The following is a 121,896-nucleotide window of genomic DNA, read 5'->3' on the forward strand; positions in this document are numbered from 1 at the left end:
GAACTTGCGAGCACGAGTCAGGCTTCAAATGTGTTCTATGTGCAGGACAGACATAAAAGTGCACCCAAGACTCCAGACAGGGCGGCGAGTGATAGAGGGGGAGGCAGGAGGCCGCTCGCTTGTTTTAGATGTGGGTCGAGGGACCACTTGGCGGATAGCAGAACCTGCCCGGCCCTGTCCAAAAGCTGCTCTAAGTGCAAGAAGGTGGGCCACTTCGCGGCAGTGTGTAAAGCCAGGAAACCTGGTGGGGGCATGAAAGTGAGCTCGGTGAGCGATAGTGGTGAGGATGCGGATGCGGACATCGTGCTGTCCATTGATGCTGAGGATGGTAGAGTGAAGGGGCCTATTGGCTCCGTCCTGATTGGTGCAGTTGAATTGCCATTTACGGCCGATTCTGGTTCCCCTATTACCCTGATATCTGATACGACATTTGATTTGAAATGGCAGGGTGTGCAATTGCATGAGACGGATGTGAATCCGAAGGCCTTTGGGGAACAAGACATAGTGATGATGGGGTACTTCTGGGACTCCCTCACCTTTAGGGGGAGAACGGTGAGAACGAAGATATACGTGGCTGAAAAAGGAAGGAGCCTGGTGGGGTGGAAGGACCTGGCGAAGCTGGGTGTGATGCTAGTCCCGGGGGCGGAAGACCCCATAGTTCTGAGGGATGATTGGGTCAACTACGTGCAGCCTGACGAATTGCATGAGGGCTTAGCTGAGGTCATCGGCAAATTTGAATCAGTTTTTGAAAACAAAGTAGGATGTGTGAGAGGATTCGTGCACGCCATACGGTTGAAAGAGGGGGCTGTGCCAATAAAGCACAAGGTCAGGACGGTTCCCCTATCTGTCAGAGGGGAGCTGAAGGCTGTTCTAGATAGGCTGAAAAAGGAGGGAGTGATAGAGGAAGCAGGCGCATCAGAGTGGGTGTCCGCAATCGTGGTGTCCAAGAAGAAGAGGACAGGGGACATTCGGCTGTGTGTGGACCTGCGATCCTTGAACAGAAATATCCTGGTGAACTGCCATCCACTGCCCAACATTCAAGAGATCTTGTCTTCCACGTCAGGATCGAGGTTCTTCACTCTGATTGATCTGAAGTCCGCGTACCACCAGGTGTGCCTCACGGAGGATTCCAAGAAACTGACCACCTTTATTACCCCATTCGGAGCGTACAGGTACGTCCGCCTTCCGTTCGGCCTTGCATCGGCCTCCGGTGTCTTCCAAAAACTGATGGATCTGCTCTTCTGTGACATGAAGGGTGTTGAAGCCTTCCAGGACGACATTCTAGTCCACACGGAAGATGAGGAGGGGCACCTGGAGCTGCTGGGCAAAGTGCTGGAGGTGCTGCAAGAAAAAGGGATGACGGTCTCCAAGGACAAATGCAAGTTCATGGAGGGGAAGATCGAATACTTAGGGCATTGCGCCTAAAGATGACTTGGTGAGGGCCATACGAGATGCTCCATGTCCAGGAGACAAAGACGCCTTGCGATCGTTCCTGGGGCTCAGTGAGTACTATTCCAAATTCATGCAGGGATACGCGACCACGGGGGAGCCTCTAAGGAAACTGCTGCGGAAGAATGAAAAATTCACGTGGGCGCAGGAACAACGTGCTGCTTTCGAATCCGTCAAGCAGGCCATCGTGGTGGCTCCAGTGCTACAACCGTACAACAAGGACCTCCGGAACGTGATCACAGTCGACGCTAGCGCCAAGGGTATCGGCGCAGTGTTTTGCCAGTTTCAAGGGAAGAAGGAGAACACGGTCGCTTTCATATCCCGGTCACTGAGTGAAGCTGAGAAGCACTACAGCACCATCGAGCGGGAGACGCTCGCGTGCGTCTGGTCCGTGGAGAAACTGAAGAACTATCTGTGGGGTATGGAGTTCGAACTGGTCACTGACCACAAACCCTTGATCTATATGATGGACGGCGAAGGTCGCGGCAATGGGAAAGCCAGCTCAAGACTTCTACGTCTGCTGTCCAAGCTGCAGGAGTATCACTTCATCATCAGACACATCAAGGGTGGCCTCAATTGCAGGGCGGATTGCCTATCGCGCATGCCGGTCACTGGTGAGGAGGACGGTTCCCTGGACGACATGGAATGCGTGGTGGCAATGGTAGACGCTACGGCCATTTGCGAGGGATCCATTTCTGAGGAAGAATGGTTGACGGCGCAGGAGAAGGACATGACTATTCGTAGGGTGATGGACCACATGACGGCTCGTTGGCCCCCGGTCCGGAACTTGCACGGCGCACTCAGGAGTTTCCAACAGGTTAACCCTGAACTTACCATCGAGGGCGGCTTTGTGAAGAGACATGAGCTGTTTGTGCCGCCGGAAGGTCTGAGAGAAAAGCTAATCAGGATAGCTCACAGGGGCCACCTGGGCGGTACTGCCACAAAAAATCTCCTCAAGCAATACTACTGGTGGCCAGGGATGTGCAGCGACGTCGGCAGCTTCATTGACCGGTGCGGACCGTGTTTAAGGGCCGACAAGCACTGGAAGACGGCAAAAGGGGAGCTACAAATGGTGGACATTCCTGCCGGCCCGTGGATCAAGGTTGTCATTGACTTCGCAGGCCCATTTACCCTGCTGCCAGACGACTGCAGACATCTCATTGTTCTCACAGATTACTTCTCCAAGTGGATCCACTACAAGTTCGTCAGGGAGGTTACCACTGAATGAGTGATCAAGGCGCTGAAGAAAATTTTCGCAAGTGAGGGACAGCCGAAGATTTTGGTGTCCGACAACGGCACCCAGCTGGTTTCCAGACAGATGAAGGACTTCCTGGCCAGATTGGGAATCAAACAGGAGAAGACCCCGCTGTACAACCCTAAGAGCAATGGGCAGGTCGAGCGGATGAACAGGTTCCTCAAAGAGGGTGTACAACAGGCGGTCGCCTCCAACTTGAATGTGAAAGCATTTCTGGCGGACAAGGTGCACACTTTCCATAACACGCCTAATGAAGTTACGGGGCACACTCCATTCTACTTGATGAGAGGGAGAAGGTGTATGAGTGAGCTTACCCCCAAATTTAATAAGTGGTATGACGTGAGGGAGGAAACTGAGGAGGTGCCTGATGAGAGGTTGAGAGTCAAAGAAAGAATTGTGGCTAAACAGGAAAGCAACAAACGGTATGCGGATATGGTAAACAGAGCCAAAGCTAAAGATATAGTGCAGGGGGATTGGGTATTGGTGAAGAAACCGAACAAGGTGATGAAAGGAGAATCTGTATTTCAAACCCCTGTACGTGTGCAAGGAGTGACAAGAGGAGCAGTCTGTTTGGAAGGAGGGGGATGGCGTAGCAAGGACGACATTGTCAGGCTCATGGCTGGCCAAGAGGAAATCATCATGAGAGGCAACCATGTGCGTGAGGCCGAGAGCAGTGACAGTATGTATGAGTGGCAGGATCATGAGGCCAATGATGGAATCACTGGTGATGATGTGAGTGGGGATACGCCCCCCATACGAGGGCGGACCGGACATGGAAGTGCAGACCGGTGTGAGAGTACGTGGCGCGGCATCGGGGGTGCCGAAGGCCGGAGTGGTAGCAGCCCCAAAACGGTGAAGAGTGACAATCACAGTGTAACGAGTTCAGGCCAAGATGGTACGGGCGCTGGCGGGGTGGGATCACCCCAGTATGTTACTCCCAGCAGGCCAACAAGGCATATCAGAGCTCCCAAGAGGTTCGAAGATTTTGTTATGAGATGAAGTTCTGTATGTTTCTTTTTTTTTTTTTTTTAAACCGTTTATTACAATCTCAAATATATACAGGTATGGGCCTACAACCTTCCGGCCGGCCGCTAAAGTGAAAGAAATAAATGACATATATACAATAAGGCACTTAGCGTTACAGCGACGCTAAAACAGGAGGTATCAACAACGTGGGCCACACGACTCTGAGCCCACAATACGGTTTCGTTTTATACAACACAACAACATAAAACCACACCCGCAAGGCAACCCGAGAGCGAAAGTGACAACATATGCTCCTCAAATGGGGGGACCCCAACCATACACTAAAATCGAAGGAGGGGAAGGGGAATAGGTCCGGGACTGGGAAAACACTGTGCCCGGGATTGAGGGAGGGGGTCATCTAGGGGGACGGAGCTGGTGAAGCGGGAGGCAACAACGGCGGCTCGCAAATACCCCCGCGGTAGGCGTTCCAGGGGCCCCACACCTTCAGCCACGCCCCAGGCTTACCCCGCGCCACATACACCACCTTCTCTCGGAACATGCACCAATCCATGTGTTCTTTCCAGGCCGACACTGCCGGGGGCCTCTGGGATCCCCACAGTTGAGCGATGTCACGTTTAGCAATCATATAACCCAGCGTCACCCATCGCGTCTGCGGAACCGAGTAGTCGGTCGGTTCCCATACATTCAGCAGGCATCTCCTCGCTTCAGGCACCAGCACGACATGCGTAACCGCTCGCAGGACCTCATGCACACCACGCCAGAATCGCTCCACCCTCGGACATTCCCACAGAATATGTAAAAAAGTCGCCAATGCACCGCACCCACGCTTACACAGTCCATCCGCGGCATAGCCCATACGCAGAAGCCCTGGCCCCGTCATGTACACCCGGTGAAGTATCTTAAGCTGGACGAAGCGAAGGCGAGCCGGGATGGCCACCTCCTTCGGGGAGGCCACCGCGGAAATCCAGTCCTCGTCGTCCAGCTCCAACCCATCGGCAACCCAAGCCTCGCGGAGCCCAATCAGTAAGCCCGAGCGGTCATTAATCAACTTCTTGTAGATGAGGGAGATCGTGCTGTCCGGAACGTGGCCATCTAGCACTCTATCCTCCAGTGGGGAGGACTCCGGGATGGCGGCCACGTCTGGGAAGACAGAACCCAGTGCGTGACGGACCTGCAGGTATCGAAAGTATTCACTGCTCTGCAGCTGAAACTCCGCCTGCAGTGTCTCGAATGTTTTGAATCCTCCCCTCGTCCAGAGATCCCCCACTGTACTAATGCCTATCGTGTCCCACCTATCGAAGCCCTTCGAGGTCCATAGGGAGCCCAACCTCTCAGACGCATACAACGGTGACGCCCGGGTCAAACGGTCCTTCCATCCCATAGCTGCATTGGCCGCGTGCCATACTCGCACCATGACACGCGTGGGTCCCGTCAGGCGGGAATCGGGCACGCTCGTGTAGAGCGCTCGATTGTAATCGCCACCGGGCAGGAGCGTCTTGTCCATTTCAAATGCCGGGTTTAAGGCGGGCCCGTAAAGGCCGTGATTAATTGCAGCTAATTGGGAGGCCCAGTAATACCGCTTAATATCCGAGAGGGCAATCCCTCCGTCATACCACGGGAGCGTCAACCTTGCCAGGGCTATACGCGGCCTCCCGTCCCAGAACAGGCGGCGCTGCAAACTCTCAACCTCACGGAAGTAGCGCGCCGGGACCAGGTCCATCGAGTTCTGGAGAGCGTATAGAAAGCGCGGTAATGACATCATCTTGAATAATGCCGCCCGGCCGAGCGGCGAAAGCGGCAAGCGCCGCCAGCGCGCGACGTCCTCCTTCAAGCGCTGGAGGGGGGGAAGCAAATTCCGCTCGTAGCGGGCCACCGGGTCCAGCGTAATATAGACGCCCAGGTAACGAAACCCCTGCGAGGCAATCTGGATCGAGCAGCCCCGCGGGAGAACAGGAGCCTCCCCGGAAAGCACATAGACACAGGATTTAGCCCAGTTGATGACAAGACCTGAGTTACGGCCGAAGGAGCGCAGAACATCGACCAGGACAATCAGTGATTTACGCGGGGAGGCTAAGTACAACAGGATGTCGTCGGCATAGAGGGACACGCGGTCCTCATACTCAGGGGTCCAACGGAGACCACGGATAGAAGGGTGCCACCGCAGCCACTCCGCCAGGGGTTCCAAGGCCAGTGCAAACAGGAGCGGCGACAGGGGGCAACCCTGTCGCGTGCCCCGTCCCAGCGCGAATGGGGTCGAGACTCGATCATTCACCACCACCTGCGCCAATGGGTCAGAGTACAACAATTTGACCCAGCTGATGAATCCCGGGCCAAATCCAAATTTCGCCAACATCGCCCAGATGTACGGCCACTCGAGCGTGTCAAACGCCATGGTGGCGTCCAAGGACGCCAAGATGGCCGGCTCCCGCACGAATGGAACACGCGCGAGCACCCCGTGCAAGCGCTGCAGGTTAAGGGCCGTGTTGCGATGGGGAATAAAGCCGGACTTGGTGGACCAGATCGCCCACCACGCCGACCAGCCGGTTGGCAAGCACCTTGGCGAGGATTTTAGGCTCCGCATTTAAGAGCGAGATCGGCCGATAGGATGTAACCCGGTCTCGCGGTCTCCCCTCCTTGTGGATAACCACGATGGTAGCTAGACGCTGGTCCGGCGGGAGGGAGCCCCGTGAGTGGGCCGCAAGGAACATCGCGCGGAGGTGAGGTGCCAGTACATCCGGTCGCAGCTTATACAATTCGATAGGAAGGCCATTCGGGCCCATGGCCTTGCCCGAGGCGACCGAGCGTATGGCGAGGGCGATTTCATCCGAGGCGGGAGCGGCATCCAACGAATCCCTGTCCTCCACTGAAAGCGAGGGCAGCGCGATGTCCCGCAGCAGGGCATGGGAATCCTCCTCCGAGCAAGGAGAGACAGGAGAATATACCTCGCGGAAATAATCCGCGAAGCAAGAAACAATGCCTTCCGGCTCAGTAATTCGTACACCATCCATCCTCTCAATCAGCGGGACCACACGACTAGCTCTCTCCTTCTTATCCAACCACGCAATCAGTTTGCCAGCCTTATCACCCACATCGTACAGTCGCCCCTGTTGTTCTCTGCTAAGGCCCCTGGCCGCCTCCGTGACGAGGGCCCTATAAGCCGCCTGCTTAAGGTGTAGAACATGCAGCGCCGCGTCAGTCACTCCACTCCCCAGACCACCCTCCAATTCAGTAATTTCGGCCTCCACCCGGGTCACCTCCTCCTGTGCGCGTCTGCGGGCATGGGAGATAAAGGAGAGGGCTTCCCCTCTGAGAACTGTTTTGAAGGCTTCCCACAGGGAGATAGCCGACGGGACGGACCCCACATTCTCCTCAAAGTACCGTTGCAATGATTTAATCAGGTCAGCACGAATAGTGGGGTCACGCAGGTACCAAGCATTGATTGGAGCTACCCTGCCCTCTCCCCTCGGGAAGACACCCAAGTGCAACAGGAGCGGGGAATGATCTGAAATACCCCGCGCCAGATGGCGCACCTCTCCCACCCTCCCAGCATAGACCGCAGGGACAAGGACATAATCAAGCCGCGAGAGGCTACCATGGGCACCCGAATGGAAGGTGTACTGCAGCTGGGTGGGATGCTTTAAACGCCAGCAGTCCACCAATCCCAGTGTGTCCAAAAGGCCCGCTAGCCACGCCTGTGCCCGGGGGAGGTCCCTAGGGGGATGACGATCCATAGTCCCAGAAGCCACCGCATTGAAATCCCCCCCAACCACCAGAAGCCCCCCCGGGAGGTCAAGAAGGAGGCGTCCCAGATCTGCAAAGGTGGTGGACTGTAGCCCCGGTGGGACGTACACAGAGACAAAGACAACTACCCTGCCCTCCATCCTCCCCACCAAGACAGTGTAGCGTCCCCTCTCATCATGGCGCACCTCGTCTATTTCTAGCGGGAGCGAGGTCTTGACCATAATGCCCACCCCCCGCGAGCCTGATGTGAAGCCAGAGTGGGCCACCAAGCGAAAGCCACGGCGATTCATGGCACAAAAGGAGTTACCAATAAGGTGTGTCTCCTGCAGAAAGACCACATCAGGCGAAATCCGCTTCAGATACTGCAGGACCACACCCCGCTTGATCCTATCACCCAGTCCGTTAACGTTCCAGGACAACAAAGTCAAATCCCTACCCCCCATCACATAACGAAGCCATCAATTGTCCCCCCCAGAGCATCTCAAAAACAACAATACAATAACGGGTTTGCCTTGCGGTAGAAACGAACCACACCCCACCCCAACCCACCCAACCCAACAGAACTCCCCCCACCCTGCACCCCTGCATGAGCCCAAACAGCCCCCCCAAAGTGCAGTGTGCCTGTCGCCCCATAGATAGAAACTAACTAGTCCCCCAGAGGAGCAGGGAGATCCCCCAAGAGACCCCACACGACCTCCACAGGAGGGGAACTTACCCTAACAGTCAGTAGTGACAACAACGCAGTCCAGAGCAAGGCCTACCATTAGTCCCTCAGTCCTGATCCGGCGGGCCCTCCCCACCAACCGCACCCCCCCCACCCCCCCGGCCCCGGTCTCCGGGCAAAGTGTCTAGCCAGTCCCCGGCCACCTCGGGACGATCAAAGAAGTGCGTGTGGCCATCCACCTCCACTCTCAGCTTAGCTGGAAAGAGCATCGCATATTTGAGATTCAGGTCCCTTAGGCGACGTTTAACTCCAAGAAAGCTCAGTCTCTGCTTTTGGACTGCCGGAGTGAAGTCAGGATAGAAATTGATGTCCATATTGTCAAGTTTGACCGGCCCTTGTAGCCTGGAAGTCTGTAGGATAGCGTCTCTGTCCCGAAAATTGAAGATCCGGGCGATGAGAGGCCTCGGAGGGGCTCCAACCTTAGGCCTACCCCCGGGGATCCTGTGGGCACGCTCCACCGCAAAGAATTTACTCAGCCCCCGAGGCTGGAGATGGGAGAGAACCAGGTCCTCAACAAATAGATCCGCCGCCTCCGCCTCGCGTCCCTCCGGCACCCCGATAATGCGGACGTTGTTCCTCCGGGCCCGACCCTCGGAATCCTCCAGCCGACGATTCATCAGGGCGCTCGCCTGGCCAAGCCTGCGCACCTCCTGTTGGAGGGCCGCCACGTCCGTTGTGAGGCCCGCGGTAGAGTGGGCCAAAGAGTCGACCCGGTCGTTGGTTTTAGACAAATCAGCCCTCACGAGGCCCACGTCCACGAGGACCGAGTCAATCTTCTGCGCCAGAGTGTCGAAGCGCTGGTCCACCGAGGCCTTCATCTCGGCGATGGCGCCCATGACGTCTCGGAGGGTCAGGTCCGTGGGCAGAGCGGAAGCATCAGTCGGGCCCGTAGGGGACCTACGCGGCGCCTCTGGGGATCCCTTCTGGAGGGTGTAGCGGTCCATACTGTTGGATTGATGGGCCGCGCCACGGCGGGTCGATTTTATCTTAGCCCGATCGCCATCTTGTTTTGTGGACATGGTTTCAATCCCCAAGACGAGTCAGTCTCCTCAAGAAAAGGGGGGGGCCGACAATCCAGTTCAAGGGGTCCAGGGGGGAGCGACCACCGCTCCGCAGGACGGACCGCAGCTGGCGGACCGGCAGGGCACCCCAACGAGACCACACCACCGCACACCGCCCCGCAACCCAACCTCGCCTGGCAGCAAGGAGGGCGCAAAAGCGAAAGTGAAAGTGCGGGGTACGCGAGTCACCCAGCCTCGCCCGCCGCTGTTGTTCACTTTGTGTCCGGATCGCCCCACAACTCCAGTACGGGGGGCCGGTGTGGAGAAGGCCACAAACCTCTATCGATGCTCCTGCCGGTGTCCGAGGTCCGATTTAAAAACGGAAAACGGGTGTCACCTCTGCTCGGGCTCACAAATACAGTCCCCTCATCTGGGACAGGATTCTGTCAGGATTTATGCAGGAGGTCGCGGAGGTCCTCGGGAGCCTCGCACCTACGCGGCCATCTTGGTTGCGCGCTAGGCTCCTCCTCCCTGTATGTTTCTTAATTTGTTAAAGAAGGGAGATGTCGTACGTGAGTTAACGTACTAGATATGGGAAGCAGAACGTAGTCCTCTTTCTTTGTTGTGTCGCCTCCTGACGTCGTGGCCAATCCGATGTCGAGGATGGCTGTGACGTCAGGGGGCGGCGAGAGGAGGACAGAAAGAGCGCGAGGACGCTGGCTGGCGGTTGGGCTCTCCGCTGCTCCTCGTGGGCCTTATCATTTTGTACTCTAATAAAAGCAACAATTCTTGCCAGCAATCCTGTCTCGCCTCCCTCATTCCTGCCACTACACCGGCCCGCCGCAGCGGTTACCCAAGAACTGCACAGTCTATCGCCGGAAGTGAAGAACTGCACAGTAATGGAAGTCACTCTTTGCCCGTTTCCTGGAAAAAAATGGCCCGTTAGCTACTTACGATATAACACGGCTCCAAGTACCGCAGATTCGTCAATCTGTTCAAGCCAACTGAAATAAATTAAAGAGCAATGACCTTCTGCCGTTTGTCTTCCAACAAACGGCTGCAAAAGGAATGTACTTCAGTGGGCCTCACACTATTCTTTGTCAGCCTTTGTTAAATATTATTTTGAAACGGAGCCTCAGTACGGGAGCCTGACAGAGCGGACAGAAGTGGACGGGAGGGCAGGTGGGAGGGGCCGAGGAGGACGGACGGGGTAAGGGAGCCTCAGTACGGAGAGCCTGACAAAGCAGAGTTCGGTGGAGAAAGGGCAGAATGGGAGCTCGGGTGGGGGGGCCGAGGAGGACGGACGGAGGGAGGGGAGGTAGGGGAACCAAATAGTGCCTGAGTAAAGGGGCCGGTAGCCGTGGCAGGATACAAATGACGACATGGTCGTCATGAGGCGGGACTAACTATCCTAAAACCTATCAGAACGCTGTATTTAGGAAATAAGCCAATAGAAAACATGGGCGGAGAGTGGGCGGAGCTTCCTCGAAGCTTCCCCACTATAGTGTATACTGCATGCCTCGCAAAGCGAGCAGCGCATGCGCTGCTACGCTAGCCGAGGCCTAAAAAGGTGGTAAATATAGAGGCAAGCTTTTATTGAAAGGTTAATTGAAGTTTAGAAAAAGGAAGTAACTAAGTTGTCCTGCAACACTTCGCTTTAGGAACGCCTTCATTTTCAAAGCCATCTTACCGCAAAACTGTAAAAACATGATATGGTCTCTTCAAAATTCAACAAGCATTTGCAATGCAATAGGTCTCGCATTTTCGAAACTTTAATCTATTGGTATTGTAAACGACAATGCCTTTTATTACTGCAGGTTTTTTAAACATAAATAAAATGCATTGTCATTTACAATTCCAATAGCTCAATATCTCGCAATTGCGAGACCTATTGCATTGCAAATGCTTGTTTTTTGTAGTGGGTAGAAGTGTGTTGATGCTTTGGAGAACTGCTTCCAGTGTGGTGTGTTGTTGACCTGCTTGTAAGTTGTTAACAAGATCATACTGGAAAGCGAGGAGAGGACGATCTACGGTTTTCAGATCACTGATGGAGGGTGAGGACCTCTAGTGGCCCATGAAGATTCCCCTTTCTGGATTTACCGTTTAATCCAGGGGGTTCCAGTAGTTCTGCTGTTGAGGGAATAACGAGTCATTACAGGAATTTTGAGTTTTGGGGAATAACGTGTAGTTTTCTGAGTTACTTTGTTGACTTCGTCATGTTTTTCTCCTGTTTTCCATGTAGAGAATTTGTCTGTTTGAAGCAGGGGAAACCTGTCGTTGGAATATCAATTGGCGTGGCTTCCACAGAATACATAATTTCAGTTTGAACGATGAGAGGGCTGAGGCTTTTTATCTTTGTAAAGGGGGTCAAAGTTATGTCTGAGCAAGACAAAATGTAACTTTAGTTTTTGTTCTCCTTTACAATCTTAATCATTGTATACTGTTTTGTTAGAAAGGTTTCCAGTCGTCACAGCACTTGTCTTTGCAAACCCCTTCAATGTTCCCCGGGTAACATTTAGCCAGTCGGGGTAAATTATGTCAAATGCCTGTGAGTTTGAGAAGACCTAAGAAGCAGGCAACTGCTTAATCCTGGATGCATTTTCCATCCTGTCTAGTTTTTGAAGTGGCTCTTTCAGTGCTGCTGTCGTATTAATCTGCTAGAAAGCATTCCTGGTATATATTGACAATGAGTTGTTAGAATATGTATTTTTTTAAGCTGTGGCCCATTTGAAAATCGCCCATAGTTGCTTCACATGTTGTTACTGTTTGCATGGTTTGAGTGCTCTGTCCTTAGTCCCAAAAGTCAGTTACGGCGCCCTGTGAAATCTTATCAATCTACATTGATGAAAAAGACTAGTCATGCTTGCTTTCTGTCATGTTTGTCTGCTACGATCTTTATAGAAGCTGTCCAGTTAAAAGTAGAATTTAGGAATTTATCTCCAAGCAGGTCACAAGTATATGAGCATACAAGCAAAACCAGACCGGCGTTAGCCTCACAAGAGATGCAACTTGAAGTCTTTGGGAAAATGAGAACGGGGTTCGCATCTGGCTGTACACGCCACACTTAAGGTGTTAAATTTATAAAATATAAAAAGTCACTATTAGAATGCATCATTTACCTATGCCACCTGTCAGTTAGGTCCCAAAAGCGAGACCTATCTGCTATGTCAAGCGGCCGCGAAAGTAAACGTTATCACGTCAATCGCGGCGCGCGCGCCCGCGCACATGCACTGTAGCTCTAGGCTGGCCTGGTAGCACTTTTTGGAGCCCTCTCAATAAGTCTCGCCAGACCAGCGCATGCGCTGGGTAGAAGCGAGACCTAAAAAGCGCATTTCATTAACATGCAGAACCATTTCACTTTAGTATATATCAAATCATATTGGTGCATTAAGAATTTGTAGCTCTCGCTGAGACAGCGAAAGCTGTTTCTTTGAGACATTTTGTAAGTGGGCTTTCAAAAGTGCTACCCACATGGTTTTGGTGGCCTAGGGCTTGAGTGCATGATGGCGTGCACGTGCACAGCTGCTCCTTGCATTCCCCCCTCCCTTCTCACCCAGCCCTTTGATGCTCTGCTCGATTACTTTCACTTTCGCCGCTTTGACCCTTGCATTCCCCCCTCCCTTCTCACCCAGCCCTTTGATGCTCTGCTCGATTACTTTCACTTTCGCCGCTTTGACCCTTGCATTCCCCCCTCCCTTCTCACCCAGCCCTTTGATGCTCTGCTCGATTCCTCTTCACTGTCCTTAAATCCCTTTGTAAGTCCATCTTGTTTGGGTCACCTTTGCTTCATTAGACCCATCTTTCCCGACTAGGAACCGGTTATTTTTGTCCACTCCCTTTAATTTACTTTAATAATTAACTCTCGCCTTAAGTGAAGCAATTGACTTTTAAATGTCGTCGTAATCTTACAGCCTTGCTCTCAAACAAGAAAACTCCTCTCCTTCCACACGTTTCCCATTCGGCCATCTTTTCTTCTGCAGTAGTTGATAACATTGTGGCCATGTTTTAACCAAGCGGTACAAAAGGGGGTGGTGATGGACGGAGCATCAGAACCAATCAAACACTCACACCCAGTCAACAGATCTGGGTTTGATCCATCACCGTTCTTTAGCCCACTCTGCCACCCCAGTTCAGACAAGGCCATATGCAAATCAGTCTGACCCTGTGCCTCCTGGGAACAGTCCAGCCCGAACTGTCAAGCCATGCCTTCCCTGGACCGGAAACAAGCTTCCTAGGACCGGTTTCTAGTGTTTCAGCCGTCTTCAGCCAGGCTTGCTTGAATCCAGTGGCAAAGTGAGCAAGGGACTCACGTCTGAGCATACCCTGCCAACTTATGGCGAACAAAGCGGTACAAAAGGGGGTGGTGATGGACGGAGCATCAGAACCAATCAAACACTCACACCCAGTCAACAGATCTGGGTTTGATCCATCACCCTTCTTTAGCCCACTCTGCCACCCCAGTTCAGACATGGCCATATGCAAATCAGTCTGACCCTGTGCCTCATGGGAACAGTCCAGCCCGAACTGCCAAGCCATGCCTTCCCTGGACCGGAAACAAGCTTCCTAGGACCGGTTTCTGGCATTTCAGCCGTCTTCAGCCAGGCTTGCTTGAATCCAGTGGCAAAGTGAGCAAGGGACTCACGTCTGAGCATACCCTGCCAACTTATGGCGAACAAAGCGGTACAAAAGGGGGTGGTGATGGACGGAGCATCAGAACCAATCAAACACTCACACCCAGTCAACAGATCTGGGTTTGATCCATCACCGTTCTTTAGCCCACTCTGCCACCCCAGTTCAGACATGGCCATTTGCAAATCAGTCTAACCCTATGCCTCATGAGAACAGTCCAGCCCGAACTGCCAAGCCATGCCTTCCCTGGACCGGAAACAAGCTTCCTAGGACCGGTTTCTGGCATTTCAGCCGTCTTCAGCCAGGCTTGCTTGAATCCAGTGGCAAAGTGAGCAAGGGACTCACGTCTGAGCATACCCTGCCAACTTATGGCGAACAAAGCGGTACAAAAGGGGGTGGTGATGGACGGAGCATCAGAACCAATCAAACACTCACACCCAGTCAACAGATCTGGGTTTGATCCATCACCGTTCTTTAGACCACTCTGCCACCCTAGTTGAGACATGGCCATATGCAAATCAGTCTGACCCTGTGCCTCAGGGGAACAGTCCAGCTCGAACTGCCAAGCCATGCCTTCCCTGGACCGGAAACAAGCTTCCTAGGACCGGTTTCTGGCATTTCAGCCGTCTTCAGCCAGGCTTGCTTGAATCCAGTGGCAAAGTGAGCAAGGGACTCACGTCTGAGCATACCCTGCCAACTTATGGCGAACAAAGCGGTACAAAAGGGGGTGGTGATTGACGGAGCATCAGAACCAATTAAACACTCACACCCAGTCAACAGATCTGGATTTGATCCATCAACGTTCTTTAGCCCACTCTACCACCCCAGTTCAGACATGGCCATATGCAAATCAGTCTGACCCCGTGCCTCATGGGAACAGTCCTGCCCGAACTGCCAAGCCATGCCTTCCCTGGACCGGAAACAAGCTTCCTAGGACCGGTTTCTGGCATTTCAGCCGTCTTCAGCCAGGCTTGCTTGAATCCAATGGCAAAGTGAGCAAGGGACTCACATCTGAGCATACCCTGCCAACTTATGGCGAACAAAGCGGTACAAAAGGGGGTGGTGATGGACGAAGCATCATAACCAATCAAACACTCACACCCAGTCAACAGATCTGGGTTTGATCCATCACCGTTCTTTAGCCCACTCTGCCACCCCAGTTCAGACATGGCCATATGCAAATCAGTCTGACCCTGTGCCTCATGGGAACAGTCCAGCCCGAACTGCCAAGCCATGCCTTCCCTGGACCGGAAACAAGCTTCCTAGGACCGGTTTCTGGCATTTCAGCCGTCTTCAGCCAGGCTTGCTTGAATCCAGTGGCAAAGTGAGCAAGGGACTCACGTCTGAGCATACCCCGCCAACTTATGGCGAACAAAGCGGTACAAAAGGGGGTGGTGATGGACGGAGCATCAGAACCAATCAAACACTCACACCCAGTCAACAGATCTGGGTTTGATCCATCACCGTTCTTTAGCCCACTCTGCCACCCCAGTTCAGACATGGCCATATGCAAATCAGTCTGACCCTGTGCCTCATGGGAACAGTCCAGCCCGAACTGCCAAGCCATGCCTTCCCTGGACCAGAAACAAGCGTCCTAGGAACGGTTTCCGGCATTTCAGCCGTCTTTAGCCAGGCTTGCTTGAATCCAGTGGCAAAGTGAGCAAGGGACTCACGTCTGAGCATACCCTGCAAACTTATGGCGAACAAAGCGGTACAAAAGGGGGTGGTGATGGACGGAGCATCAGAACCAATCAAACACTCACACCCAGTCAACAGGTCTGGGTTTGATCCATCACCGTTATTTAGCCCACTCTGCCACCCAAGTTCAGACATGGCCATATGCAAATCAGTCTGACCCTGTGCCTCATGGGAACAGTCCAGCCCGAACTGCCAAGCCATGCCTTCCCTGGACCGGAAACAAGCTTCCTAGGACCGGTTTCTGGCATTTCAGCCGTCTTCAGCCAGGCTTGCTTGCATCCAGTGGCAAAGTGAGCAAGGGACTCACGTTTGAGCATACCCTGCCAACTTATTTCGAACAAAGCGGTACAAAAGAGGGTGGTGATGGACAGAGCATCAGAACCAATCAAACACTCACACCCAGTCATCAGATCTGGGTTTGATCCATCACCGTTCTTTAGCCCACTCTGCCACCCCAGTTCAGACATGGCCATATGCAAATCAGTCTGACCCTGTGCCTCATGGGAACAGTCCAGCCCGAACTGCCAAGCCATGCCTTCCCTGGACTGGAAAAAAGCTTCCTAGGACCGGTTTCTGGCATTTCAGCCATCTTCAGCCACGCTTGCTTGAATCCAGGGGCAAAGTGAGCAAGGGACTCACGTCTGAGCATACCCTGCCAACGTATGGCGAGCAAAGCGGTACAAAAGGGGGTGGTAATGGACGGAGCATCAGAACCAATCAAACACTCACACCCAGTCAACAGATCTGGGTTTGATCCATCACCGTTCTTTAGCCCACTCTGCCACCCCAGTTCAGACATGGCCATATGCAAATCAGTCTGACCCTGTGCCTCATGGGAACAGTCCAGCCCGAACTGCCAAGCCATGCCTTCCCTGGACCGGAAACAAGCTTCCTAGGACCGGTTTCTGGCATTTCAGCCGTCTTCAGCCAGGCTTGCTTGAATCCAGTGGCAAAGTGAGCAAGGGACTCACATTGAGCATACCCTGCCAACTTATGGCGAGCAAAGCGGTACAAAAGGAGGTGGTGATGGACGGAGCATCAGAACCAATCAAACACTCACACCCAGTCAACAGATCTGGGTTTGATCCATCACCGTTCTTTAGCCCACTCTGCCACCCCAGTTCAGACATGGCCATATGCAAATCAGTCTGACCCTGTGCCTCATGGGAACAGTCCAGCCCGAACTGCCAAGCCATGCCTTCCCTGGACCGGAAACAAGCTTCCTAGGACCGGTTTCTGGCATTTCAGCCGTCTTCAGCCAGGCTTGCTTGAATCCAGTGGCAAAGTGAGCAAGGGACTCACGTCTGAGCATACCCTGCCAACTTATGGCGAACAAAGCGGTACAAAAGGGGGTGGTGATGGACGGAGCATCAGAACCAATCAAACACTCACACCCAGTCAACAGATCTGGGTTTGATCCATCACCGTTCTTTAGCCCACTCTGCCACCCCAGTTCAGACATGGCCATATGCAAATCAGTCTGACCCTGTGCCTCATGGGAACAGTCCAGCCCGAACTGCCAAGCCATGCCTTCCCTGGACCGGAAACAAGCTTCCTAGGACCGATTTCTGGCATTTCAGCCGTCTTCAGCCAGGCTTGTTTCAATCCAGTGGCAAAGTGAGCAAGGGACTCATGTCTGAGCATACCCTGCCAACTTATGGCGAACAAAGCGGTACAAAAGGGGGTGGTGATGGACGGAGCATCAGAACCAATCAAACACTCACACCCAGTCAACAGATCTGGGTTTGATCCATCACCGTTCTTTAGCCCACTCTGCCACCCCAGTTCAGACATGGCCATATGCAAATCAGTCTGACCCTGTGCCTCATGGGAACAGTCCAGCCCGAACTGCCAAGCCATGCCTTCCCTGGACCGGAAACAAGCTGGACTGTTCCCATGGGGCACAGGGTCAAGACTGATTTGCATATGGCTGGGTTCAAACTGGAATGGCATGGTGAGCAAAAAAACGATGGATTTAGGCCCAGATCTCTGTACTGGGGTGAATGTATGACATTGTTCTGCATTCTGTCCATCAATTGTTGTTTTTGCAATTGTCACCCCGAGTGGGAAGGGTATGCTCAGACGTGAGTCCCGTGCTCTCCATGCCACTGGAATCAAGCTACCCTGGCTGACGAGGGCTGAAAGCCCGAAACCGGTCCTAGGATGCATGTTTCCAGTCCAGGGAGGACCTGGCTTGGCAGTTCGAGTTGGACTGTTCCCATGGGGCACAGGGTCAAGACTGATTTGCATATGGCTGGGTTCAAACTGGAATGGCATGGTGAGTAAAAAAACGATGGATTTAGGTCCAGATCTCTGTACTGGGGTGAATGTATGACATTGTTCTGCATTCTGTCCATCAATTGTTGTTTTTGCATTTGTCACCCCGAGTGGGAAGGGTATGCTCAGACGTGAGTCCCGTGCTCTCCATGCCACTGGAATCAAGCTATCCTGGCTGACGAGGGCTGAAAGCCCAAAACCGGTCCTAGGATGCTTGTTTCCAGTCCAGGGAGGACCTGGCTTGGCAGTTCGGGCTGGACTGTTCCCATGGGGCACAGGGTCAAGACTGATTTGCATATGGCTGGGTTCAAACTGGAATGGCATGGTGAGCAAAAAAACTATGGATTTAGGCCCAGATCTCTGTACTGGGGTGAATGTATGACATTGTTCTGCATTATGTCCATCAATTGTTGTTTTTGCATGTTTTAACCAAAGCATCAGGTTTCTGCAATTTTGTAACGACGTGGTGATGCACATACTTTCTGTATGTTGTACATTCCGCTGCCCCTAATGTGTCCGAGGTTTGTGAACTGTGATGCATGCTAGCGCGATCCCACGCCATGCGCCTCTTCAGCCCTCCTAAAATATACCATCCTCACTCTCCAGGTTAGAATTCGACACTTCAAAAACAAACGTGTAGCAACGATCTTCTATTAATAATGCTATAATGGCAGTGCTTCTATGCATTCCATCGTAAATGTTCTGTGGAAAGTATTTTTATTTTATCATTTTGCAGTGGTTCCGGTAGGTCAGCAGTCATTGATTCCTTGTTTGTGTACCTTTGCCCAGGGGCGTTTCTTCAATTGGTACAGCAGGTGCAGTGGCACCAGGGCCCACGAACGCTGATAATTTGTGTATTTAATATAACTGTAGCATATTGAGGAGGTTGGGGGGTCATTTACTTACTTGCCCTGGGGTCCATGACACTGAATAGGCTGGTGTTTCGCCACGTAATTTCATTGGTCAGTGTTTAGCATTCGAGGTTGTACTCCTGAGTGACGTGACATAGAATGTAAGATTGATTGTGCCAGGGCATGAAAAGGAAATGCTGCTCAGGGCGCCAATTGTGTAAGGCGTCTAGACCTCACATATGCTCTTCCCTCTATGTTTTTCTCTCTGGTCTCACATTGTGAGAAAGTGGCTCTGTATATACTGTTCCCTAATAGGTACAGGGTGTACAGAGTCCACAGTCCCCCAGAGGCTGATAGGGGTCAAAGTTAGGTATGACCTTACTCTCAAAAGTGGTAGCTTGGTCGAGCAGTAAGGCAGTACCAGAGGACAGTGTAAAGCATTTATTGTACACACTCAGTCAGCAAATGGTTTCACACACTCAATAACTGAACTCTAGGCCAATGGTTTATATATATAAAATATATGCTTGTTTTATTTTTAGAGCCACAAAGGGGATAAAAATATACTTTCTCAGAATGAGAGGTTGAATATAAATACTTTTGTCTTAAGCAATACATTTTTGTAAACAGTTACAGTTGGTTGCAATAAACAATCCTATTTTCTAAACATAACAATGCATTGAGCTCAATGGTAAATTCAGGTTATTTGTAATAAATTGTATTTCAGATTACTTTTGGAATTCCAGGTCTGGCTCCTAGATCCAGCTCTGGGTCAGTATTCAGAATCAAGTGATGAAAGTCGACTTAATAACTGTAATGATTTTTAAATAATATTTAGCTATTTCAAAAGTTAGCACTTAGAAAATATTTCAAAGAAAACATTCAATGGATCTCTATGGCAAGAAATTCAAATTGCAGGTAGAGTACTTTATCGTTACTTTAGTAATCCAGGACTGGGTACCTAGACCCAGGACTGGGGTCCTTATCAAAAACAGGTAAGTAATTTCGTTTGCAGAAATGGTACGATTTTAAAAGAATATTTCAAATTTGCAAAAATAGACACAAGGTGCCAATTACGATCCTGTAAAAACCGGGTACGAACCGTCGGACGGAGCATATTCTCCGTCCGACGCATACCCGGTCGTCAAAATCTACCAACCTGGAATTACGATTCGCACGGAAACACCATTTCCGTACGAATCGTAAAAAACTCCGACCGAACAAAATAAACCTACAAATGCGATCCGGGAAAGCACCGACCTGACGTTGGGACGCTCGCAGCCTGCCATTCACGAACCAGGAATTACGATTCGCACCGACGTCATCCCGCACGGTGAATATTTTCCGGCTGCCAAAAACTGCCGGGAAATCAGGACGACACGAACAAGGACCACCAGTACGCGACGGACAGACAGGACGACGCCAACAAGGAGGACCAGTGCGCGACGGACACACAGGACGACGCGAACAAGGAGGACCAGTACGCGACGGACACACAGGACGACGCGAACAAGGAGGACCAGTACGCGACGGACACACAGGACGACGCGAACAAGGAGGACCCGTACGCGACGGACAGACATGGACCCGAACCTACGTGTCATCCCGGCCCTCATAGCAGTCGACCTCCTCTACAGGTTCCGACGCAGACGCCGCAGAAGGTCAGAACAACTAAGGGAGGGGGGAAAAGAGGGTGGGGGGGGTGGCAGGACCAGGGCAGGCCACAAAGCCCCCACCAAAGTCACACAGCACACATGCCCTGGACATACCTGACTCCCAGGCACTGGTCACTACGAGGGGGTGGGGGCGTGTCCAGCTAAGCCAGCGACCGCCACTACGGAAGTCCGTCCCGACGCGAACCGGCAACACAACCAGACATGTACGTCCCGTACCCACGCCTGAAGAGCGTGGGTACGAGTCGTACCACGCCCACACCCACGTCACCCCAACAATGGCGGGACGGCTCGTACCCACGTGGCAAAGGCCTGGGTACGGGCCGCACAAGCATCACATAGCGTGGGGACGGACATGTACGGACCGTACCCCCACCCCGTATGCATGGAGCGTACCCCCACCCCAACAGTGTAAGTACGACCCGTACTCTCACCTCGAAAGCATGGAGCGTACCCCCACCCTAACAGTGTAAGTACGACACGTACCCTCACCCGCGTACGTATGGAGCGTACCCCCACCCCAACAGTGTAAGTACGACCCGTACCCTCACCTTGAATGCATGGAGCGTACCCCCACCCCAACAGTGTAAGTACGACACGTACCCTCAGCCGTGTACGTATGGAGCGTACCCCCACCCCAACAGTGTAAGTACGACACGTACCCTCAGCCGCGTACGTATGGAGCGTACCCCCACCCCAACAGTGTAAGTACGACACGTACCCTCACCTCGAAAGCATGGAGCGTACCCCCACCCCAACAGTGTAAGTACGACCCGTACCCTCACCTCGAATGCATGGAGCGTACCCCCACCCCAACAGTGTAAGTACGACACGTACCCTCACCTCGAATGCATGGAGCGTACCCCCACCCCAACAGTGTAAGTACGACACGTACCCTCACCTCGAAAGCATGGAGCGTACCCACAACCGTGCATGTTATGAGCGTATATATTGTGAAACAGGAGAGGTGGGTGCAGAGTCCTCCCAGCAGTGCCCTGAGACAGGAGGGGTGGGTGCAGAGTCCTCCCAGCAGTGCCCTGAGACAGGAGGGGTGGGTGCAGAGTCCTCTCAGCAGTGCCCTGAGACAGGAGGGGTGGGGGCCTATCACTCCCAGCATTGCCCTGAGACAGGAGGGGTGGGTGCAGAGTCCTCCCAGCAGTGCCCAGAGACAGCAGGGGTGTGTGCAGAGTCCCCCCAGCAGTGCCCAGAGACAGCAGGGGTGTGTGCAGAGTCCCCCCAGCAGTGCCCTGAGACAGGAGGGGTGGGTGCAGAGTCCTCCCAGCAGTGCCCTGAGACAGGAGGGGTGGGTGCAGAGTCCTCCCAGCAGTGCCCTGAGACAGGAGGGGTGGGGGCCTATCACTCCCAGCATTGCCCAGAGACAGGAGGGGTGGGTGCAGAGTCCTCCCAGCAGTGCCCTGAGACAGGAGGGGTGGGTGCAGAGTCCTCCCAGCAGTGCCCAGAGACAGGAGGGGTGTGTGCACAGTCCTCCCAGCAGTGCCCAGACACAGGAGGGGTGGGGGCCTATCACTCCCAGCATTGCCCAGAGACAGGAGGGGTGGGTGCAGAGTCCTCCCAGCAGTGCCCTGAGACAGGAGTGGTGGGTGCAGAGTCCTCCCAGCAGTGCCCAGAGACAGGAGGGGTGGGTGCAGAGTCCTCCCAGCAGTGCCCAGAGACAGCAGGGGTGTGTGCAGAGTCCCCCCAGCAGTGCCCAGAGACAGCAGGGGTGTGTGCAGAGTCCCCCCAGCAGTGCCCAGAGACAGGAGGGGTGGGTGCAGAGTCCTCCCAGCAGTGCCCTGAGACAGGAGGGGTGGGTGCAGAGTCCTCCCAGCAGTGCCCAGAGACAGCAGGGGTGTGTGCAGAGTCCCCCCAGCAGTGCCCAGAGACAGCAGGGGTGTGTGCAGAGTCCCCCCAGCAGTGCCCAGAGACAGGAGGGGTGGGTGCAGAGTCCTCCCAGCAGTGCCCTGAGACAGGAGGGGTGGGTGCAGAGTCCTCCCAGCAGTGCCCAGAGACAGGAGGGGTGGGTGCAGAGTCCTCCCAGCAGTGCCCAGAGACAGGAGGGGTGGGTGCAGAGTCCTCCCAGCAGTGCCCAGACACAGGAGGGGTGGGGGCCTATCACTCCCAGCATTGCCCTGAGGCAGGAGGGGTGGTGCAGAGTCCTCCCAGCAGTGCCCAGAGACAGCAGGGGTGTGTGCAGAGTCCCCCCAGCAGTGCCCAGAGACAGCAGGGGTGTGTGCAGAGTCCCCCCAGCAGTGCCCTGAGACAGGAGGGGTGGGTGCAGAGTCCTCCCAGCAGTGCCCTGAGACAGGAGGGGTGGGTGCAGAGTCCTCCCAGCAGTGCCCTGAGACAGGAGGGGTGAGTGCGGAGTCCTCCCAGCAGTGCCCAGAGACAGCAGGGGTGTGTGCAGAGTCCCCCCAGCAGTGCCCAGAGACAGCAGGGGTGTGTGCAGAGTCCCCCCAGCAGTGCCCAGAGACAGCAGGGGTGTGTGCAGAGTCCCCCCAGCAGTGCCCAGAGACAGCAGGGGTGTGTGCAGAGTCCTCCCAGCAGTGCCCAGACACAGGAGTGGTGGGGGCCGATCACTCCCAGCATTGCCCTGAGACAGGAGGGGTGGGTGCAGAGTCCTCCCAGCAGTGCCCAGAGACAGCAGGGGTGTGTGCAGAGTCCCCCCAGCAGTGCCCAGAGACAGCAGGGGTGTGTGCAGAGTCCCCCCAGCAGTGCCCTGAGACAGGAGGGGTGGGTGCAGAGTCCTCCCAGCAGTGCCCTGAGACAGGAGGGGTGGGGGCCTATCACTCCCAGCATTGCCCAGAGACAGGAGGGGTGGGTGCAGAGTCCTCCCAGCAGTGCCCAGACACAGGAGGGGTGGGTGCAGAGTCCTCCCAGCAGTGCCCTGAGACAGGAGGGGTGGGGGCCTATCACTCCCAACAGTGCCCATGGAACGCAAGGGGTGGAGTAGTCACATATACCATGCCCACAAATGTCAGTCAGGTGCACAAAGACCCTGCAGTACATGTACCACATGTGTGCGAGGATGGAAGTATACGCATGCATAGGGCCAAAAAAAAAACATTTACACATGAAGTCATGTCAATAGTCCACATACACAAGTACAATGACTACCAAGGATGCCACGAATGATGCAGGTGGAGAATGGCTCAGCATGCATGTGCAAAGTTGAAGGAGTCCCTCACACACCCAGCTAATGTACTCACAGCTCTGCACTAAATATTGGGAACACCCTGCAGGGAAGAAGTCAGGGTACACAGAGGAAGGAAAACACCTTGGGACAATTGCAACATGCAGCAACTGCCTACATGAATGGAGAAAGGTAGCTAACACCGTGTGAGGCACACTGATCCCAGGGTCCCCCCTATGAGCAGCACACCACTACATTTCCCACACACCCAACACATGACCAACACCCACAACCATGTAGCAGCCCCACCAACAGCAATGCCAGCAATGCAGGAGTGTTCCAAGGGCAAAAAATATATAGCTTTATTCAGCATGAGCAAATAACTAGTATGACGTAAGTCCAATAATAACTAAGGCCATAGGGCAGTCCAGGAGTCCCAGCTGGATGGGGGACACAGTGGGATGCGTGTCCCCTAGCTTGCCTGCACAGTTACAAGTCCTCGTCTTCGACAGGGGTGAGGGCATCATGTGGGGGGGAAGGAACAGGCACCGCAGGGACAGGAGGGCAAAGGGTAGGCGAATTGGGTGCAGGGATGGAGGACTCCACCACAGGGGGTGGGGCAGGGCCAAAGGTGGATTCTAGGATCTCACTGCAGACCTTGGCAAGGTCCTCCAGGGACTCCCCTGCACCCGAAGGAATCCCCGGCCCCAAGGAGGGGGGGGGGGGGGTCAGAGGGATGGGTCGCAGCGCCACTGGGGGAGGATGTGGACAGGGGGGGGGGACTCAAGCACCCTGACCGAGGACTTCCTTGACCGCTTGCGTGGTGGCGTCACTGTGGGGCTCAGGGACAGAGCAGCCATGAACGAGTCTTTGGGGGAGATGTGGCCAGGAGAGCTGAGGGGAGGGGATTTGGAGGGAGTGGATTGGGTGGAATGCGGACTCCCACTCTGGCTGCATGTCACACGTTTGCCCCCCGACCCAGTGGGTGTGCCTACTGCACCCTGTGTGTGCGTGTCAGGAGGTGTGCGGCGGACCTTCCCTGCTGGTGTGGTGCCTGTGTCTGTTGTGGTGGGTGCATGCTTACGTCTGGGTGTATGTGGGACAGGCATGGGAGTGGGAATTGTGGAAGGAGCAGGGGTATGGGGTGGGACGTAGCGCTGCAGGAGACCCACTGCTGCAGTCAGTGTGGAGTCTATGGACCTCAGCAAGTTGCGTTGGTCAGCCTGCGATGAATGAATGCCCTCCAAGTATGCCTCCATGTTGTTGAGGACCTGGCTGTGGCCATGGAGGACATTAAGGATCGCAGTCTGACCAATTTGCAACTGCCGCTGGATGTCCACAGACTCAGCATTGGCGGCAGCAGTGGAGACAGGGGCAGGGGGTGCGGTGCCTGGCAGGAAGGAGACATGTGGGGACCGGGCACGCTGGGAAGGGACACGAGCACGTGGGAGGCGGCTGATGCCAATGGAGGGGGCGGTGCCAGATGTAGGGCTGCTGTCAGATGGTGGTGCAGCCACCGCCCACTCGGAGTGATCCTCCTCGGACCCGTCGGCTTCATACTCTGTAGTGCCAGTCGACAGGTCCCCGGGTTCACTCTCCACCGCCTCAGTCCCACTCGAAGTGCCAGCCCCGATGTCACCGCTGGCACTGGTGCTCCGTCCCTCCGCGCCGTCTGTGTCCATGTCTCCCTCCGTGTCCCCCGACGATGCTGTGGGCAGGGTGAAGAGACAGAAAGTAATCATACACCTGTATACATATGTCACATGAGTCAAATCTACGTAGGTTACAGTGCATAGCCTGAAACAAAGGAAGAGTTACATCTACAAAACAAGGTACATATGTAGGGCATGCAAGACACAGTTTTTCGACCCACCATGCCATGGAATAACTATGGAGAGCATGACACACTAGCAAATGAGATGATATGGAATTTTGACTGAGGAGCAAGGCCCCGGGGACAATCCAGCACTGCATCAGCACCACACAGCGTGGCAGCAAATAGGGATGAGCAGGGACCATAGGCAGGAACAAGAGGCACATGCAGCATAGGTAGTACTGATCACATGCCCACCCTGACTGGCGCACTGCACCTTGAGTGTATGTCCAGGCAAACATCACACACAGGCCACTCCTAGCAAGGAGATATCAGGTCTTGACATGTCGGACATGCCCGCACCACCCACCCCCTACATGAGACAAATCTATGGAGACACAGGAAGCACGTACATCTCTTAGTCTGGGTGAAATACACATGGGATGCAACAAATCAAGGTTGCACACCAAATACCCAAGGGGCGCCTGTCCAAAGATTCATGTACAAATGGGCATCATCAGATGATTGCTACAAGACACACAGGCAATGGCCACCGTGAGTATGTACTTTGAAAATCAGATCAGGCTGGACAGTGGACACTTGTAATACATCGCACGTCAATATACATGGTGCCAGGGGACAATGGCACAGAGCACAACCTATGCTGTAGACACAGAGATTGTCGACATTCTCGGCTTACACACATGATACCTAGGAAAAGATGCCCCTGGGGACAGTAGTGACCACACAACTCCATGCACCTGAATGGAAATGACTGCAACACACGCTAACATCCCTGCACTATGCGTAACGCACAATCATGCACATCATGTCACAGGCCAACACATGGGACATGCCTGCTGGAAGGCCTTGCACTCGAGAGATTAACTCCCATGTCTGGAATCAGCATTAGTGCCAACTGACATGGAACCCACAAGTCCAGAACTGGACAGGGCACAGGCAAGGTCACAAAACCTGTTACACACCACCCCCACACATGATGCTGCAGGCATTGTACACGTGGAGAAGGTGTCAGGCTACATGACCTTGTGATGGAGCGACTACACACAGACCAGGGAACACGTTGCAAGGAGGGGAAGGGAGGCAGGAGAGCACAGCAATTCTGTGGGGAATAGGATCAGCACAGCACCATAAACCCTGGAAGTGTATCCATGGAACATTGCACTTACAAATGCTGGTGAAACACAACAAACACACACATGTACCTACCCCCTTCCGGCTGCTGCATCTTCTGTAGACGCCTGTCCAAGTCAGGAAAGACCACCGCCAGCACACGTTTCTGGATGTGGGAGAGACGGCGGCGCCCGCAGTTCTTGTGGCTCTCAGGTGAGTCCCCCAGCAGGACCCGTGCGATCCTCCGCGTCCAGCACCGGATATCCTGCCAGCGTTTCCTCACCTGGGTCAGGCGCCGCTTCCGACCTTCCGCCCTCCTCACGGCGCTGACGGCGTCCAGCCATATCTGCTCCTTGGCAGAGGCGTCTACCTGTGAGGATGGACAAGTGACACTACATCAATACACCTGGCACATGTCACAGGGACACAGATTAGAACACATTCGCTGTTCACAACAAGGCCTAGTATGCATCCAACGCATTGCACCTTTGTCATAGGGACATGATCCTCTGGGGAAGGCCAAAAGCAGTACGTGCCATTGAAAGGACACAGGTGGAATGAGGGCAACGACACAATCAAAGATCCAGCCTCACACTGTGCATCACACCCACCCCTCCTGTCTCAGGGCACTGCTGGGAGGACTCTGCACCCACCCCTCCTGTCTCAGGGCACTGCTAGGAGTGATAGGCCCCCACCCCTCCTGTCTCAGGGCACTGCTGGGAGGACTCTGCACCCACCCCTCCTGTCTCAGGGCACTGCTGGGAGGACTCTGCACCCACCCCTCCTGTCTCAGGGCACTGCTGGGAGTGATAGGCCCCCACCCCTCCTGTCTCAGGGCACTGCTGGGAGGACTCTGCACACACCCCTCCTGTCTCAGGGCACTGCTGGGAGTGATAGGCCCCCACCCCTCCTGTCTCAGGGCACTGCTGGGAGGACTCTGCACACACCCCTCCTGTCTCAGGGCACTGCTGGGAGGACTCTGCACCCACCCCTCCTGTCTCAGGGCACTGCTGGGAGTGATAGGCCCCCACCCCTCCTGTCTCAGGGCACTGCTGGGAGGACTCTGCACCCACCCCTCCTGTCTCAGGGCACTGCTGGGAGTGATAGGCCCCCACCCCTCCTGTCTCAGGGCACTGCTGGGAGGACTCTGCACACACCCCTCCTGTCTCAGGGCACTGCTGGGAGTGATAGGCCCCCACCCCTCCTGTCTCAGGGCACTGCTGGGAGGACTCTGCACCCACCCCTCCTGTCTCAGGGCACTGCTGGGAGGACTCTGCACCCACCCCTCCTGTCTCAGGGCACTGCTGGGAGTGATAGGCCCCCACCCCTCCTGTCTCAGGGCACTGCTGGGAGGACTCTGCACCCACCCCTCCTGTGTCAGGGCACTGCTGGGAGGACTCTACACCCACCCCTCCTGTCTCAGGGCACTGCTGGGAGGACTCTGCACCCACCCCTCCTGTCTCAGGGCACAGCTGGGAGTGATAGGCCCCCACCCCTCCTGTCTCAGGGCACTGCTGGGAGTGATAGGCCCCCACCCCTCCTGTCTCAGGGCACTGCTGGGAGGACTCTGCACCCACCCCTCCTGTCTCAGGGCACTGCTGGGAGACATCACCCATTCCCCCCCCTTGGGACCCCCCCTACAGTACATAGCATGTGTGTCACACCTGGACACATTTGCAGAAGTCACAGTCACAAAAAAGGGACACAGTCTGTGGCAGTGGACACTGCACTCACCTGATAACCTGGTCGCCCATACAGCATGGGGTACCGTGGGAGGATCACATCCACCAAAGCCATGTTCTCCTCCAGGGTGAATGGCTGTGACCTCTCCACAGCCCTTGACATGGTTCCAGGGAATCAGTAGCAGCAGCTGGGTCGTGGAATACAGAGATGTGCAGGCAAGTGCTCCCTCATGGGACCTGGCTGCCTTATATCTGCCTTGCTGGCCCATATCATGCACAGGAGTACAGAGTGATTGGTCACTCACATTTGCATCCTATGTTTCCTCCAATCCCTTCAAACCTAGCAGTCTGTGGGTTCTCTATCGGTTTCATTCTCCTGCATGATGTCAGCCCCACAAACACATTGCTACAAAGTAGAAGATTTCCTACTGACTTCTGCTGTGCACCTTCCAGAACAATTTCGAAAATTGAACTTGGTCTCCATGACAACCAGCATGCATGTAGGCCTTAATACTTGTCCCCTATGTAATTTTGAGCTTCACACACAGGTACGGTGCGTTTCGGGGCCCTAGGGCACCCCAAATGCATTCCAACGGCCCGTTCACGCGTGCCTACGTTCACTATCACTATGGGTGTCCTCGCGTATGCGTACTCGTAGTGTTACGGGCCGTACACACGCATGTACGCTCACTATCACAACGAGTACGCATACGCGAGGAGACCCATAGTGATAGTGAGCGTACATGCGTGTGTACGGCCCGTACCACTACGAGTACGCATACGCGAGGAGACCCATAGTGATAGTGAGCGTACATGCGTGTGTACGGCCCGTACCACTACGAGTACGCATACGCGAGGAGACCCATAGTGATAGTGAACGTACATGCGTGTGTACGGCCCGTACCACTACGAGTACGCATACGTGAGGAGACCCATAGTGATAGTGAGCGTACATGCGTGCGTACGGCCCTATCACTATGGGTCTGCTCGCGTATGCGTACTCGTAGTGTTACGGGCCGTACACACGCATGTACGCTCACTATCACTATGGGTCTCCTCGGGTATGCGTACTCGTAGTGGTACGGGCCGTACACACGCATGTACGCTCACTATCACTATGGGTCTCCTCGCGTATGCGTACTCGTACTGGTACGGGCCGTACACACGCATGTACGCTCACTATCACTACGAGTACGCATACGCGAGGACACCCATAGTGATAGTGAACGTACATACGTGCGTACGGCCCTATCACTATGGGTCTGCTCGCGTATGCGTACTCGTAGTGGTACGGACCGTACTAATGCCTGTACGCTCGCCATCACGATGGGTACACATACGGCAGCACTCCCATAGTGATTTGGGAACGTACACAGGCCCTCTTAGCAGCAGTACGGCGGTTTTTACACATCACAGTGGTGATAGGCGGCACACAGGTAGGAATAGGGCGGACATACTTGTCCATGGATGGACATACTTGTCCATGGATGGACATCAAGCCATCATCTGTGCATTACTACATGTGTGGGGCACAGGTGTGACAGGCTGTGATGTGGAACATTACTCCTGAGTGGAGAAGGCACCAGATGTATGATGAGATGTGTACAGGTGTACTGTGTGACGGTGCCATGTGTGCCAGGCATGCCCTTGACTCCTTTGACATGTGTGCATGTCGTACTGCACACTTGTGATGACCGACACTGGCATGGCACGGACACCAACACACGGAAGTGTCCCCTGATGCCCGGTACAGGGGTTACCACACCTGCCTTGTCACTACCCACGTTGCACAATGTGACTATGTCATGTATGTGTGGGGGCTTCCCATCAGGTAGATGTTGGAGCACCCTCAAAAGCTGCAGCTGTTGCAGCAACCAACATGTGTCTGTGTGTAGATTGACATTGCACACTGTTCCGCACACCATGCCACATGTGTTATCGGATGTGATGTGCACATGTATGCATGGGACACGGAGTAGCGTGACAAGGACATGTCTGCATCCTCACAATGATTGTGTGGTGAGTCATGACATGTGCACCTTCATGGCAAGGTGTGTGGGCTGTCCTAGTGTAATGTCATGTGACCTGTGGCTCTAGTGTTCCACTACCAGTCTCTGCAATCGGCATCCTACTTCTGCTGATGTGTGGGCGTATGTCACTCCTGTCTTGCGTCTGGCTGTTCACTTGCACTGGGACACAGCTATTCCCATGGCATGGAATGGGGAGGTTCTCTATCTCCGTGTGTAGCTGGGTCTTGGTAGGAGTGTCACCTGGCAGCCATACGTGTCCTGGGCATGTAGCACATACCTGACTCCCTATGTAGCATATGTGTATTGACAGATTAACATGTGCTCAGTACAAATGATTTGTTGTTGTGGTGCACTCACTCTTCCTTGTCACTTCCAAATTACTGCAGAGCGCCGCCTCTTCCCCCGAGCAATGCCGGACTTGGCTGACATGCAGGAGAATGATCGGATCCGGTGCTACCGCTTCCCACGACGGTTGATTCTGGAGTTGACGGCGAGACTGGCACCACACCTGGAACCGCAGCACAGGTATCCTACGGCACTGACACCCCAGCTGAAGGTAATGGCAGCCCTACATTTTCTTGCCACGGGAACCTTCCAATATACCATAGCTCATGTTGGTGGCATGTCCCAGAGCATGTTCTGCCGTGTGCTGCATGATTTCTTAGAGGCCATGTTGATTCACCTGGATGACTTTATCAAGTTCCCAACCCCTGAACAGTTGACAGCGGTCAAGCGTGGATTCTATGCCCTGGGAGGGATGCCCCATGTCATTGGGTCCATAGATGGGACACATGTAGCTTTGGTACCACCACACGCACGGGAGGTAGCGTACCGCAATCGGAAGCACTACCACTCCATCAATGCCCTTGTGGTGTGTCAGTCCAACATGTTGATTTCACATGTCTGTGCTCGTTTTCCAGGATCAGCATACAATGCCTACATCATGAGGTGTAGCAGGATGCCTGAAATGATGATGCAGCTGCGCAACGAAAGAGCATGTGTTGTTGGTGGGTACAGTCTGTCAGTCCTGTATTTTGCACAGCCTACCAGCACGACCGCTTCACCAGTTCTAACGATGTCCATGTGCTTCCCATGTAGGGGACGCTGGCTATCCCAACATGCCATGGCTGCTCACACCTCTCCGCAACCCCATCACGCCGGCCCAGCTCCGCTACAACACCGCCCATGGCCGGACAAGGCGAGTGATTGAGAGGACGTTTGGCATGCTGAAGAGCCGCTTTCGGTGCCTCCACAAGACCGGCGGCGCCCTCCCATATGCCCCTGCGAAGGTCTGCAAAATCTTCATGGTCTGCTGTATGCTGCACAACATGGCAGTTGAGAAAGCTGTGCCACTCATCCTAGATCAACATGACGAGGACCATCCACCCGTGGAAGACGAAGGCCTTGGCAATGGGGCTAGTGATGTGGAGGATGTGGAGCCGCAGGAGGACATCCGGACTCGGCTCATACGCGACTTCTTTGCTTAGTGGTGAGTACCTGTGTCTGTGTGTGCACGCATTTGTCCCCGTGTGGCATGTGTTGTGATGTGTGTGTCCACCTGCATGTATGGCACGTGAGTCAGAGGTGTGTGTGGGTGTGTCACTGGAGTGATGGTGCCAGTGATGGTTGTATTTCCCCAGTCATAATTGTGACCTAGCATTTTGTCATCCTAACATGTGTCGAGTACATGCACATGCATGTGGCTGTGCTTTTTGTGGCTGACTTCTTGTGTGTCTCTCTTCCCCAGGTACTTGTGCATGCCGTCTGCTGGTTGCATTGTTGTGGCACTGCTATTCCTCATGGACACGTCATCGTGGGCTGACTCAGCGTTACAGGCACGGACACGTTTGGAAGTCTCCATAGGGTAAGGGATGCATCAGGGGTGTATTGGGTGTGGCAGTTGTTCACGATGTATGCACACTGCCCCTGTCGAAGTTTGGTTCCTCTGCAGCCATGTAGCATCAGCATGGGACACGACATGCAGCTGGGTACACCTGAATAGATGGTCTGACTGATTGACAGTCATCAGTGATGGGATAGTGGATTGTGATGATGGCATCAATGTGTGTGACACTGCCCTCGGACACATACGGTTAGCATTGGGTTGGCATGGTGTGGGACTTCCACATCAGCGGATCTATGGTGTATGGCAGTCTCTCCGTGAGCAGCTGTGGGTGTTTAGCTGTTAGCCGACGCTTGTGTGCCAGTTCCATGGCTAACACGCATTTGTGCTGCAGAAGGGGGGTGCCAGTGTTGGACCCACATGTTACTCCACATGAACTGTTCATGTGTACTTCAAGTTGCCTCTGCACTCCCGAAAACATGACTAATAAAGGTGTCCCTATGCCTCCAAGGTGCCTCTTCTCAGTCAATGGTGGTGGGTTGCCACGGTGCATCCAGCATGTCTGGCATGGTATTCCCTGATTGTGGCTATGTGTCAATGTGTCGAGTAGCAAGATGCAAGCTGTGTGTGTGGGCTGAGACTGTGTATTGGGCATGATGTCCATGACTGTGTGGGTATTGTGACATGTGCCATCCCCATGCATCCAACGTTGGACAGGCCCCCATTCTCTGCATCCACCGGACTCAAGCTTGCAGGACATGGTTCTGCCACCTGTCTACACATACCTGGGTGCCCCCCAGGACACTCGACATGATCCCTGACCTCTGCGCATGACTGTTGCTGTACTCAATGTGTCTGTCAGCACGGTTGTGCGGCCACCCCCTCAGCTGGTTGGGCCCATCACGGGTGTGTATGGTGCTCCATGTCTGTCTTGCCTAATACACTGTGACCCATGTGTCCTGTGCCAGACTCAGGCACCAGGGTGTGGATGGTTGAAGTCAAAAGATAACTCAGGCATGTTTAGACTTTACAAGACACATGTAAAGTAATAATGCAACCAGCAGGCATATTCTCTTCATGGTGTGAATTTTTATTTTTGTGAGGGGGTGGGGGGGGTATGACGTGAGGGGCTTTCCGGGAGTTTGGAATCCAAAGTTCAGTAGGGGAGTTGGTGTCCTTGCCATTGGAAATCCTCATAGTCCATGCCACAGTCTTTGTCAACATTGGTCAGACAGTGACCAGCAGGGCCATGTGGCAGAGAATGTCTCTTGATGCTGTGATGCTGTTGCTCCAGTGGGCCAGGTGCCAGGCCAGGTGTCCTGGGAGATGGTGATGTTGCGCCAACCCTCACGGTCTTCTCCGTGGACGACCCGCCCTCCCGCGGGGACCCTCAGAAGCAGGCCGTGACGACGTCTGGGATGCTCCATCGGATGTTGCCTCCTCCTCCTCCTGATCCCTCCCTGTGGGTGGTGATATTCTCCGCCTTCTGGCACAGGGAGGGTCGGCCATGTTGTCGGCCATCCGACGGAGTGTATCGTGAATCCCCTGGAACACCGTCACTTGCTCAGCCTGTCTGTCCTCCATCCTCCGTTGGTGTAGCAGTAGACAGGCATGTTGCTGGGCCTGCTGGGTCTTGATCCCCTCGAGGATGGACACAACCTGGGCCATGCCCGTGGTGTCCTGCCGGTATGTGTCCATGATGTTACGGACATGGGCAAATACCGGTTCCCCAGCCAACTGGTCAGGCTCGCGCCTCCGCCGTCCTCCACTCCCACCACCCCTGCCCACTTGCACCTGGCCTGCCCTTGTGGGCACATCGGGTCTCCGGGACCCCTGAGGGATGGCATTGGCGTTGTCGGCTGCCTCCTCCTGGGTGCCCGGGACACCGTGTCCCTCCTGGCCAGCCTGGCTGCATTGTGGTGTTGGGGCAGGGATCCTGGGTGTCTCCTGGGATGTGGCAGGAGTGGGGGTGGTGGTTGGCACAGTTGTACCTGACGCAGGTGCTGCAGGTGGTTGGACACCAGAGGGGCCAGGTCGGTCGGGGTCGTCCGCAGAGTGGTGAGAGTGGTCGCTGCCGGTGTGATCGGGCTCCTGCAAATCCGGGTCCTGTGAGTCTTCCCCCCCAGTGTTGGGGGGTGAACCACGACGTTGACCTGTGTGTGAGAGGGACAATGTTAATTTTGGTGCATGCAACATCCATGTTTCATCAGTTTCAAAGTTGGCACATTTCCTCTAGGAATTAGGATCTGTCTTGCATTCCACTCACAGTGCACTTGTGCATGGGTGTGTCCCTTGGGCACCACTTTGGCCCCTTTAACTATGTGTGGCACGGTCTTACTTGCTGCGTCAAGTGTGACTGCAGTCAGCAGTGGAGTGGGCAGGTGTGGCGAGCCATGCATTGGCACCTTCCGTGTAGCACTGTACATGTGCACATGGAGTGGAGCCACACACTTATATGATGCAGGTAGGTGTCGTTGTGCTCGTGAACAGGTTGTGACATGGCCCTGTGTTTTGCCATGGGGAAGAGGGGGGGTTCTGGCACTGGCCACCCTTGTCTACATGCACGCAGTCTACCTGCTGACGAGCAGACATTCCCACACGCCACACGGCTGATTTGCTCTCCCTGTGTCTCGCTCCCTCTCTGTCCCCCTCTCCCTCCCTCTCTGTCCCCCTCTCCCTCCCTCCGTGTGTCAGCCTCCTCCCTCTGTCCGTGTCCCTGTGACTCGCTCGCTCTCTGTCCCCCTCTCCCTCCCTCTCTGTCCCCCTCTGCCTCCCTCCGTGTGTCAGCCTCCTCCCTCTGTCCCCCTCTCCCTCCCTCTCTGTCCCCCTCTCCCTCCCTCTGTGTCCCCCTCTCCCTCCCTCTGTGTGTCACCCTCTGTCACCTCAGGCCAGCTTCCTGGGCACACACTGTTAGCAGATCATTGAATGGCCCTTGGCTTGTTGAAGTGAGTTTGTTTCTGATCTCCAGGCACCCATTGGGTGTAGTGTCTGTATGTGCGCTGCTGCTGTGGTGGTGTGTGCTGCCACTCTTTCACAGTGTTGGCTGTTCATTAGCTGCTGTCATGTGCGAAACAGTGCCTTCACCCCCATGTGTTGATGCAAGGCGTCCGCCATTTGCTGGCGAGTCTTTCCTGTGTGGGGACACAGTGTTTGTCTGGCAGTGACCTAGGCCATATGGGCAGAGGGCATTGTTGTCTGCTGCTGAGTTGCACTATGTGATTTTTGGGGCCCACCCTCCCGCCATCCGGGTTACCGTGTCATGTGTTGGTGTCTTCTGTGGCCTGTGACTTGACATTGTCCAGCTGGGTGCATGGGGCATGGTGGCAGCAGTGGCATGTGCGTGTTCATGGAGTGTGGTTGAGTCATGCGATAGGTTGGGGTGGTTGCGTGCCTGTTAGTGATTTTGGTTGTGGATGACGTTCCCCCCATGTGAGGTGCATTGTTTGTGTACTCACCCGGGTCTCGGAGTCCTTCTAATCCGTCCACTGCCTCCACCGGCAGTATGGCCATCACCCTCTCCTCCCAGGGCTGGTAGTGTACGGGTCTGTGGGAGGGCCCTCCTCCAGTGGCGTTGGCCTGGTTGGGTTCCTCCTGCATCTTGGCTCGGACCCTCCTCCGCAGATCGTACCACCTGGATTGGCATTCCTGCCTGGTCCTTCTGGTGTCCCCAACAGCATTCACAGCATCGATGATGGTCTGCCACATGGCTGTTTTTGCTGCCATGCTGGTGTTTCTGACCAATGTTCCAAAGAGCTTTGGCTCGACTCTGAGGATTTCATCGACAAGAACCTCCAACTCTCGGTTACTGAACTTTGGATTCTTGGTAGTGGGCATGGTGAGGGGTGTGGGTGTGGATGGTGGGGGGGGTGTGTGGATGGTCGGGGGGGTGTGTGGATGGTTGTGGGTGGGGGGGGTGTGGTTGTGCAGGTGTGTGTGTTTGTGATTGTGATGAGGGGGTGTTTGTGAAGGTGGTTGTGTGAAGGTGTGCAAGTGTAAGGTGTGGTGAAGCTTGTAGTAAGGTGCTGTAAGTTGTCTGTGGTGTCTGGCAGCAGTGAGTCTGTTGCAAAGGCTCATGGTTTGTGTGTGTGGGCCCTTTTTATTGGTCCATTGGTGGGTGTGGCTGTGTTTGAAGTTTGGGTGGGTGTGTTATAAGGAGTGGTGGTGTATTGGGCCTCTGTTTGTTTTTGGCAGTTGCAGGTCAGTGAATGTGTTATTTTAGTGGTTGTTGGACATGTTTTGTGGCTTTGTGCCATTCGAATGGTGTATTCTTGTGTTGTTTTGGTTTGTCCTGGTTGTGTACGTGCGTTTTGAGCGTGTGTACGGTGTGTAGATGGGCCATTTGGTTGTACGGTGCTGTCCTTGTGTGTGGCTTGGTACGACTCGTACATGCGGTTGTTATGTTGGGGCGTGGGGTGCGCTCCGTACTTAGGAGGTTGTGGTGTGGGTAGGACTCGAACGTACTGGGGTGTAGGTACACGGTGGTACGACACGTACAGGGGTGGGGGTACGACTCGAACGTACGGGGGTGTTGGTACACGGGGGTATGACACGTACTGGGGTGTAGGTACACGGTGGTACGACACGTACAGGGGTGGGGGTACGACTCAAATGTACTGGGGTGTAGGTACACGGTGGTACGACACGTTCAGGGGTGGGGGTAGGACTCGAACGTACTGGGGTGTAGGTACACGGTGGTACGACACGTACAGGGGTGGGGGTACGACTCGAACGTACTGGGGTGTAGGTACACGGTGGTACGACACGTACAGGGGTGGGGGTACGACTCGAACGTACGGGGGTGTTGGTACACGGGGGTATGACACGTACTGGGGTGTAGGTACACGGTGGTACGACACGTACAGGGGTGGGGGTACGACTCAAACGTACTGGGGTGTAGGTACACGGTGGTACAACACGTTCAGGGGTGGGGGTACGACTCGAACGTACTGGGGTGTAGGTACACGGTGGTATGACACGTACTGGGGTGTAGGTACACAGTGGTACGACACGTACAGGGGTGGGGGTACGACTCGAACGTACGGGGGTGTTGGTACATGGGGGTATGACACGTACTGGGGTGTAGGTACACGGTGGTACGACACGTACAGGGGTGGGGGTGCGACTCGAACGTACTGGGGTGTAGGTACACGGTGGTACGACACGTTCAGGGGTGGGGGTACGACTCGAACGTACTGGGGTGTAGGTACACGGTGGTACGACACGTACTGGGGTGTAGGTACACGGTGGTACGACACGTACAGGGTTGGGGGTACGACTCGAACGTACTGGGGTGTAGGTACACGGTGGTACGACACGTTCAGGGGTGGGGGTACGACTCGAACGTACTGGGGTGTAGGTACACGGTGGTACGACACGTACAGGGGTGGGGGTACGACTCGAACATACTGGGGTGTAGGTACACGGTGGTACGACACGTACAGGGGTGGGGGTACGACTCGAACGTACGGGGGTGTTGGTACACGGGGGTATGACACGTACTGGGGTGTAGGTACACGGTGGTACGACACGTACAGGGGTGGGGGTACGACTCGAACGTACTGGGGTGTAGGTACACGGTGGTACGACACGTTCAGGGGTGGGGGTACGACTCGAACGTACTGGGGTGTAGGTACACGGTGGTACGACACGTACAGGGGTGGGGGTACAACTCGAACGTACTGGGGTGTTGGTACACGGGGGTATGACACGTACTGGGGTGTAGGTACACGGTGGTACGGCACGTTCAGGGGTGGGGGTACGACTCGAATGTACTGGGGTGTAGGTACACGGTGGTACGACATGTACAGGGGTGGGGGTACGACTCGAACGTACGGGGGTGTTGGTACACGGGGGTATGACACGTACTGGGGTGTAGGTACACGGTGGTACGACACGTACAGGGGTGGGGGTACGACTCGAACGTACTGGGGTGTAGGTACACGGTGGTACGACACGTACAGGGGTGGGGGTAGGACTCGAACGTACTGGGGTGTAGGTACACGGTGGTACGACACGTACAGGGGTGGGGGTACGACTCGAATGTACTGGGGTGTAGGTACACGGTGGTACGACACGTACAGGGGTGGGGGTAGGACTCGAATGTACTGAGGTGTACATACACGGGTGGGTGTTCGACACGTACAAGGGTGTACATACAGGGGGGGGTGTACATTCACGGGGAGTACGATTCAAACGTATGGGTGCTGGGGGGAGTGTTGGGCGCGTATGCGGGCACATGTCTCCATGGTTGCAATGGGAGTTCGGTGCGGACGGTGTTTTTACCATACGGTTGTGAGTTCGGACGCACGGGTGGGATCGTGATTCCTCGGTCGGACTTCACTTTTCATGTTTGTACGGTAAATCGTCCGAGGACGTGTCGGACACATTTTACGACCCGAGGACGTGTGGGGAATGATTCCCAATGCGGTTCGTATGGACTTTTTACCATGCGAATCGTGATTGCCAGTTCGTACGGCACTTGTACGATTCGTACGGTAAAAAGACCGGATACGAGTCACACGGGGAATTTTTTTACCGGATCGTAATCGGCACCTTAGAAGAAATTTCACAGAAAAGCAGACAATGGTTTCCTATGGGAAAAAAATGAGTTAGAGGTAAGTATAGTTGTGGACACTTTTCAGAGTCAGGGCTGGGCACCAAGATCCAGCACTGGGAGCTCACCTAGGAGCAGGTGAGTAAATTCGTTTTTGTCACTTGGCTGATTTTTGGTGAATATTTGCAGTTTTGAAAAGTTCACACTTAGAAGATTTTTGAAGAAAAAGCCAGTCAATGTTACCCTATGAGGAAAATGAAGTTAGCGGTTTAAGGGTAAGTACTCGACTGGCAGAGTTGAAATTCCGGGCATAGACTCAGGGGTCCCCCAGTGTCAGGTAGGTACAGTTGGTTCACCCTCAGCGGTTTCAGGACGGCCAGGTGCAGAGAGAGTTAGGCCCGATGTTATCCTATGAGGGATAGGGGGGCCTTGGTTGGTGGCTGCTGTCTGGCAAGCCACGCGGCTGTGGGAGCTGGGCTCCTGGTCACTTACTCAGGGCAAGTGGGAAAGTAAGTTAGTGTAGAGAGTGCACTGCCAGGGCCACTCGGGCGGCTGGGTGCAGGGTGCTTTTGAGCCTTCGGGCGCTCAATGGAAATCATTGGGAATGTTCCGGTTTGGAAAAAGGCTGCAAGCTCGGGGACGAGGATGCTTCAGGTGCCACCACCACTTCGAGAGGTAAGTTGGGTAGTTGTAGGTTAGGTGGGTACCCCGGGATTGGGCACAGGGGACCGCAGGGCGCCGGGTGCAGGGGTGCCTTTTGATGTCGGAAATCTTACCCTCTTGTTGATCGCGGTTGGGGTGGCACTCTGTTCTGAGGCTGCAGGCTTCTTCCGGAATGTCGAGGGGGGTCCTTGGGTGCCGGACTCGGGGTCACAGTCGCCGTGGGGTCGTCCTCAGGGTCTTTGTCCACTCCGGCACTGGCCAGGCTTGGCTGGTGCAGAGTGGGTTGGGTCCGCGGTTCCGGGCTGCTGCCAGGGGTTAAAAATAGGTTTCTTGAGTAGAGCCTCTACTCATGGGAGTCCCAGGGGCTTAGAGCCAAAAGGTAGCCAGGTCCTCCGGGGTTGGTGAGGTTGCTGGCCACGAGAGATGCCGCGCTGGTGCAGGTTCGAGAGTCGACAGGCCGGTAGGGCTGGGGCCAAAGCAGTTGGTGTCTTCTTCTCTTTTTAGCAGCTGCAGGGCAGGTCCTTGTTCTTCTTGCTCTTCTTGTAGTTTTCTATCTGGAATCTCAGGAAGGAAGGTTCAGGGTGCCCCTAAATACTAGATTTAGGGGCGTTACAGGTAGGTGAAGGCCAGGGACCAATGGGTCCTTGTCCTGGGGTGGGTACACCCCCTATCCTGCCTCTCTCCTGTGGGAGGGGGGCAGTAGCCTAATCCTGATAGGGTAGGGCCTCCCATCTTCAAGATGGCGAGAGCCCGGAGATGTGCTTCACCTCGTCTCCCCCACCTGAGGGGTGGGGTGGGCAGGCTGGCACATCCCCTGTCCTTGTATGGGGTTTCCGGCCAAGCTTCCCGCCAGAGTGGGGGGTTGCAGTGGCCTGGGGAAACTCCAAATGGCGGCATGCCTTTGAAGCTTCCCTTTGCTCGTCCTGGGGGAGGAGATTTCTCACCTCACCCAGGATGTGCATTGTTGCAGGCCCGGGAGAGCAGGGGCTCTCCCACCCAGGGGTCCAGCAACGTGTCTGCTGTGTGGCAGCCTGGGCAGCCTCAGAGCAGACGTGGATTGTAAGTTAGCTGTAAGGGGGCATCTCTAAGATGCCCTCTGGGGTGCTTAGTACATTAAATCCCACACTGGCATCAGTGTGGGTTCAATGTGCTGAGAAGTTTGATACCAAACTTCCCAGTCTTCAGTGTTGCCATTATGGTGCTGTGGAGCTCGTGTTTGACGAGCTCTCAGCACCATGTACTCTTAAATGACAGCACTGCACTTACAGTGTCCAGGAATGGACCCGGGTACTATAGGGGCACAGGGCTCCTGCTCCTGTGCCCACACCATAGGCGTAATGCACCCAGCTAGAGGGGTGGCTGACATATGCCTTGGCAGTGTAGGTGATGGGCATGGTACACAGTGATGTGTGCCATGTCGACTCTTTGTTTCGTCCTGCACCCAGACACTCAGCCTGCAAGGGCAGTGTGTGTGTGTACGGGTACAGGGCCTCTGCGGGTGGCACAATGAGTGCTGCAGCCCTTAGAGGCTTTCTCTGGCCACAAGGCCCTGGGTACCTAGGGTACCATTTACTAGGGGCTGACATGTGGCGAGGGTTTTGCCAATTTGGAGTTTGTGTGGTTTAAGGAAGGAACATAGGCCCTGGGCACCTGATTGGCAGGAACTCAGGGTACACTCAATCAAAGTACATTCAGCAATTTAGCAAAAAGTGGGGGCATACCATGCAAGAAAGATGGCACTTTCTCACACACATGTGCTATTCCCTCTGTATTTTCACTCTGCCCTCACATGTGCTTTTCCCGCTCTATTTTTCTCTCTTTCCTCACACATGCTATTCCCTCTGTATTTGTCTCTCTTCCCTCACATGTACTCTTCCCTCTGCATTTTTTCTCTATGCTCTCACATGTGCTCTTCGCTCTGTATTTTTTTCTCTGCCCTCGCATGTGTTCTTCTCTCTATATTTGTCTCTCTGCTCTCACATGCTCTCTTCCCTCTATGTTTTTATCTCCGGTCTAACATGCGCCCTACCCTCTGTATTTTTTTTGCTTTGCTCTCACATGAGCTCTTCCCTCTCTATTTTTCTCTCCTCCCTCACATGGACTCTTCCCTCTGTATTTTTCTCTCTGCCCTCATGTGCTTTTCCCTCTGTATTTTTCTCTCTGCCCTCACATACTCTTCCCTGTATGTTTTCCTCTTTGCCCTCAAGTGCACTCTTCCCTCTGATCACATGCATACACAACTATGCACACATACAAACACACACATGCATTTACACACACATATGAACATATACAAACACACACAGACATGCATAAACATATGCATATACATGCACACCAACACACCAACCCCACATACACATATTAACAAGCACGCACACCAACATACTCAAACACATATACATACACACAAACATGCATACACAGACATAGGTATACACACAAACATATGTGTACACATCCATGAAGACAAATGAACACAATGACACACCCATACTTGCACACCAACACACACATGCATACACAAACATATACACATACAAACACACACACATGCATACACACACAGATATATACATATAGACACACACACTATGCACACACACGCATCTCCCGTACTGTCTCAGGGGAAGAGTCGGTGTCAGCTGTCTCCTAGAGGGAGATCTCGCATGAGACAGTAAGACTCAGAGACATGTGGCGGTGGGGAGAGACAGACATGCCTCCCTTTAATTGTGTTGTTGCAAGATGGGGACTATCTTCTGCCACTGGTGCATTCAGATAAGCGGCAGGAAGTTCGTCGGACACATGCACTGGTTTCAATTCCGAGAAAGTGGGGTGAACGTTTCACAGATCGGGAGTGTGTGTAAACACGTGTTTCTCCTTCACGGCAAGGCCCATCAGTACGTTTTGTTTAACCGTGTGGTCATGAATCCTTTAATTGCATAAGTGAGCGGGTATGGATGTAAACAAAAATGTAACACTAATACCACATTTTCTGTCACTCTTGTGAACAGGTTTGCTGTGAATGTATGAATGAGAATGGCGTTTTAGAATACGTTGCATGGAAAAGGGTCAACATGGTGTCTACGTGTTTTTGGGTGTTTTTTTTTAATTTATTTTTTATTGCATGGTTAACGTCATGATATACCGGATTCGGATGCTTCATTGCAGATCAGTTGTTTGGCCCGTGGTTATTTACGAGTTTGGAAAATACTTTTGTATTGTTTCGATTCTTTTTGTCTCTGCTCTATCTATTGGCTGCGTCCTTACTCTCTCCCATCTTCTCTCTCCACCTCTTTGCTACATGTTCTCTCGTAATGTTTTCATTTTCCCCAACTCTCCTCTTTACTCTCTCTAATTCTTTTTTTGCTCCTTTTCTGTCTCTGTCCCTTCTCTCCTCTTTCTCTCCCCACCTGTCCCTTCTCTAACCCCACTCCTCTTCCTCTGCCCGCCCCCCCATCCCTCTCTCTCGCAGTACTGCAGCATAGGCAGCACCAGGTCTCTGATGCCTTCTCAGTGTTGGCCCTGGGGGTGGAGGAGGTAAGTCAGCCCCCCAAGTGAATCCCATTATCAACAGATAGTGAACCTCTATTTACCAACAAGTACGGGTGACGGCTGATGCGAACAGTGATCTGCTCTCAGCCCCGGCAGGGCCTGTGGGGTGGGGGCGTTACCTTACACTAGGAGAGGAAGTAAAAGTGATATCCTCCCCTCCCCCCCACTCCACCACTGTCTCTCCTCACCCTCCACCTCTCTCTCTCCTCCACTTCTGATTCCCTTCCAACTCGGTCTCTCCTTACCCTCCACCTCGGTCTCTCCTTACCCTCCACCTCGGTCTCTCCTTACCCTCCACCTCGGTCTCTCCTCACCCTCCACCTCGGTCTCTCCTCACTCTCCACCTTGGTCTCTCCTCACCCTCCACCTCGGTCTCTCCTCACCCTCCACCTTCGTCTCTCCTCACCCTCCACCTCGGTCTCTCCTCACCCTCCACCTTCGTCTCTCCTCACCCTCCACCTCCGTCTCTCCTCACCCTCCAACTCTGTTTCTCCTCACCCTCCACCTCACCCTCCACGTGTCTCTCCTCACCCTCCACCTCACCCTCCTCACCCTCCACGTGTCTCTCCTCACCCTCCACGTCTCTCCTCACCCTCCACGTGTCTCCCCTCACCCTCCACACGTGTCTCTGCTCACCCTCCACGTGTCTCTCCTCACCCTCCACACGTCTCTCCTCACCCTCCACACGTCTCTCTCCTCACCCTCCACCTCACCCTCCACACGTGTCTCTCCTCACCCTCCGGGTCTCTCCTCACCCTCCACGTCTCTCCTCACCCTTCACGTCTCTCCTCACCCTCCACGTGTCTCTCCTCACCCTCCACGTGTCTCTCCTCACACTCCACATGTTTCTCCTCACCCTCCACGTCTCTCCTCACCCTCCATGTCTCTCCTCACCCTCCACGTGTCTCTCCTCACCCTCCACATGTCTCTCCTCACCCTCCACACGTCTCTCCTCACCCTCCACACGTGTCTCTCCTCACCCTCCACACGTGTCTCTCCTCACCCTCCACACGTGTCTCTCCTCACCCTACACATCTCTCCTCACCCTCCACGTGTCTCTCCCCACCCTCCACATGTCTGTCCTCACCCTCCACGTGTCTCTGCTGCATGCCTCACACTGCTGCACGCCTCACACTGCTGCACGCCTCACACTGCTGCACGCCTCACACTGCTGCATGCCGCTGCACGCCACACACTGCTGCACACCTCACACTGCTGCACGCCACACACTGCCACACGCCGCACACTGCTGCACGCGGCACACTGCTGCACGCGGCACACTGCTGCACTCCACACACTGCGTTTATGCGAGTTTATGCTACTGACATTGTAAATGACAATGCCTTTTATTTGTTTTAAAACCAAAACATAAATAAAAGGCATTGTAATTTTACAATGCCAATAGCTCAAACTCTTATAAATGCAAGACCTATTGCATTGCAAATGCTTGTTTTTTAAGTGATAATTTCAAATATGAATTTAGAAACATACATTCTTCCCTCCACATTTCAAACAATGCCAACAGTGAAGTAAGAGGCAAGTCAGTTATCATGTGCACTCATAGGATGGCCTAGGTCCCTATTATACATAAACAAGACTATAGTTTATTAAATCAAACAAAGGAGACGGTTTTGTAGACACACATCCTTAAGTCATGTATTACGAGGTCCTCTTATATGTGATAGTAAAATTAAAAGGAGGGAAAGTGAAATAAAGCAATTGTCTAGGATCATATGATTTGGTAAAGTGGGGGAAGCTGGAAGTCATCTCAGGTTTTCTGGTTGCACATAGTGCAATTCATCCACTAGATGTATATGCTCGGCTCCACCTGCCAGCCCCGCTTCTCCCTGGATCGCCACCCTGTTGGCTGGGCCGATGCTTGCTTGTTTACCCGATGACTCAGGATTCTGAAAGAGAAACCGAGGACGGACTGCGCGCGGCGTTCTTCCTCCCTATTGGTGGAACGCGCTGTGTCCGGAAGTGTCGGTGCTGTGCACTCTCCTTTTCCACGTACCCCGTTTTACCTGCAGAGATGTCTGGGGGCGCCCCCGAGGTCTCACCGCCGGTCGGGGGAGACCTGGCCCTGACCGACCTACCGCGAGCACCCGTAGCCCCCAGCCGGGGCACCCGCAGCCTCACTGCCAAGCTGAAGGCCGCGCTGGGCTGCTGGCGGGATGGCCGGGGTACCGTGGCCGCGGTGCGGGACCAGGAGGCGCTGCTGAGGCCTGAGGAGCTGCCGTCCCTTCACAGGCCGCAGATGGAAGGTGGGGGCCCCGGTGCTGACAGTGAGCCACTGTCTGTGGCATCTCTAGCATGGTGCATTCTTGGGGGTGCACCATGGGGGGCAGTAGTCATGGGCTTAGAAATGCTAGACTGTAAAGTGCCGCTGCTAAAGGAGGACCTGTGGCTGACGGGGTGTCCCACGTGGCAGCTCTAGGTGGGGTGTCCTAATCTGGCTGCTGTAGGGAGGTGTCCCACCTGACAGTTGAAGGGGTGTGTCCCACCTTGCAGTTGTAGGGTGGTGTCCCACTGACCTGTCACCTGTATTAGGGTGTCCAACCTGTCGCCCGTGTTAGGGTGTCCCACCTGTGCCCTGTATTAGGGTGTTCCACCTGTCACCTGTATAAGAGTGTCCCACCTGTCACCTGTATAAGAGTGTCCCACCTGTCACCCGTGTTAGGGTGTCCCACCTGTGCCCTGTATTAGGGTGTTCCACCTGTCACCTGTATTAGGGTGTCCCACCTAACTGCTGTGCATGGGTGTCCCCACCTGACAGCTGTAGAAGGAGTTCTCATCTGGCTGCTGTATGGTGTGTTCCACCTGGCAGCTGTAAGGGGGGGGGGGCACCTGTCATCTGTAGATGGCCGCTTTGCTGTCAGTTGTACAGTTGTAAGGGAATGTGCTCATCTCGTTGCTGTAGGGGACTGTCCTCACCTGGCTGCTGTATGGGACTGTCCTCACCTGGCTGCTGTATGGAGCTGTCCTCACCTGGCTGCTGTATGGGGCTGTCCTCATCTGGCTGCTGTAGAGAGGGTGCCCTCATCTGGCTGCTGTAGGGAGCTGTCCTCGTGTGGCTGCTGTAGGTGACTGTCCTCACCTGGCTGCTGTAGGGGACTGTCCTCACCTGGCTGCTGTAGGGGACTGTCCCCACCTGGCTGCTGCAGGGATGTGTACTCATCTGCCTGCTGTAGGGGGTGTCCCACCTGGTAGTTGTCGATGGGAGCCCCACCTGGCACCTGTAGGGGGTTACCCCAATCTGGCTGCTGTAGGGGGTGTCCCACCTGTGTGCTGTCCCAACTGGCTGCTGTTGGAGGTTGTCCCCACCTGGCTGCTGTAGGAGGGCTTTCCCACCTGCAGCTATAGAGCGGTGCCACACCTTGCATCTCTAGGAGGCCGTCCTCATCTGGCTGCTGTATGGGGTTGTCCCCACCTAGCTGCTGTAAGGGGAGGGTGTCCCACCGGGCAGCTGTATGAAGTGACCCCACCTAGCACCTGTTTTGGGGTATCCCTACCTGATATCTGTATTGGGGTGTCTCCACTTGGCACCTGTATTGGCGTGTCCATATCTGGCACCTGTATTGGGATGTCCCCACTTTGCACCTGTATTGGGGTGTCTCACGTGGCAGTTGGTTGAAAGGGGCATGTTATGAAGGGCAACATTACCTAGGAGTGCGTGAAATGTATTGTTTTTATTAAAATAACTTAACATAACATCTTTATTATCTGTGGCAAATATGTCAAATTAACTCTTCTCGCCATAATTCTTATCCGAGTAATAACCGGCTTCATTTACGCTGTCTTTACTTATTTGACCTTTACAGCTTGCAAAGAGGAGCAGCGATGGCGCCTTACTTGTAGAGTGGTACTTCTCTGCCCTAAGTTTTTGATGGACGTGTTATTCAGTGCTTTGAACTTTGCTTCTGGCTGGGCTAGTGTAGTTATTTGCTTATTTTCTTTCAATAGTTGAAACTGGTAGGATTTGAGTATCCTCTTAAATAACTATGCAGTGTGTGACTTGAGTCTGTGAAAATGGTGTTACTTGGAGCTTATTCCGGCTATTTGAATAACTCCGCAACCTTAGATACATATGATTCTGCTGTCTGAGGTGGGTGAGGTCTTTTTAACAATGGCGACTGTTCTGAGAATAACAGTTTCCTTTATCTTGGGCACTGCTTTGCTTTACTCTTCTCTGCAGCTATGTCACATAAGAACTAACTGATGTTACGAAAGCGGTGTGATCTTTATTATTCTGAAGATAGCTGTGCTGTGAATGTTTTTGTTAATCCAGACTGTGCCGCTGATGCCTGTAAATTCGGTGTAGCGTGTGAAGTCTGTGGACTGGTCCCGTAAATGTAGTGAAACCTGAGGGATTCCTTTGTTCTCAAAGGCCTATATGATATATTTTAACTCGAGGACCAGCTCTGTGGCCTCAGATGAACTGAAGAGATGGCCTATTGTCTGAGCCTGTAAGGTCTCTGCAACTTGAGGGGCACCTCTGATGTTTCCGCCCTTTAAGTTCTGTGTAACCAGAGGACTAGTTTTGCTGTTTTAGGCCTGTTAGTGGCTTTGTGACCAAGAGATATCAAATGCATGTGCTATTCCTCCCATTTAATTCACAATATTTATATTATTGGTGATGGTCGTGTTGATTCTGAGAAGTCCGTGTGATATGGTGCTGATCATTAGAAATGTAACTGCGGGTACCTTAAATATTTGTTGCACTAAAAAAAGATGCGTAAGTTCTTGAGACTTGGCTCCTCATGGGTGCTACCCCACCCCGCTTTCCTCCTGCACGGTCAGCATTTAATAATGTGTGTCCTGTTATGGCCAGATAAGTGATGGTGAGCTCAGAAGCTTCATCTATCTACTCATGTCTCTACAGCGACCATCAGATATATTCCTTCATCCAATGGTATCTTTGATTTTGCAAGCTATTAACATTACCATCAATGCGTTTTGAGCAAACAGTGTTTATATGTTTTTTAAGTATGAAATTAAATACGTTTTTTTTTTTTCTCGCAGTTAGTGATTAGTATTGTTATTAACATTGTTATCTGTGTTTTGCAACAGAAGGACACATATATACCAATAGATAGCAGTGACAATTCTGGAGTGGGGTAGTTTAGAAGGTGATGTCACTCGTAGACCTACATGAAGTGTGTATTTAGTTCGCCCTCAGCAGCGGTTGACAAATAGTAGGGGGGCGGGGGGGGGGGGGGGATGTGTGATCGGTTATGAAAATATGGTGAATTTCTCACTTCATGAAGTTGGACAACTTGCTAGAACTTTGCATATGGGCGAATATCCTTCACAAAGTAGTTAGACTTCTGATGGAATTTCAAAATCTTTTGCGTACCTCCAACAGTTCTCTCTTTTGGGTACAGATCCTTATGGGTATGCATGTTATTTTCATATGGTTGATTGGCTCAAATGACCGACTAATTCATGAAACATTCTCCTCAAGAGTTTTACACCTTCACCATTTGATTTCCTTACTGAGGCTGACTTGTCCCAACGAATGTGTGTCCTTTCTGCACAGTGGCCACTTCCCATGTCCAATTAATGCTCTTTACTCCATTTTAGGTCTCTGGTTCAATATTCACTTCTGGAGGTGGGCAGCACTCGTGGTCCTCATTTTGATAATGATCGCAGTGACCGTAATAAACCTCATCCACCTGACCAGTAAGTATTTGTGTTTGCACAATAGAAGCTTTATCAAGTAAGAATGTGTGTGCAGCATTTCAGAATCGAAGGCAAACTTTTCTCACTAATGGTTGTGTGTTGTGGAACAGCCCCAATTTCTGCTGCAGAGACCTATGTTTACCATGTATGTTTGGTACAGCAGGTGGGTGCTGCCCGAGTATGCCGTTGAACGTTTGTAAAATATCAAACTCCTCCAGCTGACATTAACCTGCAACAGTTATAGGTGTTCAGACTGTATGGCCACCATGTAGAAACAGGTTCTGCGATATGTAGAGATTAAGAGACTCCTGTGCAGCGTCGCACAATGAAGCATATCTGTATGTGTTTTAGTGTGACTAAAAATATATATTTTTAATCAGTGAGTGTATTATTTTTCTGATAATCACATATCCTGGTTATATAAATATAACCTGGTGATTTGAAGTGGCCACAATAAAGATGTTTACTGTAGTCTGTTAAAAATAGATCCGGGTAAAGATCTGTGGAGTACTATTAATGATAAAAGCTCATTTTTGTATTAACTTCTGTTTTTGAACATATTGCTTCATTAAAAAAGTGCTTTTTCTACGCAATGTAATTTGGAGATGCTTCTAATACCCTCTTAGTATAAAGCGGGTACCGAAGTGGTCCATTTTGTGCCACTGTTCTGAATGAACTAATCAGTCATTTTGACCGTATATTGATCTTGATCTGTTTCGTTTCTCATCAATACTTCGGCAAAACTTCATCACAGCAAATAGATAAACGAAACCTAAATGGCTTCATTCTTAAAGGAAGGGTAGATCTGCACCCAGGGAATTGCAACCCTGCATAAAAGTAGATTTACTACTTTCAGTAATTCACATTTCTCTTCAAGGTAATGCTTGGAAACATGCACTAGTTATGGATTTCCATGTGTAATGGAAAAGTCTATCAATTTGTATTTTCACATGCGGAAATGTGCATGCATGTTCTTTCATGCAAAAAGTAGAGCATATGCACTTGGTAACTTTTTTGTTTTGCATTTCAACATGATGGAAATATGTTTTAACTTTCAAAAAAACTTGTCCCTCACACCTCGCAAATGTTGGACGGATGTTCCTTTCCTTGTCTAGAAATGGATTTACTTCTACACATTCCAGGGTCGAAAGGGGTTGGAAAAGGCTTTGTGGTTGTCCACATATGTGACTGTTAGGAGGTATGCACACATTTCCAGCCAACCCTGCCCTGGAATAGCTACTTCTCACCAACTGGAGAAATTTTACCTACACAAAAGCGTCTGTTCGAAGCCAACGTTCTTGAGCTGAAAAGGTGGTTTTCGACTTGTAGATTAAGCTATTAACACACACAAATTTCCATGTGTAGTAGCACAGGTGCTTCAATGTGCTTGGAGTGTTTTGTTACTGCAGAGCCATCTATGAGAAGTAGAATGCCTGGAGGTAGGGAGTGAAGTGTGAGTAGTTGGCCAAAGTAGATGAAGAGGACAACTGTTGTTTTATTCTTAAATCATCCCGATTGTAATCTTCTATGGTCTCTATAAATATTAAGATTTGTAATTGCCACTAAGCCGTTCTTTGTTTTGCTCTTCCTCTGTTCTGGCTAGTTGTGCGACGGATAGCTGCGAAAGAGCCCCCCAAGCTTGAGCCATGTCCCTATGACTGGATGTACTACAGGAGAACATGCTACTACTTCTCAGACTTTGAGAGCGACTGGAACTCCAGCCAGGCCTTCTGCTCTGCCTTGGGTGCCTCCCTCGCATTGATACGAAACCACGAGCAACTGGTAAGTCCATGGTAGGAGAGATCATAGTGGGAGAAATAACTAAAGTGCTGACTTTTGGATGTCGTTACTACACCACAACGTGTGGAAATGGGTTCTACATTGTCGCGTTTAATTCATTTTAAGTGGATCTGTCAGTCATGTTCGAAGGCTAATCCCACAACAGGTTGGAGAAAGGTTTCCAATTCACCAGTGTCACATGCACACCAAGGCAGCTACACCTTTCGGGCTGTTTCTTAAATAGGAATATGGGCCAGGGGTGCTGTTATACCCCTTATGTTTGGTACTGTAAACTCTTGTTTATGTAGTTTTATACAAGCAATCGCACCTCATTTCAGGCCCAGTGAAGCAACATGTATTTACCCAAACTAATATACAGAGACTGACAAACAAACATGCTTACACATTAACTGACCTAAATGAACAGTTCAATCTGTTAACACTCACACATGCACAAACTTAGGAATAGGAGGACAGTGAGAGAAATAGAAGTGGATGGAAGAATAGATGCAGGTTTTACGCCTAGTAAGTCTATCGACCCTTTTCTGATGAAATCAACTTTGAGGTGGAGGAAAGATTGGTTTTATTGCTTTTCAAGTAAAATGTATTAAAGTAGAATTTTTGTTGTCACAATTAAAAAACATTCAGCCATTAAAACATGCTGTATTGAATGTATTGTAAGACAGTCAGTCAAGTGAAGATCTTAAAATCCCAAAGGTTAGCTGATTCTTCCAAACATTTCAAGATTAATGTCCAGAGTTTTAGCTGTACAAGCTGATAACCTCGCCACTAGGCACAAATAAACCTGCAGCATTGCAGCTGTGACTCCTTATCCGAGGAACTAACGCCTACGGTGGTATCTCCTCTCATACTCGAGTCTTGAAAAGGCAAACTGTGTCTCTGTGTCGCTTTTCCTTTAATGTAAAGCATAGTATTTCCATCATGACTAGAATGTCAGCCCACAAGGCGCAACCTTACCAGAAAGAGACTAAGAAACCCTCAGCCTTAGTAAGGCATTCCTGCTGTCTTTACTGTCTTTACTATCTGCTTCTGTCATGTACAGGGTTGGGCTCCTTCTCAGTATCTGAGTAAGATATGTTCACTCATTTTCTCCATTGTAGAGAAATCAAGATCCGAGTGACGTACTTCGCATTTCCTGCTTCTTCACCAGAGCTTTAAGAGCAAATAGTGTGCACCAATTTCCAGTCTGAGTGAACGTTCGCATCATCCAAGACCTACGCATAAATGTTCCAACTTGAGCCAGTATCCCCAGTTTCTGCACAGCGCAAAGCTTTGATCATATCGAGCTATGTGTTGGTAATCTACTGCAAACCTGTGACCAAAGACCGATAGAGACAGTTTCTAAAGATTACAATTTCAGATATGCCCATGCCTGAGATGTCAACTGGGACAGGTGGGAAATTCCTCTGAAGGTATGACATTGGGCTTGGGCTTAGCATTTTGTTAATTTCCCTAGAAAGGCAGCATGACTGTAAAAGAATATAAGGTTGCTACCACAAAGTGAATCCCACGCAGTACACCTAAACACATTAATTTGTGGAGAGGTGTGGCTCACTGGTTAGAGCCGGCAGACCCGTAAGCAGAGAATCGGCCAGGGACCAGGGTTCAATTCCCGACGCGGCAGGGTCGTGGACCAGGGTCAAAACGGACTCGATAATTCTCGCCTCGGTACCTACTCTAACCAGGAACACACTCGGCAACTCTGGGCATTAAGCTTGCCTCATCTCTACAACGGCCCCCCACAGACGCCGGGGATGCCTGGTTTCACCTTGGAGATAGCCAGAAAGGGACCATCTCACAGGGATAGCCAGGACGGGTTCCCCAGCGGTCTACAGCGCCGGGACGCCCCGTTGCTGGGGCAGCTGTGCGCTTTACAAGTCTACAACATTTACAATTAGCACAACTAAATTTACAACGGATAGACCTTTGCTTCAGTGATATTTACCACTACAAAGCATGCCACAGCAACGCATTAAAACATATCCAAAATGCATTCACATACACTAACAAAAATATATCATGTATATATTTAATGAGGTATATATCCCTTAACGCATACAGGGATGCATGTAGGAGAACCCTGCTACCCTATGGCTGGTGGGGGGATGTTTAGGGGGGCGGGCGGAGGATACACGGATTTGCAGTGAAGAATTTTTTTTTTTAATTGCTTCTTAGAAAGGCCCCGGGAATCCTCCTAACACACATTATTTCTAATGCTGAACTCAAGTTCCAGCATTTTTCTGGAGCGTGTGCCTCAGGACTCATTTTTTTCTTTCAAGTTTTGCTATGTTATGCCTTTAAACATCAAAGCGCCTACATATGGAAGCCTAAAAAATCTGCTTTTATGGAAAGAAACCGAAACAGCGTACAAAGACAAATATGAAATAGAAAACTGAAGTGACTGTTGTGAACATTCTAAATCATGAACGAACTTAGACATGCGGTGAATATAAATAAATAAACATTGCAGCAATGCGGTCGTGCGCGGGGTAGATAGAGATCAAATGAAAAAAGGGTTAGCTTGGGAGACGAGGGGGTCGGAAGTTCGAATTTATCTCCACACTGTAACGCTGGTAGGAAAAGTTACAGTAAAACGACTATTTGGGGATTTGCAAACATTTACAAACACAAGGGGCGAATCCAATGCTGTGTGTAACATGCGAGACTTCTCAAACCAGTTTCTTGGGGGTGGAGCAGGTTATAGGCGAGTAACGACGTAATATCAACAGCTAAAGAGCCCGCCTGGCACTCAATTTCTGTAGGAAGCGAAGCAGATTACTGAATATTTACGTATCTTCATTCCAAAGTCCACTTAAAACCTATCGTTCAATTAATGTCGGAAAATACCGGACGTCGCTACAATGGTGAAAGGTGCTGAAACATGTCACGACGCACGGACTGTGATTATCAGAGCTGGTGCCCAAGTAAGAGCTCACACTACCTACTGGATGGAAGACAGGCGGCTGCAGGTGGAAGCTGGCTGGGACAGTCTCCATGGCTCTCTTGACAGTCGCCCACAGAGCCCTCGGCTGGTGCCGCGGTGTTCCTCACGCGCGCACCAGGATGACCTGATGCGCGGCTCAAGTTATCCACAGTATGTTATGCCGTTAAACATCAAAGCGCCTACATATGGAAGCCAGGCGTAACAAACACTAGATATATTTGGTGGCCACCATTAGCAACCCTCCGTTATTGCAGCAGAGAATGGCCATTGCGTAAGCGCCTTATTTCCAAAGGCTTTCTGACTTGTCGAGTCACAAGTTTCGTAAACTGCGGTCTTACGTTTGCCAATGTCAAAACACGGCTGCCACCTCTGTTTGTACTTGAAGATGTAAACCAAGTCGGGGTTGCTTAGAGTAGGGATTATTAATCGATGACTCAGAGCGACTACTGTAAACCTTTTCAACAGGAACTTCTGAGGTACTGGCTCTCAAGAACAGTTCTAGTCTAAAGATTAACTTGTGAAGGGTGTAGAGTCAAAGACTTAAAAGAAAGACTAAACCAAGACGAACAAACCCAAGCGCGGCCCCGTGGCCCCGAAAGTTAACTGTTAGCTGAGAGGGGGAGCAGGAGGTGAGCCTGCGAGTGGTGCGTGCGGCAAAAGTGAAAGTGATCGCGAGCGATGTGCGCGCACCATGACGAGAGAGGAAAGCCAGATGGCGCCTCTGCTCATAATTGTGCGCGTAACCGCATGCTCTAGGCCACACAAAAAGCTGTGGTCGGCTTTTTAAAGCCCACTCACTAAATGTCTCGCCAGCGCAGCACATTCGCTGGCTCAGGCGAGACCTAAAAAATAATGCTTTATTGAGAATATTTTGTGTAACTTGCTGTTATTAAGCATTGTAATTTTTCGTGACTTTATGAAATATACATTTGAGCTTTGGTATTGGTGACTTTTTGAAAAAGACTATAGATCTGCTTTATGTTATGACAATGCTTTTTATTGAAATAATGTGTGTCCGATTGCATCATGAAGAAGGTTGTAAAGCACTCTGATACCTATGGGTCTGGCCGGCGCTATATAAGACTCTTAAATAAATAATAATATGATGTTGATGTGTTGACCCCTTGATAAAGCCAGTAGTCCCACTCCTTTTTAGGTCTCGCCTACGCAGCGCTCAAGCGTTGCTTTGGAGTGATCTCTTGGAATCGCCCTGAGCTTTTGTGGAAACTCGTGCATGTTCTGCACTGTTTCCAGTGAGCCCTCGAGCATGTATGGCGTTTACCTTGCGGAAGCAGGCAGTGGCGCCATCTGTTTGCAATTATTGCGCCTGCTGCTGCTTGCTCCCCCAAGGTAAACGCTGTGCATGCCCTCAGTGTCTACAGACACTGTTTTTCTTCCTTCTGAATTCCAATTCAATTATTTCCTTTTTTTTCATTTACAGATTTTGCGCTTCCCTGAACCCACACATGCCCTGCCCTTTGCGTACAAATATTAAGCTCCTTTGAACAAAATGCGCTGATGCAACCCTGCTACTTAACCTTTTCACAATACCCTGACAGATCTGTGCCGCCGCCCACCTTCCTCAATCTTCTTGTACACCTCGACCTTTCCACTCTATGAAGGCTGCGCTCTCTCATCTTTCCGGTCGCTTGGGGCTCCCCTACCCCCTCCCTTCCCACTGACCCCTCTCCTCACTGCAGCAGCGAGGATGTTCATCAGATCACCGTGCGTTGATGTCTCCTGACAGCTCTGCTCTTTCCATCCGCGACCCACAGGTTTGTTTGGGAGCGAAAGATCGAGCTCGTAACAACAGATTTATCAGCTGAACTGCTCACACACTTCTCCCCGCTCCCTCGGCACGCCTGTCATGCGCCCTTTCCGCCCGCAGGAGACCGCTTCCCACCAGCAGATGTTCACTGTCGTTCCGAGAACCGCCCACGAGCCGCAGACAGGCCACAGGACTGGCGGCACCTGAGCTGGCTCCGCTGCACTTGGGACTTAGAAATGTGTGCATAATACCAAAAATCGCTTTGAAACTGATTTAAAAATATGGATTGTGAAACCTTTTTGTGTCATCGACATAGTAGCTTCAATTGGTTCTAGATGCCGTTATAATGGTTTCCTGAAAGCTCTTATTCAAAGGTGAACATTACTACCAAGAGCACGTCCAAGGTGTCTGTTGCATGCAGAGATCAGTTTTACTGAGATTTTAAGGAGGAAGCATACAGGAAAATGGATGGGGATTGTCTACAAAGCATAGTACAGCATCATCTTAAACATCTCAAGTTGAACTAGCAGATAAATAAACTGCAGAAATGTGTGTTACTTTCTGTTTCGGGATGTCAGATACATAAAATAAAAAATGAGCGGTTAGTAAGGCAGCAAAAAAGTTTTTTTTTGTTTACTGTTGACAGCATGACCAGCAGCAAGCAACTAGATGTTATTTGGAGTGTCACAGCGCTGGATAGGTGTGAAGATATTATTTGTCAGCCAGCAGGTTCATTTCAGAGAATATTATTTAATCTGCTGTTGCATGTATAGTGGCAGTTTGTGTGAGGTGCAGCCAATTAGTTAGCAGTGCATAGGCCTTTACACTAAAATTGCAGAAGCTGCTGCAGGATTGGGGGGAATTGGCAGAGCTATGCTAGAGTCTAAGCATTGTGATAGCAGGCATGTGTGCAGGACAGAGATATATTGGGCACGATGTGTGTGACTCCGAATACGGGGAAGTCTTGCGGTGGCACTGAGCACTGGCAGAGCCATTAAAAGGTTCAAGCACAGTGATATAAAGTGTTGCTGCAGACTTGAGGTACGTCAGCTGAGCCTATGTCTGTATGCATTGTAAAGGTGTGTATGTGAGGGTAAGAACGGTAGTAGTAGCGCTGACAGACTCTGTGTGTTTTATTTTACCCTATAGCTAAGTTTTCTTTATATATGGTCTAACCTGTTGTATCCAATCAGTGGGGCTGAGGGTGATGGGGTCTTAGATGGCTTCACAGCACTCAAGTACACAGTGTGCTATACATGCATCACAAGCAGCAGACTACCTATTTATTTATTTACGTAGTGTTTAGCTAGAACACATAAACCCATATATGGGGTTCGAAGAATTTCTTATAAAAAATAGTTGCACAATACTGGGAACTAGTGAGGTGTATAAGGTAAGGTCATGAAGTCAGAAATAATGTTCAGCATCAACCTAGGTAGGTAGAATTAACTCGTCGTGTGGCTTTAAATGTCGTCGTATGGCTTTAAAAGTCTGCCCGTTTTTGGATGCAGCACATTACCAACAAGACTAAATGACATCTCTTTTGAGCTGATCCTTATAAAAAACAAGCATTGGCATAGCCAATAGGTCTTGCCTTTGGGACCTTATAAGTGTTTAGCCATGCAACAGTTGATGTTGTTGCAGCAAGACTATTGTACTGCATAACTAAATACTTATAAGGTTGCAAAGGCAAGACCTATTGTCTATGCCAATGCTTGTAATTTAAATGCTGTAATCTAACGTTCCCAAGTGGGATTTGGTTAAAGTAAAATCTACTTTTAATTAAATTTCTCTCTATTATGATTATCCTCTCAAGAAAAAACAACAACTTTCTCTTTATTTTCTAATTGAACGGGCTGCGTCACACTGTAGAAAACTAGGCTGCTAACAAACTCCACTTTGCAGCTTCACGTGAAAATGAGACATGACATCACTCTTGGAAAGTGACAAGATAACAGGGTACAGAAGGCGGCGAGTTACTATAATAGGACAGGAACATGTTTTAAAAAATCAGGGGTACCCCAATGAAGTGTTGCTGAAAAATGGGAATCCTTGGTGTCATTGCCAACTTGTGGCCCCCTACACATTGTTAATGTAAGCAGTATATTTATAGAACAGCATAATTTTAAATCCACCTAATGCTTCATGTGGATTATTGATCCTGAACTAATTAGACCAAATTAATTAACTTTTCAAAAATAGAGAAAGAGGAGAGCTAACATGACGACGAACGGCTCAGTGTCAGAAATCATTATAAAGAGAGGCAAAAAAGGAAATCTGTATACTCTTGAATGTTTGGAGGAGGGTATATGTATAAAAGACTATAAATAATAATGGTACAATTTTATATAGCTTGTCACACCACATTTCTACGTTTCTAAGCTGTTCAATTATAGTCCTCGGTTTACTGACCTGAGAAGGATGGGAGGTGACGTTTCCTATCCATTCGAGCGTTATGGGGAATGTGATCCTAGTGCACCTACGTTCAGATGTAACGTGAAACAAATATACCCCAGTGAATGCACCCTTTCAGCAGTATCTTAAGTCCAGTTGGGATGATTATCTGCCCTCTAGTGGCTCAATAATATTACATTTTCTATAAAGTTGCTTTAGCGCTCCGTGCCTTGCGGGAAAAATAAACATCAATTCAAAAAAAGCCAAACATGCAATACTCAACAATACAAGTTGGGTGCCAGGAGGAGGGAGCAATTTAGAACGAGGTTGTGAGAGAGAGGGGGAGCAGAAGGTGAGCCTGCGAGTGGTGCACGCGCATGGGAGAACAGTCTTCACTTTTCAAGCACTGCACTCGTGCTTGTGGCGTGCCACTCCTCGTTCCCGCAAGATGGATGACGCCACAAGCACGAGTGCAGTCCTTGAAAAGTGAAGACCGATGGCTAAAGGCCCTCCTAGAGCAGCACATACGCGTTGCCTAGGCGAGACCCAACAAGCATTGGCATAGCCAATAGGTCTCACCTTTGGAACCTTATAAGTGTTTAGTTATCCAGCACAATATCCTTGGTACAACAACATCATCTGTTGCATGGCTAAACACTTATAAGGTCCCAAAGGCGAGACCTATTGGTGATGCCAATGCTTGTTATATTTTGGTATTCTGTCCCTTTGACAATGATACCCTTTGAACTGTTACATAACATCTGCTGTTATAATGTCAGCTGTGCACGACAGGGGTGGGCACATAGCCTGGGCACCCAACCTCATGCTGCACACGGACGAAGGCGAACACGGGATTAATAAACCCAGCAGTCAAGGCCTGCACCTAACCCCATACATCACACAGGGATGGACTTCTTATTTTGTGTTAGAAATTCACAGAAAAAAACAAAGGTTAAAGTGAGGTTATAATTAGGTGAAAAAGGCTGTTGTAACTTGAGCCTTAAAGTAACTATAACTCAAACCCCCACCATGCATTGCTTAAAACCTCAGATACTACATCACTGATGGAATCTTCTGTGACATCATGATAATGTCAATGCAACATCTGAAATGACATAATTGACAACAACATTGTGCATAGGTGCATGGAAGGGTCAGTTTCAATTAATTGCAGTACCTATAACTGGTGAACGTCAGTATTTTTGTTAGTTCAAAATGGTATGTTTTCACTGACATTCTGACATTTTCACCTAACTATAACATCCATTTAACATTTTTTTCCAGAGAAAATATATATATATATATTTTTTTTACACTATACCTCACCCATCCCTAGAACCAAAAGCCTCTTTATTACCCCAATAACCCACAATCCCTGAAATCTAAAAACCTCTTAGTACTACTTTAGTGAATCCATCCCTGAAACCCTGATCATCCTTACTACATATATAACTTCCTGAAATCTAAAAACACCTTACTGCCTTATAGCCCACCAACCCGGAAATCTAAAAACCTCTAACTACCCTATAGCCCATCCATCTTGGAAACCTAAAAACCCCTTGCTGCTGTCCCTTTATTCCTACCATCCCTGATTTAGGGTGTGAGTCTTTGAAGTTTTGTGTTGGGGTTCTGCTTCTTTTGAAGTGCATACTTCTCTGCCTCCTCTTCCTCTTGAAAAAGCCTCCTGTCACAGCAGTGATGTCTCCGAAGCTGATGGTCTCACAACACAGGCCATGCGAGTGACTAGAGTTTACACCTCGATGTCGTACACAGTGATATGTGCATCAAAAGGTTAGCCCAGGGCTCCCAGCCTACTCTTTATGATACTCTTTCTATCCTCTCATCAGCCCCATCTCCTTTCGGAGATGTGTCTAGGCCCCTTCCTTGTGACCTCTCACCCTTTGAAGATTACAGGAATGCAGCAATCCACAAATCTTTGTGTGTGGGGGGGTCTCTCTAATTCCACTCCATTCTTCACCATGCATGTCTAGGTCTCCCAAAATGGAACCCAGGGCCTCCATGTAGTGCCCCATTGTGAGAAGTTGGCCTGGTATATGCTGTTCACTAGTTCTAGTGACCACCTTGTACCATGCCAAGCAACCCTTATGGTGTGGTTGTAAGTCAACCTTTTTGGACTAGCTGCCCTAGTGGTAGCGTAGGCTAAGCAGTCTTTGAGGCTAAACTCGTGATGCGTGTTAAGCAAGCTGTTTTACCAATAGTAACCCCCTTTTATACCAATGAAAGGACACCACACAGATATATATTCAAAATATATATGTATTTATTTCTCAAAGTAACCCCTAGTCTCTTCATGAGCACAGGAGCACAAATCGTCAAACAAGATTATCACAGAATACACAGAAGTTGCACTTTATATGGATAGGCCCTGGTGGCCACTCAAACCATATACTAAAATAGTGGTATAAGTACCACGAACAGAAAAGGGAAAAGGCCTAGGGCCTCTAGAATCGCTGGGCCTACAAGGAGCTAACGTCAGTTAGTGACCAGGAGGTCCACGGGTGGCGTGTGCAGAGCAAATAGTCACACGCGGGCTCCCATAGGTTTCAATGGGTGCGTAAAAAGTACAAAGTTACTGCAAAAGGAATCTTCCGGATGACCTAGGAACTTAAGATTTGGAACACAGGCACTAGAGATGTATTACTACACATGGGCACCGGAGTACCAGCTTTACCTCACCCACAGGAAGCGGGTGCATAGGCCTCAAAGTGCGTCGGGTTTCTTCTATCTGTTCCGTTGAGCCTGGGACAAAGATGCTGCAGGCGGTCGGTCGGGAAGAGATGCAGTGGATCCAAGAGTGGATCGGAGATGTTGAAGACCTGTAAGCAGAGGGGACAGTGTTCACAGTCACTAGCCAGTGACCAGCGTGGCACCAGGTGGGTACCAGGCGATGTCGGGTGCAAACAGGTGATGAGGGGTAGCTTGTCTCCGCAGCCACGTGGTCCCTGAAGGTCGACGACGTCCAGGAGTCGGCTCACGAGCTGTCCCACGCAGGCTCTCGCTGTCGGCGGTGTCGGCGACTTGATCGAAGCAAACAAGCCTTGGCAAAAGCAATTGCAGGAGGATTCGGAAATCAGCTGTTGGTTCTGACCAGCAAGGTCAGAGGGATTGCTCCTTTGGAGGGGAGCAAGGGCCAGTCTGGAGCAACCAGACCAGCGGTGTTTGTCGTAGATTTCGTCGCCAAGATGGCCACTAGCCAGCGGGCCAGCAACCGGTTAGGCGCGTCGAGTGGCAAAATGCAGAAGGGCCCCACGCAGATCGTGGAGATGCTGGAGGGCTCACCTTTGGTGCAGATGCTGCTCGAGGGTTGGGCTTCTCAGGACCCAAAGCACAACTTGGAGGGAGCCTCGGTTGTTGCACTGGTCAGCTTGTCGTAGTCGTTTCAAGATGGCTGGCTCCACGTGTCTCGGTGCCTCCACGGGTCTCCTCTTTGCAGGGACTGTGGATCGGGCGGTGAGAGGTCTGGAGGTCCAGGTCTTGTCAGTCTCTGGGCTCGGGCTCCGGCGGGAGGCGGCGGCAAAGCAGACGGTGATTCGCTGGATGGTGCTTGCGTTAGCAAGGTGGTCACTCCCTGACCACAGGGGAGATTTTCTTCAGTCTTCTGTGCAGCAGAATGTCGAAGTTCCCGTCTTCTTCTTAGTTTCAAGTTGATTCCAGGATGTCTGAAGTCTTAGGACACAGCTCCTACCTTTATTCGGATTCTAGGGGCCGGACTACCTGCTAGGTCCCTCCCTATGGGTGGGACCAGGAAGGGGGGTGGTTACACCCCCAATCCTTTGTCCAGCTCGCCCCAGGCCCGGGACTGGTGTGCCCCAGGACCGGTTTGAACTGGCATATGCACCGAGGCTCCTTGTGAGCCACAGGCATGTCTGGTTTCTTTCAAGCCCTACCTGACCAATACACAAAATCCTGTCTGGGGTGGTGCACGCACCTCCCCTGGCAGGAAACCCTTTGTCCACACCTCCCAAGCTGGAAGGACTCCCAGCAGCAGGAGGGCAGACTTGTGTCTGTGGTGGCAGCATCCATTTTGTGGAGCTGAGGCTATGTCTGATTTTACCCGGGTTTCAGGCACTGTACATGTCGTGTCCCTCTAGAAGGGTGGAATGCTAACCCCGTCGCCAGAATTGGCGAGGGGTTAGTATTCCAATTCGTATGACACCTTACTCGACATGTTTTGATAAAGCCAAACCAAAGATAGCATTTAACCGCGAGGTTCATAATGCACTTAAGAGTATATGGTATGACGATATCTGGAAACAGTAGAAGGAAGTTGTTCCGACCACTGCAGACAGGCTCAGCTCATGCCAGAGCACCATCTCACATGGAACCAAGCACTCTGCCTTCAGGATTGTTAAGGCCTGCCATAGGAGTGACTTAGAGGTTACCAGGTGTCCCATTTAAGGTTAGGTATAGGTATACTACACCTAAGTAAGAGGTGATTACACCAACTTACCCCAGCTGAGTGATCAGCCAGTTGTGTCAGATTGTTAGGCCAAGCCTGGGGTGGCATAATACATGCTGCAGCCCCTGGCAGGCCTTGGGTACACCAATGCCCTGAGTACCTAGTGTACACTGGTACAGGGGCTGACAGGGTGATCCACTTCCAATTGGTTATGCACCTAGGGTGCATAGTTTTAATTTAGTAGAGAGAACAGCAGGCTGGGGGTCTGATTGGCAGGCCCACAGCCTCAATATGTCAAAAACCAGTGAAGCAAAAAGCAAAAATTTGGGGTGACCATAGGATAGCAGACCCTACTCTCCTACACAACCCCCCCCCAAACGCTGGGACATTAAACTAGCCTTGACCAGTCTCGTCTTCATGTCCTAAGTGGAAGTACCTGGAGAGACCATCTGCATTCCCATGGTCAGTACCTGGCCGGTGCTCCACTGTAAAGTCCATCCCCTGTAGGGAAATGGACCACCTAAGCAGTTTGGGGTTTTCACCCTTCATCTGATTTAGCCACAAGAGGGGCTTATGGTCGGTCTGAATCTTGAAGTGAGTGCCAAACAAGTATGGCCTCAGCTTCTTCAGGGCCCACACCACAGCAAAGGCCTCCCTCTCAATAGCTGACCAATTCTTCTCTCTGGGGGTCAACCTTCTGCTAATAAAAGCAATGGGTTGGTCTTGACCATCTACATTAAGTTGTGACAGCACAGCTCCCACACCCAACTCAGAAGCATCTGTTTGGACAATAAACTCTTTGGAGTAGTCAGGACTTTTCAGGATAGGTGCAGAGCACATGGCCTCCTTCAGGTCATCAAATGCCTTTTGACAGCTTACTGTCCACTGAACCTTTTTGGGCATCTTCTTGGATGTCAGATCATTAAGAGGAGTCACAATGGACCCATAGTTCTTAACAAACTTCCTGTAATACCCAGTCAAGCCCAAGAAAGCTCGAACTTGAGTCTGGGTGGTTGGAGGGGACCAATCCTTGATGGACTGTATCTTACTCTCCAGTGGTTGAACTTGGCCCCCACCTACAAGGTGGCCCAAATACACAACCTTACTCTGCCCTATCTGGCACTTAGTAGCCTTGATAGTGAGGCCTGCCCTTTGCAGAGCCTCAAGAGCCTTCTTCAGGTGGATCAGGTGATCCTCCCAGGTGGAACTAAAGACAGCAATGTCATCAAGATATGCTGCGCAAAAGTCATCCAACCCAGTAAGGACTTGGTTCACCAGCCTTTGGAAGGTGGCAGGTGCATTCTTCAGACCAAAGGGCATCACCACAAACTGATAATGCCCACCTGGGGTTGAGAATGCTGTTTTGGCCTTAGACTCCTCAGCTAACCTGATTTGCCAATAGCCAGCTGTCAAGTCAAATGTGCTCAAAAACTTTGCAGAAGCTAGTTTGTCTATGAGCTCATCTGCCCTTGGAATAGGGTGTGCATCTGTCCTGGTGACAGCATTGAGTCCTCTGTAATCCACACAGAACCTCATCTCTCTCTTGCCATCTTTGGTGTGAGGTTTGGGGACCAGAACCACTGGGCTAGCCCAGGGGCTCTCTGAGGGTTCAATGACACCTAATTCCAGCATCTTATGTACCTCAGCCTTTATACAGTCCCTGACGTGGTCAGGTTGTCTGTAAAGTTTGTTCTTTACAGGCAGACTGTCACCAGTGTCCACAACATGGGTACACCAGTCAGTTTGACTAGGTATCAAGGAAAACATATGTGAAAATGATTGTAGAACCTGTCTACATTCAGTCTGCTGATGGGCAGTGAGGTTGCCTCCAAGGGTCACTCCTTCAACTGAGCCATCTTCAGGGTTCTGAGACAACAGGTCTGGGAGAGGGTCACTCTCTTCCTCCTGTCCCTCATCTGTAGCCATGAGCAAGCCCATGTCTGCCCTGTCAACATATGCTTTAAGCCTGTTAACATGGAGTACCCTGTGGGGACTCCTGGGAGTTCCTAGGTCGACCAAGTAGGTGACCTCTCCCTTCTTTTCCAGGATTGTATGGGGTCCAGACCATTTGTCTTGGAGTGCTGCTGGGGCCACCGGCTCCAACACCCATACCTTCTGTCCTGGCTGATACTCAACCAAGACAGCCTTTTGGTCATGCCAAGCTTTCTGTAAGGCCTGGCTTGCCTCAAGGTTTTTAGATGCCTTCTCCATATACTCAGCCATCCTGGAGCGGAGACCAAGTACATAGTCCACTATGTCTAGCTTAGGCTTTTTGAGAGGTAACTCCCATCCTTCCTTCACCAAACACAGTGGGCCTCTCACAGGGTGCCCAAACAACAATTCAAAGGGGCTGTAGCCAACTCCTTTTTGTGGGACCTCTCTGTAAGCAAACAGAAGGCAGGGTAGAAGGATATCCCATCTTCGCCTGAGCTTTTCAGGTAATCCTTTGATCATACCCTTTAGGGTCTTGTTGAATCTCTCAACAAGCCCATTGCATTGTGGGTGATAAGGGGTGGTGAACTTGTAGTTGACACCACATTCCTTCCACATAGCTGTCAAGTATCCTGACATAAAGTTGGTACCTCTGTCAGATACTACCTCCTTAGGAAACCCCACTCTGGAGAATACTCCCAGCAGGGCCCTGGCCACAACAGGAGCTGTAGTGGTCCTAAGGGGAATTGCCTCTGGATACCTGGTGGCATGATCCACTACCACCAGTATAAATCTGTGCCCAGATGCAGTGGGAGGATCCATGGGACCCACTATGTCTATTCCCACTCTTTCAAAGGGAACCCCCACCACAGGTAGTGGTATCAGGGGGGCCTTTGTTGTGCCACCTGATTTGCCACTGGCTTGGCAGGTAACACAGGAGCGACAAAACTCCTTTGTATCTTCATTCATATGAGGCCAGTGAAAGTGAGGGACAAGTCTGTCCCAGGTCTTATTCTGGCCTAGGTGTCCTGCTAAAGGAATGTCATGGGCCAAGGTAAGAAGGAAGCCCCTAAATTGCAGAGGTATGACCAACCTCCTGGTTGCACCAGGCTTGGGGTCTCTAGCCTCTGAATAAAGGAGCCCTTCATCCCAATACACTTTATGGGTACCTTGAGCATTCCCAGCAGCCTCAGCAGCAGCCAGCTGTCTGAGGGGTTCAAGAGAGGGACAGGATAACTGAGCCTGCCTCAAGTCAGCCCTTGAAGGTCCCCCTGTCCCCAGAAACTCAACCTGATCAGGTTCAAGCTCTTCAGGGACAGTTCCTTCAGGGTCCTCTAGATCAGCTTCCTGGGAAGGCTGATCATCACTCTGAGGCAGGGGGGAAGGCACAGCCTTGACCCTCCTGTTCTTCTTCTTGGTAGGTGCTTGGTCCATTGTTCCAGGATCCAAGACCTGTGGTTCAGTGAGGCACTTTTTGGCCTGTGACCTGGTCACAGCAAGGACATGTGATGATATACCTAACATCTCTGCATGAGTCCTGTACTCCACTTCTGACCATAGAGAACTCTCTAGGTCATTGCCCAACAAACATTCTACTGGGAGGTCTGCACTAACCACAACCCTTTTGAGGCCAGTTACCCCTCCCCATGAGAAGTTAACAACTGCCACACTATGTGAAGTAGTGGCATTGCTGGCATTGGTCACCAGGTAGTTCTCACCTGGTATGTACTGTCCAGGGTCCACAAAGCCTGGTGTCACCATAGTGACACTGGCACATGTGTCCCTGTAGGCTTGAGCCACTTTGTCATTAATTAAAGGAGTCTGTCTGTACTTGCCCAGGTTACTGGGGCTCACAGTCAGGGACAAATCAATGTCCCCATCACAGATCAAGACTGCCTGTGTAAGGGTTCTGTCTAAGTCAGAATCTCCTTCAGTTCCCATAGTGATTCCCACTACACCCTTTGTCTGGGGACCAACACTGCTAACAGTAGTACTGGGAGCAGGTGCCTTAGGGGCAACAGTGTTGGGGGCTCCACCCTTTTTGCAATCACTAGTCCAGTGAGTTGTATTTTTACAATGATTGCACCAGGGTTTCTTCTGACCTTCTTTCTTCTTCTTGGACTGTTGGGACCCACCCTCCTTAGCAGTAGTTTGGGGCCCTGTTGAAGACTTCTGGTCTTTAGGTTTCTGATCTCCACCCTTTTGGTCTGTTTTCTTCTGATCACCCCCTTGGCCCTGGTTCTGGTTCTTTTGCTTAACCCTGGTTCTGACCCATTTGTCTGCCTTCTTTCCCAATTCTTGGGGAGAGGTCAGATCAGAGTCAACCAAGTGTTGATGCAGTTGCTGGTTTTGACAGTTATTTAAAATCTGTTCTCTCATCATCAAATTATACAATCCTGTAAAATCAGATACCTTACTTCCCAGCAACCAACCCTCCAAAGCCTTAGTGGCACATTCAATGTATTCAGACCAGTCCTGAGTCTGTGTCTTTTGGGTGTCTCTGAACATTAACCTGTACTGCTCAGTGGTTAAGCCTAACCCATCAACTAGAACACTCTTCAGGACTCTGTAGTTTCTGACATCCTCTTCTCTAACAGTGAGGAGTCTGTCTCTGCCTCTTCCTTCAAAGGAGAGCCAGAGGATTGCTGCCCACTGATCTTCAGGAACCTGCTGTACTTTGCAGGCTCTCTCAAGAGCAGTTATCCACTTGTGGATGTCATCCCCACTTTTGTAGGGGGGCACAACCTTAGACAGGTTTCTATTGTCGAAAACCCTATCTTTGTCCTTAGGGACAATGCTGCCACCAGTGGGTATAGACCCACTCTCTTTATGCTGTCTAGCCTTGCTAAGTTTCTCTTCCATCAGGGCTACTTCTAGCTCCTGCTTCCTGATCCTCAGCTGAGCCTCTTGCATCTTGGCCTCATGTTCCCTCCTCTGAGGGGTGGTCATCCTTCTCCTGGAGTGACCTTGAGAGCCTCTAGAGCCATGGGAAGCATTGGAGTCACCTGAGCGATTCCTTTGCCTTCCAAGCCCTGTGTTAAGTCCACTGGGGAGATCCAGTGGGTTGAACCCACTGTCAGTCCCCAATAGCCTTGGTTTAGCTGGGCCAAGTATAATACTTGGCACTGGGCTAGTTCTCCCTTCATCCTCACTACTGTCAGTATCCTTTTCACTCTCATCCTCTGTGGTAGGCATCCCATCTAAGGGGTGACTATTGGGAAGGGGTACTTCAGTGGCATCTTTAGAAGGGGGGCCTCCTGTTCCTGTCCCTAAGGGGGCTAACTGGGAAGCTTTCTTGAGTGCTCTCTGATTCTCATCATTCTGTAAGAGCTCTCTGAGCTCAGCAGAGTTTGGGTTCTTGGGCTGTTTAAGGCCTCTAAGAGTTGCCAAATGCCTGAGCTCATTCTGATTAAGGGTAGCAAAGCTGGATGGTGCCCTCTGGGGGTCACTCTCAACAGAGATGGGTACAGTGGACCCCTCTGCCCCGGCCATTGCTCTTAAGTGTGGGTGGATGTGTTGCAATCTACCTACACTTGGGTTTACCTACTAAACCTATCTAGTAGTTGTAGTCAGGGTGTGCTACTCCCTTTGCTCTACAACAACTAAGTTCAGTAGAACTTAAGTATATTTAATCTTGTTTTATATGTACCTACAGGTACCTATGTGATCTTTCAATTGGTAACCAAGAGATTACAATGGTAAAACACAGCAAGCTCAAATCCAACCGCTGCTCACCAATGTGAGAAGTTGGCCTGGTATATGCTGTTCACTAGTTCTAGTGACCACCTTGTACCATGCCAAGCAACCCTTATGGTGTGGTTGTAAGTCAACCTTTTTGGACTAGCTGCCCTAGTGGTAGCGTAGGCTAAGCAGTCTTTGAGGCTAAACTCGTGATGCGTGTTAAGCAAGCTGTTTTACCAATAGTAACCCCCTTTTATACCAATGAAAGGACACCACACAGATATATATTCAAAATATATATGTATTTATTTCTCAAAGTAACCCCTAGTCTCTTCATGAGCACAGGAGCACAAATCGTCAAACAAGATTATCACAGAATACACAGAAGTTGCACTTTATATGGATAGGCCCTGGTGGCCACTCAAACCATATACTAAAATAGTGGTATAAGTACCACGAACAGAAAAGGGAAAAGGCCTAGGGCCTCTAGAATCGCTGGGCCTACAAGGAGCTAACGTCAGTTAGTGACCAGGAGGTCCACGGGTGGCGTGTGCAGAGCAAATAGTCACACGCGGGCTCCCATAGGTTTCAATGGGTGCGTAAAAAGTACAAAGTTACTGCAAAAGGAATCTTCCGGATGACCTAGGAACTTAAGATTTGGAACACAGGCACTAGAGATGTATTACTACACATGGGCACCGGAGTACCAGCTTTACCTCACCCACAGGAAGCGGGTGCATAGGCCTCAAAGTGCGTCGGGTTTCTTCTATCTGTTCCGTTGAGCCTGGGACAAAGATGCTGCAGGCGGTCGGTCGGGAAGAGATGCAGTGGATCCAAGAGTGGATCGGAGATGTTGAAGACCTGTAAGCAGAGGGGACAGTGTTCACAGTCACTAGCCAGTGACCAGCGTGGCACCAGGTGGGTACCAGGCGATGTCGGGTGCAAACAGGTGATGAGGGGTAGCTTGTCTCCGCAGCCACGTGGTCCCTGAAGGTCGACGACGTCCAGGAGTCGGCTCACGAGCTGTCCCACGCAGGCTCTCGCTGTCGGCGGTGTCGGCGACTTGATCGAAGCAAACAAGCCTTGGCAAAAGCAATTGCAGGAGGATTCGGAAATCAGCTGTTGGTTCTGACCAGCAAGGTCAGAGGGATTGCTCCTTTGGAGGGGAGCAAGGGCCAGTCTGGAGCAACCAGACCAGCGGTGTTTGTCGTAGATTTCGTCGCCAAGATGGCCACTAGCCAGCGGGCCAGCAACCGGTTAGGCGCGTCGAGTGGCAAAATGCAGAAGGGCCCCACGCAGATCGTGGAGATGCTGGAGGGCTCACCTTTGGTGCAGATGCTGCTCGAGGGTTGGGCTTCTCAGGACCCAAAGCACAACTTGGAGGGAGCCTCGGTTGTTGCACTGGTCAGCTTGTCGTAGTCGTTTCAAGATGGCTGGCTCCACGTGTCTCGGTGCCTCCACGGGTCTCCTCTTTGCAGGGACTGTGGATCGGGCGGTGAGAGGTCTGGAGGTCCAGGTCTTGTCAGTCTCTGGGCTCGGGCTCCGGCGGGAGGCGGCGGCAAAGCAGACGGTGATTCGCTGGATGGTGCTTGCGTTAGCAAGGTGGTCACTCCCTGACCACAGGGGAGATTTTCTTCAGTCTTCTGTGCAGCAGAATGTCGAAGTTCCCGTCTTCTTCTTAGTTTCAAGTTGATTCCAGGATGTCTGAAGTCTTAGGACACAGCTCCTACCTTTATTCGGATTCTAGGGGCCGGACTACCTGCTAGGTCCCTCCCTATGGGTGGGACCAGGAAGGGGGGTGGTTACACCCCCAATCCTTTGTCCAGCTCGCCCCAGGCCCGGGACTGGTGTGCCCCAGGACCGGTTTGAACTGGCATATGCACCGAGGCTCCTTGTGAGCCACAGGCATGTCTGGTTTCTTTCAAGCCCTACCTGACCAATACACAAAATCCTGTCTGGGGTGGTGCACGCACCTCCCCTGGCAGGAAACCCTTTGTCCACACCTCCCAAGCTGGAAGGACTCCCAGCAGCAGGAGGGCAGACTTGTGTCTGTGGTGGCAGCATCCATTTTGTGGAGCTGAGGCTATGTCTGATTTTACCCGGGTTTCAGGCACTGTACATGTCGTGTCCCTCTAGAAGGGTGGAATGCTAACCCCGTCGCCAGAATTGGCGAGGGGTTAGTATTCCAATTCGTATGACACCTTACTCGACATGTTTTGATAAAGCCAAACCAAAGATAGCATTTAACCGCGAGGTTCATAATGCACTTAAGAGTATATGGTATGACGATATCTGGAAACAGTAGAAGGAAGTTGTTCCGACCACTGCAGACAGGCTCAGCTCATGCCAGAGCACCATCTCACATGGAACCAAGCACTCTGCCTTCAGGATTGTTAAGGCCTGCCATAGGAGTGACTTAGAGGTTACCAGGTGTCCCATTTAAGGTTAGGTATAGGTATACTACACCTAAGTAAGAGGTGATTACACCAACTTACCCCAGCTGAGTGATCAGCCAGTTGTGTCAGATTGTTAGGCCAAGCCTGGGGTGGCATAATACATGCTGCAGCCCCTGGCAGGCCTTGGGTACACCAATGCCCTGAGTACCTAGTGTACACTGGTACAGGGGCTGACAGGGTGATCCACTTCCAATTGGTTATGCACCTAGGGTGCATAGTTTTAATTTAGTAGAGAGAACAGCAGGCTGGGGGTCTGATTGGCAGGCCCACAGCCTCAATATGTCAAAAACCAGTGAAGCAAAAAGCAAAAATTTGGGGTGACCATAGGATAGCAGACCCTACTCTCCTACACCCATCCACAGACACACCTACACTCAGTGCATGTATACAGCATATACTCACTGCACAGTACTGTATCCTCCATATTCTGAACCATTTAGAGGCACACATGCATCCAGCATGCGCGGACTGTATCCTTTATGTACTGTACCACTCCTAGTTGGACACACACCCTCCACATGCACCTATCATGCAGTTACTGCATCCTTAATATAGTGTACCACTCACAAGTACCCTTACAACCAACACATGCACTTCTCCTGCATGCACTGCACAGGAGAGCACTACATGCTTCAGATACTGTACCACTCACAGACACATGCACCTCCAGCACATGCATACACCATGCATGCACTAACCAGCACTGCATTGTCCAAGTATGCCACCCTCCCGATGCCCACATATACCCTGTGCAGAAACACCGCTTCTGTGCTGTGCAGCACCTCACACCATTCTGATGTAGCCGAGGGTGAGTTAAGCACATACAGCAGCGGAACTTTAAAAAGAGAGTGAACCTGAAGGATTCACTCCAGTGACTCAGGTTGAAACAGACCGGTTCACTCCTACTGATCACTGTACGGTATGCTGCCACCACCGCGCTTGTGCTGCTTAACTCCTGTCGAATAATATCAAGTTACGGAGTCAACTCTGGAACCCTAAGAACCAGGATAATTGTATATCTTCAAATAACTGTGGTTCCCTGGGGATAACCTTAGCCGACAAGTAATAAGGCTATAAACATAAATGAGAACACATATCGATTAGAAAGGTAAGTAAGCCTAACACACAGGTCACCCAATCCAACATACATCTATGAACACCAAACAAAAGAGGGGCAAACTGATACCCAATTGCTCCCTTAGTAAAAACCTATGACCATTAGAAAATTAATAATAAAATTATGCTTTGAACATTGGTCACAAGAATTTTAATCAAACCAATAATTTGACAGCAACACAAACAATGATGATAGGAACTATACGAAACAATAGGCTGCCATTAATTTAAACAAAGGGCCACCATTTATTGAATCAGAGGGTAAAATTAAAATAAAATACACAAATCTACCAAATCAATCAGCCGTCCATCCTACATAGGTACTGGTCAGTGTTTCAGCCCAAAGGTAAACTTGACCAGGGCCATCATCGGGACAATGTGTTGCAAAAATACAAATATATTAATGCAGTTTTGAACTTGGGTCAGGACAAAGCCGAATAGAATCAAACAGAATTCTGTCCAATCAGCCAGAAAACAAATGTAGCTTTAGGGTGTACTGGGTAATGAATCCTTGCACAATGGTAATTTCAAAACCAAGTAAACTTCAATGTGGATATTGTCCACCGCCTGTATCTTGCAGCACATATGATCAGTGGAGCAGAATAGTGTAATCTGAGATCAAGTCAAACACCTAAGGAAGTCGACACTGAGAGCAAGGTGGATTTTGGGGAGGTCACTCAACTACAGACCATTGCTTTGCTGTCTTTGCCGTTATTCAGAAAGCCCTGGAAGTGAGTCAAAGGCTGTGTTGTTGGTTTATTGACTTCAGACCGCTTTCGACTCGATAGACAGGTAGACAGGGATCTCCTATGGAGGAAACTTGTTGCCTGGAAGCTTCCAACTGCCCTACTTAATGTACTATATGTTTTAAGCACATAAGTGGGCTCAAGTTGAGCTTGATAAAACATGTAGGCTATCTCAAAGAATCTCTATAAACGAGATGTGTTTTATTCCCCCTGCTTTTTAGTTTATTTTAGAATACTTCCTGTCATATACAAGGCAATCAAAGTAATACTCCCCTAAAGTTGGGAATCAGGACATCTCTGCTACACGCAGACGATTTAGTTCTGATGAGCTACACCTCTATTGGCCTGCAGAGGAAGCTAGATGCCCTCGAAGCACACAACAAACAGAACCTGTTGAAAATTAATCTAGTGAAAACCAAGGTGTTGGTCTTTTGGAAAAAGGTACAAAGCTTTAAGTGGTTTCTGTATGCTCAGCAGGCGGAGATAGTGAATACTAAAAAATATCTTGGCCCGTCCTTTAATAGGAACTTAAAATGGGACACACACAGGTTGTATTAAGCAGAGGTAATTGTTGCAAGCTAGTTTGCATGATCAGGTTCAATTAAATATGGAGGTCTGGCCCTTACTCCCTTGATGAAGACATGCAAAGGGAAAATCCCCCTTAGGCGCTGTATGGCGCTGAGGTACTTGCCCCTGACCCTTCCTGTGAATGGGATAAGTTGGAGCGGGAAGTTCTTAGAAGGCTCCTGTCGCTGCACAATGGTACAGAGTATAAGGAGGGAATTGAATCTGACCCCCTGTAACCTGTTGGCGTATTCCTGGTCTCTAAGATTTTTCAATAAGCTCTCTGTGGACGGTGAAACCTCAAAGGTCTCTAAACTGTGTTGGGTTGAGATCCAAGCCACTGAAAGGAGGTGGGCTAGGGAAACAAGGAAAAGGTTAATGGCTCTCGAAAACAAGCATTCTGAGGGGGGCTCAATTGTAGCTTGGTCCCCTTTCCCCAGCAAGCAAGCGCTTAAACAATCTGCAGGAGAGGTTGCTGGGTCTCTCGACTTGGCATAAACTTAAGAAGCCGTCTATCAGGTTCTCTTGAAATACTCTGAGCCTCAAAATGGTTTTCCCATTCTTTGCTCAGTTGCCCAACCCCAGATTGTGTAATGAAATTTTAAGGGTGAGAATTGGATGCAACCCAATTTACTCGTCCCGCATCCAGTATAACATGACTTGGGACGGTAATGGTCTCTGCCCCTGCCCTCTGGATGTAAAATGTTCCTTGTTGCATGTTCTTATGTATTTTATCTTTTATATTGCTATTCGCATCAAGTATTTAATGCCTTAGTTTTTAAAATACAGAACATTTCAAAGACCGGAGGCGATTGAGTTGCTGTCAGAAATGCACTGTCTTGATGTGGCAGTAGGAATTACTCGTTTTATCCTTACTGTTAAACAGAGTCTCCAGGATGGGTTTTAGTAGGGTGCCATGTTGGAGGGAGGGGCCAATGTGTTTTAAGTAAATTTTATACTGTGTAGGTGCTTTTATGAATTTAGCATGTTTTATGGATAATTGTCCAAATAAACTTGTTTTCCACCTCTTGTACAGGATTTTCTCTCTCATCGAATGTGGTTTAATCCACCCTGGATTGGACTCCATAGGACTGAAGGGGAAATGCAGTGGGTGAATCGTATTCCTTTAAACACCAACAAGTAAGTTGTTCTTAGCTGCGTGAGATCGCCAGCCAGCCAGTTGATTTCTCAAAAGTATTGACTACTGCCCAATACTGAACTCCCAAGGGTGCATTGCTCTCTTTGAATGATGTTCATTGAAGTCTAACAGTAGATCTTCATGCAGTGCTGTGGAAAGTAGACTTTTTAAGACACAATGAAAAATTATTTTGAAACTTGTCAATAAATAGGACAACCACTTTTTAAAATTTTGTTTTATAGAGTTTTATATATGGGAAACTTGACCCGTATCAGGTATCAGAGCGCTTTACATAGCACGAGTTGCGTTACATTAGGACACAATTTTTTTTTTTTTTTTAGGCACCAGGGAGATTAAGTGATTTGCCCAGAATCACAGGATGTTCAGCGTCATTGCCGAGACTCAAACCTAGGTCCCCAGATTCGAGGTCGACCGCCCTAGTTGTTAGGCCAACTCCTCTTCATATTCTGGTTGATATAGAATTTCATTAAATATTTCTATTTTATGTTTGTGTAGCCAGTGCTTGGCTCTGAGGGAACCATGTTAGCTGTTTTTCTGCTCTATAAGATCAGATTCTCAGAACATACGGTGTCTAAACCAGTGCTTAATTTGTAGAAACGTACGTGCTAGGTACCTCATCAGGAGGCCACTGATGCTTGCGTTACAACAAACAAATGATGGACGGAATGCTGACAATGCATACATTCTCCCCCAGTCAAGAGATCTGGGTTAAAACCCATTGTTCTTTTGCCCACTACACCACCCCAGTTTAGACATGGCCACATGCAAATCAGTCTTGACCCTGTGCCTCATGGGAACAGTCCAGCCCGAACTGCCAAGCCATGTCTTCCCTGGACCGGAATCAAGCATCCTAGGACCGGTTTCTGGCTATCAGCCGTCATCAGCCAGGATAGCTTGACTCCAGTGGCGTAGTGAGCACGGGTCCCACGTCTGGGAATACCCATCCCACTTAGGGCGAAAAGCGTTACAACAAAGAAATGATGGACGGAATGCTGACAATGCATACATTCTCCCCCAGTCAAGAGATCTGGGTTAAATCCATCGTTCTTTTGCCCACTACACCACCCCAGTTTAGACATGCCCATATGCAAATCAGTCTTGACCCTGTGCCTCATGGGAACAGTCCAGCCCGAACTGCCAAGCCATGTCTTCCCTGGACCGGAATCAAGCATCCTAGGACCGGTTTCTGGCTATCAGCCGTCATCAGCCAGGATAGCTTGACTCCAGTGGCGTAGTGAGCACGGGTCCCACGTCTGGGAATACCCATCCCACTTAGGGCGAAAAGCGTTACAACAAACAAATGATGGACGGAATGCTGACAATGCATACATTCTCCCCCAGTCAAGAGATCTGGGTTAAATCCATCGTTCGTTTGCCCACTACACCACCCCAGTTTAGACATGCCCATATGCAAATCAGTCTTGACCCTGTGCCTCATGGGAACAGTCCAGCCCGAACTGCCAAGCCATGTCTTCCCTGGACCGGAATCAAGCATCCTAGGACCGGTTTCTGGCTACCAGCCGTCATCAGCCAGGATAGCTTGACTCCAGTGGCGTTGTGAGCACGGGTCCCACGTCTGGGAATACCCATCCCACTTAGGGCGAAAAGCGTTACAACAAACAAATGATGGACGGAATGCTGACAATGCATACATTCTCCCCCAGTCAAGAGATCTGGGTTAAATCCATCGTTCTTTTGCCCACTACACCACCCCAGTTTAGACATGGCCATATGCAAATCAGTCTTGACCCTGTGCCTCATGGGAACAGTCCAGCCCGAACTGCCAAGCCATGTCTTCCCTGGACCGGAATCAAGCATCCTAGGACCGGTTTCTGGCTATCAGCCGTCATCAGCCAGGATAGCTTGACTCCAGTGGCGTAGCGAGCACGGGTCCCACGTCTGGGAATACCCATCCCACTTAGGGCGAAAAGCGTTACAACAAACAAATGATGGACGGAATGCTGACAATGCATACATTCTCCCCCAGATGCTTGCACCAGCCACTGCCAGTGCTGCCAATGACAGTACCTGTGTGTAAGTGTGACAATTTAGACTATTTAAGGCCCCCCAAACTATAATAATGGCTTAGGTGGGAGTTATTAGTTGTTTTTATTGTATATTGTATTAATAAATAACTATTGTCCTGCTTATCCCTAAATAACACACCATGTGGCAGTTGTCATAAGTGCTAGTGTTGACAATGAAGTGCCGGTGATTGTTTTCACATGAGAGTAGATGGCTTATTCCTGGTTTGGGAAATGTCTGTCGGAAATCTCTCTGATTCAAGCAACTGCAATAAACTACTTTTTAGGTCTCGCCTGGCGAACGCAGCGCGTAGCGCTGCTGTCGCCAGCGAGAGCTATTGTTACTGACTTGCTTCAGAAGTGGGACAGGAGATGGGCACGCGCAGGTTTTGGCGGATTTGAGTTGGTGTACGTGCACGTACAGCCTCGCGGTGTGCACATCTCCTATCCCCCAGACATCCCATGTGCACCCGCAGCATCTCTTCTCGCGCTCCCACCCTTTCAATTCGCAAGCGAGTTTCTGCTGTTCTGTCCCCGCGTGAACGCAGCGCGCGCATGGCGCACTTTAACTTTCTCTCCCTCTTAGTTAGTATCAGTGATGCGCTGCCAGCCCCGCTCTCCGACACACATCGGTGTGATGGCTGTAATTTATCTAGCCCAAACCTCTCATCTGTCCAGGATCACAGCATGCGGCAGCCTCGCCAATCTACTCCACCGTGCGCGACTCCGCCGATTGTCCGCCATAACCCCTGCTGAAGGGCTGCCCGGCCACCGCGCCGTCCAGTCCCGCAGCCAAAAGTAGAGATGTGCCCCTGCCCCAACGCGATTCGCCTCCCCCCTCCATGCACTGCGCAACCACCATGTGCTCCTGCTCCAAACCCCCCCACCCCTGTGACCTCCGCTTCCCCCACCACCAGTCCCATCCGTGACCGGGGCGACTATGGGGGCAAACCTCCTGTACCACATTGTTGCAGCCATTGATGCACTGATACACTCCGAAACCCAAAACACATCATTTTTTTCGACACCTTAGGCCCAGGCTCTATCTCCCTACCCATTTCCTATCTCAAAGTCGACTGCATAAAGCTGCTTTACCTCTTCTACTTCTTTCTCTCTTCTCCATTTCGCCACCTTCGCTTTAGGAAGCTCTTACTTTCCAGAAACCACAAGGAAGCTGGCGCTGTTGCTACTGCATCAGTTCTCTCACCGCATGCTCGCATTTAGTATACTTCGCTGGCTGCGAGAAACGTTTCTGGTAGATCTCCCTGAAGTAACGGTGCGTGCCCCGGAAGTGTGCGCGACGGTATTCCGGAACAGGAGGGAGCCTCGGGTCCTTCCCGCTGAAGCGGCTGAGCCAAGATGAGCTCCAGAGGATGAATGAGGAGGCAACGTGAGAGAGTATGAGAGGTGAGAAGGGGCAGAGGGTGCGCTGGGAGCATTTCAAATCCTTTTATCTTTCGTATGTAAAGACATACAGCGTTTATAAAGTCCTCTCTCAGTCTCAAGTATGCTTAGCTGTATTGTCTATGACGTCATTAACTATTAGTCTTATTTTATATTATTTTATATGACGACCTAGCCTACTTCAACTTCTATTGTTACCAGCTGTGATGCTTATTAAAACATAGTCCATTTTCACTTTCTGTTCTTTTTCTATCATATGTGCTGGCCTGGTCCTCTTTCTGCTTCTGATATATTTGTAGCTTTATTGTCAATGACGTCATAGTCCTCAGTCAGCTTCTATTTTACATTATTGCATATGACAACGTAATGCAATTTCAACTTCTAGCATTTGTACCCCTTTTGTACTATGATGTCACGGGGGTGTATCAACGTCTTTTAAATTATTGCGTATGAACATCTGGTCCGCTCTAAAGTTCTAGTTTTCTTTTCCTTGTTGTGTATAACGTCATTGCCCTCATTCAACTTATGTTTTATTTGTATTGTAGTTTTAATTAAGCTATTATTTGTATTATCTTCTTAAAATGACGACTGACTTAAATACAATTTATTTTATCCACTACATATAAATTACTACGTAGTGATGAAGCCTGTCCGCTATCTGTTGTCCCTTATTAAAATCTAATTAAAACCAGTAAAAGTTTCTTGGCTACATATTTCTTCCAGTTCTGGCCTCACAAAGTGCGTCACAAAAATTGTTGCATCGCTGTGAACAGTAACATGCGGTAGATTAAAAATCAAAGTTTCTTGAAAGTAAAAACAGATTGTCGTTAATCTGCGGACGATGCCGTCAGGGAGCTTGTTAATGCACTCACTTAGGTCAGCATCTGATGCGAATAAAACACACCTTGGGTTTTAAAGACAATAAACCCGCCTGCGTGGAGCCCCTCGGAGAGGCTGCGGCTCGCGGAAGTCTCCTTCGCGGCAGGTTTGGGCGGTGCTCGGAGCCCTCCACCCGGACAATAAGTGGACAAACCTCGTCTAGGTGTTAATGTTTTTCCTCAGCTGAGGGCTTTTTCCTTCGTACGTCTCAGATGTTTCCTTGGAGCCAGACTGTAATAACAAACTGCGGTGTTTGGAAGGATGTCGTTGCTCGTTTTCGTTACCCCCTTTCTGACTCTGCCCCGTACCATGTCTTAAGAAAACAAGCATTTGCAATGCAATTGGTCTCGCATTACTGAATGTTTGAGCTAATCGTGTTGCAATATTATTAGCAATGCCAATAGCTCAAACTTTAATAATGCGAGACCTATTGCATTGCAAATGCTTGTTGTGTGTGTGCTTGTATTCTGTTTATTAAAGAATTTCCCAAAAAATGAAAAACCATACAAGATATGCAGTTAAACTGACATCCATTGTGCATAAATACCCTTGACACATTGGCACAGATGAGAATGTACAGCTGTTGGAGCGCATTGGTAGGCGATACAGATGGAGGGTGCCCTACGCAGGGAAGACCCTTGCAAGAAAGCATGTCACAAAACCATGAACAAGGAAACAAAAATTTAAAACTCTCTAAGATCAGGATGCGTCCCATGAAATCCCTAGTCCTTTGCAATGTTACAGAGAGCGGCGTGAGGGGGTCCCAAAGGTGATGGTGAGGGGGACAGGGTCAGAGAAGGAGGGTCACCAGATAAGGGTTGCATGTCACTTTTGCTTTTAAAGCAGCTGACAAGTCGGCTAGTCAAAAAGATGCAGTGCTTTAAGTTTGGACGGGGTGATGCATGTGTATTCCAGGCGAGAGAGATATTTGCGCAGTGGTCATCAAATACATGTGAATTTGGCATCAGTGTGGGCCAGTTTGTAATATCGCTTCTCCATTGCCACAATGTACCAGAGGTGTGTGAACCATAGGGCAATGAGGGGGCTGTGGCCTTTTTCCAGACAAGCGCTATCAATTGATTGGCAGCGTCCAACATGTGGCTAATTCTCCAATCAGTATGTGTCATCGCTTTCAATGCAAGAGGTTGGATGCCCAGTATAATAGTGGTGTAGGAGGCCGGAAGTGGAAATCCTGCTGTGCCCTTGATGTGTCCCAGAATCTCCTTCCATTATGTAGTGTTGAGGGTGCAAAACCACCAGCTGTGACAGAAATCTCCCGGTCCCGCCAGCAGAGGGCAGAAGCTGTAGGACAAATAGTGTGGAGGCGTGTTGGGGTATAGTACCACTGAACCATGAGCTTGTAGGCTGTGTCTCATTGGGCTGTGCTTCTGTATGTCTAGGGATGTCACATCAAAGAGTTTCCCACTGCTTTTGAGAGCTGCCCTCAAAAGTGCCTATTTGCGACTGTGTGTGCGGGGAGGCGAAGAATGCTGAAGCACATGGTAGGTTCTAGATATCCGTCCCCTGGAGCCATCAAATGCACCGACGAGCTTCTCAAAGGGGGGGTGTGAGCCCTCGTGACCCACTGAACATTGGGGGTGGGAGAGGGGGCTGGAGTACCCAGTGACGCAACTGGCAATATTGCAGCCACGTCGTTTCAGGAAGTTTGAAGTCCGATCTGAAATGGTCAAAGGGCTTAATAGTGCCTCCCACCAAGAGGTTGCGTAGGGTTCTAAACTCTCCGGCCTTCAATAGGGAACATGTGAGGGTAAAGGGTGGGGGTAAAATCCGGTTTGCGGGCATATGGTGTGTTGGGAGAAGGAAAGGTAGCAAAGCCTCTCTTAAGGACTAGTTTGTCCCATATCGCTAGGACTGTCTTTGTTGGTGTAGCCGTGTAAGCACTCCTCGGCCTTGCATGCTTAGGGAGCCAAGCCAGGTTCCATAAGGGGCGACACGCCACTGCTCTCTCCATGTTTGTCGCTCTCAGGGACAACCCACTGAGATATGGCGTAAATAGACCGCCCAGTAGTATTAAAGAAGGTTAGGGCAAGTTAAGCAACCTCTGTCTCTGGGTAGCATCAGCAAGGAGTTAAAGAGCCTGAGTTGTTTATCACTCCACATGTAGGAGGGGATGTTGCGTTGTAGGCGCAGCATATTGTCGGTGGGATGGGCGTGGGTAAGGATAGGAAAAGGTACAGGATCCTAGGAAGGACTTTAATTTTCTGACATTGATGTGGCCCAGCCATGAGATGTACAGCGGTTTCTAGTGCCAGAGGTCCTACACTATGGACTGACGATATTCTGGCCAGCTAGGTTGTGTCCAGGAGGCCAACGCGGGAGTTAAATTAAAACCCAGATATTGAACTGCGGGGGAGGCCCAGTACAATGGGGCTAGCCTTTTAAGAGCTGGAATGTCTATAAACTACTTTGTGTGTGTTCTATACTGCTACAAAATATATTCAAAGGTTAATAAAGCAGGGGAGGATCTTTTGCTGTTGAATAAATAGTACTCGACTTTAGCTCTCCAGGAATGCTGTTCTCTCGAGATTCAACCCTTTTATTTTTTAGGTCTCGCCTGGCTATCGCGTAAGCGATCGCTCAGCGAGACCTATGTAGGGGCTTCAGAAAATGCTCCCAAAGGCTTCCCAGGTGGATCGGGTGGCGGTTACGCGCACAACCACGCACATTCCATTTGCCACCAGCTACTTCCTGCGCGTGCGCCGCCTCATGCATTCAGAGAGATTTAGTAAGGGGCACAAGACCTTAGGAATGCGGTTTATGGCCAGTGCATGTGAGGCATTCAAGTGCGAAGCTGGCATCTGGAATCGGACTTGAAAGCAGCAGACTGCTTTCGCCAGCGCGCGCTCGGCCTCACTTCCTGCATCCCCTCTTACAACAATTAACTTTCGTTATAACTCACACCCCATATGCTCGTTCCCTCCCACCTTTCCTTTGATGTCCGCTTTTCTTGTTGTTTAAAAACCATGCCACACACTGCTGCACGCCACACACTGCTGCACGCCGCACACTGCTGCACGCCGCACACTGCTGCACGCCGCACACTACCGCACGCCGCACACTACCGCACGCCACACACTGCTGCACGCCGCACACTGCTGCACGCCGCACACTGCTGCACGCCTCACACTGCTACACGAAACACTGCTGCACGCCTCACACTGCTGCACACCTCACACTGCTGCATGCCTCACACTGCTGCACGCCTCACACTGCTGCACGCCACACACTGCTGCACGCCACACACTGCTGCACGCCACACACTGCTGCACGCCACACACTGCTGCACGCCGCACACTGCTGCACGCCGCACACTGCTGCACGCCGCACACTGCTGCACGCCACACACTGCTGCATGCCGCTGCACGCCACACACTGCTGCACGCCACACACTGCTGCACGCCGCACACTGCTGCACACTGCTACACGAAACACTGCTGCACGCCACACTGCTGCACACCACACACTGCTGCACGCCGCACAATGCTACACGAAACACTGCTGCACGCCGCACACTGCTGCACGCCGCACACTGCTGCACGCCACACACTGCTGCATTACTCACTGCTGCATGCTGCACGGCACTGCTGCATGCTGCACGCCACACAGTGCTGCATGCCTCACACTGCTACACGAAACACTGCTGCACGCCGCACACTGCTGCACGCCTCACACTGCTGCACGCCTCACACTGCTGCACGCCTCACACTGCTGCACGCCGCACACTGCTGCACTCCACACACTGCTTATATGCGAGTTTATGCTACTGACATTGTAAATGACAATGCCTTTTATTTGTTTTACAACCAAAACATAAATAAAAGGCATTTAAATTTTACAATGCCAATAGCTCAAACTCTTATAAATGCGAGACCTATTGCATTGCAAATGCTTGTTGTTCAGTGGATGCTTGGTTGTTTAATGAGGCATAAAGGATAAGAACTCACTCCTTCAGTGTCAAACATCCTGGAGTTTTGTATTTCCAACTGAGTTCCCTGCTGATGTAAATCTGATACAAGCCAATTTTTCAGTTTTTACTGATTGTTTTGAAAAACATCCTTGTAAACATGAAATTATAGATGTGAAACATATGTGGAGATACTTGAGCATATATCTTGGACATGTAAGAGTTATAAACAATTGCATAGCGATTAGAAGGTAAGTTTGATGGGGATATACCCTCAATAAAGAAAAGACAGAAATTTGCCTACTCAACTGCCATTGCAGCAGCTCAACAATTAGCGATACAGGATTGAAATGGGAGAAAAAAATAATTAAATACTTGGGTATTATGGCTCAAAACGTATTTGATCCCATCCATAAGATAGAATGAAAATAAAACACTCCTACACGTCAATGATCTGTTAGGCAGATGGTTACCCTAACACATCACATGGTAGGATCGCATTGAGACCACCAAAATGATGATCTCTCCTTTGATCAACTTCCTCATAAGCATGGCTCCCATGCCCCTCTCTGATGAGTTCTTTAAAAAGCGGGATAATATTATAAGGGACTTTTTAATGTCCTCTAAAAGTCATAGGCTAGAACTTAAGAAGTTTCGGCTACCGAAACAACTCTGCGACCTTTACTTGCCAGACCATCAGAAATACCAAATAATATTTCTGGCCAGACAAGGCATACATTGGTTCAATCTCTCTTCTACACTTGAACCTACTTGACTGTCCATTGAACAGAAAATCATACATCCTTTAGCCCTTATTTTCATACTGACTAATGAAACAAGCATTGGCATAGCCAATAGGTCTCGCCTTTGGGACCTTATAAGTGTTTAGCCAGAGATATTGACTTTGCCTATGTCTTTAAGCTGTGCTGTACAGCAGTCTGCAGCATGCTGAAAAGTTATAATAAAGAAGTGTCAGAAGCATTTTTGTTACCTTGTATATCACCAAAAAAGCATTATGTACAACTGAACAACCATATTGAAAAAGTATTAACAATAAATAATGTCTTGATTTTTTTTTTTTTTGTCCTTTCAGTGCTGGCAACTTCTATCTGCCTGTCCCAATGGTTGCTTGTTATGTTTTTTTTGGGGAGGGTGAAGGTTGGGAAATAGTACCTGTATGACAACCCTAGCAGCAGATGGATGCTAAGGGAGAATCAACAGATGCCAGATTCCAAGGACTCCCAAGTTTTAGTATCTTTTGACCCGTTTGAGCTTGAAACTATTTTTGGGAGTTGCAATTTGCAGCTCAAGATCACGCAGCGTGTGGTGAATTGTGTGGCAAAGGCAGCAAATCCATAATTATGCAAAAAATGCACCAGCTTCAGAATTTCATGATTCCAGTGTCCCTGTGTCAATGCAACGAAAGTTTGAGGTGAGAGGAATTAAACACAGAGCTTATAAGTTGAGGTAAAGAAGGGGGTGACGATTAAAATGTTGCTGTGGCGATCTCCCAGCGTTGACAAAAGAAATACTTCAGGACACCATGGGTCGCCGAGCGCGCGCTGAATGCACTGGAGTTCATATGGACGTAGAAGTCACTCGTGATTTGCACTGTTCAGATCTGGAGTATGCTTCTGGAAGGACGCCATTCTGTGCCCCATCTTTTTTATCACTTCACTGGAAGCATGGACAGCTCCTACGTTTCAAACACTCTATCCCGGGTACTGACAGACTCCAAGATGAGTAACACGCCTTAACTGAGTACACTGTGCTGGCACCTGCTGCAGGCATGCACGAAGTACCGCATACTAAAAGGGCTTGTCTCAGCAGATAACATATATGAATAGCCTCTGTGCAGCCTGAATAAACAGAGCCCTCCTGTTATTGTGCAGAAAAACACACCTACCAGAAAATGAAGCAGATTTGTAAACTCACCAAGTTGGGATTGGGCTGGCTAAGACCAAAGAAAATATTAAAACAGCATAACACGTGCCATGCTTCGATGCCACTTAAACACTTAAAAAACAGAAAAAAGCAGGCCAAAAAACAGAAAAAAGCAGGCCGAAAAAAAATATTGCAATCACGTGCACCCGGTGGAGAGAAATAACAATTGTGATAATTCAATAATGATATGTACAATAAGCCCTACACAATCACGATTCTAATTAACTTAACAACATGCTAAACAACTCTATAGATGTGGACTTGGTGCCTTTTAACAGGAATCAGTGGAAAAAGATAACATATTTGTGCTGTGAGGACCCCCAAACAGTTAAGCTGAGAATTACAAAATATCCTTCAAAGAGGTGCCTACGCTAGGCTGCTGCTGGCTCGATGAGTTAAACACTCACTGTTTAAACATGCAGTGAATTCTAGGTCTCAAGTTTTACTCCATTCTTGCAAAGGCAAACACAATGAGTACCTTTAAAATGGCATGCTAATAACAAACCCTGTAAGCTACAGTGCTGGGGAGTGCGGTTTGAAGCTTGTTCGGCGGGTTAAGCTTCCCCAGTCAATATCTGATCACTGTAGTCCATCTATTCTCTTGACAGTCTCCAGCTCCACTGATGCACGGGCACTCTTGTCACTCCTCAGTGTATGTCTTGTGACTTTTTTTTGGAGTTGTGTAAGTCAGCCAGCAACCCTGATGATGGGGTGTTGAAAGTGGTATGATGTTTACAGAGGCGCAGCTAGAGCCAAATGTTGGGGCGGGGGGCTAGTTTTCATAGCAATAGGCAGAGTGGAGATGCAGGGACTCTAAGAAGGGGTGAAAAACAACTAAGCCTCATTGCCAAGCAAATGGCCTTTTAAAGACCTGCGGCGCTCAGGCACTGACCAGACCCAGTCATTCATCAGCCTTGAGAGACAGAAACCAGAGGCAGGGTGAAGAGCGGATCTTTGGGGGGGGTGGGGGCTCAAACACAGCGCAGCAGTCTGTGCGTTGTAAACATCCAACCATGCTGCACTATATTGTATCTTCGTCACAGGCCGCCCTCTCGTCACTGCAGTATAGTGCACCACTGTCGAGCCAGCATGACCTTTGGCCAGTTCTGCGTGGGTATTGCGCACTGCTAGGGTAAGGGGTCCTTAGTCGCCGGTGCCTGCAGTGGGGAAGATGGCTGCCTCTGGGGTAGCGGTGAGCGAAGGGCTCCTGGACAAGGGCTTGAACATTAGCCTGGCTGCTCTGCGCAGGCATGATCCCTATATTTGGGGAATTCTGTACGTAGCCAGCCAAGTAGCGCTCTGCACTTTCAGCCACACAGCGAGCAAATGGGTGAGTGCAGATGAAAGGCTCAGCAAGAGAGGCAAAAAGTAGAATAAAAAGCAAGGGTTGAAAGAGGAGGATACCTGAATGGTAGGGGAGACGCGTGCAGGCTGCAGCAGTAGGGACGTCAGAGGGTGAGAGAGAGGCGGAGGCGTGCATGGTTGGGGAAACTGAGAAATAAGTCGGGTGCCAGGAGGAGGGAGTGATTTAGGCAGTTCTTAATTTGTAAAATATGAAGTGCAGGTGGTCAAATGTTTGTCGGAGGTCACACATACTTCCTCCACTTGCTCCACCCACTTACCTTATTAACTCCACCCACATCCTCAACTGGCACTGTTAAAAGTCATGTGTAATAACACCCATGCCCAATCTGAATTTCAGCAAGAGAGCCGTCCTCATAGTAAGGTTTTGATAGGAGGTTCCCCTGCCCTGTGAAAATTTTGAAAAAGATTCAATGAAAAGTGCATTCAAAGCACAATTCTGGAATAAATTAACTAGAATCACTAATGCATTGAAAAGGGACAATTCCAGTGCTCTCTGTGCTGATTTGGGTAAAGGACAATACTGGGTATGAGTTCAAAGATACACCTTTTACATAGCTTATGTGACATACCAAAATTTTGTGAAAACACGCTAATCAGATAAACTGAATAAAATCATGCAATACAGTTGAATGTGTCACTTCCAGTGGCTGAAGGGGTTTGGAGTTCATAAAGGTATTATTCCAAAAGCAGGGTGACGTCGGTGGCAGTGTGCAGAGTTAGTTTCACAGTCAGTCACAAAAATTATTAATTAATCGACACTCGGGGCCGGACTGGGAACCCAAAGCAGCCCTTGCAAGTTTTTTTAGACAGCCCCTATATGGTGCATAGTAAGCGAGCTTAACAACTGCATTAGGTGTTGGGTGGGGGGGCGGATTCTCCCCTCAAGAAAATTTTGTAAAAAGAAAGACCAAAATGGTGCACAACACATTTCCCATTAGATATTCAGCTGTATTTATTTTCTAAGCATAGTAAATCGTAAATGATGACCTGACATAAGCACCCAGTCAAGAAAGCATGGAAATGTCACACAAAGGCACCCAGGCCAGAAAGCATGACAACATCACACAAAGGCACCCAAGCCAGAAAGCACAGAAACGTCAAACAAAGGCACCCAGCCAGAAAGCATGAAAATGTCAAACAAAGGCACCCAACCCAAGTCAGTAGCACTGGAACAATTTTCAGCTGGAACAATTTTCACAGTGTTGATGCTGCAGCTGCCCTAAATGTTACATCACTGAAGAAGACATAAGATTGTGAAAAATCCAAACATCGCAGTAAGGACAAACATAGCAAAGGAGCCTTGCCCATTCTGGTGGAGCTGGTGAGCGTGTGGTGGTTAGGTATGTTGCAGTGGAGCATTTTGAATGTTTTCAAAGAAATCTTCATTTCCTAAGCTGTTATGTACGAAACACAGCAATACCCTGTTATGCTAGGAATGATGCAACTCCCTCTAGCTTAGCCTAACCAAAGGTCTGTTGTACTGACTCGAGGCAGCACAGAATGACAGTGTTAGATTTTCTGTCTGCATGGAAGCAATGGAGTAGCAAGGGTGCAATGGGCCCTGCTTCAAGCAAGGAACTCCCTCTAGCTTAGCCTAACCAAAGGTCTGTCGCACTGACTCGAGGCAGCACAGAATGACAGTGTTAGATTTTCTGTCTGCATGGAAGCAATGGAGTAGCAAGGGTGCAATGGGCCCTGCTTCAAGCAAGGGACTCCCTCTAGCTTAGCCTAACCAAAGGTCTGTTGCACTGACTCGAGGCAGCACAGAATGACAGTGTTAGATTTTCTGTCTGCATGGAAGCAATGGAGTAGCAAGGGTGCAATGGGCCCTGCTTCAAGCAAGGAACTCCCTCTAGCTTAGCCTAACCAAAGGTCTGTTGCACTGACTCGAGGCAGCACAGAATGACAGTGTTAGATTTTCTGTCTGCATGGAAGCAATGGAGTAGCAGGGGTGCAATAGGCCCTGCTTCAAGCAAGGAAAATGCCACCTTTGACTGTTATTGGGGTAGTCAGCATCTACCAGGGTTCATTGGGCCCCTCAGGGCTCTGTGGCCTGGTGCCACTGTACCTGCGGCACCAATACTAGCTACACCCTTGCATGGAAGAGAGGTCACATATCCAATTACAGGAGCGACATGTTCGCTCAAAATTGAAAGCCACATTAAGTTCAACTGCCTGGACTTTCCAAAGCAGTACATTATCAATTAAGCACTTAGCGCTCTTTTACTTGAAGGAAAACATATCTACCCCATTTGTACCAAAGGGCCAAGGTCGTTTGACTCAGAAGTGCTATGTTCAGAATCAGTAGACTTTTGATTATTAAGTGTGTGGGTGGGGGGTGTTTAAGCAGTGGAACACTCTGCCTTTAAACATCTAGTGGCAGCTTGAATCATTGATATTTAGGACCACCCTAAAACCGTCCTAGTTGCATGATGTCATAATTTCTTATTACTGGTAAAAGACTCTAAAGCGCCTAGACAGAGTAGGGCACAGTGTGTTCCATATAAGTGCTATTGTTATTATCACAATTCAAACCAAACGCCCAGTGCTTGGAAATGTCACAACCACGAAGAAGATATTAAGAAGATATTAAGCAAAATTCTAAGCATATCCGATTCAATTACAGTTGTTTAACCAAAGCAAAGCTATGGACCAAAATACATTTCCTTCAATAACACAACCATTCATCTAGTTAAAATGCAACAAACAGATCGGATGAGATAGGAAAAGAGGACATCAGATATATTTTCTGAAACAAGAAGGTAAAGTGAAAGCTGTTTGCGACCTTCCAGTTTGAAATAAATTATGTTAAGACTTTGTAGAGGTGTGCGTAGGCAGACTACTTATGTTTTTTGAGCAATGAAATATATTATGCAGAGAGCCAGGGGGAAGATTCAGTGGGAGAGTTTCTGGTTTTCTGTTTCCCTGAGGCCTAGTGATAGTTTAACCACAATGTTTTGTGAGAGTCACAGTTCAATTTTCCTAGAAACATAAGCCTGTGGTGCTACAGTACTCTCCTTAGGGCTTGGGATTAAAACAGAATGCACTTGTACTAGGAAGCAAAAAGGAGGAGTCCTTTCCTTGCTTTAAGCAATTGAAAATAAATCCATTCATGACTTTCCCTAGCAGCATTTAGAACAACTTTGAAACAAATAGGCCCCTAAATGTAAAGGCTTCCATGCCCCACAATGTTTCTGTATGTTTACATGTATAATCAGTTGTGTGTCTGAGTTCTCTGTTCTGTGGAAGATCTAACCTTATATACCATCCCTTCTGGACCATACCTTATATATACCATAAGTATACCATAACTAATTTTACATACCACACCATATAGCACTTTAAATACCATACACTTACCAAACCAATCCCTCCTAATCTACCACACCCACCATACCAACCTCCCATACCAACCATATCTCTAAACTAACCTACCATACTGTTGCCAACCCATGTGCCCGTAGTACCGTGTTGTGGGTACTTTTATTAACCCAAGCACTGACAAAATCCTTAGTTCTAGTTTAGCATCGGGGATAAAAATGTGTTTACTAATTGGCTGTGCAGCATAGCCGTAAAAATGTGATGAGCGGTAAAGCGGAGTAGCTGGGTGACTGAGAGCATAATGCATGCCTCTGACAACAAGTAAAAATGTTGTAGCAAAAAGCTAATAAAAAGCTCTTCAGTTTGAGCAATGTCCTTTTTAATTGCTGGTGTACTAGGAGAGTTTTCGCCTTTTGCAGGCCATTCTGTGCCCGACCCTAACTCCTGCTTGTGGCAGTGCCAGGTTGGTGAAATGGGATCGGGCTGGAGCGGCAGACAGCAGAACACTAGCTCGGTTGCCTGGAGTGGATATGATATAATTGATCTGTCCGTGTCCGGCAGGCTGGTGTTCGTTTAGTCTCTCACAGCTTCCTTAATCCTTCTGCTGTTCTTTAGATAGAAATGGGAATAAGGGATGTATGTGTTCACATAGAAATCGCCCACGCTTGACATAGTAATACGGTTAAAAGTCAAATCTTTTATTTAACTGATGTTGATTGTCTTTGAAGAATAACACACATTATTCAAAACCTGATGTCTTATCTGATGATCTGATCTGAGACCGAGGAATTCAGTCCTCTCTGCCTACCCCTGCGAACTTCGAAGAGACAATTCCTCGCAGTCATAGCCACGGCCACCCGCGCTGCAACTTATGTTAGCCTTTTCCTCAGCCTCTCCCGACAATTGTAATAAATTATAAGAAAAGGCAATTATGTTTGTGCACCAGGCCCGCACAAGAAAATCAAATCTTAATTTAAACACTGACGCTGCTGCTGGTGGCCGGTGCAATGCCACACACCAAGAGACTCATTAGGCGGCCCAAGCTACGCCACTGGCTGGGGGCGTGCGTACCGTAATGACGGTAGTACTTACGGTTATGTGGTGGGCTGGGCCAGGGCACACTGCCTCTTAGTGCCTTTATTAACTAATATAAAGAAACTGGGCCTGGTGGTGCTGCTGCTGCCTGCCCTTAACGTCGTCAGACTGCCACTGCCGTTAATGCTGATCACTCGTTGCGGGGAGTGTGTGTGCTGGGACGCGGGGCGTGGCAATCTGCCACATAGCCCCTACCCCCAAAGAACCAAATCCAGCCCAATCTCAGTGTCCCGCCCACCGGAAACACTGAACTAAGGGCCTGCCAATGCCTGAATGCCATCATAATATCTGGAATGAATCGTCTTGGCTGAATCTTGGCTCAGGCTCTCACTGCCGCGCCGCAACACCAGTACTATGCAAGTTTGCAACACTCTTCTTCATTCATATTCATAATGCTGCTTGCTTCAGACGCGTAGACCCGGCCCTGATAAGTAAGTGCTGGTGCTAAACACTGGAAAGCACCGGCCGAGGAAGAGGTTGTGAGAGAGAGGGGGACCAGAAGGTGAGCCCGCGAGTGGTGATCATGTGCTTGGGAGAGCAGTCTTCACTTTTCAAGCACTGCACTCGTGCTTGTGGCGCGCCGCTGCTCGCTCCCGCAAGGTGGATACCGCCACAAGCACGAGTGCAGTGCTTGAAAAGTGAAGACCGATGGCTAAAGGCCCTCCTAGAGCTGCGCATGCACGCTGCCTAGGCGAGACCTGAAAATCATTACAGACCACTCTGCGTTAATAATTATAGGCACAGTCCATGCTATCCGTAATCTAGGTAACCAATTCAATCAAGAAATATCCAGCTTCTCATTGGCTTCCCTTCGGCATAATACCAAACTCAGGATTTTTGGGAAAACGGACTGGGCAGAGAAAGGCATAGGCACTTAGAGGAGAATTCAGCCCTCCTTCTGATCTCCTTCCCTTCTCAATCATTAAATGTAAATTTAAACTTGTCGACCTGGACTTTTACACATTTTTACAGTTCAAATCCCTAATATCTAAACTAAAATCTCATCACGAACCGGACATATGATCTACTCTATATAAACTTAACTGTAGCAGAAATGTAGCACCTAAAATGTACTCATTGCTCACACCTAAAACCTCGAGGCCATTAACACCTGCCGGGTACAAGAGAAATGTAAACTGTTATTCCACATGATCGGGCCCTCTCCATGATACCACGTGGGACGAAACATGACCAACCTGGCAAAAAACAAGATGCCCCCTCACTGGCACAATGTAGATTCTGGACAGCTCATATGTCGCACTTTACTCCTGTGAAACTCCTTCAGCTAGGCTCAGCTCACTCCGATCTATGCTGGAGATTTAAAGACAGTGTAGGCAACTTTTAACATACGATTCTAGAATGGCATATGGTCAAATATTTCAGGACGGACATCAATTCATCTATTCACAAAATACTAACCAATAAGTGGACACCTGATCTCCCTTCCATCTCCCTTGGCATATAACCCCCATTAATCTCTCACACCTTTCAACATGACATTTCGCTTCTTGACATTTTTATCAAAATCTGCCTCAAATCCTTCTATCTGAGTGGAAAAACCTTAATCAATTATCAATACACACCAGGTGGGCTTGGACACAACTCATCAGAAGTGTCAAAAATTCCCTCAACACATTTCTCTGCCTAAAGACCCCCTCAAACACAGAACGTCGGCGGAAGCCAGATGATTGTGATCCCACAGCCCCATAAACACCTCACCTACACTGGCACTTGGCCAAATCCCTCACAACAAGGCCCTCTTTCAACATTGAATCGATAGACTGACATGACACTAGCTCCAAGTCTAACTACGCCCATCCCAAGTAACGTCTGGTGGTATCCTGCCTGTTTCTTACTGTCCCTCCCCTCCTCCTTTCTATATCTTTGCAATCTTCTTTCGGACATTTTACATTCCCATCTCAATATCAATGTGGCCATCACATGCGCAAATGCAGTGGAAGCCATATTTCTCTATACTCACCCAGACAATATGCTGCTGTAAATGTGGGACTAACCCCCAGACATGCTTGTGCGCTATATTCGTGATTCCATGTACCTCCAGATGCAACGGGTGGAAATTCAATGAAACTCATTTGAAAAAAAATATGCTTGTAGAGTCAAGGAGGCATTAATTAATAATTATATGTTCAAGAATCTTGCAATGATGCATCTGGACAACTAGTTTAACAGGTGAATTCCATGAATACCTTCATTGTGGCATCCCCATCTTACTTCGAACGGACACAAGTGATAGTGAAGTTCGGCCTTAGGCAAGTACAGGTTTGAGTCAGCTCACCAGCCTGACTGGAAGGGACAAGCTGGCTGTGACCCAAGCTTCTCCCATCCCTTACCTAGAGATCATGTGTAACAGGTAGTGATAAATCCTGCTAGAGAAAGTAAGGAATATAATTTATTCAGATGTGAATTATTGTGTCACGCTTCCCTGAAAGATTCAAACTCTGAGGAAAGGTCCCAGTTTATTTGAAAAGGTGTTAGCTCTATTCTAAAGCCCAGATCAGTGCACCCTATATTAAAAAAGTGATATTAATGTTATGACCAGTAAAATAAAGGCAGCCCTTCTAAAACACAATAAAAAAGGCTGTATATTTGTATAATAGATGGTAATGCAATCTTTTAATGAAATCGGTGGTGGAATTCCTTCTTTTCTAGTCCTAGCTAATGCCTACATTAGCAGTAAAATCTTGCCTGAATTAGGAACCTCTGAAGCGGCTGGCAACACACTATCTGCTCATCTTTTTCCAATCCCCAGCTTGACCACAGAGGCGAGGCCAGCCTGCCTTTATGTCGCTGTTCTTTCGAGAAGCAGCTAGCTAGCGCTATGATGGGACCTTGACTCGGACTTCTGTAGAAATGGATGCTCCATGTGGGAATGCCCGAAGCTTCTCTCTCCCTTAGAGGCTCCAACGCCATCCTAGAAACTGTTTCTCAACCTTATTATGAGAGAAATAAACTCATGATTGGTGATGTAAGGTGCAAATAGAAACGTGTGAATTCTCTTGCACATTTGTCATACACTAGTGTGGAACTTTCTAAATATATATATGCACTATTGTTAAATATGCATTTTTTTTAAAGAGTCATGTTATAGTATGAATACATGCAAGCAAAATGGTAAAGAAAACCACACATTATAAAATATACATAAATGATAATGAGCATATAAATAAATTAATACTTTGAGGGGGTTCAAAAGCAGAAATAAGGCTAGGCATTTGATACAGGTGTAAGTAAACAATTACATTGATAACATTTAAATCAGGCTGCTGTAGAGGGTCATTTAATCCCACTTGTTCACTCTTGACTACTAAACGTTTGGCATTTCAAATCCATCCTGTAGGAAGAGATATCCACCCACGCTAGGAAAGTTGCATTGTGATCACATCACCACTGTAGATTTTGGGACCTCTGATAAGCTGTCCATTGAGAAAATCTTTTATTCTAGATGTATGGAACAGTAGGACCAGATGGGACACAGTATGCAAATAATGTTTCTAGAGGACTGGGACTGAGGCAGGAGCAGCAGCGGCTGCTCGCGGGCGTCGGGGCTATGCTTCTTTTATTTTCGCCAGCCAGGCTGGTCAACATGGAAGCAAATAGTTCATGCTAAGTCTGTTTTCTTTTTTTTTTTAAATAAAGCACTTGCAAACGCTTCTTGCTGGTTGGCTGAGGGGCTGCTGCACACTGCCACTCACCGTACTTGTTGCTTTGTTGTCTTAAAACTGTTACCCCTGGAAGGACTCAGAGTATAAAGTATTTGTCGGGCTTACGATCTCACTAACAGCTCTAAAGCCTGTGAGGTCATCAGCTCAGCAAAGACATAGCCTTGTGGGCCAGTCCCCAACCCTGCTGACGTGGGGGTAAAATTAGTCCTTGGCGGAATAGACCGAAGCCATGTAGTACTGGGGCTTAACGCCAATCAGGGAGTGGTAGGAATGGTCACCTCAACTCATCGTTGGTTCCCACCCTGTGATGAGTCAGGAAAGATTGAGGTAAATCGAGAAATCGAGTCTGCTCAGTTTAACGTTAAAAGACAATCTGTGCAGGCTTCCCACGCTGCAGTTATGCACGACGCCATTTCCCGCTCCAGTCAGACTTGTGGCTTGGAGAGAAGCTGCACCCTGCAAATGGCGTGTGCAGCCCAGAGGCTATAGCAGACGCCTAGCTTGAAGCTTTCCCCCAGTCCAGGCCGTACCCTGCAGCCTCAACCAGCAGGTATGTAAACAAGCATTAGAAATGCAATAGGTCTCGCATTTTTTTCCAGTTAAAGCTATTGGCATTGCTCAACAGCTACCGGACAGAATTGCCACTTTGCAGGTGCCAAACAGAGCATTGCTCCGTAAAACGGCCCGAAAGCCTAAAATGATGCTTATAGCCTACAAAATAAAAAGGCATGCCAGGATAACCAGGAGGAACCGCGGATGTATTGGGATGGCCAACGCAAGCAAACAATGAGTGAAATCGTCTGGGCTTTAACCAAGCACGCAAAGGCGGGAGAATCAAACCAAATGCACCAATAAATACCTCGTATTTCTAAATGGCACAAAAACAGACAAATGGCAATTCATGGGCATACCAAAAACCGATAGAGGAGATAAAAACAGGTCTTCAGACAGCGCATGTGCGCTGCCTAGGCTTGACCCAAAAGTCTTAGCAGCTGGGGAAGCAAGTAAGCAACTCGTTTGGGCCTGGCCTGTTAGTGACTTTGCTGTTGCTCCACCTCCACTCGAGGCACTTTAAAATTAATGACACCCGCTCTTTCTTCCATTAGAGAGAGCAATAGATAGGTTTTCCTTACAGTCGCTGGTGGCAGTTCAAAAGTGTGGCCTCATTTGACAAGGAGAGGCGTCTGCAGTGCTCAGTATGCTAACGCAGGCACTCATTCTCATGCCCCAATATAATTATCACGGGGACAGGTCATTTCTGGGTTCTGTAATACTTTAGTGTTCCAGATTTCCTTCTGTGCCCTGGTGATTTACTGGCCTAATTAAGATTTCTGACAGTGACATTGAGTGAAGTTTACATTTATTGTATTCTGAAATACCGCGTTTTGTGTCTGCATCATCACACCGGTGACCTGGTGAAAACATAAAGATGTGCGTTGTTTCTTGGTGCTTTTAACAAACAGCACTGTCGCCTTTGCTTATTCTGTTAGCTCTTGCTGTCCATGAAAGCCGTTTGCTCTCAATGTTCAAAGGTCTTTGGGTTGGAGCTTCAGTAATCTGTGGGATCTGACTTCCTGAAACTGCAGCCGCCCCCTCTTTTTACAGCGCCGCTCTTTCCCTGTTGGAATCACAAGGTGGGGATTCAGATAAGCGCTTTGTTTATTTTACGGATCTGGTGGCTGCATTTTCCAGCAGAAGCCCTTTCCTAAACCAACAACTTGTGTCTGAGTGGGCATGATTGCATGACTGCTGCTTCTTTTAAAATGCAACACACTACTGCAGAAAAAAGCTTTCTGTCATGCCAGAAGCCCTTTGAAATCTGATAGCTATAATTTATTCAGAGGTAAGCATCCCTGAGCTGGTGGGCAAGATGGTCGTATGATGGAACAACGCGGGGAAATACATTGCGTGCCTTAACCATGCATTTTTTTACCCCACATTTTTTTTACAACAGATATGCTTTTACAATGTATACCATTACCACACATTGTTCATATATATATAAAAACAATGTATTTGTGGGAGGTGCCCCCCCCCCCCCCACACTCCCCAGATACCTTAAATGCGTGCTAATGGCATGCGTTGTGAAACAACACACACTTGGGAAAAACATGCATGCAAAATAATGCGTGGTAAAGGCACCACATGGTAAAAATCTCGTTGTAAATTCTGTTTCCTGGGCAAGATATGCTTTCTAGCACTTTGATAGCAAGGCTGTTTAGCATTAAAAAAAACACTCGTCAGAGCACAGTGCACTCGTGCAGGACACCATTTCAACAGATTAAATAACTGACCACTCAGAAAGAACAGATTTTTGTATGTGTGTGTTCATTAATACTATAAACAGCCTCCCAGTGCTTAAGTTGTGCCAGTGGTTTCCGGTGCTCACCACCGGCACTCAGTTGTCAAAACTGGCACTTGCGACAGTCTGCCACAAGGTGGCGCCGACGGGCTAATTTTGAGGTGACCACAACTAAAGTTATTAATTCAATATGCATCACAAATGACTATTACCTGCCGCCCAAGCCATTCCTATAGCTTGGTGGCCTGGAATAGTCTGAATTGTCACACCTGTAGGAGTGTGATGGTTAGTAGTTGTGTTATCACTACCATTGGCAGCACGGCTGGGGCAATGTGTGGTGCAAGCTTCAGTGGCCTCCTGATGAGAGCCCTGGCACTCTGTTTTTTACAAATTAAGCACTGCAGCCTCCCCTGCACATGCTCATTGCTATGACTCTACCAGGGGTTGAAAAGTTAGAGCTGTGTGTATAGGCTGAGTTTGGGGCTGCCAGAAGGCTGAGGGTGGTATACGCTATCTATAAAGCTGTCCCAGAGATGCACCCTTTGCTAGTATAGGCTGTACGAGAGGCTATCGCGGGGCTTTCACTTATTTGGATTCTGAAGCTGTGGCTGAGATGTGGATTGCTTTCTTTTTGCTGTGCAGTGCCCTTCAGAGTAACATATTTCATGCGTTTGCCATCCCCACCCCAGCTCTTATACTGCAATCATAAGACACAATCTGCACATTATTTGGCGGTCTAGGTCTCACTGGTGGGAGGCAACTTTATTCAAAACACGTTTACTGTTCATTTTCCATAGGCCACGTTCAGCTATTACTTCACAGCTGACCTGGGGTTATACAACTAGATGTGAACCCCTGAAGGACGCACTCTTGATGGACGAGCTTAGCAGAGTTTCCTCTTTTTGAGCAAATAACTGGTTCCTTTGATGTCTCCCTTTCATTAATCATGAACATAATGTACACATCCTCTGAAGCTTCTACCTGTGCTGCACACAGTGCCGAGCATGACTGGTGATTTTCTTGTGCACATGCCATGCCATCTCAGCAGGATAGTACCTGGCTTTTTGAACAGCCACCTAATAAAACGTTGTCTCAAAAGGCTTTTACTTCAACAGAGGTTTTTCTGCTTCTGTTCATCACCGCCATTGTGGTGCTCAATCCCTCACTGATTCCCTTTGGCTTTATAATGCAGCAGTACAATCATCTGACAAATGAATGGCTTTCATTAAGCTGCAAAGAACTGAGGTAAAAGCAGCTATTGCCTTTTATTCTTTTTGTCTTAAAAAATTGTCCTGGAAATTGTACAATTTTACTCCACAAATAAACAAGTTAACAAAAGATTTGCATGGGGGATCGCGACTGGCCTCCTGAAGAATGCCATGCCCCCTAACGTAAACCCCCTCTCCAACTCCAGCCAACCACTCTCAAACTCAACCAGCCGCCGCTGGGAAGGACTAACTATTGCAGAGCTTTCATGCAGTCACTTCCTTCCCAAATAAAGCATGGAAATAGTGCTAGGATTGAACCTCTGCTCCATCGTTTTTGTTAATTTGAGAGCTGGCTCAGTTTCACCACAATTGATGGCCCAAATTAGGACAGTGATGAAGTTGAGAGATCAAACTTATCTGATAAATTCTGGCAAAATGGGCATAAACACCTCTATGCTATATGTCCTAATCCATTAGTTGTTCAACAGCCCAAAAGATGAAGAAACCTAATCCTTTTCTTCCACGCTTTGAGACCATCAGTAAGGGCCTGATTTAGGTCTTTGCAGATGGGTTACTCCATCACAATGGTGACGGATGACCTGTCTGCTGAAATATAACTCCCAAAGGGCATAATTGTATTTGTATTCGACAGAAGGGCTATCTGTCACCTTTGGGACGGAGTAAACCCGACTGCCAAGATCTAGATCCGGCCCTAAGTCTCGAGGGAGAGTATCAGGGAAGGGAACTTCATGATGAACCGGAGCATCTTTTGTATCGTTTGTTGTTTCATACAAAGCCATTGAGTTTTCTTTTTCAGTGAACAGAAATGTGGTCATGTTTTTTTTAGGCGTGTGATATTTTATTAGCTCTCGTCTGAACCATTTGCCTTTTTGGACCATGTTGACTGGAGCATTGAAAAAGATGGTCTAGCAGTAGAAAAGTCTGGAAAGCACGATGGCTTGAATGAGGAGGGTCAGTTGGGATATATCCAATTGGGAGCAGACTTGTGGTAGCAGCCACTTTAATAATTGATTGACACCTGTACTTTGCACCACACGCTCAACAGCATAGGCCTCCAAGACGTTGAGCTATTTTCCCTGGGGCAGGAAGTGACTCGGATGTTTATTGGCTGTTTGAAAGAGATCCTTGCTTGATGGAAGGTGGTAGAAGTAGAGAAATGGTTTCACACCCTGAGCTGTGCGAGGTAGTACAGGAGGATACAATTCGGATGGCTTTGGAGTTATTAGCAATATTCCTCTTGGTGTTTGTAATTTTTTTTGTTAAAAGTAGTTACTGATTTTCTCTCGTATCTCTTGCGATCGTGTAATGCAGGTGCAAATGCTTTGTATAATGAGGTCTTTGTAAGTTTCATAAAGTACTTGAATTTTTTTCCTGTTATTGCATTCTTTGTTGTAAGCTTTCTTTCCTTGTGTTGTTTTCTTTTTAGGTTTCGCCTGCACGGTGCTTGTGCTGTGCTTGTGAAATGTATTGTATTTAATATATATTAAAAGGGACTTCAATCCCGCCTTCACTTCTTATTGGTCCTTGTGCTTGCCACTTTACTTTTTCTCAGTTTATATTGATTGTAGCTTGTTTTCCCTTCCGCTTCTCTCTTGTCAGTTTCTCATCACCCAAGTACTCATTCCCATCTGCTTTGATGAGTGGAACTTTTTCTTTTGGTTGAGGCTGCACAGCGTTTACTGTTAACATTTTGTTATCTTTCCCTGGCTGCACTTGTTTAAAGCTTGCTTCCTGGCAGCATTTTTTTGCTTCATCCGATGACTGCTCGCATTTAAAGCCTGCTTTCTGACAGCATGTTTTTGGTTTTGTCCGACCCCTGTACGCATTTCACGGCACGCACCAGTCCCCCACGGGGCAACACGCCCTCATCAGTCCTCCCGGGGTTGAAGCGGGGCACACTCGAGTGCTCCCTTTTTACACATTTGCAGCACTTATGTGTGCATTGTGCGCATGTCCGAGAGGGTTATTTTTTCTGCCACCGTCCCCTCTCAATTGCACCCCTTCCTACATGAGTTCACGCAGCACCCCTCCCTCTCGATAGCCGCGTGCACTTTGTTTGAGAGAGGTGTTTTTATGTGCAATTTTTGGGCTCCCCGATGAAAAATTGAGCGAGCCATCTGCCATTCTCATCTGTGAAATGACTGCATGAGTGGCAGAGTCTGCCAGCTTAATAACCCAGCTGGCTGCACGAGCTTCGCCGTATTTTTTAAACGTCTAGATGGACCTTGCCTCTTAGCTCCATGCAAGTGACTCCACTGAGCAGTGTAGGCTACTTTTGTTAACCCCCAGTTCTGCAGGACCAGAGCTCACCTGCCAACCTTCAGTAGTAGCAGCAACACCAGGCCGCGGCTGCCTTTCTACAGTTGAACAAATGCATCCAGTGAGGTAAGGGTCCTGGGACTCAGTGATAGCACTTACTGTTAATCACAGCTTTTGGAAATTGCAGGACTGGTAGGAATAGAGTTGAAGACTCGTGAATCACTATGAAATGCTGACACTTCCTCCCAGCACCACTTTACTCTCCTTCAACTATTAAAGCAGTATATGCTTCTTTTCGGTATGGACCTCCGCTTCCCAGCTCACCATGCCAGTAAATTTAATAACCAGCCTGCAGCGGATAAAACAGAAACCCCTGTAAAGTAGCCCTCTTTCCAAAATGTTGCTGATGGGTTTTCTTAATTGCCTCAAAGACTCTGTCCTATAACGTGGACACCAGCGATCCTGATTTTGAGTTATTCATTCATCTTTCGAACAGTGTCTTCTAGATTATTGCCCCTGCCCCATTTGTGCTTTCAGATTCTCACTCCTTACATCCATTCCTCCAGGCTGTGTTAGCACGCCCCACTCTGTAATTCTTCTGTTCCTTTATGCATGCTTTCATTCATTCCTCTACAGCCTTTTAAGGTACTTTATCCCTTTGCCCCGTGAGCGGTCTTTTTGCCCTGTGAGCTCTCTTACCACTTAGCATTTTTAGGTCTCGCCTGAGCCTGCGCTTTAGTGTTGCTCTGGCGAGAGCTATTGAAAACGGGGATTTGGAAGTGCAAACAAGTGCTTTTCAGGCCCCCAACTACAGTGCATGTGCGCCAGGCACGCGCACCATTTGGCAGCCTGCGTGTACATTTCGCGGGCGCTTTGATGTTCTCAGTGAGCCGCGCGGCCACTGTGAACATCAAAGCGGCTGCGAAAGTGCACACCATTTGCCACCCCCTCCCTTATCCCACTTCCTGCTTGTTCTAGTGAGCAGCTTTTGAAAGCGAGTCATCGGGGTTGAGTGTGTCTCCCTTCACTGTCAGTCTTTAATTAAGAATCATGAAACCTGCTGGTCGAGAGTGCGAGCCAGACATTCAACCCTTCGTGTGACTTGAAATACATCTCCTTTAGCCTTTTTCTGACACCAGAGAGCATTTTTCTAATGTTATGCTGATAAGCGAATTCTGAGGTAGAGTTAACTCTACGTTTTCTGAAGGGGTTAATCTAACATACATTTTAAGTCCACTCCAAAGGATGGTTGTCCTCCAATACATGCCCAGTGAAATCTGTTTCTCTTTTAACTTGAACGTAACCCTACTGTCTCTCTCCTTTTTGTTTTTATATTCCCTCCTCTTCAAATCTCACTCTCGATCAACAACAATGTTACGAGCAGCCAGACTCAATAATGAGGTTATCGCGGGGATATTTTTGATGATGGAGCAGTTTCTAAGATCTGCAAAAAGCCAAACATCTGTTTTCTTCAAGTAGCTATACATTATTCATGCTGCTGAAATGCTTAGCCCCCTTCCTCCAGGAAGAAGGAGGCTTTCTGATTGCTACGGCAGAGAGCTGCACCAGAGACACGCCGCTCTGACCTTGCAAGCCTCGCTGCCTGCATGTCGGGGCTGTCGTGTTCATGTTTTTTTCCCCGTTGCAACAGAAACATTGCCCTGCATCACAAACATCACTAGAAACGTCATTTCCTAGTTCTTGATGCATTTTAGAAGCACTGTTTCTGTAGTGTACTTTGTCATGCATAGAAACGTCAGCAGGCATGTTCTGCTGACTAGCGAAAAATTGACGTTTTAGTTGTTCTCTTTTCTCATCAAACAAACGAGCGCGCCTTAAGGATGCAATGGACACCCCCGGCGACGTCATGACTTTGAATATTGCTCCAGCGCCTATGCAGCAAATAGTTCTTGCATGTAAACTATCTACATACCGCGTCAGGCTCCAGTGAGAAGGCAACCTTAAGGCGCATTGTGCACCTCCTCACCAGTCGCTCCAAAACGGAAAACATAGATCATACAAAGGGATACTAACATCTCCCCTTTGCCTTATTTCATATATTTTTGAACAGGTGCAAAACAGTGGACACCATCGAAACACACTATTCTTCTGATAGAGCCCTACAAAAAGATCATATATGCCAATAAAAGAATCCAACCTGTATTCCACAAAACTGTAAAATGTATTTAGTGATGGGCATATTGCAGGCTGCAATCGCTTTTATTGTCACCGACGATTAATCTAAAACAAGCATTGGCATAGCCAATAGGTCTCGCTTTTGGGACCTTATAAGTGTTTAGCCAGGCAACAGTTGATGTTTTTGCACCAAGGATATTGTGCTGTATAACTAAATACTTAGAAGGTCCCAAAAGCGAGACCTATTGACTATGCCAATGCTTGTTATTGTCTGTTATGTATTCGTCGGTGATTAGTACACACTTTTGGCTAGTACTTCCAAGTCATAACACTTTAACAGACTTTCAGTAACTTACATTGAGGGCCACTGGAATTATGTAGCAGGAGAGGGCCAAATTATGTGGCAGGGTCAAGTAAATTATTCTGCAAGAAAAGGCAAAGTATGCAGCAGAATTTGTAATAGTATTACTTCATTATTTTATCATTTTAAAACTTCGTAACTCTTTCTGGGCCTTGGTTGCATTACACTAGTACCAATTTGTAACAGCAAGGTGACGCGTGTTGTCGCATTTTTAGTAACTTTTGAACCATTTGAGCTAGAAACAAATTTATGTATTTAAACAAGTTTTATTCAAAAGCTGCAAGGGTGTCCAAGGTATATGATATTTTGGTCTAGTATTGTCATAGTGTAACTTTAGGGATTTAATATAGGTGAGGCTATTGTTTTGTAAGGTGAAAGCTTTACTTACCACGATTTTTGTTCTTTCTAGCCGTTGTGTAAATATTGGGATTTTATTTGAAAGACTTGGGAGGGGCGGAGACTGTGTTGGGGGTGGAGGGGGGCTGGTAAGAATATTCTGACATATGTTAAGGGTGTGTTTGCATCTTTGTGGTTGTTGAAATCTCCATGGCTAAGGATATTGTTGCTGCAGTTTTGGAGTTCTGCTGCGTTCCTGGAAATGAGTTAGCAGTGTTTTACTGTGTTTGGGTAGTTGAATATGATTGCAGTGATGACAAGGAGGCTGTCTATTTTTCATTTAGCTGTAGGGTGTTCAAAGAAGGGACATGTGTTAAATGTTGATAGGTTGCTTGTGAGGTTGTTAGAGTGTTAGATAGTGACTCCACACTCCTTTTTTAAGTTTTGCTTGCGCTTTGCTTGTGAAATCTCTTGTACTTAATATATCTTAAGTCCCCATTTGCTTTTGTGTAGAATTTATTTTTGTTTGTTAACTTCTGCGGGCTGCACGCATTTACAATGCTTCTACTAAAGCTGTTCACACTGTTTAAGCCCCATTCACTTTCAAGATAAGATCTCTTCCCACGGAAAAGGTAGACCACTTCTAATAGTATGCTGGAATGCTTGCTTTTTATTACTTAGTTGTGTAAAGCAGATGCTTTAGCCTTACGACTTGTGTGGCATTTCCTATTCCTGCCTCAGTACCTTTGTTTGCACTTTGTAGGCATTATCGGATTGATTTTTTTCCAATGTAATCTATTTGGTCATTATGATCAAATTCTACATTTTGTAATAAGCATTGCACGTTGAAACTAAAGTTAATATACAATAGCTATGCTATATTTTACTACTAAACATGCAGCCACAAATGCGCTTACCTTGCAGACAACTGGGTCATGATTTGAATGGTGCAGTAGCACCGTGCCCAACAGTTGTCAGAACTCCTCTAAACACATAATTTTGCTATATTTGACTATTAAAAAGGCAGCCACAATTGCAGTTAAAAGGGACTAGATTTGAATGGTGCCTCAGGGAATAGTGGCACTGAGGCGAAAAGCTCCAGGGACCCCACTAAACCCAGATTATTGCTAAAATGTAAAACTAAACAGGCAGTCGCAAGTGCAGTTACCTTGCAGAGAACAGGGTCATGATTTGACTGGTGCAGCAGGTGCAGTAGCACTGGGCCTAGAAGTCGCCAGAACTCCTCTAAACACATAATATTGCTATTTCATCAATGAATTCTACTATTTCCAACTTTCATTTCCTTTTTCAAAATGTTGCTATTTCTTACTCGCACTATACCAGTAGTAACAGCATAATATATTGCCTTTTTGTACATGAACAAGTCATAACACTTTAACAGACTTTCTGTAACTTCTATTGTGCTACTAAGCAAGCTCCAATTCACAACAAACAACAGCTTATTAATCACATAGGTGGAACCTAATGCATTTACCAATGCTTGTTTGTTTGAGCGACTTGTAAAGCTTGCTTTGTAGGTTTCCTAGTTTTTTCCCCCAGTTTTGGTCTCTAATATATTTGCGCCCCACGGAAGACACGACTAGGATTGTGGTGTTCACCGAAACGTACTTCGGAGCATACTAAGAACTGTAACGCCAGGACCAGAATACTCGCTCGATGTAATCCCATTCGAATGTGTTGATTAGAATACTTTACCCATATGATTCTACAAGAATGTAATTATGTAGTAAGGATTTAGGACACACACTAATGCTATTTAAGATGTACTCATTTTGAAAAGTATTCCCAAAGCTTTAAGTGGAGGCAGCTCTACTCTTGTCCTCGTTATACTTTAATTGTTATTGTTTTCTTGTATTGTGTTTTTATTGATATCTGAAGTATGCTGGTGGGGGAAGGATGTATGTGGCGTGAAGGATATGTATGCAGTTTTGACTATGTGTATGAGTGGTTGTAGAGGGGGTGAACCTCTTGGAGGTTCTCAGAGCAAAAATGTTAATTTGCTGTATTTATGAAAATGTAGGTTGTATTTTGTCAGACATAGTGTTTATATTTCTTTTTCCTATTTGATAATTATTTATATTAAACATTGAAGATTTTGGAACTAAACAAGACTTTGCTTTATGATTGAAGTATTTTTTTAATATAATTACAGCAAGATATTTTGCTAATGTATTATATCAGGCAGGTTACTCTGTGTGATTTAAGGTTCCTGGTTACTCATGCCTGGACGCCATAGACAACATACAATGCCCATCCCTATGGGTTGCTTTTCTGCCACTTTACCATAAACCTCATTGCCCATGTAGTATGGGGGCTGTATAATTCCTTTTCTATGGGTTGCTCCTTGATCACTGGGGTATACATCACCGACTACATACTATGGCCGGTTGGACAGTGCTCATTTCTGTAGGTTGCCTCTATGCGTCTATATATTGATCATTACTTTGAGTTCATCCCTTGTTACTTCTGGGTGTAGTTCTCAGAACATATAATATATAATGCGCAATCACTGCTGCTCCTTGACCATTCAGAACATGCACCATGGCTACTTTCATTTTGCCCATTGTCTTGGCTTTCTACTCTACCTCACGTGTGTACACACTTCAGACCATGTACCACAGAAATGGATATAATGCCCATTCACATGAATTGTTCCCTGCCCCTCCTGGGCACACTCCTGATCCTTTGCCACTTCAGCCTGGTCTCCTCCAACATAACCTGTGACTGGGTCTGTTATGCCAATTCCTGTGGGTTGCTCCTCTGTGGGTCCTGAGTGGAGTCAGCACATGCATACATTTGAATCAAGAATGTGCTTCCCAAGGGAACGCCATCTACCTATAGTATAGATTAAACTGTAGGATACAAACCATCCCATAGTTGATAAGTATCCACGTGTCTCCATGAGTGCATCTTATCTCACTTTTCTCGTACACAATGCATAGGCGTAGCTGTAATCGCGCACACAATGCTAAGCTTCTTACTCTTTTCAGTACAAATTCCTGCATAGGCGCTTATTTAAAACACAATTTGAGCCCACCACTGGTTCTCAACCATAACATCAAAAACTAGCCATACATTCGACTTAAGCGACACTTTCTCTTCCATAGCGCTGCCATTAAGCAGCCTGCTGCCTATCTGCAAGTGTCCTTCAGAACCTCATCAGTGGTATGAATTGCTACATACATGTAGCAACTATATATAAAAAAAAAACTGTTGCTTTTAATTTGTCCGGGGGATCTATCCCTATCTCCTCCTGGGTCTGAATTTCTGATGGGCAGATCTAGTGAATGATGCTGGATCTTGGTGGAGGGAGACGTTGTGGCGCAGCGGCCAGAGCTGCTGACTCGGGAGCTGGGGACCCGGGTTTAAGTCTCTTTGTCGGCACAACATTCTGTGATTCTGGACAAATCACTTAATCTTCCCGTGCCCATAGACAGCGCCTGGATATCCTCATGAGTGATAAGCCACACTCTATAAATCTGCAAACTTAATCTTATGGTGTCCTGAAAGAATTTCACAGGAACCCCAAATGCATTTCCCTCTCTTCTCCCTCTACTATTACGGTATTACTAGTCTAAAGGTGGCAAGGTTTTACGTAAGACCAGCATAGCGGTATTGCTTATTGCTACACAACCTTCTTAGTTACAAACTAGTAAAATATTCAACTAAAGAATTTAAAATAAGTTCTATATATTGTTTATAAGATTGATGGAGATACAATTTTCCTAATGGCATGTTGCTATGTTTTCTCCTACACATTGTGGATTGAAATGGGTAAAGCATGTATGTGGTCAATGGTGTTGTCACTTGGTTTGTGTTGTTCCAATGCTCTTCATCCTTCGCTTTAGTGGCTGTATCCAATTCTGTTATTCCTCCATTCATGATGCCCTTGTTTCTTCTTCCTTCAGATTTACCCTGCAGGACTCTGGGGACTGTGCCTACGTAAACGCCAGCACTATCTACCTGTCCGAGTGTGGTTCATCTCGAAGCTTTGTGTGTACCATGGGACGCTCTCACCTTGGAAGCAATTTTGAGCGTTGATGAAATTGCTGAAACCTCGATCTGTTTTGCATTTAATGATGGAAGCCTGTATACCTTCAGGGTATCGATAGCGGAGGGAAAAGAACGCTAACATGGCAGAATTATATGTGCGGGTAAAGATGGTCTTATAGCAGGAAAGGAATCAATTTAGCATGCTGGTGACACAATTATTCACCCAAGCCCTCCTTGCACGACCTTTCAAGTACAAACTGATGTAAGTCAATGCATCCCTTTATAGCAGTGTCTTCATCCTGCAGTTTTCCAGTTGACATTACTTTGTAAGATCTACTCCAGGTGATCGAATCTAATTTGTCCACCCCAGGGATTGTAGGCTCTTGACTAGCTTTCGCTATGCACTAAATCTTTGTTTTCTTATATGTCTAGTGGGTTAGCTGCAAGTCTGTCATGATGCATCTGAGTGACATCTTCACATTACCTGCAGATCTTTCCCTTGTCAGTTCTTGCTGTGAGTCTACGTTGTCTCATTGGCACTCTAAAATGTTATGTGCCTTCTCCACTGGGGAGTTTATGGCTCGACGCCATCATGCTGGAAGGTTAAATTACTTTTTTATTGTCCTCTTGGTTACATTCTTCCTGGCATTGCACTTTGTGGGTCCCTTGCTTACATTGGCATAGAAGTGGTTCTTCCTTGTCTGTATTCACTCCTTTGCTTTGGAAGCTTGTCCCATCACTTTGGCTGAGTAAACATTTTATGTGAATGCTTGAGAGGCTCAGACATGGCTTCGCTGCTCATGTCCACAGTTCAACGTCTTGCACTACAATAAAAAAATATACTGCAAAAATGTGAGCGTGAATCTACCTGCATGCCTTATCCTTGAATGTTACCCAGGGTCCTCATGTTCTTGGCAGTGCTTAACTATGACACTCTTCCTATAGTATGTGCACTATCGTGAAATAAACATGATACTTCCATGAATATTATCTTTTTTCTTGTTTGTGATTTTTCCACTCTGCTATCCTCCACTAGCCTTTTATGTGTAGTGCAGGTGCTTCAGTTGCAGCCATTCCAAGTATCAATATATTTCTAAGCAGGGTTGGTCATTTAAAGTCCAAGCACTGATTCAATGATCTCTTCCGCTTAAGGCAGTGAATACAAATACCGGATTTGAAACTGCTCCTACTAGAAAGATGTTTTTGGTTTATTGGATGAGGTTTCTACATTGCTTTTGTTGACATGCTTTACAACAATACATAACGTTGTACACTAGTATTGATCACATGAAAGGATAGATTTAAAAAGACCGAAATCAATGGTGGAAACCATGGTAAGCAGGGTGAAACCACATCCAGCAAATAAAAGGAATCAGTCAGAATGTGCAATGAGTCGACAAGTGCCACATATCCCTAAAGACCATGTCGGTAGATAGATCAACCATGGAAACTTAAGCCAATCCCTGTTCACGTGACACACTATCCCAATACTCGATGGTCCCAAAAGGCTGCTGCCAGGCATCAGATAAGCAACAAAAAAACCTGGTATTGCTCCAGCAGCCACCTCAAGGTAAACCAGACCATTGACGCTATAAATGCCTGAAGGAGTGCAAAAAATACTATTGTGAGGCGCTATCGTATTTAATTTAAACACTGGTTGAGTAGAAACCATCTATTATCAAAGGCCATGTTCAATGGTTGTAAACAACGGCAACACACCAAGGCTGATTCTATTTTGCCAATTCAGTGAAAGTTGAGAATAGTTGCATAATTGTTTACTTTTATGTTCATAATGCTAACACTTGTCACATTTGTTATACTCTACAGCATTTCTGTTTCTTCATGCATAATGTAGTGGCTGTGTGCAAAACATTTATAATACCTACGCTGGTGCATTGTTATCAAAACTAGCCTTTTATTTCTCATATCTAAAGAAATCAATCAGGGAATTGTAAGCATGCTACTCACCCATGAGGGTCTCAAGGTGCTGGGGGGGGGAGTCCACAGATCTGCTTAGCCGAAGAGACAGGTTTTGAGAGTCTTCCTGAAGGTGTTCAGGGATGGGGTGCGTCTGATATCTGCCGGTAGCTCGTTCCAGGTCTTGGCTGCAATGTGAGAGAAGGATCTTCCGCCTGCTCTGGCTCTGTGGATGTGTGGGGTTTCGGCCAGTGCGAGGTTGGAAGGTCGGAGGTTTCTTTTGGGTACGTGGAAGTTGATTCTGTCGTTGAGGTATTTGAGTCCGTTGTGTAGGCATTTAAAGGTGTGAGTAAGGATTTTGAAAGTGACTCTTTTCTCCACGGGGAGCCAGTGGAGACTTTGTAGGTGTTGGCTGATGTGTTCGTGTTCGGGGATGCCGAGGACGAGTCTGGCGGCTGTGATCTGTATTGTCTGGAGTTTGCGGAGTAGGGACTTGTTGATGACGGCGTAGGATGCGTTTCCATAGTCCAGTCTGCTGGTGATGAGTGCGTGGGTGACGGTCTTCCTTGACTCAGGTGGGATCGACTTGAAGGTCTTGCGGAGGATGCGTAGGGTGTTGAAGCAGCTGGAGGTGACGGTGTTGACCTGTCGGTTCATGGTGAGTGAATGGTCGAGTATGATGCTGAGGTTTTTGGTGTGATCTGAGGGGGTAGGTGGGCTTCCGAGGGCGGTCGGCCACCAGGTGCTGTCCCATGCAGAAGGGGTGGTACCGAGGACGAGGACTTCTTTCTTCTCGGCGTTGAGCTTCAAGCAGCTGTTGGTCATCCAGACTGTGACGTCTTGCATTCCTTTCTGGAAGTTGAGTATGGCAGTGGTGGGGTCCTTGGTCAGGGAGAGGATGAGCTGGGTGTCGTTGGCGTAGGATACGATGTTGAGGCCATGTTGTCGGACGATGGCTGCGAGGGGAGCCATGTAGATGTTGAAGAGGGTGGGGCTCAGGGATGAACCCTGTGGGACTCCGCAGGTGATTTTCGCGGGGTCGGAGAGGAAGGATGGGAGTCTGATCCTGTGGCTTCTTCCGGTGAGGAATAATCTGATCTAGTCCAGGGCTGTTCCTTGTATTTCTGCGTCGTGTAGTCTGGCGACTAGTGTGCGGTGGGAGACGGTGTTGAAGGTCACTGATAGGTCGAGTAGGATGAGGGTTACGGAGTGGCCTTGGTCCCGGAGGGCGCGGCTGTCGTTTGGGGCGGCGAGTAGGGCGGTCTCTGTGCTGTGGTTGCTTCGGAATCCGGATTGGGACGGGTCGAGGACGGCGTTCTCTTCAATGAATCGTGTCAGTTTCCTGCTGACTGTTTTCTCTGCAACTTTGGCTGCGAAGGGGAGGAGTGAGATGGGCCGATAGTTCTTGCGGTCTGTGGCGTCAGCTGTGGGCTTCTTGAGCAGGGGTCTGACTTCTGCGCGCTTCCAATCATCTGCGAAGATGCCTGTTTTGAAGGTGGTGTTGATGTTGCATTGTAGTTCGGGTGCAATGGCCGCGGCTCTCTGGTAGATGTGAGGGGGGTAGGGATCGGTGGGGGTCCCCTGAGTGGATGCTTTTCATGGTCAAGGCAGTGTATTCGACCGTAATCCGTGTCCAGTTGGAGATGGTGGGCTGTCTGGTGTTTCTGGGGGCGGTGGTCCATCTGTGGCGCCTGGTGGATGGTCAATGAAGTTGTCGTAGAAGCTTTTGATCTTGAGGTGAAAATAGGTTCCAAGCTTGTCGCAGAGGTCTTGGGATGGGGTGATGTCTGGGGCTTCGCTGCGTGAGTTGGTGAATTCTTGAATGACACTGAAAAGTTCTTTGGAGTTGGTAGAGTTGGCAAGGATTTTGTTGTGGATGAAGTTCCTCTTGGTGACTCTGATCTGGTTGTGGTAGTCCGGCATGACGTCCTTGTAGGTGGTGTTGTTTTCGGTTGTCTTGGTGTTTCTCCAGTTCTTTTCTAGGCGTCTGCAGGTGTGTCTGGCTTGTTGGAAAGCGGTGGTGAACCAGGTGGCTTTCCTAGGGTGTTATCTTTCGGCGTTAAGTAGTGGGGCGAGCACATCTGCGCAATTGGAGATCCAGGTGTAGAGTTCTCTGGCTGCATCATTTGCGTCGGGTGCCCAGGTGTGGATGTCTCGGGTGAGGGTGGAGTTAAGTTGCTCGTCGGTAACCTTGCTCCAGTTCCTTTGTGGTGGGCGTGGGGCTGGTTTGGGTGCCTTGGGTTTGTTGATGGCGAAGTGTACGCAGTGGTGGTCAGTCCATGGCGGCTGCATTGTGTGGCTGAATTGGACGCTGTTTCCTGCTGTGAAGATGAGGTCAAGGGTGTGTTCCGCTCTGTGGGTCGGTGTGTTGACGAGTTGTTTAAGTCCGATGCTGGCGAGATTGTCACGAAGGACAGTGGAATTGGTCGCTGGGGTTGTCGAGGTGGAAGTTCAGGTCTCCAATGAGTATGTAGTTTGTTGAGGCGATGGCGTGGGGTGCGATGAAGTCAGTGATGGTGGTGGCGAATGGTGTTCGGGGGCCAGGGGGTCTGTAGACGAGGGTTCCTGAGAGAGTGGCATTGGGGGTGGTCTGGATCTGGAAGTGCAGGTGTTTGGCGGAGGGGAAGGTTTCGCTGGAGGTGGTGAGGCGGAGGGTGCTCTTGTGGGCGATGGCGAGGCCCCCTCCTGGGAGGTTAGGGCGGTCTTTCCTCTGGATCTTGTATCCGCCAGGGATGGCGGTGCTGATGTCGGAGGCAGAGGATGCGTTGGTCCAGGTCTCTGTGAAGAAAGATATGTCGATTCATTTTAGGGTGTTGCCGGTGCTGGCATTGGCGGTGCTAGATGGCAGGGGTGGCGGTGTGAGTCTAGTGGCAGTGGAGGCAGGAGAACTGGCCGTGGGTCGTGTTCGGCGAGGCCTGCAGGCATTCTGTAAGTCTTCCAGGGTTGAGTGCGAGGAGGGTGGTGGTGTCGTAGCGATGGGTAGTGGGAGGTCCAGGGTTCCTGGTGCAGACGGGCTTGCTTTTGGCACGCCTTTGTGCAGGAGAGGCTGGGAGGCGTGAGAGGAGGAATTCCAGGGGGGAGGGGCCATAGGGGCAGCAGTGGCATATGGCAAAAGGAACAGGCAGGCATGAGAAAATAAAAACAGTGGTGGAATTAGAGCAAGACATAGATGGGCACAATAACAGTGGCACAAAAGGGGATAATTAAGAGAAAAGAAACAGCTGAGAAATGTTACGGTGGTTACAGGCAGTCTGGTCCCAGTTGGAGCGAGCAGCAGGCGCAGCAGCGGGCAGCAGCCTCGAAACCTCCCAAGGAGGAGGTTGGGGTCTGGAGGCAAGAGATGGCACAGTGGAGCTGCGGGGAGAGAGTGGACCTAGACCGAGCAACATTGGCCTTTGAAGTGTCCTGTAAAAGTATTGCATGACATTTTGACTGAACTAAACGTTTACTCTAAATGTAAACCATAGTTCTAGTGCATACCTTGTAAACTTGCACTGCACATGCTTTGCATGCTTTGGACTCTCACAGTGCAGACCTTGTAAACTTGCACCACACTTACTTTACATGCTTTGGGCACTCCCACAGTGCAGACCGTGTAAACTTGCACCACACATACTTTGCACGCTTTGGGCATTCACAGTGCAGACCTTGTAAACTTGCACCACACATGCTTTGCACGCTTTGGGCAATCTCACAGTACAGTCCTTGTAAATTTGCTCCACACATGCATTGCATGCTTTGGGCACTCTCGCAGTGCATACCTTGTAAACTTGCACCACACATACTTTGCACGCTTTGGGCACTCTCACAGTGCAAACCTTGTAAACTTGCACCACACATACTTTGTACGCTTTGGGCACTCTCGCAGTGCAGACCTTGTAAACTTGCTCCACGCATACTTTGCACGCTTTGGACACTCTCGCAGGTCAGACCTTGTGAACATGCACCACACATACTTTGCACGCTTTGGGCACGCGCAGTGCAGACCTTGTAAACTTGCACCACACAAACTTTGCACGTTTTAGGCACACTTGCAGTGCAGACCTTGTAACCCTGCACTACACATACTTTGCATGCTTTGTGCACTCTCACAGTGCAGACCTTGTAAACTTGCACTACACATGCTTTGCACTCTTTGGCACTCCCACAGTGCATATCTTGTAAACCTGCACCACACATGCTTTGCATGGTTTTGGCACTCTCGCAGTGTAGGCCTTGTAAACTTGCACCACACATACTTTGCATGCTTTGGGCACTCTCACAGTGCAGACCTTGTAAACTTGTACCACACATAATTAACACGCTTCGGGCCCTCCCACAGTGCAGACCTTGTAAACTTGCACCACACATACTTTGCACACTTTGGCTCTCCCAGTGCAGACCTTGTAAACTTGCACCACACATACGTTGCACACTTTGGGCACTCCCAGTGCAGACCGTGTAAACTTGCACCACATATTTTGCACACGTTGGGCACTCTCACGGTGCAGACCTTGTAAACTTGCTCCACACATGCTTTGCACGCTTTGGGCACGCTTGCAGTGCATACCTTGTAAACTTGCACCACACATACTTTGCATGCTTTGGGCACTCTCGCATTGCATACTTTGTAAACTTGCACCACACATACTTTGCATGCTTTGGGCACTCTTGCAGTGCACACCTTGTAATCTTGCACCACACTTACTTTGCACGCTTTGGGCACTCTCGCTGTGCAGACCTTGCAAACTTGCACCACGCATACTTTGCACGCTTTGGGCACTCTCGCAGTGCAGACCTTGTAAACTTGCACCACGCATACTTTGCACGCTTTGGGCACTCTCGCAGTGCAGACCTTGTAAACTTGTACGACACATACTTTGCACACTTTAGGCACTATCGCAGTGCCGACCTTGTAAACTTGCACCACGCATACTTTGCACGCTTTGGGCACTATCACAGGTCAGACCTTGTACACATGCACCACACATACTTTGCACGCGTTGGGCACTCGCAGTGCAGACCTTGTAAACTTGCACCACACATACTCTGAACGTTTTAGGCACTTGCAGTGCAGACCTTGTAAACTTGCACCACACATGCTTTGCATGCTTTGGCACTCCCACAGTGCATACCTTGTAAACTTGCACCACACATGCTTTGCACGCTTTGGGCACTCTTGCAGTGCAGACTTTGTAAACTTGCACCACACATACTTTGCACACTTTGGGCACTCTCGCAGTGCATACCTTGTAAACTTGTACCACACATACTTTGCATGCTTTGGGCACTCTCACAGTGCAGACCTTGTAAACTTGCACCGCACATACTTTGCACGCTTTGGGCACTCTCGCAGGTCAGACCTTGTGGACATGCTCCACACATACTTTGCACACTTTGGGCATGCGCAATGCAGACCTTGTAAACTTGCACCACACAAACTTTGCACGTTTTAGGCACACTTGCAGTGCAGACCTTGTAAACCTGCACCACACATACTTTGCATGCTTTGTGCACTCTCACAGTGCAGACCTTGTAAACTTGCACCACACATGCTTTGCAAGCTTTGGGCACTCTTGCAGTGCAGACTTTGTAAACTTGCACCACACATACTTTACATGCTTTGGGCACTCCCACAGTGCAGACCCTGTAAACTTGCACCACACATGCTTTGCATGCTTTGGGCACTCTCACAGTGCAGACCTTGTAAACTTGCACCACACATACTTTGCACGCTTTGGGCACTCTCGCAGTGCAGACCTTGTAAACTTGCACCACACATAATTAACACGCTTTGGGCCCTCCCACAGTGCAGAGCTTGTAAACTTGCACCACACATACTTTTTGCACACTTTGGGCTCTCCCAGTGCAGACCTTGTAAACTTGCACCACACATACTTTGCACAGTTTGGGCACTCCCAGTGCAGACCTTGTAAACTTGCACCACACATACTTTGCACACTTTAGGCACTCCCAGTGCAGACCGTGTAAACTTGCACCACATATTTTGCACACTTTGGGCACTCTCACAGTGCAGACCTTCTAAACGTGCTCTACACATGCTTTACACGCTTTGGGCACGCTTGCAGTGCATACCTTGTAAACTTGCACCACACATACTTTGCACGCTTTGGGCACTCTCGCAGTGCAGACCTTGTAAACTTGCACCACACATACTTTGCACGCTTTGGGCACTATCACAGGTCAGACCTTGTACACATGCACCACACATACTTTGCATGCGTTGGGCACTCGCAGTGCAGACCTTGTAAACTTGCACCACACATACTTTGAACGTTTTAGTCACTCTTGCAGTGCAGACCTTGTAAACTTGCACTACACATACTTTGCATGTGTTGGACGCTCACAGTGCAGACCTTGTAAACTTGCACCACATATACTTTGCACGGTTGAGCACTCTCATAGTGCAGACCTTTTAAAGTTGCACCACACGTACTTTGCATGCTTTGGGCACTCTCACAGTGCAGAACTTGAGCACTCTTGATATTTGGAATTGTTTTAAAGTTGCATGTCTGCAGGACACCATATCTGGTACATTTTGAGAAGAGGTTGCAAGACACCATTTGATCCATTGAATAACATATAGTGATTCTAAACCTAAAGCCACCGTCTATGATCTTGTTCCTAAGTGTTTTGGAAATGGCCTTGTGGGCTGCTTTTTTAATTTCATAGTGTAAAACCATTATAGTTCACGCTGTGAAGAGCAGAGTACTATGATGGTCATTTGGAACACTTTCATAAGGATGCTAAAAAAAAAAGACAGCAGCACTCCATTAAGCCTTATTAAAGTGGTAGATATGTAGAAAAGGTGTTGAAGCCTCTACTCTAGAAATGATGAAAGAATAGTTTTTTAGGATTTGTAGAAGTCTTTTTTGTTCAGCACCCATCGTGTTGCTTCTGGCTGCTCATTTGAACCAGGTTTGATTTTAGCTGTTGTGCTAGAGTGTATGTGAAATGTTAAAGTAGTTTTCGCTTTTGTTTGTCACAACCATCATCCTCGTTAATGTAAACAAAATGGTCACTCACTGATTTTAGCATCTGCTGTTGTGTCTGTGATGCCACCTCCCCCATCTGTACATGTAATGGCATGGAATCAAAAACGAACTCTTGTGGTTGAAGGGCAGGTCCTTCCTACAAGAGTCTTGAAACAGTTTGGTTGGTCATTGTTCTGTGGTAACATGTGCCATATACTCCCTCTTGGCATTGCATGATTAGTACATTCCTGTGTAAGTTGACTTGCGTTGTTTGTGAATTGCAGTTTATTATGGTTGTGTTGTGCTGAATGCTTAGTGCTGCTTGACAAGTTGTAAAGTTTAAATAATCCTCCTGTAAGTTGTTTTGGGAGTTCTTTGTGAGCCTTTACTGTCAACTCCATATGGACTCATAGAGTGTAGTACCCATCCGTGTTATGCTGTGTAGATATGTGCTGGCGGTGTATGTTTAAGTGTCTTGGACATGGGAAAGTGTAGTACTCCGTTGCAAGGCATATGAGAGTAGCGCACATTTATGGAGTAAACTGGGGACGAGCAGTATAAAGGATTATCCCATGGTATGCTAAGTTGTGGTAGTGTAATACTCTATTGTGAGACATTCCATGGAGGTGTAGCTGGTGGTGTGCTAAGTTATTAGAGTAGTACCCTGCCATGAGACGTTATATGGGGAAGTACCCTGTGGTGTTTTAAGATGGGTAGATGTAGTGCCTTCCAGTGAGACGTCGTACGATGTAGTACCTCATGGTTGCAACCTTTGAGAAGAGAAGTACCATGTCAAAAGAGGTGACCAGGGGAAGGGGTAAGGAAGTAGTACCCTGTCTAGTGAAAATGTGGGGACGTATAGTACCTGTGATTGTTTTATTCAGTTTGTATATAATGGAGTTGGTCAGTGTTGTGTTGTGAATGTAGTGTTTGTAGCTCTCATATTCTAGGTGAGCGCTTCTTTGCCTGCTGATGTTGTATGGTGTGTCAGTGGTTATATTGCTAATTTGTATGTTTGGCTGAAGATAACCTCAGCTCTCTAGAAGCAGAGGTTTTACTGAGGGCTTTAAGTGGTTAAACGATGCGAAATAAACCAATTGTTCGTGATGTGGTGATACTGGCCTAGGCACCATGTACATATTAGATTATTGGTGCGTAGAAATATTTAAGTTTTGGTGAAGTAGAGCTCTGTTCTTTCCGTACTTAGACAACTGGCTCATCAAAGCCAACACTTACAGAAAGTGTCTCCAGCACACTCACATAACACTACAGTTACTGAACCAACTAGGATTTACAGTTAATGTGTTAAAGTCTCATCTCCAACCTTTCAACACACAAACCTATCTAGGAGCCACTTTAGATACTCAAAAGCTCTCGCTTTTCCCAATGCAGCCAGCATACGCAATATTCAGGCTCTAATCGCTCAGTTTCAGCCCACGCACTCACTACCAGCTCGAGTGTATATGCAACTGCAGGGAGTGATGGCCTCTTGCATTATGATTGTCCCCCATGCAAGGCTTCATATGCTTAGTGAGTCAGTAGAACCAATCGCAGGGTCTTTTGACCGATCTAGTGTTGGTAAACTGCTGCACCAGTTGCTCTCTGCAGTGGTGGAACCCACAAAATGTATCAAAAGGGTGGCCCTTCATAGACCCGGTTCCACAGACAGTACTAACAGCAGACATGTCGCTCACTGGTGGGGGAGCTCATCTCCACAATCGCACAATTCAAGGCTTGTGGAGTCAAAACCAAAAGGCTCTCCACATAAATCATCTCGAGCTGCTAGCAGTGTTTCTAGCGCTCAAAGCTTTTCAATTTCACCTTCTAGACAAAGCTGTCTTAGTCCGCACCGACAACATGCCAGCTATGTACTATATACAAAAACAGGGTGGGACACATACATCACAAAATGTATCTCCTAGCAGAACACCTTTCAGGAGTAAACAAGCAGATTGCCGACCTCAGGAGACAGAGGCAGCAAATCCACGAGTGGGAACTCCACCCTCAAGTTCTCCTCCCGTACTTTCAAAATTGGAGTTTTCCTCAAATAGATCTTTAAGCCACACACACAAACGCAAAATGCCCAAACTTTGCCACCAGCTATCCACACCCTCTCTCCAAAGGCAATGCATTATGGATGAACTGGTCAGGGATATTTGTTTACGCTTTTCCACCTCTCCCACTCATTCTACTGGTAGTTCAGAAGCTCAGGCAAACATCCCTCACACTAATCCTAATAGCTCCAACGTGGGCCCATCAACCTTGGTTCATGACCCTCTTGGAGCTATCAATAGTTTCACATCAAAAGATGCATCTCACATCCAGTCTCCTCACACAGAGCCATGAAGAAATCAGGCACCCAGATCCCAAAGAACTCAACCTAACGATCTGGCTCCTGAAATCATAGAGTTTGGATATCTGAATCTTCCTCCAGACTGTATGAACATTATCAGAGGGGCCAGAAGGCTACGACAAGAGCTTGTTATGCAGTCAAGTGAAAACGATTTGTTATCTATTGCAATAATAACAATATCAATCCATTGGAAGCTTCCATGAAAAATATAATCTGTTACTTATTACATTTAAAGTGGTCAGAATTAGTTTACACATCCATCTGCTTACATCTTGCTGCAATAGCCCTGTACCTACAAAACAGACAGCACTTGTCTCTGTTTAGAGTACCAGTTGTCAAAGCATTTATGGAAGGACTGAAAATAATTATACCACCAAGACCTCCACCTGCTCCAGTGTGGAATCTTAACCTAGTCCTCACATGATTAATGGGTCCACCTTTTGAGCCAATGCATAAATGTGAACTGCAATTTCTCTCATTGCAATTACTTCACTGAGGAGAGTGTGTGAGCTTCAGGCACTAACCATAGAAGAACCTTGTTTCCAACTTCACAAGTACAAAGTGGTCCTTTGTACAAACCCTAAATTTCTACCTAAAGTAGTATCTGTCTTTCACATCAATCAATCAGTTGAGTTACCTGTGTTCTTTCCTCAACCAGATTCTGTGGCAGAACGAGCTCTACATGCTTTAGTTGTTAGAAGAGCTTTGTTATATTCCATAGAAAGAACAAAACCAATTAGAAAGACAAAACAAATGTTTGTAGCTTTTGCTCAACCTCACAAAGGCAATCCTATATCCAAATCCGGTATTGCTCGATGGATTGTTAAATGTATTCAAACATGTTATGCAAAAGCAAAGAGAACTTTAACAATACCCACTAGAGCACATTCCACTCTTAAAATAGGGACTACTATGGCTTTCTTAGGGAATATTCCGTAGTTGACATTTGTAAAGCTGCAACTTGGTCTACACCACACACATTCACCAAGCACTACTGTGTAGATGTGTTAGCAAGGCAGCAAGCGAATGTAGGCCAGGCAGTACTTAAAACACTTTTTCACACAACTGAAACAGCTACAGGTTAGCCACTGCTTTGGGAGAAGACTGCTGTATAGTCTATGCAAAGCATGTGATCTACAGCTCACATGCCTCAAACGGATAATGTTACTTACCCAGTAAACATCTGTTCTTGGCATGTAGAGCTGTAGATTCACATGCGCTCACCAGCCTCCCCGAGTACCTATACCTGTTGCAGTTCTTCTTACTTACATACATACACATGGACACCGCTATTCTACCTTTACTAACTCCATTCTCACCCTCTGCGGGAAAACAATCTAACAATGCGGTTGATTGCCATGCCCACTATCCCCGAAAGGAGGAGTCACCTACCTCGTGACAGGAAAGACTTCTTCAAAGAAAAACAACTTTCAGACATCCGGACCCAACACTAGATGGCAGGAGTATGCAAACCATGTGAATCTACAGCTCTACATGTCAAGAACAGATGCTTACTGGGTAAGTAACATTGGGGCAGATGTGCAACCCATTTTTGCATGTGCAAACGGGTTTGCGAACCCGTTTGCGCATGCAAAAACATTGGACCATGTACATAGCCTATTTAGCGAGTCACAATTTTTTTGCGACTCGCTAACTAGGTTTTGCGACTCGCTATTATGAAGGAGCGTTCTCTTCCAAATTGCGAGTTTCAAAACAATGTACTAATGTTTTGCGACCGCAATTGCGGTCGCAAAACACTCGCAATTACCACCTACTTCAAGTAGGTGGTAATGCATTTGCAAATGGGAAGTGGTACCCAGGGGACACCCCCCCACCCCTTTGCAAATGCATGCAAAATTATTTTTTGCGACTCCCAATGTGTCGCAAATTACGAGAGGATAAATGAAAGGGTCGGACATCTGGCCCATTATCCTTTTCTGATCACAGGACTGTTGCTGGCTCCATGATTGGGGAAACCCTTGGGGTGGATCTGACAGCGGAGAGAATAGTATTCTCTTCCCTCTTCTATCCTTCCATTCTCCTTCTCAATCCTATTAACAGATTTGCATGTCCACTGCTCAAATTAATTCATATTTCCCTATACTAATTCACCACTAATCCGTTTTGGGTGCTGGAGTAGCGTGCTACTTGCTGAAATGTGCTTCGACGCCTCGTCAGGGGTAGCGCTATATATTTACAATTACCTTGCTTCTGTAAAACTGAGGTCCTCCATGACAACCATGCATTGCCTGGCCAGGAAAGATCCACAATCACCTCAGGCATGCAGTGAAAGAACTTCATGGAAATTGGGGATCGGTCTCTGGAAAAAAATATGTGAACCAACCGAGCTGCTGTGCAGTGACTAGCTAACTGTGTCATTTTCTACAGATGTGTAAGCCTCCCTCACATAAAACTGGTACAGCTTGCCAATAGTTGTGCAGGCCTCCCTCACATAAAACTGATACAGCCTGCCGGTAGTTGTGAAGGCATTCCTCCTGTTAAACAAGTACAGTACAGGCAGAAACAATGCATATCACTTACAAAACATATACACAAAATGAAGCAGCTATGCAATCCTCGCTCACTAAACAGGTAAAGCTGCAACACTCCTCTTCCACTAGGCCAGTTACAAAACGCAGGCTCCACAAGCCAGGCTCAGCTGTGCTTTGAAATGACAAAGAAGCCTGCTGTCGCGTGGCCCCTGTCTTACTCCTTTCTCACCCTCACCAATTTTTGCACCTTGTCACCGCTTATCATAAATCGCCACTCATTATACATCCAAGTTTTCTTCATTACTGTCCCAAACCTGTCATAATCCTCATGAATGCATTGTAATGATGGATCTCTTCAGGACTGAACATCCCAACATTCTGGGACCAAAAGGAGCAGGACTTTCCGGGCTTCAAAATGACTAATACGTGTAATAAAGCATTGGAAATGACATCATGTGTCCTGTGATGTCATTGGTGCGAGGAGGGAGCGCCCACATCTCCATCGCAGTACATGCAGTCGGTCGGGTTCATCGGGTAGTAATAAATGCACTAAAAGTCACACAAGCCCCACATACTCTGGTCACTCACAACCCAGGTGCTCACATGCAGATTGATAATATTCGGTGGCCCTCATAAGCAGCTCTGCCAATGAGTGGCCTGGTAGGGGGTGCTGTGGGTCTTAATGCAGACAAGCATTATCACATGTTGCTGCATGTCAGTCAGTACACAATCAATCAATCAGGGTTTGTAAAGCGTGGCTACTTGCACATGAGGGTCTCAAGGCACTGTGGGGGGCTGGAGGCGCAGCGGATCAGAATAAGTCCTGAATTTATCCGAAGAGCCAGGTCTTGAGGTCCTTCCTGAATTGCGTTAGTGAACTGCGTCAACCCATTCCAGTGGTGTGCTTTTACAGCTCTTGTCAGGTGAGTTCGTCCAGTTTAAGTGGAGCAGAGGTAGAGAATCCTCAACAGATTTAGTTAATGATTGCAATATGTGGTCCGAGATAGCACCATAGCTGCTATTACAATAATCCCACCTTCACAAATAGCTCTACTAGTATACCTCATTAATTACCTGCAACACGTGTCCTTTCCCAGAATTGAAGTGAGTACAAGAAACTCTAAAGCTTAATTTAAGTCGATGGTTGCATGTGGGGCCCAACAACGCTAATTTTTGGGGACCAGCCCTTACTTTTCTTAACATACATTTTGTTCAGAGCAAGAGTGAGAAAAACACAAAAGTGGAAAATTAGGTGTAATGAAGCAAAGGAGTCAATAAGTAAAATAAACAGTTTATTTTAGTGCCAAATACAGGACCCACTGGTGAGGGGGAGAAACACGTCCAGCCTTCACCAGATCCAATCGCTTCCCCCCCCGCATTCTGCATGACATCCAAAATGCCCTAGAATCAATCCAATCCAATCATTCCATTCAATTCCAATAATGACATAATGTGGTGTATACCCATGACAACATCAAGCAACAAGTACCCATACCACATGTCCCTTTTCTATTTTTTATTTTTTTTATAGAAAACAAAAATATATGAAAAGGCTACAGACATTAAGAAGAAGAAAGAACAATAGAGAAAATTAGAAAAAGAAAACAACTATTCCAAAATATAATCCTCCAACGTCTTAGGCAGCCTCAGCTCCCTCTTTTTGTGAGAAAGTATTCAATACACCAGAATCATCTTAATTAACAATTTCACTCTGTTGATCCAGTACCTGGTCTACTCTGTTAGTGTCCACAACAGTTCTAGTATGAAGTTCCCATACCTGATCCACTCTCTCAGTGCTACTACATAACAGCTTACCATCATCATCATCATCATCCCTTTCTTGCTCAAACATTTTCTCCTGCTCCGGTTTAAGTACCACAACTAAGGTCTTGTCTCACCAACCTTTGTTCCTCAATAAAACTGCTAAGCCAGTTACTCTTTCCACCTGAACTGCCAAGGAAAATTTAGATACCCCTTTACCATGTAACACTAGTTTGATAAGACGTTCCCAATCTCCTACTCCAATTATCTTGGGTGTGGCTCTATGGCATGCATCCATATGACTTCCCTTTATCCCGAGCTTTACTCAAATTGTCTCTTGCCTTAGCTATACCACACTCAAGGGTATCTCCTCTCACACACCTCCCAAAAACAGGTGTTACATTCATCATGCACTGTCTTCCCCTCACCACATAATGAGACACACCAGTAACCGAATGTGGAGTAACATGATAACTCCATAACTTCTCTTTCAAAAAATTGTATACATCCAGACTATTTTCCAAGGCTGACTGAATCCCCTCCTTAATAAACCTGTTAGCCCTTTCCACTTGACCATTCGCCCTTGGACAATATAAAGGAGCCTGTTCAGAAAGAATGCTATATTTTTTGAGAAACTCGAACATTTTAGAAGATACAAATTGCACCCCATTGATTGACATAACTACTCTGGGAAACCCTTCCACTTGAAAAATTCCCTCCAAAAATGTAATTACCTCTTCAGTATTTGGATGTTCAACAAAAGTATAGTATA

At 48.8% G+C, this 121,896-nt stretch overlaps 1 protein-coding gene across 1 annotated transcript; it reads left to right on the top strand.

Annotated features, from left to right (window-relative positions):
* The first annotated feature begins 44,594 nt into the window (after positions 1–44,594).
* Positions 44,595–106,617, top strand: LOC146813295 (C-type lectin domain family 2 member L-like). The gene is made up of 5 exons (XM_085620140.1): positions 44,595–44,952; positions 48,272–48,370; positions 49,974–50,152; positions 73,228–73,331; positions 105,543–106,617. Exons 1-5 carry the CDS (start codon positions 44,721–44,723, stop codon positions 105,673–105,675), a joined length of 747 nt encoding a protein of 248 aa, XP_085476266.1. The 5' UTR covers positions 44,595–44,720; the 3' UTR covers positions 105,676–106,617.
* The last annotated feature ends 15,279 nt before the right edge of the window (positions 106,618–121,896 follow it).

Source organism: Triturus cristatus, chromosome 7 (assembly GCF_964204655.1).
Source record: "Triturus cristatus chromosome 7, aTriCri1.1, whole genome shotgun sequence".
Taxonomy (NCBI): domain Eukaryota; kingdom Metazoa; phylum Chordata; class Amphibia; order Caudata; family Salamandridae; genus Triturus; species Triturus cristatus.

Coding starts and splice junctions, on each gene's coding strand:
- LOC146813295 (XM_085620140.1), top strand. CDS start 44,721: ATGTCTGGGGGCGCCCCCGAGGTCTCACCGCCGGTCGGGGGAGACCTG. Junction 50,153..73,227: donor TACGAAACCACGAGCAACTG/GTAAGTCCATGG, acceptor CCTCTTGTACAG/GATTTTCTCTCTCATCGAAT. Junction 73,332..105,542: donor ATTCCTTTAAACACCAACAA/GTAAGTTGTTCT, acceptor TTCTTCCTTCAG/ATTTACCCTGCAGGACTCTG.